The sequence below is a fragment of the Artibeus jamaicensis genome, unplaced genomic scaffold (assembly GCF_021234435.1).
Source record: "Artibeus jamaicensis isolate MK-2021 breed Jamaican fruit bat unplaced genomic scaffold, CSHL_Jam_final contig_585, whole genome shotgun sequence".
Taxonomy (NCBI): domain Eukaryota; kingdom Metazoa; phylum Chordata; class Mammalia; order Chiroptera; family Phyllostomidae; genus Artibeus; species Artibeus jamaicensis.
This window is the reverse complement of record NW_026521894.1, coordinates 20,636,940-20,781,118: the sequence shown is the minus strand read 5'-3', so window position 1 is coordinate 20,781,118 and position 144,179 is coordinate 20,636,940. Positions and strand designations below refer to the sequence as shown.

Here is a 144,179-nt window from a genome sequence, read left to right as displayed (position 1 = left end):
CTTGGTTGATAACTCAACGGTTTTTTGGCAAAGCCATGATGGGGACCCAACTGCAAGGTTTCCTGCTAGAGACAGAGAGGAGCCCCCGAGAGGAAGCTACTTAGGTGGGGTGGTGTCCATGGGGGTGACATCTGTGTGGGAGGCAGGATTGGGAGCCGAGCCCGAGGACTTGCTGGTTGATGGGACTGCACCAACTGCCCAAGTGATTGGTAGGCTGGTGGTCCTACCAGCTCTGGAGGTGCCCACAGCAGTGGCAGGGTAGCTGGGGGTGGAGGCTGGGAGGGACCCCCCACTGGATGCCACGTTGCTGGTGGTGCCCAGCCCTCCACTGGAAGGGTGGGCGCTGTGCTTGGGTGCACCTCCTGGGAGGGGAGTTAACATGGGGGCAGTGGTGCTCCCAAGCACAGGGTGGTTCTGAGGGTTGGGGCCTGTGGGCACTACAAGGGTGCCTTGGCTAGAGCGCTTCTGGGAGGTCCGGCCCACGCTTCCCCCAATGCTCTGAGTGGCTGTGCCAGTGGGACCAAGGGCAGCAGTAGCTGTCCCGGTGCTGGCCTGTGTGCCTGCCTGTGTGCCGGCCTGTGTGCCTGCCTGTGTGCCTGTCTGTGTGCCGGCCTGTGTGCTGGACTGTGTGCCTGCCTGTGTGCCTGCCTGTGTGCCTGTCTGTGTGCCGGACTGTGTGCTGGCCTGTGTGCTGGTCTGTGTGCCTGTCTGTGTGCTGGACTGTGTGCTGGTCTGTGTGCTGGCCTGTGTGCCTGCCTGTGTGCCGGACTGTGTGCTAGCCTGTGTGCTGGCCTGTGTGCCTGCCTGTGTGCCTGCCTGTGTGCCTGCCTGTGTGCCGGACTGTGTGCTAGCCTGTGTGCTGGTCTGTGTGCCTGTCTGTGTGCCTGTGTGCTGGCCTGTGTGCCTGCCTGTGTGCCCGCCTGTGTGCCTGCCTGTGTGCTGGACTGTGTGCTGGCCTGTGTGCCCAAGGTGGCCTGTGTGTTGCTGCCCAGGGCTGGGTGGCCTGGAGTAGAAGTTGGGGCCTGGGCTGGGGCCCCAACTGCCTGTTTTCCATGTCTGGAGACCCGAGGAGTTCCTGAATGAGCGTAGGAAGGTGGCGTCGTGTCCATAGGGGTCGGATCCATAGCGCTCGTGTCTGCTGGGGTCGTGTCCATAGGGGTTGTGTCATCTGGGGTCGTGTCAACTGGGGTGGTGTCCATCGGGGTGACGTCGGAGTCCGAAGCAGTCTTGGGGGCCATGGCTGTGGGTGTGCAGGCTGAGGGGCCCGCACTGCCTGAGGAGGTGACTGGCAGGCTGGTGGACCAAGAGGTGCTGGGAATATGAGCGGGAGCAGTCCCTGTGGCAGGCTGCAGGGAGGACCTCAGAGGCTGTGGAGCACCGCAGCCCGACATGGCCTCTGGGTCACCCCGCAGAGCGCTGCTGATGCGCTGCCAGATTGCCTTCTTCTCAGCATCCAAGTCTTCGGGCCTGACTCTGTAACCCAGCTCAGGCGCTGGTGGCAGCCTCAGGGGGTCCCCTCGCCTGCGTGGCAGCAGAGGAAACTTCCTCTTTCGGGGCCTGTCACCGGAAGGTGAGCGCCTCCTTGAGGATGGTCTCTGACCGCGGGTGTCACCTGGGCCACTGTCAGGCTGGCTCTTCCTCTGAGATGACTGGACACTGGAGGAGGGAGCCTGAGGGCCCCTGCTGGCTCACTGTCTTTGTGAGCCTCTGGGGCAGCCTGGCCTGGCGAGTGGCAGGCTGCCTCCTCCTCTCCACTGGCGGGAAGCCTCGAGTGGAGCTGTAGGAGCTGGTGATGGCGTTCCGTTTGCAGCAGGAGCTCCTCACAGAGGCCTGGGGTTTCGGGCGGCTTCCGTGTTCTGGGCCCCTTTCCTGATGGGCCTGCCTCTCTAGGACACTGGGGTCCTGCTCCTGCTCAGGCATCACTCGCCTTTGTCCAAAGGCCCTCTGATGGCAACGCCTGCAGAAGGAGGTAAGGGCCCCCAGGAAAAGGCACTGGGCCCGATGGATCCTCCGACACAGTCTCAGGAATGTTACAACAGGCCATGGCCGCCAAATCCGCAGGTACTTAGGGCAGCGTGGAGGAGAATGGACAACTGGCTGCTGCTGCTGCGGGACCAGCTGGTGGGCGAGGTGATCACCACACCGACTTCCCCCGGCCCTGGGGTCGGGGATGGGGGCAGAGTCTGCCCAGGTAAGTGCCCGTTGGGCGCTTCATGAGGTCTGTCCTCGAACAAATAGCGAACAAATAGCCGGATCTCAGCAAGCTCCTCAGTAGCCAACAACACTGTTGAAAGCCAAGAGCCAACTGTTGGGCCTGTTGCTAGGATACACTGGGAACTCCCAGTTGGGGGCTGGGGGTTGGGCTCGAGGAAGGAAGGTGCTTGGCAAGGTTCTGGGGGTGGGGCGTGCCCAGAGGACCCTCGCGGACCCTTAGGTGCTTCTGGATCTCCAGCTGAGGCAGGGGCAGGCGAAAGCCGCCAAACTTCTGCTCCCAGGGCTGTGGTCATCCTGGAGCCCCAGAGGCCTGATGGTGACCATGTTCTCTGGACTCCCACCAAAGCCGCTTCTGCTCACTGCCTGCCCCTGCAGGTGCTTGACATTCTGCAAGGCCAGGGCGTTGGACCACAGGGATTCCAGTCTGGCCTCAGGGGTACCCCTGAGTCACTTTACAGATGACACTACCTTCATAGTAACCTTTTTACTGGGTGGAGACCTTGCAGCCAGTGACACTGATGCTACCCTTCCCCCCAATCCTATCTTTCACTCCATGGTAAGTGTCCTCTTCCTCAGTGCCAGAACGCTCTATCAGTAGGTTATTGGTCTCAGTGGAGGGCACGGAGGCCATGGCCTCCTCTCCTTCTCTCCCCCCCCCCAGACATTGCCTCCTCCTACACCTGAGGAGTAGGACCTCAGGGTGAGTCCAGGCATTTTGCCAGCCCCCAGGCCCTTCTGGACCCTTGCTCTCCAGCTTTGCCCACTGCAGCAGGGCCAACGCACCCTCCAGTCGGGCAGCTTGGAGAGCTCACAGTGCTTCTAGTAGGGGCATGTGACCTTGAGTCTGAGCCCCAGCTTCTCTGCAAGCAGGGGTCTGAAACATAAATTGGTTGTTACAGTATCATCATGGTGATGTAAAATACGGCACAGGGAATATAGTCAATGACATTGTAATAACTGTGTCTGGTGTCAGATGGATACTATTCAATAGGTTTATGGAGGTGATCACTTTGTAAATTATGTAAATGTTTAACCACTATGTCATATACCTGAAACTAGTATAATAGTACTTCAACTGTAATTTAAAAATTATATTAAATATTATTCTTAAAACTTAGGTATGAGAGTACCTATTTATTCAGAAGGTACATTCAGATGAGGGGTCTGAAACTCACACCTCAGGAGCTTCATAGTCCATCCACTGTGGTTCCCAGTGTCCTGTAGACCCCACCTTGGATGCTAAATCTCCCACCATCAGAAGCCTTTGCTGCCTCAGGTAGTCTTCAGGGAACCTGGGCATGGAAAGAAGTACAGTGTGGCTGATGTGGAGGTGTCTCAATGTCACCTTGGGACTCTACCCAGGACCATAGATATTATAGGAGAGCGTCTGCCTGACTCTAGGTGCTGTTCAAAGTGTCATCTTTGAGGTGTTTTTCTATGAGCTGTTTGTTCACAATCCAGGACAATATCAATCAGACACTGAGCTGACATATAGGTGTTGCTGAAACTCAGTGTTGAGCTGCTTGTGGAGCGAGCCGGTACTGTGCACATAGGGCCCCATCTCAGTCCCTGTTGTACTTGGGAAAATGACAGAGCAGGCCCTTCACCACAGACAGTTTGAGACACACTCATCTCAACCTTGTTAGGATCGTTGTCATTTTGAAAACAGTCTATCATCAGCATTTTATTTTGTTTCATTCAAACTAGAACAATACGAAAAATAATGATAAAAATGGAAAACTAAACCAATGGTAATTTTTTTGAGGTTGGTTTAATTTCTTTTTAAACAGATAGAGTACTAATATTTAATCTTTTTTCTTACAGTATTTTTTCTCATACTCTTCTGAGATTGTGTGTTTTTCATTAATTGTTAAAGGCTCTCTAAAAATTTCCTTTCCCCCATACAGTCTTCTTTCATGATAAAATATGTATAATACAATATTCATTGTTTTATCCACTCATAAGTGTACACACTTCGATGGCATTAAGTGTTATCCCAATGTTATGTAAACTCCACCACTCATTATACTCAGAGCTTTACATCATTCCCAACAAAAACTCAGTATTCATTAAATAATAACTCTCTCTTCATCCCTCCCTGAAGGGCATAGCAACCTGTACTTTTCATTTTGGTATGTAATGTAAATGAAATCATAAAATATTTATCCTGTGGGTCTGGCTTGTTTCACTTAGCATAATGTTTTCAAGGTCCATTCATGTTATAGCATATGTCAAAACTTCAGTCTTTATGGCTCAATAATATTCTATGGTATGTGTATGTCACATTTTGTTTATTGATCAGTTTTTTGATGGACTCTTGGGTTGCTTCCACCTTTTTGCTATTATGAATGCTGCTGCTATGAACACTGGTGTATAAGTATCTGAGTCCTGCTTTCAATTCTCTTGGATTCACACCTAGGAGTGAGATTGCTGGGTCCTCTGGTTGTTCTCTGGTTCACTTTTTGAGAAATTTTGCCAAAGTGTTTTTCACAGGAGCTGTCCCAGTTCACATTGCCAAGTACATTGTATAAATGTTGCAATTTTCTCTACATCTCACCACCACTTGTTATTTTTTGTTTTTGTAAAAATTATTGTCATTCTTTGTGGGTGTGAAGTGGTTTTGATTTGCATATTCCTAAAGACTAATGATGTAATATCTTCGACAAGTGAAATCTTTTCATATATCTTGACAATTTCTATATTTTCTTTTAAGACATTTCTGTTGAAGCCCTTTGCTTATTCTTTCAATACTTTAAAAAAATTGTATTATGAATTTTCTTTTATTTGTTAGTCCTTTTATACTTGCCTCACCCCAGCTATCAGCACACTGTTGTTCATGTCCATTAGTCCTTATGGCTTTTTGCTGAATCCTTCCACCCCCTAACCTTCCCTACCTTAGCTGTCATTCTGCTCTTTATCTCGTAGTCTGTTCTCATTTTCTATTTTAGTTCAGTATCTTCATTAGATTGCACACGAGTGAAATCATATGGTATTTGTTTTTCCCTGTCTTATTTCACTTAGCATAATGTTCTCCATGTTAATCCATACTGTCCCAAAGGGTAAAATTTTCTTTCTTTAATTTCCATTTAGTTTTCATTTTGCATATTTCTAATGATTAATGATGTAATATCTTTGACAAGTGAAATCTGTTCCTATATTTCTTGACCATTTGTATATGTTCTTTAAAGACATGTCAATTCAAGCCCTTTGCCTATTCTTTCAATATTTTTTTATTTTTTAATTAATTTATTTATTTATCTTTAGAGGGGAAGGGAAGGAGAGAGGGAGAGAAACATCAATGTATGGTTGCCTTTTGTGCGTCCCCTGCTGGGAACTGGCCTGCAGGGAACTGGTCTGCAACCCAGGCATGTGCCCTGACTGGGAATCGAACCTCGATTGTCTGGTTCGCAGGCCCGCGCTCAATCCACTGAGCTACACCAGCCAGGTTCAATATTTTTTTTAAAATGTATTATAAATTTTTCCTTATGCTTTGGTCATTCTGCTCTGCATCATGTAGTCTGTTCTCATTTTCTATTTAAGTTCAGTTTCTTCATTAGATTGCACACATGAGTGAAATCATATGGTATTTGTTTTTCCCTGTCTTATTTCACTTAGCATAATGTTCTGCATGTTAATCCATACTGTTCCAAAGGGTAAAATTTTCTTTCTTTTTATGGCCAGGTAGTATTTCATTGTGTAAATATCCCATCATTGTTTAATTTATTTATCTATTGATGGACACTTTGCTCACTTCCACATCTTGGCCATTCTAAGTAATGCTGCAATGAACATGAGGTAGCATGAGGTAACATGAGGTATCAAAACCCTAATTCTTTGGAATTAGGGTTTTGGGCTTTTGTCATAATTGAGTTTTAGCAGTTCTTTATGTATTCTGGATATTAGTTCCTTATTATATATGATTTGAAGATATTTTCCTCTATTAAAAATGATGGACTTTCTCTTTCTACAAAAGTCTTGAATTTGATGAAGTCAAATTTTTATTTATTATTGCATGCCTTTTAGTGTCATTTCCACAAAAGTTTTTGCCAAATCCGATGTCATAAAGATTTTTCCCAGTGTTTTCTTCTGAGAGTTTTAAAACTTTAGCACTTAAGATTAAGTCATTGATCAATTTTGAGTTAATTTTTAAGTATAGTGTATGGTGAGAATCAAAACTTATTTTTGCGTATTAAATATCCAGTTTTTCCAGTACCATTTGTTGAAGAAGCTGTCTTTCCCCAATGAATTGTCTTGACCCCCTTATCAAAAATTGATTGGCCTTATAGATGAGGATCTATGCCTCGGTCCAGCCGCAGCGGGTCTAAGGGTCCCCTCGAGGTAAAGGTAGGAGTCGACGCGGAAATCAGGCAACTACGCAGCTCAAGGCAGGTGATGCTCTGAAGACCTTTATTGAAAGTAAGGCTGAAGCTTTTATACTATTCTAGCTGGCAAGTGATTTCAGCTGGCAAGCGATTTCGGATTCGTTGGCTTTTGCAGTTACTGTTACTACGCTTCTTGGTCTGAACAGGAACTTGGCTGTCTGCCTTGGTTAGGCTGTCGCAGGGGGCCTATTCTTATTCTGCGTTTTAGATATGTCTAAAATTGACTCGGGGGTAAACATGCCCTCCATGCCACGTCCACCAGGTTGGAAAATGCTTCTTTGAAGTCTTGGACCTCCCCTCCTGACTTTGTCAAGGAAGGGATCCAACTGTGGACGTGGCAGATCTAGTTTGAATTCTCTATTCTATTCCATGGCTGTACATGTCTGTCCTACACTCATGCCATATTGTTTTAACTACTGTAGCTCTAAACTTCCACATCAGAAGATGTGTGTTCTACAATTTTGCTCTTTTCCCCCAGTATTGTTGTATTTATGCAGGGTGCCCTGCAATTACACAATAATTAGAGGATGGACTTTTCTATATTTTGGGGGGAAAATTGGAGTTTTTGTAAAAATTGTATTAAAACTGGGGATTATTTTGTATACTATTGAGGTCTTAAGAATATTCAGCTTCCTGTGCAAGAACAGAGGAAGTCTTTCCACTTATTTAGGTTTTCTTTCATTGCTTTTAGCAATGTGTTGTAGTTTTCAGCATACAAGTCTTTTACTTTCTTAGTTAGATTTATTCCTAAGTATTTAAGTATTTTTTATGTTTTTGTAAATAGATTTCCCCTTCCATTTACTTTTGAGAGTTTGCTGCTAATATATAAAAATAAAATTCATATTGATTATTAATCTTGTACTCTGCAAGTTCCCTGAATTTATTCACTAATTTTAGAAGCTACTCTGTGGATTCTTGGGAGTTACTAAATAATAAGATAATGTTACCCATGACTGGAGACAGTTTTTTTGTTTTTCTTTCCAATTTGAATGCGTTTTTTATCTTGTCTAACAGTTTTGACTAGAGCATCCAGTACAATGTCAAAGCAGTAATAGTGGGCATCCTAGTATTTTTGCTGATATTAGGGGTAACATTTTCAGTCTTCCACCAGCAGGGAGTGGAGTGGAAATGGTTTTTTGTTACCTTTTCTAGGTAATGAAAAGCAAGGACCTACAACCAAGGCTACTTTATCCAGATAGGGTACCATTTAAAACTGAAGGAGAAATTAGAAGCTTCACAGAGACGAAACAACTAAAGGAGTTTGTGAACACCAAACCAGTACTCCAACTAATGTTAAAGGACTTGCTTCAAGAAGAAGTGGAAAGAGATGGTGAAGGAGAAAGAGAAGAAGGAGGAGCCACAGGAGTAGGAAAAGGAGGAGAAGAAGAGGAAAAGTGAAAGTAAAAAAACAGAGGAAAATAGGCTGTCAATGAAATGGCATTAAATATTTCTCTATCAACAGTCAAGTTAAATAAAATGGCTTAAATGCTCCAACCAAATGAATATTTTATTTATTCATTTTTAGAGAGAGGGGAAGAAAAGGAGAAAGAGAGAAACATCAGTGTGTTGTTACCTTTTGTGCACCCCCTACTGAGGACTTGGCATGCAACCCAGGTATGTGCCTTGACTGGAAAGTGAACCAGTGAACCTTTCATTCTCAGGCCTGTGCTCAACCCACTGAGCTACAATACAACAGCCAGGGCTAAGCCGTTGGGAGCTGCTTTGCCTGGTTTCAGGAGCTGTAAAGCCCTTATGGCTAAGGTTGAGTGAGAGACCTTGTGACCATAAATCACTAAGGCAAAGCTTACTTCCCTGGCAGAAGCACTGCTTCTGCTTCTTCATTCATAACTGGCCTCCAATGCTTGATCAGTTAGCCAATGACAGGTAAGATTCCCCAAGGGAGGAATCACCTAAGACAGGCATGATCAGGTGGAGGTCCCAGGGAAGGACTTGGGGGGCTATAGAGAAAGGGAGTGATAGACCCTTGTCCCCTGGCTTTGACAAAGCCTGACTCTCCTGATGAGAACTCTCTGAAAATTCCTTGGCCATCTGCCTCCTCTGCCTGATTTAAGCCCGAAACAATGACAGAGGGCGGTGCAGCCCTGTGCTGGAAAGAGTGGGTCCCCAGGTGATCAGGCCTGAGAAAGGATATGTAAAATCCTGTGAAGCCTGCTTTGCTAAAAATGTTCTTAGTTAAATGGTAAGGGTCCAAGCAGGAAATGAGTTTGTTTCCCAAAGGTTTGTAGCCTTTTAGCTGATAGACCCTGACTCAGAAGAAGCCCCTAATAGTTTTTTGTATGCTATCTACTGTTTGATCCTTACTGCCTGACAATGATTAATGAGCTGTACCTGTATTCCTGCGCAAATTAAACACAATAAAAGCCTGTCCAGGCAAGAGTCATCAATCTCTCCCCTTGAGAGTGGCCAAGCTGCCCTGAGGCGCTCCTCCCTTGAGGGAGTAGCTGTGCATCACCCCTTTTCCTCCACAGGACTCAGTAGTCCATGTGAATTTGTCTCATGTCTCATCCGTGACACTGAGGGAACTGCAGGCCAGTGCACGCATCACTAATCTTACTTTCTAAATCAAATGTGGTAGACACTGCATTCTAGGACTAAGAAAATTTACTGCTGTGTACAGTGACCATGAGCCATGTGTAATTATTTAAACTTAAATTACTTAAAATTAAATAAAATTAAGTGATCCGTAGCCATATATAGTGTGAGGGTTACTTTTATGTGTCAACTTTACTGAGCCACGGGGTGTGCAGGGACTCTGCATGCAGAGCACCCCTGGCCACTGCAATTGAGAACAATTCTACCAAGACATGATCTGCTTTGGGAGGAAAAGTGCCAAGTCTCTCAGAGGAGAAGGGCTTTGAGCCTGTCTCTCAGTGGGCTTTTATTGGGTTCAATTTGCACAGGAGTACAGGTAAAGCTCATCAATCATTGTCAGAGAGTAATGATCAAACAATAGATAACATTCAAAGAACTATGAGGGCTTATTCTGAATCAGGGTTAGATAGCTGATAGGCCATAAAACTTTGGGAAACACACTCATTTTATGCTTGGACCATTATCAGAAAATTGAGGGCATTCTTAGAAGAGCAGGTTTCACAGGATTCTATACATTCTTTCTTAGGCCCTTTCCTGCCCCGGCCTGTACCACCCCCTGTCATTGTTTCAGGCTTAACTCAGGCAGTGGGAGAAGTAAGGCAGCCAAGAAATTAGGAGACTTCTTACAGACAGAATGAGGACTTGGGCTATGTCAAAGCCAAGGAGTGAGGGTCCATCATCCCCTTTTTCTGTAGTTCCCCAAGTCCTTCCCTGATGGCTCCCTTGTGACCGTGCCTGTCTTAGGTCATCCCTTCCTTGAGGAATCTTACTCATCATTGGCTAACCAGTCATCTGCCCAGGGCCAAGCAGGGTGAAGTAAAGGGGGCAGAGGCAATGCCCCAGCTGAGAAGATAAGCTTTGTCTCCTTAGTGGTTTATGGTCACAAGGTCTCTTAGTCAGCCTTAGCCATGGGGGCTTATAGCTTCTGAAACCAGGCAGAGCAGTTTCCAACAACAGGGTACCCTTATGCAGGGTGGGGCAAAAGTAGATTTACAATTGTTTGTATTGAAAATAATATAATAAATAATAATACAAGAATAACCTGTGTTTTGTGTACTCAAAACTGTAACCTACTTTTGCCCCACCCTGTATTTGGCTGAACATTATTTGTGGATATGTCTATGAGGGTGTTTCTGGATGAGATTAACATTTGAACCAGTAGACTGAGTAAAGCAGACTGCAATCCCTAATGTGAGTGGGACTCATCTAATCCACTGAAGGCCTGAAGAAAACAAAAGGCTGAGTAAGAAAGAACTATTTCTTTCTGCCTGACTGACTTTGAGTGGGACATCAGGTTCCTCCTACCCTGAACTAAGACTTGAACTACAACTTTACTATCAGCTATCCTGGGCTTTCCAGCTTGCTGACTGCAGATTTTGGGACTTCTCAGTCTCCATAAACACATAAGCAAACTCCTTATAGTAAATCAGTCTATCAGTCCATCCATCCAGCTATCCCTCCACTTGGTTTGTTTCTCTGGAGAATCCTCAACTAAAGCATGTGGCTAATGCCTTCTGCATTTTAGAGAATGGATATGGCAAGTTCCACTGGATAGCTGATGTACAATAATAAGAACGGTATGCTTGTATAGGAGTGTCTCTGTGTGTGCATACATGTATAGCAGGATGTAATTGGCAGGATTATTGGAAAAATGTTACCTGTGGCAACTTTGTGAGCATTGTTCTGAGTAGCTGTAAGTGAGGAGACATACCGAGAGTGGGTGTCACTCAAATGATAGTGAGTGGGTGTCAAATGATAGTGAGAGGCTTGAGGTAGTTCTAAATTGGGTGTTACTACTGGTCTATTTCTCATACCTAGCAATGGAACAATCTATTACAGCAAAGTAGGCCTTTCTTTCCATGGCCCACTTCAGAATGTAACCATAATTTAAAATTTCAATTAAGCTACATTTTCTCAAGACTGTAGCCAATCTTCTATTTCCTTAGATTATATAAATAAAACCCTGTATGTTTACCCCTTATCTAGCCTTTTTTTAAAACAGCTTAGAGAAGTCTTCTCCCAGGAGAAATGACTGCTTGGTGCCAGTATGAAAATCCACAGGTGTCTGTATCAATTCCTATTTGAAGAGAGAGTGCTCTGAAATGAGGGGAGGAAGCCCCTTCCCTTTCCCATGCTCCTCCTCCTCAGGAGAAGCAGCAGAGTCCTCGCCTCTTGATCTCTTTGTTCTGCTTTACCTCTATATCTTTACAAAAACCTGCACCTGCACTGAAATTTTAAGATTTCCCCCCCCTCTAAGGACATGAGCCCACCATCTTCTTGGATTGCTGGCAATTTGAATAAAACTCTTTCAACAGCATCTGCCTCATAAGTGTGGTTTCTGTTGCTGCTGGCAGCTGAACCTGGGGTTGATTACAAGAGAACCATAGAATTGGTTGGGAGACTTGGTTTCCACATCCACTCAAGTCAGCAAAAGAATTCCACCTTGCCAGGGTGTAATGAGATGCCTCAACTCTCCTCCAATTCTCCTGCTGGAATAATGTCAGAGAAGGCTGAATGGAGAGCCAGGCCATTAATCTCTGTAGAGTGATAACAGTGTCCATCAATCACTTTCCCCTCACCATAAGTCGAGACCATGTTGCACGTGGGGAGCCTGGACTTCTCCTCCCAGCTGGGACTAATATGGATTCCTCCCTCTCCTTGCTGGGGTCAAGTCAAAGGCCTAGTGTAGAGTCAAGAATTTCACTATCACTCAGCAGCAACAAACCACCCTCACATAATGTAAGTGGTGACCACATGAGGAGTAGTAAGAGTGGTATGAGAAGATATAAAGAGCAGAGCCTCAACTCCAAGCTCTATCCAGCAGTAACAAGGAGCTCCTCCTATCACAGGTGTCAACATAGGTGAGGTAGAATATCTGGACTTCCACTCCAACCTGGAATTAATGAGGTGGTGACCTTAATTTAATAGAACAGTGTCAGAAAAGACCTGCTAAAATGCAAAATTTAATTAAGCTCTAGAGTCTTACAACATAATCTATATATCCAAGAACCAGTAACATATCAAAGTTAATGAGAAAAAACAATCAACAAATATGAATACTGAGATGGCACAGATAGTAGAATTATCTGCCAAATAATTTTAAAATGTTCATTATAAAAATGCTTCAATGAGCAATTATAAACATAAGTCAAATGAAAAAACAGAAAATCTCAATAAAGAAAAAGAATACATACAGAAGAACCAAATTAAAATTTTAGAACAAATATAATAACCAAATACAGTGAAGGGGGGAGGAATCACTGAACTTGAAGAAAAACCAGAAACTACACAATCCGAACATTGTGTAACAAAATGAAAAAACAGATGGAAATAGAAAATCAGATTGAAATACAAATGAACAACTTGAAGAATGTGGGAGACTATTAGAAAAAAACCCTAATACCCATGCCATCAAAGTGCTACAGGAGGGGAAAAAGAGGGTAGGACTAAAAAAGTACTTGAAAAAAAATAATGCTTGAAAGTGTCCAAAATTTGGCAAAAGACATAAACCAACAGATTCAGGAATCTGAGTGAAGCTCAAACAAGATTAACTCCAGAGAAAGCTATGCCAAGGAACATGACAGTCAAACTCTTAAAAACTAACAACACCCAAAAACATCGTGCCAGTAGTGTGAAAAAACTCCTAATTCATAAGGGAAAATCCATTCAAATGACTGTGAATTTATGATTTAAAAATATGGAGGCTACAAGGAAGTGACATAATATTTTTCAAGTGCCGAAAAATAAGAATTGCCAATCCAGAATTCTATAATCATCACAAGTATCCTTTGGGAATGTGAGAGAAATAAAGATATTATGGTATGAGGGGAAAATAAGAGAATTTCTAATGAGCACACCAATTCTAAAAAGGTGGATAAGAAGGTTCTCTAACCATCAGTTTAATGATAAAAATAATCTTGCAATAACAAAGGAAAAATTGAGTAAGATCAATACCATGATTAAATACAATTGAATTTGTATCTCTTCTTGCTTTTCCTAAATTTTGTTTGATGATTGAAGCAAAAACTACAGTACTGCCTAGTGTCCACATCAATGCATATAAATAAATCACTTAAAACAACTATATAATGTATACATGAGGGAGAATAAAGGGAAGTAAAGAGCATAAAGGTTCTACACTTTACTCAAACTGGTAAAATCTTTACACTAGTATTGTCATAATGTGTTACACATACATGCATATTGTATATTTATATGAATGATTTAATACCTAGAACAACTACTAAAATGTCTATACAAAAAGATACATTCATAATCACTATAGTTGGATCAAAATGGAATTCTAAAAATGGTTCATGTAACCCACAGGAAAGCAGAAAAAGGAAAAACAGAAATTAAAAACAGAGAGACTAAACAGAAAACAACCAAAAAGCAGGCTTAAGTACTAACAAATCAATAATTGCAATACATGTAAATCAATAAGTGCAAATGGTCTACATACACTAACTGAAGAGCATTAGCGGAGTGGATTTAAAAAATAAAGACACAACTTTAGTCCCCTCAAGCAACTCACTTCAAATGGAATGATATAAATACATTAAAAGTATAAGGATGGAAAAAGATAGACCAAAAATACTAATTAAAAGAAAACAGGTGTGGCTATATCAATATCACACTGAGTAGACTTCAGTAAGGAAAATTATCAGAGACAGAGTAATGTTACATCACATCAGTCTACCAAGAAGCAAACCTAAATGTGTATGTACTAAATAAAAGAGCTGCAAAATATGTGGAGCAGAAACTGATAGAATTGAAAAGTAGACAAATATACTATTACAGATGAAAACATTATTTCTCTAAAAATTTTTAAATATATTTTATTGATTATGCTATTGCAGATGTCCCAATTTTTCCCCTTTTGCCCCCTCCACCTGGTACCCACATTCCCTCCAGCAATCCTCCCACCTTAGTTCATGTCTATGGGTCATGCATATAGGTTCCTATCTATGGGTCATACATATAGGTTCCAATTCCTATACTTTTCATAACATCACCCTGTTTATTTTGTACCTACCAATTTATACTTTTTAATCCTTGTACCTTTTCCCCCACTCTCCTCCTTTCTCCACCCAGCTGATAACCCTCCAAATGATCTCATATTTATGATTCTGTTCCTGTTCTGCTTGTTTGCTTGATTTGTTTTTTTATATTCAGTTGCTGATAATTGTGCATTTGTTGCCACTTTAATGCCCATAATTTTGATCTTTGTTCTCTTTTGTAGTTCCCTTTAACATTTCATATAATAATGGCTTGGTGATGATGAACTCCTTTAATTTTACCTTGTTGGGGAAGCACTTTATCTGCTCTTCTATTCTAAATGATAGCTTTGCTGGATAGAGTAATCTTGTAGGTCCTTGCTTTTCATCACTTTGAAGACTTCTTGCCAGTCCCTTCTAGCCTGTAAGGTATCTTTTGAGAAATCAACTGACAGCCTTATGGGAATTTCTTTGTAGGTAAATCTCTGTTTTTCTCTTCTGACTTTTAAGATTCTCTATCTTTAATCTTTGGCATTTTAATTATGATGGGTCTTGGTGTGGCCCATTTTGTGTCCAACTTCTTTGGGATTCTCTGTGCTTCCTAGACTTGCATGTCTATTTCATTCACCAAATTAGGGAAGTTTCCTTTCATTATTTTTTCAAATAAGTTTTTAATTTCTTGCTCTTCCTTTTCTCCCTCTGGCACCCCATGTGATTCAAATGTTGGTATGTTTGAAGATGTCCCAGAGGTTCCTTATTATATTATTTTTTAAATTCTCTTTTCTTCTTGCTGTTCTGTTTCAATTATTTTTTCTTCCTCGTATTCCAAATCATTGATTTGAATCTCAGCTTTATCCCCTCTACTGTTGGTTCCCTTTGAATTTTTCTTTATCTCACTTAATGGAACCTTGATTTCTGCCTGGGTCTTTTTTATGTTGTTGAAGTATCCAATAATTTCTTTGAGCATCCTGATAACCATTGTTTTGAACTCTGTATCTGATAGGTTGGTTATCTCCATTTCATTTAGTTTTTGGTTTTGTTTTTTTTTTTTTCAGTTTTTCTCTGTTCTTTCATTTGGGCCATATTTCTTTGTCTCCTCAACTTGGCAGCCTCCCTGTGTTTATTTCTGTGTATTAGGTAGAGCTGCTTTGACTCCCTGTCTTAGTAACATGACCTATTGTAGAAACGGCATCTGTAAATTGTGTGGGGCAGAGCCTTAGGTAGTCACCAGGGTGAAGCAACCTGTTTCACTGCTCTGTGGCTCTGTGTGGGGGAGGGCTCAGAGAGGGAGAAGTGCTGTTGCCTGGCCTTTAGAGATTTCCCGAGAGGAAGCTGTTTCCCCAGCACTGCCCCCTTGCCAGTAACTTCCCTGTCTCCCCTTCTCTCCATATGGTACTTGTGCCCTCCCAGCTATTGCCCTGGTATGCTGAATCCCAGAGGGAGTGGGTCTATGTGAGTCCTAAGTCTGTAAGTGAAGTCTCTTGAGAATCCCGCAGTTTTATGCCTCTCAACACCAACTAGTTTTTGCTGCCAGAACTTATGGGGACTTATCTTCCTGTCACTGGAACCTTGGGCTGGATGGTCTGGTCTGGGGCTGGGATTGCTCTCTCCCGAAATATCCCTCCCAATATTTTTCTACCTCATGTGAATGTGAGACTGCCCATTTTGCTGCCTCTCTGCACCTTTTTATGCCTCCGTGTCTCCACCTTTCCTACCCATCTGGATGAATGTGGCTTCTTAAATCCTTGGTTGTCAGACAGCCATTCAGCTCAGCTCAATTTTCTGATGAATCTGGGTGAAATTTGTTTTGGAGTTTGGTTGTAATTTTTGCTGGAGGTGAAGTGTGGTTACCTATGCCTCTCTCATGGCCTGAACTTCTCTCTCTGTAAAATTAATATAACAAGAAGACAGTAAGTTAGTAGTGACATAGAACTCAGCAACACCATTGTAAAGGAAATGAAGTTCAGACTCCCTCACCCAAATGTCTAGGCAAACATAACATATCAGTGTTCACATAACCTTGAGTAGGGGCCAACATGTGTAGAATAAAGCTCTGTTATATAACTAGAAGGTCAGTATTGCCACTTTGACAGCTTTGTGTGCATTTATTATATAAGGGGGTCGGGACTTTTCACAGTGCGACTTGTGGCTTGTGGAGCATGTGAATTGCTCCACCCCTAAATAAAGGCATGTCAGGCATTCTGTTGGCTCTGTGTATATTCTTCTGTCTGCTTGAATCCTGTGTGAATCTGCATGACCTTGAACGCTTGGAGAACACCATCAACCAACATAATCTAATCAAGATTTATAGAAAACTACCTAATAACAAAATATGCATTATTTTCAAGTGATCATAAAATATACACCCAGTGACCATATTTTTTCATCCTCACCTGGGGATATGTTTACTAGTCTCGAGAGAGAGGAAGAAAGGGAAGGAGGGAGGTAGAGAGGGAAAGAAAGAAAGTGAGAGAGGCATAAAGAGAGAGAAACAAACATTGATGTGAGAGAGAAATATCAATCTCTTGCCTCCGGTGTGCAACCCAATTGGGGATGAAATCTGCAACCTAAGTATGTGCCCTGACTAGAAATCATATCTGCAACCTTTTGGTGTATGGGATGACATTCCAACCACCTGATCAACATGTCCAGGCTAAGAGTGACTATATCTTGACCCAGAAAACAAAGCTCAAATAATTTAAAAGAACTGAAATCACACAGACTATGTTCTCTGACCACAATAGAATCAAACTAGAAATCAATAAAAAGAAGATGAGATAAAAATGTCCAAATTAGAAACCAAATAGCACATTTCTAAATAATCCATGAGTCAGAGAAAGTCTCAAGGGCAATTAAAAATACATTAAACTGAATACAAATGAAAATACAACATATCAAAATGTGTGTGATGTAGCTAAAGCAACACAGAAAAACTCATAGCACTAAGCACTTACATTAGAAAAGAATAAAGGTATCAGCCCTGGCTGGTCTGGCTCAGTGGATTCAGTGCTGACCTACCAACCAAAGAGTTGCTGGTTCAAATTCTGACCAGGGTACATGCCTGGGTTGTGGGCCAGGTCCCCAGTAGGGGGCGTGCAAGAGGCAACCACATATTGATGTTCCTCTTCCATTCTTTCTCCCTCCCTTCTCTTCTGTCTAAACATAAATATACAAAAAATCTTTAAAAAATATAAATAAATAACTTTTAAAAATTTAAAAAGAAAAGAATAAAGGTAACTGATCAGTAATCTAAGCTCCTACCTCAAGAAACTAGAAGAAAAAACAGTAAATTAAACTCAATATAGGCAGATGGAAATAACGAGCAGAAACCTATGAAACTGAAAAGAGAAAACTGCACAGAAAATCAATGAAACAAAGATGTTATACTTTGGACTGTTCAATAAAATAGATAAATCTTGAGCTAGATTGATGAAGACTAAAAAAGACAAAAATTGCCAATTTCAGGAATGAGACATCAAAAGGATAAGGGAATATTATATACAACTCTACACATAATAATTTGATAGTACAGATGAAATACACTAACTCCTCAAAAAACACACATTACCACAACTCACTCAAGATAAAATATAAATTTGAACAGCCCTGTTAACTATTAAGGAATTACATTAATAAAAAGTTTAAAGTAGAATTAATACCAAATCTATATAGTAATTTCTCCCAGAATACAGAATAGATGGAAATACTTCCCAACTAATTTCATGAAGTCAGCATTATTTTGGTACCCTGAAGACAGAGAGTACAATAAAATCCCCCAAACTCCAGAAATATTAGCAAAAATAATTCAGGAGTATATAAAGGAATTATATATTATGACCAAGAAGGTTTATCCAGGGATGTAAAGGTGGTTTAATATTTGAATATCAATCAATGTTATCCACCACTGAAGCAAGCTATAAAAGAAAAATTACATAGTCATATCAACTGACACAGTATAGTCTGTAGTATTTAACAACAATACATTCAGAGAAACAAGTTACTCAGTGATTTTGTCATTGCGCAAACATCACAGCATGTACTTAAATAAACCTAAAAGGTATAGCTTACTACACACATAGGCATGTATAGCTATTGCTCACCGAAATGTCATTATGTGGTATATGACTGTCAAAGCATTTAAAACTACAATACGATGACTGGCCTGGAGAATTCATTGGAAAACTCAAACATCTGACTCAGTCAAGCAAAAGAAAGAAACAGTGACTAAAAAGGGAAGCTCAAAGGAAGAACGAAAAAGCATGAATGAAGCTGATGAGACTCATAGGACACCATCAAAAGAACAATATATGCATTATCAGAATGCCAGAAGCAAGAGAAAGGAAAAGGGACAGGAAGTATTTTTAAAGCAATAATGGCTGAAGACTTCACAAACCTGGGGACAGAAATGGACATCCAGAGTCACAAGGCCCAAAGGACTCCAAACAGATTTAACCTAAAAAGGGCTACACAGAGACACATTATAATGAAATTGTCAAAAGCCAAAGACAGAACAAAGTAGAAGAGCAAAACACCAGACCCACCCAAATGCAATAAGACTTTGGGCAGAAATTTTACAGGCCAGTAGAGAACAAGTTGATACATTTAAAATATTGAAGGAAAATAAATGATCAGCTAAGAATACTATACCTGGCTAAGCTGTCTTTCAGAAAAAATGACAGATGAAGACTCCCCCCCTCAAAAAAAAGCAGAGGGAGTTCATTACCATTACACCTGCCTAAAAAGAAATATTGAAGTAAGTTCTTCAAGCAGAAATAGGATTCTAATTAACATCATAAAAACATATGAATATAAGTATATTAATAACTGGCATTAGTAAATATAGAGTCAAAATCAGATTCTCTAGTATTTTGATGGTGGTACATAATTTAATGACAATTCTAGTTTAAAAGTTAAGAAGCGAATATATTAAAAAGAACCATAAATATGATCATTGTTATTGAATAGAATATAAAATTTATGTAAGTTGAAACATCAATAACCTAAAATAAGGGGGTGGGGGCAAAATGTCCAGTTTATATATGTTATCAAAATGAAGTTAGTAGCTTAAAGGATGTTATATTTTATGTAAGCTTCAAGGTAACCAATAAGAAAAAAATCTGTAGTAATTACACAAAATATTGTTATACATGAGTCTAACAACAACATTGTTACAAAAAGTCATCAAATCACAAAGACAGAAAGATAAAAATCAAGGAACAAAGCATCTATAAAACTGTCAGAAGACCTGGCTGGTGTAGCTCAGTGGATTGAGCACTGCAAACCAAAGGATTGCGGTTCGATTCCCAGTCAGGGCACATGCCTGGGTTGCAGGCCAGTCCCCAGCAGGAAACTTATGAGAGGCAACCATACATTGATGTTTCTCTCCTTCTCTCCTTCCCCTCTAAAGATAAATAAATAAAATATTTTAAAAAAACTGTCAGAAGACAACATGGCAATAGCAAGACTTTACCTATCCCAAATTACTTTGAATGTAAATAGGTTAAAGTCCCCAATCAAAGATGGAATCAATGTCAAAGACGGAATCAATGAATTGATAAAATAATTCAACAATAAGCTGCAAACATGAGACTCACTTTGGCTATAAAGATGCACACAGACTGAGAGTAAGAATGTGGGGAAAGATATTCTAAGCAAATAGTAACCATCAGAAAGCATGGGTAGCTGTACTTACAACAGACAAAAGTAGAGCTTACACTACAAAATGGCCAAAAGAGACCAAGAAGGTCATTACATAGTGATAATGGTATCAACCCATCAAGAAGATATTTAAATTGTCAATATTCACGCATACAACATCAGAGCATCAAAACATATAAAGCAAATACTAACAGAACTAACAGGAGCTATAAACAGTAATAGAGTAATAATTGTGGACTTTAATATCCAACATTGAACAATGGATAGATCATCCAGACAGAAAATCAATAAGTAAACAGATTATTTGTTATTTGAACAATGTTATAGACCACAGAGAACTAAGAGGTATGCGTAGAATATTCTATCCAAGAAGAGCAAAGTAGTCATTCTTCTCAAGCATAAACAGAACATTTTCTAGGATAGAAAATATGTTAGGCCACAAAGCAAGTCTCAGCAAATTTAAGAAGACTAAAACCACACCAACTCTGTGTTAGAGCCACAATCATATGAAACTAGAAATCAAAAGTATCTTGAGCTGTGACCAGGTGTCTCAGTTGGTTGGAGCAGCAGCATGTACACCAGAGGACTGCAGGTTTTATTCCTGGTCAGGGCACATACCTAGGTTTCAGGTTCAGTCCCTGTTGGGGGGTGTACAGGAGGCAGCCGATTGCTGTTTCTCTCTCATACCGATGTTTCTCCCCCGCCCCACCTTTCTCTGTCTCTGCCTCTCTCTTACTCAAAATCAATAAACATATCCTCAGGTGAGGATACAAAAGGAAATAAAGAATAATCCAGTTTTTGAACAAGGAAGGATACAATATGACATGTTAACTGTCATCACCCTAGACCATAAAATTGTGGGTAGTTTTTTCAATTATATTGATTTTTCTACACTTTTCACAATAAATATGATTTTGTAACAAAAAGGCTGCTTTTAAGAAAATGAGTCAGCCAGACTGGCTTTAATACAGAAATTCTATCATATCTCTAACACAGCACCTACAATATTTGGCTGCACATTTGTCTCTTTTTTCCTTTGCTAGAATATAGGGTGTGTCTTGTTCACATCTATATCGCTGGTGCCAAGCGCCGTGCTTGACACAGTGGTACAGCCACAGCTCGCACCTAAGCAGTCGGACCTCAGAGCTCCCACCCTAAACCTTCGATTCTCAAGGACAGGGTCTGTGTCCTACTCACGTTTGCATCCCTGGTGGCTAGCAAGGCAGTTAGCACATAAATACAAAAAATATCAAACAAAACTGCATTTTGAATTCTGGTAAAAAAAAAATTAGGAATTTCAAAAATGACTAAGATCTGATCCAAAGAAGTTCATGACCTAGTGGGGTTGGGGAAATTAAGGAATACTCCAGTAATGAACTAAAGGGAAACTGACCAAGAGTTAAGTAGCTTATACCAAAACATCAGTATTAGAATATTGAGAACCATTTTAAAATCTTATCTCTGCAGCATAGACTAGAATCTTCCTGGAATTCACACTTATATGAAAAACCAAATCAAATTAAATGAATGTTGACCAATATATTATTGGAACTCAACCTGGAAGATGTCTAATGGCAAGCTTTAAAATCTGTCCCAGGCTTTGCATTATTTACCGGTTTACAAATCTAATCATGAAGCTAATATGAGGCACACACTTGTACTAGGAGAGGAGATACAAGAAATAACGACTGCAGTAAAGATGCAGAAGGTGTGCTGGTGGAATCTGTGGATGGCTCACAGAACTAAAGATTAGTTCATATGATAGATGGCAGAGTGAAAAATCAAAATGATTCTATTATCTGGAACAATGAGCAAAACCAACAAAATGACATTTTAACTATCAGAATTTCCATTTATATTTTTTAAAAGTCAATTGCCTAAGAAAATTATAACAATGATTGTTATTTTGAAAGCCTCAGGGGTTTCAGTTAGCCTGAATCAAAGGAGGGACTGGTCAACATAAGCAGTAATTGGCACTGCTTATACTAGGTCTGGGCTACTGCATTCAGTTCGGGGACCAAATATTTTACTGACAAACCAAAGACCAGAGATTCACAAAAGGAAAGGGCAGAGAACTAGAAACGTAGTCAGTTTGAGAGTGAATTTGGGAATATTGTACCTGGAAATCTGAAGAAAGAATATGACAGTAGGTGTATGTCTATTATTTGTAATGTCTTGCACCAGGGAAAATAACTAAAACTATGGTCAGGAGTCAAAAAGGAAGCACTTGTGAAATGAGTATGAAGAATCAGTTTCTATTGATATGAACTGCCTCACATATACTACCTGTGAGACGTGTAATGAAGCATGGAGCAGTAAAACAAGGTTTGATGCCATCTGTCAAATGTCTACAGATTACTGTACCAGATGGGAAGATGAACTCATATCATACTAAGCTCCTTTTAAAATTTAAGATCCTAAGAAATTCTGTCATCTGGGAGAAGATTAAAATATTTTAAAATTATTTTTAAATTTTAGAGAGGATCACACTTTCTTCATTTAAAGAAGATCCATCACAGCTAAAACTAAACATAAAAAAATTAAAACCAGAGTGTGGTTACCATTCTTTATAAGAACTAAAGAAAGTTTCCTTTAAATCACCTCAATGCTCTAGTTTATTCCCATAATAGTATCTTAAACACAGTGGCACTCATGTGATCATTAACTTGATAGATTAGTATATGCATTTAGTAATATGAAGAAGCACTTGTAACTGACATGAGTCAGTGATTTGGATTTTCTCATGCACTTTCAGCCCTTTGTAATATAAAAAGGCCAAGTATTCATTCTAGCTTTGTAATCTTTTTTTCTAAGCAAAGTCACCTAATAAAGAGTCACCAGTATTTAGTCTGAAGTAAATCTAAATCCAGGTCTAAGCCTCCTTGTGTATTTACTTTCCTTTAGTCCTGAAATGATAAAAATGTAAAAGTGTACAAATTGTTCATGATCAAGGAAACATATGGTGCATACCTTGTTTTTTAAGTTCATGGGTGTTCTGCTTCAGCAAAGTATGTAGAGCACATGAGCCATGATGTTTGCTTTCCTCATGTTTCAAATGGGTCTTTCATTACTTCTTCTCATTCCATGTTTTTGTTCTAAGTTCATTTTATTCTAACTATGCTATAAAATTAATTCTTATTTCAGTCTCTTATAATCTTCTTAATTATTTCTACGTGTATACCCTTTTGCCTTTTGAAGTGTTATCTTAATATTTTTTTAATCAACTCAGTGGCAAACAGTGTTATACTCATAGCCTTGGCTGGGACTGTTGCATTTTAAAAGTCAGGCAATAGGAAATCTGGTGACTGCAGCACTCTACATCAGTGATACTAAATAAAACCAGAGAGAAAAAAGACGAGACTGTATGACTCTCTTTTTTTCTCATTCTCCTCTGATTTTTTTATTCTTTTTCCAGAGGTAGGGTAGTGAGGATAGTGGTGGTGGTGGTGGTGTATGTGTTTATGTCTGGGGAGGAAGAGGAAAAACAGGGAGAAAGAGCGAAGCAGGAGTTGGATAATACTAAAACTGTTAAAATGTATTCAGCTAATATTTAATTAAAGCAAAAGCACATAAGAGACATACCAGGGTTGAAATTAAAAAGGGAGAAGTAGATCTTTTGGATTGATTCGTGGATTCCAAGGTTGCAATACTCTTAACAGTCCACATTTCCAACCTACTGCAATGCTCAGCGTCATGCCCACTCGCTGCATTTCCAGGTAGGCGAGGTTCATTTATGGCCCAGTCCCTACTACCTCTCCCCAGTCTCTGGCCTTTCTTTCTTAACCTCTAGACACTCAGCACCCTCATGATGAACTCTAGTTTGCCAAAACATTTTGGTCTTCCCTGTGATCTCTTCATTCTGGCCCCAAATCAAATCTCACTCCCAGATTGTGCAAGTAGGTAGTTGGCCTGGTTATCTGATAACAATAGATAGATATGAGTCTTAACTTCTGTCCAAAAGACATACTTCAAAGAAGGGGTTTGGTAAGTCTAGTGGGACTCTATGTGCATTTTCTGGTTCTTAAGTAAGCAGCTTTCCTCAGCGTTCAAAGGAACCCCCAGAGCAACTGAAACACATTAATCTAACAGGCAAAATATATATGTGAACACTTTTTTTGAAAACTGGGGTATATAGGTGAGTTCTTCCTGGTCTACTTAGATGAGTAGACCAGGAAGCATATGCCCTAATATACTGTCATTAATCTAGAAATATCATCAGTCTTAAAGCCTCCCCCCACTTCCCTTCTCACTTTTGCAAATAATATAACTCACAGTAGAATACGGTATTGTCTGGGGGAGTGAAGGGCATGGAGGGCTCAAGAGCCAGTAGATATTACACAAAAAATAAAACAAAACAAAATAATAAAAATAAAAATGCATACTGCATACATATATTATCTCATTTAAAAAGTTAAAACTATTGAAAAGTTGCAAGACTAATACAATGAACTATCATATACCTTTTACCTAGATTTATCAATTTAACATTTTGTCACATTTGCCTCATCTGTCTTTACTAAACCATTTGAGAGTAAGTTTCATATATTGAAACATTTTATCCCTAAATACTTGTGTATCTCTTAATAACCACAGCACAAATATGAAATTCAAGAAGCTGAACATTTAAATAATACTATTATTTAGTATAAAAGCAGGATGTAAATATCAACAATTCTCCTGAAAATATTCATTTATAACATGTTTTTCCCAATCCAGGTTCATATATTGCCATTAGTGATATGTCTCCTTAATCCCTTAAATCTAGAACTGTTCCTCAGCCTCTCTTTGTCTTTCATGACACTGACATTGTTTTAAGAAGACAGGCCAGTGGTTGGGTAGAATGTTTCTCAGTTTGCATTTTTCTGATCATTCCTTCGTGATTAAATTCACAGTATGCGTTTTTAATGGGGATATTACAGAAGAGATACTGTGTCCTCAGTATTTCACATCAGAAAGTGCATTATGTCATTTTATGCCATAACTGGTGACATTAACTTTGACCATTTTGTTGAGGTGATGTCTGTTAGACTTCTCCATCATAAGGGTACTATGTTTATCCTTTTGAAATGAATAAAAAAATCTGAGAATACTTCGCGATTGCATAAATATCCAGTTCCCCAGCAAATGTTCACCCAATGATTTTAACATCTATTGATAATTCTGAGTCAATTATTACTATAATGTTTGCAAAATGGTGACTTTCCTAATTTAATTGCTTCTATGTGTGTTAGTTCACATTCCAGTAAAAAACTGTCATTCTCCCTTTATATTTAAAATTTTAAGAATAACTATGCACAGATTTTTAAAGAACTGTTATACTTCATTCCTATCATTATACATTCATGATGCTCAAATTGTCCAACATTTAGTAAGTGGAATTAAATGCAAGCTCATTCCTATTTACTTTTATTCCCAGAAATAATTAGTTTATTATTAGTTTTAGTATTTTACCCCTAGGGTTATATGTTTGTGTTTGTAAATTTTTTTAATTAACTTACATTTGATATTATTTTGTATTAGTTTTAGGTGGACAACATAGTAATTAGACAATTATATACTTTACATAGTATTTCCAGTACCCAACTGGCACCATACACAATTACAATATTATTGGCCATGTTTCCTATGCTGTACTTTATATTCCCGTCTTATTTCCTTTCGACATATCCCCATCCTTTAAAAATCTTGCTTTATTGCATAAGATATTCAAGGGCATTTAATATTTTCCCGCTCTCTTCCCTGGAATCAGCCATTTCTCCTAGGAATTTGATTCTGTTTGGTGGAGAATGGCATTTAGAAACCAAGATCTGGAGGCAAGTTAATATATTCAAAATATTAGAATAACACTGTAACCATTTTCTCCGGAGACTGTTGTGATGTGCAGTCCTAACTCTAGCATTACCTGAGTGACTTCAGCAATTCCCTTCATTCCCTGGGGTTTGGTTTTGGTTCCTCATGGGAAAAGATAATGGAATAGATAAGTACGTATTTCTTAACCTTTTCGGGATCACCGATACGTTTGGGAATCTTGTCCCAAATCCCCAGAGACAAGCTCAAGTAAGTAAAAGTCTGCATACGTTTTAGGGTGGTTGAGGCTTCCAGGCCCAGCTGAGGTTACACACCTCTGCGTTAAGCGATCTCTAAGGTCTCCTCAATGCTAACCTTCTGTTAATCTATAAGTGACCGTGCTGCTGTCAGAATGATTACTCAGACATCGAACTGTGGAGGGATTTATACAGAAACAAAATGGAAAAAGGATATAAAGAAAGGAGCTTGTAAGGCATGGATTGCTCAGCCACAGCTCTCTGACCTTGCCAAAATTTAGGACACCCTGTGGTCACAGGTGAGCAGTTCTGGCTGGAAGGTCCGGGGGTTGGCGGGAAACGCCGGCGTTAAGGATCGGGACCGCCGGCCGAGTCCGGGTCAATGCAACGCCCTCAGCTCGGCCCGAAATGGCTTGCTCTTTGCATTAGGCTGGGAAGATAAGGAACTGGTCTGGCCTTGGGGTACCCGCGCCGCTGGCAGCGGCTAGTCGGTAGGCAGAGCTAAGAGAGCCAGAGCCCGGAAGGAATGAGGCGTTCAGCTCCCTCCAGTCTCGGCTTCCAGCCCGTCTCCCGCAGCTGATCTCCGCGCTGCTCTCGTCGCCCTGGTGACCAATCCGGGCCCCGGTCCCGCCCCCAACCCACTCAGCGGCCCAGTGACGTCAGAGTACGTCAGCTGCTGCGCGCACTAGGTTGGGCCCTGCTGGGTTGGACAGACGGAGCAGAAGAGCTAGAGCTAGCCAGCGGCAGTCGCCGGACCTCCTGTCCGCCGAGTTTAGCAGCGGGTTCCAGCAGGGTCATGGCGGATGGCCCGAGGCACTTGCAGAGCTGGCGGGTTCCGGTGAGCTTCTACGACTGGAGGGCACACTGGGCAAGGGCAACTTCGAAGCGGTGAAGCTGGGGCGGTGCCGCATCACCAAGGCGGAGGTGTGGCCCAGGGCTCGTCTGGAGTGTTGTAGGCAAGGGTTCGGGAGAGGAAGTGTTTACCGAATGGGGCGCCTACAGCGGGAGCTTGGGGAGACCCGAGAGGCCGGGTGACTAGCTGAGTCGAGAGGGCCTGGGACCTGAGGCACTCAGGCGGTGCAGGGGATCGGTGAGCGCCGATGGGATCGGCGCTGGTCAGTTGGACCCCAGAGTCGTGCGACGGGAAGCCCGACCAGCCGGGACTTTGCGTTCCCTACGGTGGCCACGCGGAATTTCGTCCAGAGCCTTCTACCCTTAATGATACCTGGTCTCTGGCCTCCCCCGGGGAGCCCAAGTTTCGCGACCTTCCGACTAGGAGTAGGGTGGGAGGGGAAGTCTCGGTGCTCCTGGGCTGCCCGGTGAGAGACCTCGCCAGCCCTTTGATGTGGACAGCCCGCGCTCGGACTCCGGAGACCCGGCGTCGCGTGTTCCTTGTGACCTCGGCGCCCCCACGGCTCCGCGGGATCCCCGTTGCGGATAATGGCGAGACAGCCACTGCCCATCTTCTCACCTTCCTTTTGCCCTACGGTGTCTCTGATTTGTTGTCAGGCTAGTTTGATCTGGTGCGTAAGGTATTTTCATCTAACACTCCAGACAATGGAACTGGTTAAATTGGCCGTCTCTGCATTTGCACGGTTTATAGGGTGGTCTTTATTATCCTTGGTTGTCCCCTAACCAGGTGTGTCTTCTGGCTGCGAATAACGCGTTCCTTAACCTGCGGCAGATTACACTTTACTGTACTCATAAAACCCGCAACTGCTTCCAGACGGTGAATTCAGTGTCCCCTACTCCATTGCACATTGTAATGCACTGCACATATTTTCTCACAAGTGTGTTCTTTCCTATTCGTTCCCCCCCCCCCCTTTTCTCCCACTGCCTCAAGCTGCTCTCCTCAGGGTCTCTACTTTTAGACGTGCAGATTAAACACTTTCGAAGGACGTAGAAACAAAACCATTCTTTAGAATAAAATCAAGTGTTTTTGACATACTGTGCTCTGCCTGCCTTATTGTAGTTCTGGAATTGCATCCTTTTTCAGTTTGCTTGTTTCCAGTTTTCATCCTTTTCATTTTCCCCCATACTAGTGTGGATGTCCCTGAATGTGGAATAACTTAGGACCTTTTATTTTCAGAATGGTAGTGTAAGATGAAGGGCATTTGACAACCTGAGTGATTTTCGTAGCTCTTTTTTTTTTTTTAGAAGTTTTGCTTAACTTCGTTTTTGCTTGCTTTCATCAAGGAATCCAGTTCCAAAAAGAAAGGGGCCATGTCATTGAGTCATCCTTTCTACTGATCCTGAAGTACTCACATAGACATAGTTTTTTAGCATCAGGACCAAAGTCACAGGTTTTCCTCTCAATAAATTTCTGTGTTAGCAATTTAGATTGTTTGTAATGATAAATAATGTGATTATAATGAAATTACTTAATCTAATCCTAGCATTTTTAAAGATTTTAGAAAGAGAGGGAGAGAAACATGGATGTGAGAGAGAAACATTGATCTACTGCCTGTGGAAACTCAGGCACTGCTCTGACCAGGGATCTGACAGACCACCTGTTGCCTTGCAGAACAATACCCCAAAATCAAACAAATTGCATTTTACGGAGAGCTCCTACAGAACTGTTGAAGTGTATATTGTTATGTGATTGAATTCCAAGCCCATCAATTCATAACATTTTTTTCTCATCAGCTCTTATCAATATTAGTAGCAAGATTTAATTAAGTTAGCTATTATTTATTAGGTGAATTTAGTCAATACAGTATCTAAGCACTGTTTAAGTGGGGTTCATACTGACACTTTGTTTTCTCATGTTAGACCTTTGTGTAAATTTTGCGCACAAAAGGGAAGGCAGGTGATCATGAAATCCAGCTTCTTAATATAATACTTCATAAAAGCTTTGTAGTATTGGTTTGTGGTTTGTGAATTAGAGTAGCTTATTTTATAAAATTAGCATAATGGGAAAAGAATAGTAGTATTTAGGCTGTCAAACTATTTCAGGCAGTAGTGGTTGCTAGTTTGCTAGCTATATTTGTCCAGTATTATTTTACTATATTTAATTTGTTTTTAAAATTTTCACCCAAGGACATTTATTGACTTTCAGAAAGAGGGGAAGGAGGGGAAAAAGAGAGGGAGAGAAATCAGAGTTAGTTCTTCCTTGAATGTTTGGTAAGATTCACCTGTGAAGCCATCTGGTCCAGGGCTTTTGTGTGCTGGGAGTTTTTTCATTACTGCCTCAATTTAACTTGTTATGGCCTTTTCAGGCATTCTGCTTCTTCTTGATTCAGTTTGGGAAGATTGTGTGTTTCTAGAAATTTGTCCACTTCACTCAGGTTGTACAATTTCTTGGCATATAGTTGTTCATAGTAATTTCTTACCATCCTTTATATTTCATTGGTATCAGTTGTTACTTCTTTCACTTCTGATTTTATTTATTTGGGTCCTCTTTTTTTCTTGATGAGTCTGGTTAAAGGTTTGCCAGTTTTGTTTATCTTTTCTAAGAACCAGCTCTTGGACTTATTGATCCTCTGGATTGTTCTTTTAGTCTGTGTCATTGAATTCTACCCTGATCTTGATTGTTTCCTTCCTTCTACTTGCTCTGGGCTTTGTTGGTTGTTGTTCCTCTAGTTCTTGTAGATGCAGAGTTAGGTTGTTTATGTGAGATATTTCTGTCTTTGGGTAGGCCTGTATTGATGTGAACTGCCCTCTCAGTACTGCCTTTGCTGTGTCCCATAGGTTTTGGGTTGTTGGGGGTTGATTTTCATTTGTTTCCAGATACTTTTTTGTTTCTTTCTTGATCTCATTGTTGACCCATTCCTTATTTAATAACATGTTAGTTACTCTCCATGTATTTGAATGTTTTTGAGTTTTTTCCTTCGGATTTCTTTCTAGTTTCAATCCATTGTGATCGAGCACCTACTTGATATGATTTCAATTTTCTTGAATTTGTTGAGGCTTGTTTTGTGTCCTACCATGTGGTCTATCTTTGAAATGCCCCATGTGCATTTGAAAAGAGTGTATATTTTGCTTCTTTGGGCTGGAAGGTTTTGTGTATATCAGTGAAGTCAATTTGATGAACTGTTGTTCAATGGATAGATGTACCAAAGAATCAACAAGGACATTGAATCAATGGGACCCTTGGTCCCAGTGTTGACAGTAGGGTGTTAAATTCTCCTATGATGACTGTGTTGTTGTCTTTATCTTTCTTGAAGTCCTCCAAGATTTAAAAAATATATTTAGGTGCTCCTATGTTGGGTACATATATGTTTACAAGGGTTATATCCTCCTGTTGGACTCTTTCCTTAAGTATTATGTAGTGAGGCTTCCGGGCAAGATGGAGGTGTAGGTGGAAACACTGTGCCTCTTTGCACAACCAAGTTTAAAGACAACAAAGTTTTAGTAACAAAAATGCAACCGAAACACGGAAAACTGAACTGTACGGAAGTCCAACAACAACAAACTGTTCAGCCAGACCAGTAAGAGCGGCCAAGCCAGCGGCTGGCAGAATGGGTTGTGCAGAAAAAAATTGGCCAGACAGACCCAGGAATGCAGGCGGTGGTTGGCAGATCCCAGGTGCGGGATGGCAATGTGCGGACCCAGAGGGGGCACAAGGCGGCTGGCCGACTGCAGTCACACATTGCATGCTCAGATAAACCAGGTGAAGGAGCTAGCAGTGAGACAGACCCCACAGACTACGGCCCCAGGGATGGGAATTAAAGCCTAAAAGTTTTAGGCTTTAATTCCTAATTGGAATTAGGAATTAGGAATTAGGAATTTCCAATTCCAATTGGAAAAACTTTCAGGGTCCAGGTGCTGGGAGAGGCTCCCAGGCTCACAGAGTTTGTTGGAGAGACCTACAGGGTCCTCGAGGGTGCACAGGCCCACACACCTGGGAGCCAGCACCAGGGGGGCCAGGTTTGCTTGCAGGAAACAGCAGAGGGGACCGAAATCCAAGAGAGAGTGGAACAAATGCCATTGCCCCTCTCTGGCCCGACCCCCCTATACAGTCTCGCAACCCAGCAACTGGGTTGCCCCCCCTGGTTAACACCTAGGGCTCTGCCCCTCATATGTAACAGGCCCAAACAGACCAAAACATTATGGCACAAGAACAGCTCAAAGCCCCAGAGCCAATAATTCTAAGTGACCAAGAGATAGCCAGCCTATCAGATGCACAGTTCAAAACACTGGTGATCAGGATGCTCACAGAACTGGTTGATTTTAGTCACAGATTAGAGGAACATATGAAGGCTAAACTAATGGAAATGAAGGGAAATGCACAGGAAACCAATAGTGATAGAAAGGAAACTGGGACTCAAATCAAGGGAGTGGACGAGAAGGAAGAAAAAAATGACCAAAAAGAAAAGAATGAAGAAACAAGAATTCAAAAAAATGAGGAGAGGCTTAGGAACCACATTCCAACATCTGAATTACAGGGGTACCAGAAGGGAAAGAGGAAAAGCGACAAGTGGAAAACTTATTTGAACAAATAATAAAGGAGAATTTCTCCAATCTGGCAAAGGCAATAGACTTCCAGGAAATCCAGGAAACTCAGAGAGTCCCAAAGAAGTTGGACCCAGAAGGAACATACCAAGGCATATCATAATTACATTAGCCAAGATTAAAATGAAGGAGAGAATCCTGGAAGTCACAAGAAATGAAGGTCACCTACAAAGGAGTTACCATCAGACTGTCAGCTGATTTCTCAAAAGAGACCTTACAGGCAAGAAGGGGCTGGAAAGAGGTATTCCAAGTCATGAAAGGCAAGGACTTACATCCAAGATTGCTCTCTCCAGCAAAGCTTTCATTTAGAATGGAAGGGCAGATAAAGTGCTTCTCAGAGAAGGTCAAGTTGAAGGAGTTCATCATCACCAAGCCCTTATTATATGAAATGTTAAAGGGACTTATCTAAGAAAAAGAAGATAAAAAAGATGAACAGTGAAAGGACAGCAAACTCACAGTTATTAACAACCACACCTAAAACAAAAGCAAACTAAGAGGACAGCTAGATCAGGAGCAGAACCATAGAAATGAAGATCACATGGAGGGTTAGCAACAGGGGAGTGGGAGGAGGATAAAGGGGAAAAGGTACAGAGAATAAGTAGCATAGACAGTAGGTAGAAAATAGACAGTGGGCAGGGTGAGAATAGTATGGGAAATATAGAATCTAAAGAACTTGTGACACGTAGACATAAACTAAAGAGGGGGAATGGTGGTGGTGGGGGTGTGCAGGGTGGAGGGGAATGAAGGGAGGGAAATAGGACAACTGTAATGGCATAATCAATAAAATATATTTTAAAAAAAGTATTATGTAGTGACCTTCCTTGTCCCTTTTTATGGCTTTTGTTTTGAAGTCTGTTTTGTATGATATAAACATTGCTACCCCAGCTTTCTTTTCACGTCTGTTTGCTTGGATTATTTTTTTCCATCCCTTCACTTTCAACCTTTGTAGATCTTTTGTTCTGATGTTGGTCTCTCGTAGACAGCATATATGCAGGTCATGTTTTCTTATCCATTCAGCTACCCTATGACTTTTGATTGAGGCATTTAATCATTAGGTACTTACTCATTGCCATTATTTTCTATACCTGTTTTACTCTCTTTTCTCCCTTTTTTTCATTTTTTGTTTATTTTTAATTTAATCTTTATTGTATTTTTTCCCATTATCATTTAGTCCCTTTATACATGCCTCTCCCCAGCAATCACCACACTGTTGTCCATGTCCATGAGTCCTTTTTCCCTTTTTGCTCAATCCCTCTGCCCCCTAACTTCTCCCACACCCCCTACAAACTGCCATCTGGTCTCCATTTATGAGTCTGTCTCTGTTTTGTGTGTTAGTTCAGTTTGTTCATTACGTTCCACCCATGAGTGAAATTGTATGGTATTTGTCTTTCTGTGGCTTATTTCACTTAGCATGATGTTCCCCAGATCCATTCATACTGTTGCAAAGGGTAAAATTTTCTTCTTTACGGCCGAGTAGAATTCCAATGTATAAATATCCCATAGTTGTTTTATCCACTCATCTATGGATGGACCCTTGGGCTTCTTCTGTATCTTGGCTATTGTAAATAAAGCTGCAATGAACATAGGGGTGTTTGTGTTCTTTCAAATTAATGTTTTGGGTGCCTTCAGATATATTCCAAGTGGCATCACTGGGTCAAAGCAGATTGATTTTTAATTTTTTGAGGTGTCTCCATACTGCTTTCCACACTGGCTGCACTAACCAACAGTGCAAAAGGATTTCCCATTTCTCCACATCCTCACCAGCCCTTGTTGAGTTATTGATGATAGCCTTTCTCATAGATGTGACATGGTATCTCATTGTGGTTTTGATTTGCATTTCTCTGGTGATTAGTGACTTTGAGCTCCTTTTCATATGTCTATTTGCAATTTGTATGTCCTCTTTGGAGAAGTGTCTGTTCAGGTCCTTTGCCTATTTTTTAATTGGGTTGTTTGTTTTTTGTTGTTGAGTTTTGTAAGTACTTTATAAATTTTGGATGTCTAACCTTGATTGGATGTATCAGTGAGTCTGCTCTCCCATTCTGTGGGTTGTCTTTTTATTTTGTTGATGATTACCTTTCCTGTACAAAAACTTTTTAGTTTGATGTAATCCTGCTTGTTTGTTTTTTCTTCTGTTTCCTGTGCCTGGGGAGATATATTTGATAAGACATCGCCATGAGCAATGTCCAGTATTTGGCTGCCTGTGTTGTTTTCTAGGATTTTTATGGTTTCTGATCTAATATTTAAATCTTTGATCTATTTTGAATTTATTCTTGTGTATGGTGAAAGAAGGTGGTCTAGTTTCATTTTTCTACATGTTATCTGTCCAATTTTCCCCACACCGTCTATTGAATAAGCTATCTTTAGCCCATTGTATGTGCTTGCTTCTTCTGTTGAATATTAATTTACTATAAAGGTGTGGGTTTATTTCTTGGCTTTCTATTCTGCTTCATTGGTCTATGTGTCTGTTCTTATGCCAGTACTAGGCAATTTTGATTACTATGGCCTTATAATATAGTTCAGTGTTAGGTAGCATGATTTTTCCAAGTTTGTTCTTCTTTCTCAGGATATCTGTTGCTATTTGGGACCTTTCGCGGTCCCATATAAGTTTTTTAAATATTTGTTCTAGTTCTGCGAACTGCATCATTAGAATCTTGATAGGAATTGAGTTGAATTTATACATTGTTTTGGGTAGTGTGGACATCTTAGATGTTAATTGTTCCTGTCCGTAAACACGGTATGTGCTTCCACTTATTGTGTCTTCTTCAGTTTCTTTCATTGTCTTAGAATTTGCCAAGTATGTGTCTCTTTACATCCATGATTAGGTTCATTCCTAGGTATTTTGTTCATTTTGAAGCAATTGTGAATGGGATTGTTTTCTTAATTTTCCTTTCTGTTATTTTGTGATTGAAATATAAAAATACATCTGATTTCTGGATATTAATTTTTTATTCTACTTTGCTGAATTCATTTATGAGTTCTAGTAGTATCTTGGTGGAATCTTTGGCGTTCTCTATGTACAGTATTATGTCATCTGCAAATAAAGACAGTTTTACTTCCTCCTTTCCAATTTAGATGCCTTTTATTTCTTGTTGTCTGATTGCTGTGGTTAGGACTTCCAGTACTATATTGAATAAGAGACATGAAAGTGGACATCCCTTTCTTGTTTCCAGTCTTAAGGGGAGTGCTGATGTGGACTCTGTCCAGTGGAGTCTGTATGTTGTGGATGCAACGAACAAATTGACACAGACTACAGAAGTCCTGTGGAGAAAAAAGGATGGCATGGCCACTCTCAGAGAGAGAGTGTACCTCAGCCCTTGCCTGGACAGGCTTTTATTGCTTTCTAATAGCATACATCAAAGAAGGCTTTCATTCATTATGCTCAGGTTTGCTTTAGGTGATTACTTTTTACAGATTACAAAGGAAAGTATGTTACTGATTACTTCTTACAGATTAACAAGAAAAGATTGTTGCAAGTGCAAGGGAACGATAAGAGTGATTGGTCTGGTTATACTCCATCCTTGGGAGAATTAGCACAGACTTCAGGATGTTACTTTAAAGATATTCAGTAAGCATTTTCTGCTTCAACTCAGGATGAGGGAGTTTTAGCAAGAGCAAGCCTCAAAGCAGCCTAGGTATAGCGTAGGCCTGGTTTCTCACCGCAAAGCTGACCCATGGGTTTGGCTTCCTGTGTGCTGATTTGTGCCTGTCATTTTTCCAATAGGTCTGGGCTACATTTGCCATTGCCAGACAGAGCCATTCCCTGTAGAGTGCTTGTAGTTTTTGCCCGTAAGTATGATGTAGACAGTGGGTTTGTCATACATGGCCTTTATTATGTTTAGGTATGTTTCCTCTATTCCCACTTTGCATAGAGTTTTTATCTTAAATTGGTGCTGGATTTTATTAAAAGCTTTTTCTGCATCTATTGCTGCTATCATGTGGTTTTTATGCTTCATTTTGTTTATGGTGGATCACATTGATTTGCAAATGTTGTACCAACCTTGCATTCCTAGAATAAATTCCATTTGGTTATGGTGTATGATCTTGTTGATGTGTTGCTGTATTTGGGTTGGTAACACTTTCTTGAGGATTTAAGCATCTACGTTCATCAGGGATATTGGCCTATACTTTTCTTTCTTTGTAGTGTCTTTGTCTGGTTTTGGATTTAGGATAATGCTGGCTTCATAAAATGAGTTTGGGGGTCTTACCTCCTCTTGATTTTATGAAATAGTTTGAGAAGGAGAGGTGTTACTTCTCAGAATGTTTGGTAAAGTTCCTTTGTGAAGCCATCTGGTCCAGGGCTTTTTTTGTTCAGAGTTTTTGATTAGTGTTTCAGTTTCATAAGGTGTAATCTGTCTTTTCAGATTCTCTGTTTCTTCCTGATTTATTTCTGGAGGGTTGTATGTTTCAAGGGATTTATCCATTTCATCCAGGTCATCCAGTTTGTTGGCATATAATTGTTCATTATATTTTCTTTGTATTTTTTTTGGTATCTGCTGTTATTTCTCTTTGTTTCTGGTTTTATTCATTTGGGTCCTCTGTTTTTTTCTTGATTAGTTTGGTTAAAGGTTTGTAAATCTTGTTTACCTTTTCAAAGAACTAGCTCTTGGATTCACTGATGTTTTGTATCATTTTTTTATATTCTATTTTGTTTATTTCTGCCCTGATCTTTATTATTTCCTTCATCCTACTCACTTGTGGCTTTATCTGTTGTTACTTTTCAGGTTCCTTTAAATGTAGAGTTAGTTTATTTGAACTTTTTTATTTGTTTGTTTGTTTGTTTGTTTGGATAGGCCTGTACTGCTATAAATTTCCCTCTCAGGATTGCTGTCCCAGTGACCCACAGATTTTGCAATTGTGTCCTCATTTTCATTTCTTTCAAGATATCTTTTGATTTCTTCCTTGATCTCATTGTTGACACATTCACTGTTTAATGACATATTGTTTAGCTTCCATGTCTTTGTGTGTTTTTCAGTGTTCTTATGATTGCTTTGTATTTTTATAGCATTGTGGTCACAGAAGATGCGTGATATGATTTCAGTCTTCTTAAATTTATGGAGACTTGCTTTGTCTCCTAACATATGGTCTACCCTAGAAAATGTTCCATGTGCACTTGAAAAGTCTGGTGCTTTTGGGTTTAGTGCTCTGAAAATATCAATTAAATCCATTTGAGCTAGTGTGTCATTTAAGGCTGCTGCCTCCTTGTTGATTTTCTGCCTGGAAGATCTATCCAGTGAAGTCAATGGGTGTTAAAATCCCCAACTATAATTGTATTTCTGTCAGTTTCTCCCTTTATGTCCATCAACATTTGCTTTACATATTTAGGTCCCCCTACGTTGGTTGCATAAGGTTTACTAGGGTTATATATCCTCTTGGATTTTTCCCTTTGTCATTATGTAGTGCAGTGGTGTTGAACTTTTTGGCATCTCTGGAACTTTTTGGCCACACTGGAAGAAGAGTTGTATTGGATCACATGTTAAATATACAAACACTAATGAAAACTGATGAATAAAAAAAAGTTTTAAGTAAATTTATGATCTTGTGTTGGACCACACTCCTAGCCATCCTGGGCTGTATGCAGCCCGTGGGCTGTGGGTTGGATACCCTGATAGTGCCCTTGTTTGTCTCTTACTGTAGCCTTGGTTGTCAAGTCTACTTTGTTGGATAAAAGTAGTGCTACCCCAGCTTTTTTCTCTTTTCCAATTGGGTGAAATATCTTTTCCCATTGCTCTGCTTTTAGTCTGTGTGTATCTTTCAATCTGACATGGCTCCCTTGGTGGCAGCATATATGTGGGTCTTGTATCCTTATGTATTCAGCTACCCTCTGTCTTTGTTCGGTGCAGTTAAGCCATTTACATTTAAGGTGATTATTGGTAGATATGTATGTACTGCCATTTTAATGTTAGACTGTTTTTCCTCTGCTTTTTTTTCACTTCTTAAAATAAGCCCTTTAACATTTATTGTACTGGTTTGGTGTTAGCAAACTCCTTTAGGTTTTCTTGTCAGGAAGCTCCTTATTTCTTTTTCAGTTTTAAATGATAGCCTTGCTGTGTAATGTAGCTTTGGTTGTAGGTCCTTTCTTTTCATCACCTTGAGGATTTCACACCACTCCCTGAAATTTTTGTTGAGTAGTCAGATGCCAATCTAATTGGTGCTCCCTTGTCCAGAGCTCCCTGCTTTTCTCTTGTGGCTTTTAGGATTCTCTCTTTGTCTTTAAACTTTGTCATTTTAATTATGAGATGTCTCATCGTAATTCTCTTTGGGTTCAACTTGTTTGGAACTCTCTAAACTCTAAGACTTGTGTGGCTTTTTCCTTCAGTAAAACCTATTTCTTCAAATAGGTTCCCCAACCCTTGCTTACTCTCTTCTCCTTCTGGTATTCCTATGATGTGGATATTGTTCTGCTTCAAGTTGTTCAAAACGTTTCTTAGGCTCTCCTCATTTTTTTAAATTATTTTTTCCTTTTGCTGCTCTGCCTGGGTGGTTTTATCTACCTTGTTTTCCAAAATACTCATCCTATCCTCACCTTCATCTAAACTACTGTTTATTCCCTCCAGTGAATTATTTGTTTCAGGTATTGCCTTTTTTATTTCTCACTGGTCCTTTTTAATGGTTTCTATGTCTCTTTTCATGCTGTCGAGTATCCTTAATTATTACTCTAAATTCTCTTATCTGTTAAAGTGCTTGCCTCTATTTCATCTAGTTCCTCTGGAAAAAGCACTTTTTCATTCATTGGGGGTTTGCTTCTTTGTCTTTCCATTTTGGCTGTTTTGTATTTTCCATCTTAGTTAAACTAACCAGTTATTAAACTGACAGTGTCCTGAACTCCATTCTGCACAGCCTCCGCCCTGCCAGTTGCGCTGGGTGGGGGGGGGGGCGGCTAGAAACCCCCTTGCTATTCGCCTTTCTGATCTCTCTGCCCAGCTGCACTCAGTGGGAGCAAGCCACATCCTAAGTCCTTTACTTTTGCTGGCAAGGCCGATGCTCCCTGCCCAGCAAGCCTCAGCTCCCCTTTTAAAAAGTGTCTCCAGACACTCCCACTGTGGCACTGAGTCACTGTCCGGCTTTCCATACACATCACCTCTCTGAAAAGCCCAGAGTTTCTCACAGTCACCGCTGGCATGGTCTGCCTCCTTTGCCCGACCTAGGTGAAGATAGAATCCCTGTCTCTCTGGAACCCTCCTGGTTGTCATTTGCTGCTGCATCTATGGGTGTACTGCTTGCTGTGCATGTGTGTAGCCTGGATCCCCCAACTTTGTGTATCTAAGTCACACCTGCTCAGATGGAGTCTGGAGGTCCTTTGAGAGGGGAGGGAGCTGCAAAGCTGTGATTTCTGAGCAGGCTCTCTGCAGCTGCAGACACCATGCCTGGAGTATTTCCTTTTTAACCTATAAAATCTCCTTACTGCCCATTGTGAAGCATCCTTAGTTTTCAAACTTCTTGTCAGCTAAAATTCTGTTGAGTGCTCCGTTTATTTTTTGGAAGGTGAGCCAAGTATCCAAGTTGGCAGCAAGAGCAAGTGGACTCAGTTTCCAGCTACTTGGCCACCATCTTTCTGAATGTAGTCATCTTTTTTAATGCATTTTTCCATAGATGTGATCACATGGTAGGTCCACTTATGTAAATTCCATCTCTTTTTTCACATATAGCCTGAGCATTTTGCTTATTATATGTAACTTTATAAAACATTCTTAATAGTTGCAGTGTTCTACCTTACAGATGAACCTTATTTTACCTAATAATTTCCTTATTATTGAACATTATATAGTTGATAATGTTGACTTAGAGTGAATAATTTGCAGTGAATAACTTTTTTAATCCTCACCCAAGACTGTATGTATTGATTCTAGAAAGAGACAGAGAGAGAGAGAGACAGAGACAGAGATAGAGACAGAGAAACATAAACATTGATGTGAGACAAACATTGATTGGTTGCCTCCCACTCCTACCAGGGTTCAAACCTGAAACCTAGGTATGTGCCCTGACTGGGAATCAAATCTGTGGCCTTTGTGGTTTACAGGGTGCTGCTCCATCCAACTGAGCCACACGGGCCAGTGCTGCAGTGAATAATTATTGCATATGTTACTCTTTGCATTTTTAATTTTTTTAGGAAGGAAGAATTGAGTTAAATTCCTAAAAGGGAAGTTACCACGTGAGAAGGTTATTTTTATATTAAAAAGTCATATGTCTTATTTTTATTTTTACTTTTTAAAAAATTATTTTATTGTTCAATTATAGTTGCCTGCAGTGGTGGAGGACATCATATATTTTTAATCAAATTTATCATGTTTATTGAGAAATTTGAAAGTAATATAAATGAAATAAATTACATATAGTATGACTACCCAGTGATAACTATCGTTAGTTATTTTCAGACCTTTTCTATGACAGATAATTGAGTTTTCCTCAATATGGTTCCTCTCTATTACTTAGCTAAAGAACACGTAAACATGTGGTCCATGGGAATCCTAAAGATATTTCACAGAGGTTCTGAAAATTACCTCATTAAAATGGCACCTAGGTGCTGGTTATTTGCTTATCTTTAAGAAAACATGGAATGCAATAGTGATACCAAGGATATTCTGAACACTGATTTTTTTCACTGAAAAGTAAAATGTGTGAAAAAGTGAAAAGGATAGAAACAAGAAATAGAGTATATTATACCCTAATTGCATTATTTATTGAAAAAGAGAACTTATTTGTAATACAATTGGATTTTATATTTTGCTTTAAAATTTTAAGATTCTTCTTAGTAGTCTTGGTATTAATCTTGTGCCGTGAAGTAGGCTAGATTTCAAAAGCAGCTGTACTATGTGTAACAGAAGGACTTGCTACCAAATAACTTATTTGCCAATGTGTGTATCTGGTCCTGTTTATGGTCTTTGAGTGTTGAAATAAAAATAAGAGGGTTAGTGTAGAAGTAGTGTGTTAGTAGTAACACTGAAGCAGGTATTACCTGAGACAGCAAACACGCGGTAATCCCTTCTGATTGGTTACTAGAAGAATAGCTCTTATTATGTGACTTCCTCATAAAGTTCCTCAAAGTCACTTTTGTATGTGTAGTTTCTTTAAGTGTATGAGATTATTATTTTTCTGAGAAGCGAAGTAATTTTTTTCTAAAATTATCAAAAGGTAACATTACCATTAAATTCATATATTGAAAAATGAAAATATTCCTTTTATCCATTAGCTACCACTATTTGATTTCTGCTCTTACATTTAATTCCTGATCTTATGTGCAAATTTGTATTTTACATAGCTGTTACTTTTATATGTATCATTTTTTTACTTAACATTATTGAAAACATTTTTATGTATATAGGCTTAACTAATATTTAAATCTTACACCCATTTTTATAGAGAATTTAGAAAATAAAATGAAAATGACTAATATTTCACAGATGAAGAAGTTAGCATATTGATAAATATAATTCCATTTTTATTTTTCTTCTTTCTTCTTAGAAAAGTATTCATGCTCATTGAAGTAAAATTGAACAGAAAATTAATAATGCAAAAAAGTTTATGATGTTTTTGCACCTACTGATAACATTTCATTATATTTCTATCTAGTTATTTCTAGTATTTTTCCTTGTGTTGGGACTGCACTGGTATCAATTTTTAATTTAGTATTTTAGTCTAAGAACTTCTCTATATTATTAAAAGGAACCATTTTAGTAGCTGTATTGCTACAGTACAATAGTCATAATGTAAAATGACCATAATTCATGTACTCATTTCCCTAACATTGTTTCTATTTTTAATGTTTTGAATAATACTTTATTGTATGTATTTACACATAAATATTTGTCATTTCAGATTATTTCTTTGAAATAATTTCTCAGAAGTAGAATTTTTGGGATAAATGGGATGAATGATTTTTAAGGTTCTTAGTGATGTCAAATTACCTCCTAGAAGAGTTATAACATGTTTATGTTCCTAGGAGCAGCATATAAAAGTGGTCATCTCAGTGCACCTTAGCTCACAGGATGTTTATTTTTTAATCTTCATAAATATAGTAAATGAAAATGGCATCTTCTGAGATATAATTGACATATTAGATACTGTGTTGTTTTTAATTCACATTTTCCTATTTCTGTGGTTAGAATATTCAGTATTGCTACTTTGCATAGGACTTAGTTTGATAGTAATTTTTCTAGCCTATTCAATATGCCCTCCAAAGTTGTATAAGAAACTTTCCTTTTGAACTCTCACCAAGGAATATTAATTTTTCTATTTCCAATAAACTCACTGAAGGTTATTTTAAATGCATTCATAACTGGGAATTAGAGAGTTGAATAATTTAGATAAACAACAACGAAGGGATCCTTCAGTTTATAGACTCCCTTGCTTGACTGTTACTGCCATACAGGTTTCGTCTTAGGTACTGTGTTCAGAACTAAGTAGAGAGGAGATGCAGAGGGTAAGTTCCCAGAAATTTAAGTTCATAGTTAACTTCAAAATGGACTATTGTAATACAGTTCTTTTCTAAGTTGGGACTTTGGTACACCATTGGGGAAATCCACAGATGCAGATCTTTGGTTGATAAAAACTGCTTTCTATAATGTGCTCTGTTTGTTCTCACAAAACTATAAAGTTCTTTGAGGGTAGGAATCAGATCTCATTTTTGTATCCTGGGCATAATTCCAGGCACGCAACAGGTGCTCAGTAAATGTGTGAATAATAGACTGTTTGAAATAATGAAAAAATTGAACTTTAGTTAGAAGACCTGCAGTTATTTCCCAATTAATTCACTTGGGCTTTAGAACCTTTCGTTAATTATATAGCATCTCTGAAACTCAGTTTCATCAACTCATGGGTCTACTGCTTATTCCATTTACTATACAAAGTTGAGAAGTAAATGACAAAACTTCTTATTAAAATATGTTAAAGTACTTTGTTAAATAGTGCTGTGCAGTTGTGAAGGTCATCATCATCATTATATTTCTGAGAAGTACTTGGTAAAGAATCCCATTGTTAAGAAATTACCTGGAAGAGTATGGCAGAGAGCTGATCACCCAAAATCCACTGTTTTCTTTTCTTCATGGACCTACAATTGGACTCTTTCTTGGCCCCTCTGGCATTAGGTATGGTCACATGACTGAGTTCTAACTAATAGAGTAAACAGAAATAATTGTGCCATAAAAATCTCATATGAGGGATCCTCTGAGATTTTACCTTCTGTCTGTCTAGAATGGAGACACATTCCGGGGGACCAGGGAAGCTGCCCGTTAAAGGCAGTAGGTCCCCTCATAGCTTGTATGCCTTCATATAAGAGGGGTCACCTTCTAACTTTTCACCCATTCAGTTTTTCTGCAGAGCAAGAAGTAAACTGTCATGTTTGAATAATTTACTTTTGGGGTCTTCTCATTACTTCTACTATTATAAGCAAGAAGCATGCTAACACATGCTCCATGTTTTCTTTAGTCTTTTACCTTTTCCCAATGTTATAGCAGCCATAAACAAGGAGTAAAGGTATGAATACACAGACTTGTGGTACATACATCTGTGAACCAAGATAAAATTGAGGAGGGAATTAGATAATTTATATATTTTTCACTTTTTAAATTATTTGAGGCCATGATTGTAAAAGCATATAAAAGAGGTGATACCTCTTGGTAATACCTTGCTTTAATTGGTATTTAGTATCCAGATTTTTCTTTATCATTAAATATTGATACTCAATATACAAGGGAGGATACAAAAAACCCTGAACTTATTTATAAAAAACTCTGTATTCTTACATGTTTAAACTTCAGTCACCTTCAAAGTACTCTCTATTTGATACAATACACAGTTTTTGAAGTCATCGATTTTGATGTCTTTTAATGCTTCTGCGGTTTTTTGTTTCATCTCTTCCACATGGCAAAATGTTTCCTTTTGAGGATTTTTTTTGTCTGGGGTGAGGGTGGGGCACAGGGGTCATGCCATTTTTGGTGAGAAACTGCTGAACACCCAGTGTGGTGTGGGCAGGTGTGTTCCATGAAATAGGCAGATGCATTGAAAGAATCTTCAAAAAAAAATAAACTGCAGCTGAACACAGCCTCTCACAATAGCACCAGTTGGTACGCTGATACAGATGGGTTCCTAGAACATTCACTTAGTGGGGGAAGCCTGTATTACAGGGGTTCTGGATTTTTGGGTCTAGAAGGTAATTCTGGGTTTTTTGGGACCCCCCTCATATAATAAAAATTTTCTTAGTCATGTTGCAATTTTAAAAACCACAATTCTTTCAACTCCAATTTTTTTCTGTTTGTACCACATTTTGCCTGGTATAATGTGTACTTTTTTTGCCCAAATTTTTGAGGGAATAAAGATCTGCATTATATGTGGGTATAATAATGGGCATAACAATCCCATGTATAATGTGCACAAAAACGTAGTTGCGCATTACACACGGGAGTGCAGCGTATGTGACAAAATATAGTAGGTGGGTCGACCCATTTTGTTTTTAAAGTGTTTTGTTCGGCAGGGGTTAGTGGTACGCAGTCCAGAAATTGTAGGGCAACGTGTTTTCTTCAAAATATGTTTACATTACCTTCTTAAGGAATATTGAGGAGATTCAAGTATACACTTATTTTTTTATCTGTCAACTTTTAGTTAAAGAAAAAGATAATACTGTGTTGTATTCTCTTTTCTGGCAAAGTTTAACACTTCTTACTTTCCAGAATATTTTTATTTTAGAAGCAAAACACTAGCAAACATAATCAAAATAGCTGTCATAAAACCTGTGCACTTTACTGCCTAGCTAAGAAGGTATCATCACTTTTCTTTTCAGGCAAAAAATTAATTTTACATATTGTGTTTGGTAACCTGATCTTCTTTGGTAACTTGAGTTCTTCTGTGAGTTACAGTTAATTCAAATGAAGAAACAAGCTGTGACAGCGAATTTGTAATAGGGGTAAAGAAATAAACCTTACAGTAGAGATAACAGCAAAGGATGGAGTAGCGGTAAGGAAGGAAGAAAAAACTAACTGTACAAACACGAGTCCGAGGGAATTGACAAGCTGAGTCCTGTTTGGTTGGATACCTCATAAGAGTCTTGAACTATTATAACACGTAGAATAATTAATATTAAAAATTACCCTGGGGACTTCCGCCAAGATGGAGGCATAGGTGGATGGGCCGTGCCTTCTCCCACAACCAAGATTAGAGAAAACTAAATATTAGCAACAGAAAACACAGCCAGAACATGGAAAATTGAACTTTTCGGAAGTCCGTTAACAACAAATTCTTCAGCCTGACCGGTAAGGGGCGAAACCAGCGGCTGGCGGAGCAGGGTTGCACAGGAGGACTCGGCCAGACACACTCGGGCCCTCGGAATCCAGGCGCAGGGTCAGACCTAGTGAGCGACCCAGCGAGCGACCAGGCGAGCGACCGCGGGGGAGACAGCCAGGCCCGGGGCTGCGTGTTGACTGAGGTCGCGCATTTGTGCGAGGGTGGACAGGCGAGGGAGTGGGCGGTTGGACCGGGCCGGCAGGTCCCCACGGCAGCCAAGCGGCAGTGGAGGGCGCCGCCATTTCCCTGCTCTGACCCCACCTCCACATACAGCGTCATAACCCAGCGACTCTGAGTGGCCCGGCCCAGGTGAACCACCTAAGGCACTGCTCCTCCACACCCAGCTGTGAGAAGCGGCAGAGGGGGTCGCCATTTCCCCGCTCTGGCCACGCCCCCACATACAGCGTCACAACCCAGCGACCTGGGAATCCCAGCCGCCGCTTCTCACACTTAAAGGGCCCAAACAGACCAAGAATGGCGCAGGAGGATCTCAGAGCCCCAGAAATAAATCTAAGCGATGAAGAAATAGCAAAACTCACAGACGCACAGTTTAAAAAATTGGTGATCAGGATCCTCACAGAACTGGTTGATTATACAGACAAATTAGACAAATATATGAAGGCGAAACTAATTGAAATGAATGGAATTGCACAGGACACCAATAGCAATGAAAAGAAAACTGGGACTCAAATCAATGGAGTGGACCAGAAGAAAGCAAATAATGGCCAAACAGAAAAGAGTCAAGAAGCAAGAATTCAAAGAAATGAGGAGAGTCTTAGGAACCTCCAGGACATCTTTAAACGCTCCAACATCCGAATTATAGGGGTACCAGAAGGGGGGAAAGGCACAGCCACCAGTGGAAAACTTATTTGAACAAATAATAAAGGAGAATTTCCCCAATCTGGCAAAGGAAATAGACTTCCAGGAAATCCAGGAAGCTCAGAGAGTCCCAAAGAAGTTGGACCCAAGAAGGAACACACCAAGGCACATCGTAATTACATTAGCCAAGATTAAAATGAAGGAGAGAATCCTAGAAGCAGCAAGAGATAAGGGGACAGTCACCTACAAAGGAGTCCCCATCAGACTGTCAGCGGATTTCTCAAAAGAGACCTTACAGGCAAGAAGGGGCTGGAAAGAGGTATTCCAAGTCATGAAATCTAAAGACCTACAACCAAGATTGCTCTATCCAGCAAAACTTTCATTTAAAATGGAAGGACAGATAAGGTGCTTCTCAGATAAGATCAAATTCAAGGAGTTCATCATCACCAAGCCCTTATTATATGAAATGTTAAAGGGACTTATCTAAGAAAAAGAAGTTAAAGAAACATGAACAGGGAAAGGACAACAAACTCACAGTTATTAACAACCACACCTAAAACGAAAGCAAACTAAAAGGACAGCTAGATCAGGAGTGGAAACATAGAAATGAAGATCTCAAGGAGGGTTAGCAACAGGGGAGTGGGGAGGAGGAGAAGGGGGGAGAAGGTACAGAAAATAAGTAGCATAGACAGTAGATAGAAAATAGATGGGGGGGCAAGAATAGCATGGGAAATGTGGAATCTAAAGGACTTGAGACACATGGTCATAAACTAAAGGGGGGGTGATGGTGGGGATGGGGGGTAGGGTGGAGGGGAATAGAGGGGGAATAGAACAACTGTAACAGCATAATCAATAAAAAAATTAATTAAAAAAAATTACCCTGAAACAACATAGAACTGAATTGTGTCCAGAATATGTACATAGAATATGAAATACATTTTCGAGTTTCTTCAGAACTTACTATAATTAAATTTGGGTGCTGGCTAATCATCTGAAAAATTTATTTAAATCAGAATGGCATATTTTCCAAACAAACATCTACTATTTTCTTCAAATTAGGGGTTTTTGGTTGCATGAAAAAAAGTATATGATTGTTGATTTCTGATTACTTATTCACCTTGAAATGCAGTTCCTTCAAATTACTAATTTTGGAATGGTGTGAGTTCCCATCTAGTTATCACAGGAACAGGCCATATTTTTAAAAATCATAGTTCTTTAAGAAAGCCAAAATTTAGTGTAATTACTAACATTTTAGCTTTTGCACTTTGATTTTGAAAACATTTAACCCAATTGGGTCTTTTTGTATAGAAGGATTTTAATACTTTATATTTAGCTTCTTATCAGAAGGGTAGGTCTGTAATCTTTGGAACATATCATTTGCTTTTCAAAATCTACTGCAGTGTCTTAAACAAACGTTCCAGAAATATCTGTAGAATGAATGAGTGTTGAATTTAAACTAGCTATCATGGTTGTCCTAGGAACCTTGAGGGAAAGATTCAGATGTCACTTATTAAAAAGATTGGAACTGGAAAATGTTAACCATTATATACTGACTGGATTTGTTTATGGGATCCAGTTGGTGGTGAAAATTGTAGCTACAGCTCAGCTGGATGCAGTGAACCTTGAGCAAATCTCGTGAGAAGTACAACACTGAAAATGTTGGGCCATCCTCACTTAGTCAGGCTTTGTCAGGTACGAGACTTAGCCTTACAACTCTCTGTGCTTCTCACATTCAGTTTTCTATTTTGCATCATCATTTTTCTCTTTCATGTTAATTTTTTCAGCGTATAAAAAAAGGATAATGTCATACTTTTCTTAAGTTGCATACGTCCATCTTTCCATATTTAAATTAAAAAATTAGGAAAGTAAAATCTATAGTAGCTTAATTTCAAGTCGTCTCTCAGATTGTAAGTTATTTATTTAAAAAGCTGACAGTTGTATATTTGTGAAACTATGCTCAAACCTGCTGGGTTAGGATGGTGGTACCATTAATGAGGACATGGGAGTTTTGCTTATTCAAAAAATATACTGTTATTGTTTTATGAAATACAAAGGCCCAAAATAGTATATTACTTAGTGATATACTTTGTAATACCCTGAGCTAAATCATATATTTTGTTTGGGTTGTTTTATCAGGTAAAGTAATTGAGTCATTTTTTTTAAAAGCAACTTTATTAAGATATAACTTTTATAAAATGAAACTGCACCCATTTTAAGTGTAAGTTGTATTTTTGTAAAGATTTTCTCAAATTTTTAGAGAGTAATTCATGTTTAGGAATGATAATGTAATACTAAATACTTGTAATGTTTTTATTTATTAATATGTAGAATTTTTTATACTAAAAAACTAGTTTTTGAATTTCCTAATGTTGGCTTCCTGTCAAGATGGTGGTGTAGGCAGACATGGCTTGCCTCTTTGCACAACCACATCAAAATTACAACTAAAATATAGAATAACCATCACCCAGAAACATCAGAAATTGAGTTGAATGGAAGTCTGACAGCCATGGAATTAAAGAAACCACATCCATCCAGACTGGTAGGAGGGATGCAGATGTTGAGTGGGCTTGTCCCACACCCACATATGGTGGATAAAAATTTGGGAGGGATATTTCAGGAATGAGGAGCCCTGTACCAGGACCTGGGGGTTTCAATGCCTGGAAGGTAAGTCCCCACAATTTCTTGCTGCAAAAACCAGTGGGGATTGAGTTGGTCGAAGAAACTTTTGAAGTCCCAAGCAGTTCCTCTTAAAAATCCCACACACGGACTCACCTACCCAAACTCACTCCCTCTGAGCTCTACTGCAGGGGTGGCAGCTTGAAGGGCACCAGTGGCATACTGGGAGAGGCTGACGTGTCTGGCATCAGGGCAAGCAGAGGCCATTGTCATTGTTCCTAGCCCTCCCCCATACAGCCACTGAGCCCACAGGCTGGTACTATATTGGAGATTCCATCAACCTGGCTAATGCAGAGATCCCACAAACTGCTTTTCCATATGAATAACTGGTCTTGGCTCATGCTTCACAGTTTTCTAAATTCTATCAAAGAAGCAACAGCTGGCCTCAGTGAGCCCCAAGCCAGGCAATAGTAGGAGCCAGATTAGTTTCACAGCTTGGCTTTGCCTGGGAATCTCCTAGCTCAGCATAAGTAGCAGCCTTCTCAGATTGCTTTATAGTTTAGGAAGGGCGGCCCTGGGCAAAACACAGGTGCAGACTGACCTTGGCTGTACCACTGGAAACCCTTACGGCCAGCACACCCAGTGGACAGCTACAAACCACTTTGGAGCCCCACCACCCTGCCCCCTGAACACAGCTGACTCTCCACGGAGGGCGGAGGTTGGTGGTCTATGGTCACAGCCAGTTCTTGCAGCTGACTGGTCTGGGTAAATCCCTCCCATTAACCTGCCAACAGCAACCAAGGCTTAACTTGGTGCTGAGCAGATTGTTAAATTTTCAGAAAATTTGCAAGTTGATTAAATCATGTTAGTACCTCAAAATTGGTGGTGGTAGTATATATGCTTCTGTAGTATATATACCACAGAAGTTGGTATACAATTGAGGGCCTTTTTCTCCCCCTCAGAGACCTAGTACTAGTACCGCTGTGGGCACAGTGCCATTGGGGTTTAAGAAAATATTAGAACTGCTGATGATATTTATTTTTTAGATTTATCTCTTTGTATGCATTTTTAATGTTTATAACATTTATACCATGGCAGAAGTGTGTAATTTGTCTTTTTATGTATATATTCATAAATACATGTACCTATTTTTATGTACATATACATGTACATGTATAAGTACATACATATCTGTATTTGGCTAAACAACATTTTATTGACAGAAATTTGCAGTTAAAGGTGTGGGGATCATTAGCATTACCATTAGCTAAAAATGATAGACTGTGGGGTGTCACTCAAAACAATTCCTGAAGTTCTAAAATTATAGAGGATCTCTTTGGTCAATTTTATACCAGAATATTTCTCCCATTAAGCTTTTTTTTTTAAGTTCCTAAAGAAGATAGTCAAAAGAAAATAATCACATTCTTAGAAGTCTCTGATGAACCATAAGCTAAACTCAGATTACAATGACCAAGTTTCACATGATAATTCTATGTTTATTTGGACTAAATAATCAGTTAAGTGATTTACTATTTGACTTGTTTAGACCCAACATGGAGGTAGCTCTTAGTTCCGTGGTCTGATAGGGAATAGTTCTACACCTGCATGCAGTGGCAGATTTACGTTAGCCTCTCAGTACACAGTAACTCCATTTGATGCTAGTAGCATGTGCCACATATAAAATGGTAAGAGTGTTACAGAGAAGTAACCTAAAATTCACTCCTTTTGAATCTTATAAATTCATTTCCTTTCGGTTCAGTATAGTTTGAAAAATCAAGTTTATGAAAATGACAGGCTTCCATTCTGAACCTGGAAAAACTAATTTAAATAAAAGTATGTAGCAGTGGAGTTATGAAGAAGCTTTTGAACAATGTTTTAAAATAATAATTCTGTGTTACAATTATAATAGGAAAAAATAACATTGTGCCAATTTAGCTAGGCTACAGGCCAAATAAACTGAGCTGTGTTTTATTATCCTTTTCTTAATCAGAGTCTACCATGTAAACAAGGCTAAAAAAGTTAGTGAGGAGGTGGTAAAAAGTTGATCTTCAAAACTCCTGTTACCTATATTAATATTTTTGAAACTCGAATGTGCATAATAATCACCTGGGGGTTTTGTTACATGTCAGTTCTGTGTCACTGGGTCTGGGGTGGAGGCTGAGACCCTGCATTTCTGACGGGCCCCCTGGGCAGTGCCGCTGCTGCCGGTCCATGGACACCCTTGAAAGAGCAAGGCTCTGGGTTTTTCACCATTGCGTTAGCATCAGGATATTGTGTCTTGTAAACTTGGCCAGCTTCTGAATTGTTCATAGCTTTGACCCTTTTATTAGTAGTTTAAAAATAAGTAACTCAATAGAATGTTGTAGTAAATTGAAATTCTCTCCTGTCAGACTAATATGGAATTTTTATCAATAGGTAATGGAGACCAAAAACATGTTGAACCTTGTGAGGATGTCAGAAATGGAGAAATTTTTGGTAAGCACTTTTCTTTAATTTTTTAAAATTTGAAAACATCACTAATCTTCATGATGAGTTTTTTTCTGTTCTTCTGCCTGTTTAAGAGTTGGTTGCTTGAATTAAATATTTTTAAGCATTAGAATGTAATAAAATATCTAGTGAGCTAAAAATGTGGAATACAATTTATTCTCTTACATTTATGATATTAAAGGAACTGCTTAATATTCTCACGTGTGTAAAGAGTTTAATGAATTGAAGATAGGGAGAAACTTTCGGTCTTATTTCAAGGGAGATTTTATCTTTTTAAAATATTTATTTAATTGTTGTTCAAGTACAGTTTTCTGTCTTTTACTCCCATTCCAGCCCACGTCCCCTACCCCAGTGCTCCCCACCTCCCTCCCATTTCCACCTCCCCAGTGTTTGTCCATGTGTCCTTTATACTTGTTCCTGCAAACCCTTCCCCTTTTCCCCTGAAATTCCCTCCCCTCTCCCTTCTGGTCGCTGTCAGTCTGTTCTCTATTTCAGTGTCTTTAGTTATATTTTGCTTGCTCGTTTGTTTTGTTGTTTATTCTTTTATCTTTTTACCCACCCTTTTAACAAATATTTATTGAGCTCTTATTATGTCCCAGGCATTGCACTATGTATAAAGGACACAATGGTAACTGGAATAACACAATCCCTGCCATTGTGGATCTTAAACAGTGTAGTAAGCCCTTAACCAGCTGTAAGACCTTGGCCAAGTCACTGTACTTTTCTGGGGCTGTTAACTCTTTTATCTCAAATAAAAAAGTATTTGAGTAGTTGGTTTCTCTGATCCATCGCAACCCTTAAATATTACAAATATTTTATTAGTTCTAGCTTTCATCTATTTAATTTTTACTCTGGAGCAAGAGCACTGTAGGTAGTCTAAATTTATTATTATTTTTTTACCTAAATTGAAGTCCAAAATTGTTTTTTAAACAGCTTTATTGAGGAATAGTTTACATGCAAAAAATTGCACATATTTTAGTGTGTAAAATTCAGTAAATTTTACATATGTAAAAGAAACCATCACCACAATCAAGATATCCGTCACTCTCAAAAGTTCCTTTGGCCCTTTGTAATCCGTCTTGTCCCTTCTCACCACCAGGCAATCATTGATCTGTTTTCTTTCTCTGTAGATTAGTTCATGTCTTCTAGAGTTTTATGAAAATGTAATCATACACTATTTGCTCTTTTTCTGGTTTCTTTCTCTCAGTATAATTATTTTAAGATTCATCCACTTTTTTGTATATATTAACATGTCATTTTTTGTTATTAGTAAATCCCGTGATATGAATGTACCCCACTTTGTTTATCCATTCATGTATTGATAGATATTTGGCTTGGTTTCAGTTTTTGGTTATCGCACATGAGTTGCAGCAGATATTCATATACAGGTCTTTAATTTATAGTCTACCTTCAATTAATATTTAGCACTTCATATATAGTATGAGTCTTAGAATAATATACTTCTGTTTTACCTTTCTGTTCTTTATGTTCTTGTCAAACATTTTTCATATACCTATTTCATAAAGCACAAAGTACAGCATTGTTATTTTTGTCTAAAAAGTCAATTGTGTTTTTAAAGAGATTTCAATATTTTTTTAAAACCTTGTATGTTTAGCAGAAGTTTACTAATCTTTTCTTCTACAATATCTAATTTGCCATTAATCTCATCCAGTTTATTTTGCATCTCAGACATTGTTATTTTCAGGTGTATAAACTTGACTAGGGCCTTTTTACAAAAACATCTTCTATGTCTTTAGTTAGCACTTTGAACATACAAAGTACAATTTTAATTACTTTTAATTTCCATGTCTGCTATCTGGCATCTCTGTTACTTCTGGATCAGTTTTAAATGGTTGATATTTCTTCTCAGTTTTGGTTATATTTTCCTGTTTTTTTCCCCATGCCCGCTAGTCTTTTGTTGGATGGTAGACATTGTCAATTTTCCCTTCTTGGTTGCCATAAATTTTTGTATTTTATAGATCATCTTGACCTTTGTTGTGGGGTATAGTTATTTGGAAAGTTTGATCCGTTTGGGTCTTCTTTGGTGATTGGAACAGTGCTTAGTCTAGGTCTGACTGTTTTGCACTTTGGAGCACTTTCCCCAGTGCCTAATGAACTCTGTCTAGGTTTTGTTTTCGCCTAGCCTGGCCAGTAGGAACAGGCCTGTGCCTGGTACCTGGCACTGTTCTATCTAATCTGCTCAGATGGTTTTTTGTTTGGCCTTAGGTAGTTTTCCCACACACATGTACAAATCAGTACACTTCTGAATGCTGAAGGGGAATGGTCTACAGATCTCCAGTGTTCTCTCTGTGTGTAGATCTGTCTTCTCTGATACTCTGTTTTGTAGCCTCTATTCGCCTTGTTATTTCTAGACTCTCAGCTCTGTCTCTGGGCTCAGCCTGGGTTCCCCCTCATTATGTTTTGGCCTCCATACTTTCTTAATGCATTCACTGCTCGCACCTCATTTATTTCCCGTCTCTCAGGGCTCACTCTCCTGTTTTGCCTGATGTTCAGTGTTTCATAAACCAATGTCTTACATATTTTTGTTTGTTGAAGGAGGAGTGTTGTTTCAGGCAAGAGGGTAAATTTAGTTCCTGTTACTCCATCTTGATTGAAAGCAGAAGTCTCCAGTCCTTTTAAATTTATCTTTAATTTTAGTTACTTTTAAAAGAAGGAATTATATATACATCTGTGATTTTGAAAAAAGTTATTTATAGTTGAATTCTAAGTAAATAGTTTTTATTCAGTTATTTTATAATTGTTCAGGAAAGATAGTTGTCTTGCCTCTTTAATTATTTCTTTTTCTTTATGTTATTGTTTATTGAGCTTATTTAAATTCTTAAGATTTTTTTTCAACTGAAGGCTTCTTAACTGATGTTATAACAGAATGGTATGGGCTTTGATGCCAAGCAGATCTCACTATACCATATTTTTTTAATAAATATTTTATTGTTCTATTACAATTGTCCCAATTTTTCCCCTGTTGCTATTCTCCTCCCTGCCCACCCACCTGCTCCCACAGTCAATCCCTGCCCTGTTGTCCATGTCCATGGGTCATTCATACATGTTCCTTGACTAGTCCCTTCCCCTTCTTTTCACTCTTCCCCCCCTCCCCCCTTATCCCTCCCCTTTGGTCACTGTCAGTCTATTCCTTGTTTCAGTGCCTCTGGTTCTATTTTGGTCATTTGTTTGTTTTGATCATTAGAGTCCTCTTACAGGCGAGATCATATGGTATTTGGGTATTTGTTTTCACTGGTATTGGCTTATTTCACTTAGTATAATATTCTCTAGTTCCATCCATGCTGTCAAGAAGAGTAGAACCTCCTTTCTTTCTGCTGCATAGTATTCCATTGTGTAAAATACACCAGTTTTTTGAACTACCCTTTTACTGATGAGCACTTAGGTTGTTTCCAGCACTTGGCTGTTATAAATTGTGCTGCTACGAATATAGGGGTGCAAGGGTTCTTTTGAATTAGTGTTTCAGGATTCTTAGGGTATAATCCCAGCAGTGGAATTGCTGGGTCAAAAAGCAGTTCCAGTTTTAGTTTTTTGAGGAAATTCCACATTATTTTTCACAGTGGCTGCACCAGTCTGCATTCCCACCAACAGTGCACTAGGGTTCCCTTTTTTCCACATCCTTGCCTGCATTTGTTTGTTGCTTTATTTATGATGGCCTTTCTGGCCATTGTGAGGTAGTATCTCATTATGGTTTTAATTTGCATCTCTCTGATGGCTGGTGATGCTAACATCCTTTCATATGTCTCTGGGCCCTCTGTATGTCCTCCTTGGGGAAGTGACTGTTCAGGTCCATTGCCCATTTTTTAATTGGATTGCTTATGTTCCTGGTGTGGAGTTGTGTGCGTTCTTTATATATTTTGAAGATCAAACCCTTGTCTGAGGTATCATTAGCAAATATGTTTTTCCATATGGTTGGATCCCTTTTCATTTTAATGATGTTGTCTTTAGCTGAGCAGAAGTTTTTTAATTTGATGTTGTCCCATTTGTTTTTCCTTTTTTCTTATGCCCTAGACCACTAGTGGCAAACACAAGGCCCAGGGGCTGAATCCGGCCCTCCACCTTGTTTTCTCCTGCCCAGTGCCTTGTTTCTACTCAGTGGCAGCACTGAGCTCCTTGCCTCTAGTTAAGGAGCAGTTACATTTATGCGGTCCTAGAAATACATTTGGCCCTTTGAAGGCAACCAACCGCGAGGCAGATATGGCCCCCCTCCCTGTGAAAATGAGTTTGACACCCCTGCTCTAAAGGATGTATCAGTAAAAATATTGCTGCATGGGATATCTGAAATTTTACTGTGTTTTCCTCTATGACTTTTAGGGTGTTATGACTTATAATTAAGTCTTTTATCCATCTTTAGTTATTTTGGTGTATGGTCTAAGTTGCTGGTCTAGTTTCATTTTTTTACATGTAGCTGTCCAGATCTCCCAACACCATTTACTGAAGAGCCCCTTTTGTCAAATATTAATTGACCATAGAGACATGAGTTTATTTCTGGGCTCTCTCTTCTGTTCCATGGATCTGTGTGTCTGTTTTTATGCTGGCACTAGACTGTTTTGATTATAGTGTCCTTGTAAGTATAGTTTGATATCAGGTGTTGTGATCCCTCCTACTTTGTTCTTCTTTCTCAAGATTGCTGAGGCTGTTTGGAGTCATATTTGGTTCCATATAAATATTTGAAATATTGCCTATACCATATTAATTGTCGCAGGGCTTTGGGCAAGTTTCTTTGTGTTCCTTTTCTTTTTAAAATTTATTTGTTGATTTTTAGAGAGAGAGGAAGTGAGGGGGAGAGGGAGGGGGAGACATCAGTTTGTAGTTCCCCTTATTTATGCATTCATTGGTTGCTTCTTATATGTACCCTAACCAGAGATCGAACCTGCCACCTTGGCATATTGGGGCAACTGAGTAACCCAGCCAGGATCTGCTTTCTTCTTTCTTTTTGTTCTTTCTCATTTTTTCCTTTTCTTTCTTACATTCATTCATTAATTCAGTCAGTCAGTCTTTCTGGAAATCTTTATTGAAAATCAACTGTGTATCACACACTGTTCTATGTGGTAAGAATACCACAATGAAGAAAACAGACAAAAATCCCTGGTCTCATAAACTTTACATACTAGTGTGGAGAGAGAGACAGACAATAACTAAAATATGAAAATTATACAGTGTATTAGATGGCAATAAGTGCTGTGGAAATAATAAAGCAAGGAAAGGGGGATGAGGAGTGGGGAAGTTGATTACAATATTAAATAGAGTGATCAGGGAAGGCCTCACTGTTATTTGAGCAAAGATCAGAAAGCTCAGTCATGTAGATATGGGATAAAGAGGGTGACCCAGAGAGAGAAAAGGGTAAATGAAAGGTCCTGAGGCAGCAATGTGTTTGGTGTGTTCAAAGAATAGCAGGGAGGTCAGTATGGCTAGAGAGAAGCAAGCAAGAGGGAAGAGCAAGAGTGAGCAACAAGGAAGAATAATAGGAGATAAAGTCAGAAAGGTAAATGGGAGAGAGGGGCGGGGCATATTTGGGGGCTTTGTAGGCCATTGAGAGTACTTTGGCTCTTACCTTGAATAAAATTAGGGAACCATTAGCAGTGTTAGAGCAAAGAAGTGATTGCCTGTAATTTAACGTTTTAAAAGCATCCTTCTGGCTTCTGTGCTGAGAATAGATTGCAGTAAGCGAGGGTGGAAACAGGGAAACTGGGTAGGAGGCAGTTGTCCAATAGAGATGATAATGGCTTAGACTGGGTTAGTAGTAGTGCACCTAATGATAAGTGGTCAGACTTACTATGTTTTGAAAGTAGAATCAGTTGGATTTTTTGACAGATGACATCACCCAAATAGTGAGTATGTTTAGGGAAGATATCAATGTCTGATCTCTGAGGCACTCAAATACTAAAAGATTGGGGAAAGAGGAAGGACCAGCAAAGGAGTCAGAGAAGAAGACCTAGAGAATGCAGTATTCTGAAAACCAAGTAGCACATTGCTAAGGAGGCACTTTGGAGTGAAACAGAAGGAAGATGCATTTGTTCATATAGAATAGATTTGATCCATTCTGTAATGTAGCAGATGAGACATCAAGAAAGAGCAGTACATTGGACACTGTAGTGTTGGGGGAAAGGTTTAGAGCAGCTGCTGGTGCTCATATGTTAGTCGAGGGATGAATAAAAGCATTGACATCAGTGAGGAGGTCCATGATAGAGTCAGAGTCAGGAGTGCTTTCCAGCTGGCTAGGAGAAAAAAGTAGACAATCCAAATGACTCAGGTTGGAGATTGGAATGGTAGGAGGACAAATGCACCTAGGAGTCGCTGTGGCCCAATAGATGAGAATTGAAATGGCTGATGATAGGGTCCAAGTTCAGGAGGGAGACAAGTGAAGCAACAAAGGGATTGGTTTCATGAGCTGAAAAAATAGTACAGTGAAGTGACGAAGGTTATGAAGAAGGTGAGGTACTTTCAGGATAAAACATCTACGTACAAAAAACCCTCTAACCTGATCCTGTATGTAACTTCCCAGCAGCTTGACGCTTTCGGGTTCTCTTCTGAGGCTCCACTCTCCTCAGCTGCTCTTTCTTTGCATAGAGAGAAGTTTCCTGTGCCTTCTGGTGTTCTTGCTGCATCTGACTAGGTTTGCTCCAAAAGAGTGATTTTGGAGCAGGACTCATGTGGGACTCATGCAGTACGAAGCTGTGCTGTTTATGGCCTTCATTTTTGGTAGTTAGATTGCATTTTAGTCCATAAATGGTTGGTGCACCTTTAAAGGAGAATAATATAAAAACAATATTTCTAAGACGTAAATAAGAATAAAGAAGTGATTCAGAAAATATATAGAACAGTAGAAAACAATCACTAGAGGTGGGGGAAGGGAACATATATGTCAGACAATAAGGCCCCAAGAGCTTCGGATTTGGCTCTAAGCTGTCCTGGATGTCACAGTGAAAGAATATGTAGTTATATACAGAATCTTACTTAAGAGAAAGACAGGGACATATCTCTCAAAGAAAGCAGAACTTTTCATGGTAGTAAATTTTTTCTTTGGGATTTCTTATACGAAGTAAATATTAAAAAAAGCCAAAAATCTGATTAAAACTGTATCAGGGACTTCCATTGTTTTTGGAATGAAGTCCAGGATTCTTAACAAGGCCAACAAGGATAATTGCACTCTTTGCCCCTCAGCCTTAAATACAGTAAGTAAAGGTCATCCAATATGATAACCAATAAGTAAAGGTTATCATTTCTTAAACACTTACCATGTGTTGGGCATGATGCTAAAACTGTACATATACTATGTTATTTTGTCCTCTCAAAACCCTTATAAGATAGGGACTATTAATATCTCTGTTTTACAATAGAGGAAACTGAGGCATAGAGAGGTTAAACAATTTGCCCAAGTCACAGAGCAAGTAAGGCAGTAAGTGGCAAAACCAAGACTTAAACCTTAGACTGGCTTCAAAGGCTGAGATTTTAATGACTCTACTGTATTAACTGATTATACGCCTATTAAAGTTCTTTGAATTTTACAAGCTTCTTCTATCTTAGTGACTTTGCACATTTACCGTTTCTTCTTACGGAAGGATTCTCTGTCGTCCTTGCATCCCCTTAAGCATGTCAGTTAATTGAATTGAATCTTGAGAGATATCATTAATTTAATGTTATCATAAAAACTAGAAATTGGCAAAACATGTAATGGTTTTGTCTGCTATGGTGGGTAATAGATGCGGGAAGCCCTTGAACCCCTGTCTTTAGTACTTTGGAAACTGACCAGTGGACTTATTACCAGATCTAATGACTAAATCTGATCTAATGTCCACAAAACCCATAACTAGGCTGAGCTCCATATTGGTTTTCAAAATGGAACTTGTAAATTTCTGATTCCAAATCTGTGTGCCTCTTTGTCTGGAGACCTAGAAAGCTCTTTGCTCTCCACATATTCAAATCTTTTTTATTTTAGAGGCTTCCCTGAAGTTCCATCTCTTCAGTAATGTCTTTCTGAATTCTATCTACAGTGATTTTTCTTTGGAGAGCATTATAGTTCTCTTTCCTGCACAACTCATTTTAGAATTTATCTACATACTGCCTTTCATTGTTATGTAAAGTCTTCATGTGCACCTTTTTATCTCAACTAGAGTGTAAGCTTCTTCTGAGAACTTACCATAATACACAGCTTTTTATAATGAAGCCAACAAGGTAACATTGCCAGGTTAAGTAATCTGAGGTATTTCTTTGTTCAGTTTTTGAAAGAATTTTTCTGTTGGTGCAAATCCCAGAGATAAACATGAATGAGGAAATGCTAACTGAATCAAGGAAGAATATTGGCCTACCTCTAGTACACGGAGCAGTTTTTGAGTACTTACTGGTAGTTACCACCCTATACTTAACATTATTTCTTCCAGCTTCACAGCTCCCTTATATAATGGTAAATATGGCATATGCATTTAATCTGAGTAATTTTTGTTTTCTAGTTCTTACATAGCAGTTGGTGCTTATGTCTGAAGGATATTAATTTTCTGATCTGACAGCAGGAACATGTAATGACAAATGAATTTCCTAAAATAAGCCTTAGGTTATTTGTAATTACTGTATTTGATGTCTGCCACAGTGTTAAATAGAGAAAATCCTATTTCTAAAAGGAACGGAGTAAAAGGGAAATTTTTTCTAACATATTAGCCACATGGCATATATTTTCTTTTCTAAGTGAGTCCTCTCAGCATTTCTGTTGCTGAGAACAATACTGTTGTCACTGATTTTGGAAAATTCAAATTTACTTAGAATGAGAAAAGCTCTGCTGCTATACATTCACCTGTTAGTTTATTTCCAAACATATTCTAAATGTACAATATGTCTCGCTGCAAAATATGAAGGACTCTGAAAAAGAGGAAAGCTAAAAGACTCAGAAACTGTCATAAAAAGGTTTCGCTTCCACCTGGTATGAGGAATTTGATTTACAAATCTAGTACTGCTTCCTTAAGCCCCTTAAGAAGTCTTCTTTCTGGGCCTCTATTATTTTTATTTTTATTTTTATTTTTAATTAGAATTATCATGTGTGCCAAACAGTAGAAATTCAAAAATTTCATGTTAATTTTTGTTCCTATCCATCCTTCATTTACATGTTTGTTCTTGGTTTTAAAATTGAAGTATAATTTATGTACAGTAGAGTATACAAATCTTAAATTTATAGCTTGATGAATTTTCTACATCTGTACCCCCTTAGGTAACCGTCCCCCGGGACAGAATACGGAACGTTTCTGTCGCCCTGGGAAGCTCCCTCGTGCTCCCTCCCAGTCTGTATCCCCACAGGAGTAACCACTGGACTTGTCTTGGTCTCCCCACGCTAGTTCTGCCTGTTTCTAAATTTCAGATAAATGGCATAACACTCTTTTACTCAACCTTTTTTTCTGTGAGATTCATCCATGTCACTCTGTATATCAGTAGTTCATTCTCTGTCATTACAAGTATATAGTTTAAAGTTTAACTTTTTTCACAAAATGAAATTTATTGAAGAAATTTTGGAAAATATATAAAAGGTGAAAGTGGGGAGAAGGGAGAATAAAACTCTTTAGTTCCTCTAAGACAGATATTTCTGAGTTTTGGATTGTTTTCTTCTACTTTTGTTCTTTGTATATATACAGTTTTCCAAACTGTTATTATATACTCATTTTTTATTGCATAACCTAATATGTATTTTTGGAGTCACCAAGCAGGGCCATTTGTCTTTCTGCTTAGCCCTGGCTGAAATTACTAGTGAGCTGGAATTTTCATTTATTCATTTGGTAATTCAACAAATATTTGGTTGGCCCCTGTCGTGTGTCAAGCACTGTTTCCATCACTGCCCTAGGTGTGAGGGATAAAATAGTGGCCAAGATCGGCAAAGTGTCTGCTCATCTGGAGGTTACAATCTACCCCGGGGAAAGATGGACATTAAACAAGTAAACAAATGTTCAGGTAGCAGCAGTAAGTGCTATGAAGATAATACATGGATATGGAACTACAGGAACTCTCATATACTGTTGGTAGTGTGTAGATTATTAAGTGAGGTAAAAAAACAATTGTATGTTGCCCTAACTGGTGTGGCTCAGTTGGATGGGCGTCGTCTATAAAGTGAAAGGTCCCTGGTTCGATTCCTAGTCAGGGCACAAGCCTGGGTTGTGGTTCGAAACCCAGTCGGAACACGTATGAGAGGTAGTGGATCTGTGTTTCCCTTTCACACTGATGTTTCTCTCCCTCTCATTCTTCCTCGCTTTCCCTCTTCCCCAAAATAACTAATAAAATAAATACATAAATAAATATATCCTGTGATCCAGAAATTTCACTCTATTTAATTTACTTATAAACTAAGATGCACCTAAAAGAATGTTCATAACAGTATTGTTTTTAAAAGCCCCAAGTTAGAAACACCAAAATGTCCATCAAAGGTAGAATAGGCAAATACTTTGTAAAATATTTGTATGGTGGAATACTATACAGTAACAGAAACCAATGTACTACACTGAATGATTTTTAAAAGTATGTGTTGGTGGAAGAAAACAGACATAGAACACATTCTATTTATGTAAAATTTAAAAATATGCAAAAACTAAGCTATATTGTTTGGGGATACATACTTAAAAAATACAAAGTATTTTTAAAAGATGAAGTGATTACCATAAAGTCATATAGATGCCTGTGGGAGGAGGGAGGAAGTTGTGATTAGGAAGGGGAATGAGCTTCTGTGGTGCCAGAAACGTTCTAGTCCTTGACCTTAGTCTACTAATGGTGAGGATTGCAAGGGGTATGACAGAGACAGCACTCTACACCTGCTCTATCTTAAAATAAAGAGAATACCAGTCTTGGAAGAATGTTTTTAAATACAGTTTTGTGATGTTTTATACTTCTTGTAAAATTGAAAGTTCTTGTAGTTACTTGATATAAGAGTTCTGTTGAGTAGTCATAATTTTTTAATTGACAATATCTCTTATTGGTATTGAGGGAAAAGAAACCATGTGGCAAAGGACTTGACTGGCTCTTAGTTTTTGCACATCATTTCTGTTCACATTTTGCTGGCCAGGCAAGTCATATGGTCAGTTTAACTGCAAGTGGGCAGGTAAAATACCTTGTGCACAAAAGGAAAGAGAGCTCTAGAATGTCTGAACACAGTCTTAATGACTAGCATATCTTCTAATATCTTTCAAATTAAGAAAAAAATTCTGCTTGGACTAAGCAAAGTAGACTGTACTTTTTCTCTGCCATAGTAGCCAGTAATGTTCTACATGGCGGCTGCACTAGTGACAGAACAGAGGGCCCAGCTGATCCTTAACCACATGTAGCGTGAACAAATTAAACAAATTTTGTCCTCAACAACTGAACTATTGGCTTTTGTGTTGCTCTGGCTTAACCTAACCCATCTAGACTGCTACAGGTAGCACTTGTACTCACCCACTGCATTGTCCTGGATCCAGGCTATTTCACTGATTTATATAACCTACCAGCCCCTGTAGGCATGTGAGTTTGTAAAGATGTGTTACAGAATGCTGTCTTAATGCATTGCACCTTCACCAAATTATGTGCTAATCATTTGTCTGATGCAGTGCTTTTGATTGTGCCTTTCAGTGTAATGAAGTATGCTAGGTTATTAGCATAAAGTTTTTTCAAAACATTTTAGTAAGTAATTTTTCCCTTTATCATGATAGGGATTATTCTTTTAGATGCTTTGATGCTGCTTTCTTTACTCTGTTTATGTTCTGGCTTATCCTTTATTTGCAGGGGTTTTGTAACTGAATGCCTTTTAATAGTATTTTTTAAAAACACATAACCACTGATTTCAAGTGCTTAAAGGAAGGTTTTTTAATACCTTAGCAACTATTAATAAAAATGTTCACACAAAAATTTGAACTTTTGAGTTCTATTTTGAGAAATAGACTTTTGAGTCTATTTCTATTTTTATTTACATAAAATGATTGTTGAATAACATCAGAGCTTTCTGCTTTACAGCCTAGGATCTTTTTTTGGGACAAATTATATAATAAAATAATCTTATGATATCACAGCCTGTTGCTATGAGAATAGAACATCAAAAAATTGGCAGCATCACTATATTCAACACAGTAGCTCAGGATAAATTTAAAGGAAAAGAGGCCAAGTTACAATTCCCATTTTTCGTGCATTGCCTTCCCTCTTTGACCCCTGAGGATATCTAACAAATATGATATTTGAAAATTTACACTACTAAGAAACATATTCACTGAAACCCGTGAAAGTTATTCTTATCACGTGTCTAGTGCACTTGTCAGGAATGGGGTATGAAGCCAGTGAATCATCTCCATGTGATGCACAGACCTTTCCATCAGGTTCAAATGTGGGTCCCCAAGGTATAACCTATAAACCAAAGATAAGTTACCTGGGCTTTCTGCTCGGAAACTCTGGGAGCTTGATGATTGCTCAAAGGCTTTTTTAGACTAGGCCCATGGTTCCATTGACAATATAATTCCCTTCAAAACTTAGTAGGCTTTTGGATATATTTGCTTTTAGTTTCAAATTCTAAACTTCACATTCTAGTTTTTCCCATATATAATTCCTAATGATTTATTTATTTGCTTCCTCATACAAACGCCCCTCTCCGCTTAGTTCTGGCTCACTTGAGGCTATCTGAAACAGTAGGTTTGGATGACAAAGTTAAAATTCTTAATCTGATCTTTGCAAAAAGATTGTGTTACTTCATACCATTACCCTCCGTCTACTCAAATAGGGTTAGAGTTTAATCAGGCTTATGTTATGGTCTGCCTTGTACTTCTCAAAGGAGACAGGTTTACTGAGGTTTAATCAGCCTCCTAATGTGTTTTTTGTTTTTGTTTTTTGGGGGTTTTGCCACCCAACTACTTACTTTATAGAACATTTTAAGTTTCGGTATGACAGCATTCTGCTTTCGGAAAACCATCTGTATTCGTGTGGTACTCATTACTGTCATTTACAAAATATGTCTGAATTTCCTATTTATTGGCACATGGGATTGTGCTTTTTTGCTCTTCTTAAAGATAGGCATGACTATTTTACTTAAGATCTTTGAAATGTAAGTAGGAATGATGTATCACGTATGCACGGCCACCTTAAAAGTCAATATGTAATGTTGCATTCCACTGCTGTGATGATTATGGAAGCTGAAGTATAAGTCATGATGAAGTCTAGGTCCCCGAGGAGCTATGGGTATAGTCTTCTGGGTGGCTACCATAAATAAGCAGCACACTTTTGTTGTAAGATATTGAGATTTTGGTGTCATTTGTTATTTTAACAGCCTAGTCCTGACATACAGTCACGGGATGGCAAATGTTAGCAATGAACCACCTCAAAATTTCAGTGGTTTCACATGATAGAATTTTGTTTTCCTTTCCTTCATTTCCTTCAGTTCATTGTAGTATTTGGCAGGCAGTCTTCCATGTGATGATGCAGGGATCTAGACCTCTTCTATTCTGTGGCTCCACTGTACCCTAGATTGACAGGATTCTCTCCTGAGTTATTCTGAATCTGGCTGATTGATTACATTGGACCTTTTTATGGCAATTCCTGGTTGAAAGATAGGGTGAGAATCTGTCTCTGAAATATGAAGTAATGACTTTTAGAAGATAAGCACTCTCTGACACAGAAGTCTGGAGCTCCATTGAGCGGAATTGCAGGTTGCCCAGGCCTTGACTTGCTTTTAAGTTGTGTGCGGGGCTGGCTTCATGACCATGCAGTCTGGAGGGCTTCATGCTTAGAAGAGCCCTGCACTGGGTTTAGTGGTCTTTTGCTCTCATAGGTCATTAAATCATTTTTGAACAAAGGACTCAGAATTTTCATTTTTCTCAGAGCCCCACAAATTATGTAGCTTGTCCTAGGTATAAGTTTACCAGAAGGAGGTGCAGATGGAAGCTTTAGCTGCATACAGAATGTGGAAGAATTCAGTGAAGATTGAGAATTGTCTTCTTGCTTAGCTGATAGAAAATATCTTGAAAAAATTTGTGTGGTTTTCTTTTCTGCACTTCTTACTCATGACCTTAATAGCCAGTGTCATTTTCATTGCCTCAAGTATTGACTATAAAATTAGAAATGAAAAACAGTTGATGTTTAGTTTTGTTTACTCTAAAAATATGCTTTGAAATCCCATGATATTAAAAAAAAGGAATTGAAAGCCAAAAATTTTGATTCTCATGAGCCATATTTACTTTAGAGACAAGAAGATTCTTGCACATTAAAAGTACAGGCCATGAAAGAAGCAGAGCATACAGTTAATGCCATAACAATTGAAGATCATCTTGGCTAGGAAGGGGTTCAAGAATTGGATAGGGCTCAAACTTGGCAGAGATCCCTGCGAAGCTGTAGATGGGGGGAGTAGATCTGCAAGGAACACGCGGAGAAGAGCAGACTCAACATTAAGAAACATGAAAACTTCCATTGCCAGTGACCACAGCAGTTTAGGTGCCAAGTAAATGAGACTATTTGCAGATCATTTACTGATTTCTAGAAATCATTGTCTATGCTATAGTCATGTGAACTGATCTGCTCTGTGCTGAATACTGAGGGACTTCAGTAACTGCCCATATGTCACCTATGGATTTTTCTAAAGAAGTGTTGCTTAACTATGGCCTAAGAATTTGCTGAGTCCCATTCAGACTGCCCTGTGTAGACCATTCTATTTTAATGGTCGAGAACTTGGTTAAGATCCCTACAAATACAGAGGCATTGACATTCAGTAAAGGTGGTGATGATATGAAGGGAAAGACCCATGAGCAGAATTTGGGTGGAAATGAACCACTTACATGTCCCCTTCTTTGCTGTCCCATCCTTTGATTCTGTGAATAACCTTGAATAAATCACCTTTTTAGATGAAAAGAACTTTATTTTTATAGGGTATAACTCAGGGACTCCAGCTGATAAGTAATTATGTACACCTTAGCAGTTTTGATAACTCGGTCATATTTGTTCTTATTTTTCAACAATGCCATGCTGCCATGTCTAGATAAGGCATGTATTTTAGTATACAGATGGTAAAACAGAGTCACAGGATAAATGTTTTATTCAAGGTTGCAAAACTTAAAAAGGTCAATCCATCAGTCCAATGATGGTTCTCATTTTAAGAAACTAATTCCACTATGCCATCTTTCCCATATTGTTCTGGAAAGTGGGACCACCACGCTTAAAACTATGAAAATGCTTATAAGAACATACCTAAACACAACCTGCCTGTTCTCATTTTTGGTCTTCTCTACCACTAATCCAAAAAGAGAGTTCTTCTCTGCAGCAAGTCATCAACACAATGTACTCTCTTCCAGTAGTGATTCGATTTGGTGAACTATTTTTCTTCATTTGGGGTACATATTCACATTCTGGACAGAAAATCAGGTGTCCAGCACTAATTCCTTCTTGAAAATTAATTCTTAGTGCTTCTGGTAAAGTTTCAAGTTGAAAGTGTTTTGCTTTTGGCCACTTGATAGACAAGACAGTGCTTTCTACCAGTGATCCCACATCCAGAATTTTATGAATACTAAAGGTAGCTTACCTGAATTATTAGCCTCTTTCTTCCTGCACTGTACTATCTTTAAATTTATATTTCCGTTCACTTTGACTTGCTAAAAATAAACTGTATTTTAGAAGAGTTTTAGTTTTATAGAAAAGTTGCAGTGATAATACAGAAAGTTCCCATTATTTCATGTCTAGCTTCCCCTATTATTAACATCTTATATTAGCATGGTACATTCTTCACAATTAATGAACCAATATTGATGATAAAGGATGATTATGAAGATGATGATGATTATTTACACCATTTACTAAGTAGGAGTGATAAGGTTCTAGAAGAACAAGTGGGTTGAGAGAGATCATTGCGTCCATCTGTGGAAAAACAATGTGTCAATATGAGGTAGAAGCAGGTACCCATCTTCTGGTTTCCCTACTCCCCCATCAAAACTACTCTGTGAATTCACTCTTTCCTGGATCTTGAATTAAATTTCATTCCAATCCCATATCTTTTTAGTGCCTTTCTCTCTGCAGGAGAATTATACATTCCTATCATGAGGAACTCAGGTGTATGACTTAAACAAAAGTGATGTTTTGTCATTTCAGGACAGAACCTTTAAGAGCCAGCATAGGGCTCACCATGTTTTCCTTTTTCTTCATCATGGTAACAAGTAATGTTACAGAGAGTGGCCACTCCCTCAGTCTGGGTACCAGAGTGAACCACAGCCACAGTCAGGCTGCAATAGATGCGCTCTAGCATACTGCTTAGCATACTACTGTGTGCTAAGGGGTACATGTCATGGGTACATGGCATGTGTTACATGGTCCTGAACTCTTGGGCCTCTCTAAAACGCTAGGAGTTCCAATGAGCTTTGCTGATGATCAGAAACAGGTGGTCCTATTTTAACATCCCTTTTCTACTGTTCTCTTAAGAGTTGTCTTTCTCAGGGTTTACATATATGGAAATATTTTACAAAATTTTGACCTACAGGGTTGTTTTGAAAATCAGTGTTAATGTATGGACAGGGACATAATCTGTATAAATTTAGGACCACAATAACGTGGCATATCATAAACCACTGAATTTCTGTTTTCTTGTTTTTCTGGCAGGTGGAAATGCCCTATTCCAAAGAGGTGTTAAAATATGGACTATCTCAGTCAACACATTTTAGGGCACTATATTGGCTGCTGTGATACAAGATACTGCTATTTTAAAGGATCTTTTTCATAGCTTCATGCTGTAGCCCCCAATGCTAAGGGATGCATGTATAACCAACATGTCGAATAGATGACAACACTGTGGCTCAGTCTCAGTCCTTCTGCCTTCTGCCCTATTTGGCATAAATATATGCCTGCTGCCATTATAGATAGATATTATTTAATCACTTTTTCTACATCCTTCTCTGTAGCAGTAGGGTAAGATGAAGGATAAAGGAAGTTATGTGTCTTACCTAAAGTCAGTGAGTGGTCTGAAACCAGAACATGAGTTTCCGCTCAAGGTAAATGCTTCATCCCTCTCTTTCCTTCTCATTACTTTTCTTTTTTTCCCATTTCAACAAGGGACTGCAGTACTGTCATAGTTTGTTTCTCCACTGTAGCTGTTCTCTTGATGGAAGATAATGTACTTTCAGTGTGTCCATGAGCAGCAGATAAGATTAACACCACATAACTAGGCCCTTCCATACTGCTCACAGGAGGAAATGCTTTTGTGAGAGTAACTGGAATAATGGAATGCTCCATTTTTAGGGACTGGTGGTGGCAATAGGTATTCACCAGAGAAAGCAGTAAGAAAATGATCTACATGAATCTGGAAATCACCATCCCTTTATTATCGTTAACAAGCACAAGTGATTGACCCTATTCTTTGTTTACTAATGCAAGTGGGCTATATATACTTCCCCCTCCAGACTGTGAACTTCATGAATGCAGGTTTCATACCTGCCTTTCGTATCCCTAAACAAAAACAGTTCTGGTTTATTTTAAGTGATTATTAATATTAGTTGAATAACAGAATAAATGAATACCGTACATAGACCCAGCCTTTTACCTCTTCTCCAGAGAATTTTATACATGTAAGTAGGCTCTTATCCTACTTGCAGTCACTGCATTCAGTCGAATTTCCCAAATTTTCACATGTGGTAGGGTCTTCTTCTTTATCTCTGGAAGTGGTTCCTTATGGTCTGGTGGCCTATGAACTAAGAAAGAATTAATTATCTGATCTCCACTCTCATATAATTGTTAGTAGAGAAGGGACATGATAACCACAATAAATATTCCTATTTAGAAAAGAAGATACACAGTAGTCAATTGGGCCATAGCAATGCTGGTATCCTGCTACACAGAGGCATTATAGAGGACCCTTAACCCTTGATTGAGCCTTAATTCTGCTCTCTGGAAGGCTGTCCCTTGAACAGTTTCCTCTGAGGTCTTTGTCTTCATTTAGATTTCATTCCATTTCTTTTGTTCTACTTGTGAAAAGGGATACTTAGCATTTATAGCTCACTTCTTGAAGAACTAATAAGCCTTGTTATTTCAAATGCAGTCTATTTTTTGTTTTATTTTGGTTTGCAATTTTTGTATCAGTTTTACTGAGGAATAATGTATAAGGGCATGTATCGTAGTTGTTCAGTTCAGTGAGCTTTGAGAAGTATATACACCACCTCAGTCAAGACATAGAATATCATTTATCCAAAGTAGTTCCCTGTGTCTCTTTGCAGTCTTCACTCTCAGTTACCACCCCATCCCCGTTCCCAAGCATTGCTGATGTGCTGTCCTAAAAATAACTTTGTTCTAGAATTTCATTAACTCTTCAGCTAGTGTTCAAATTTCCAGTTGTCCTTATCAATATCATAAATGTTGTTCAGATTGTTTGGCTCAAGATTCAAATAAGAATCATATATGGAAAATGATTGATATAAAATTTCTATCTCTTTCTAACATATTTTGCTGTTATAATGCGCAGTTTTTTGCCCAAATTTTTGAGGGAAACAAGAGCATGCATTATACATGGATAGTACTAATTCCATATCTATATAAATGTTTTTAATTCTTTTACTTTATGCTTATGCATGAAAAGTGTAACTCCTTTGAAATTCATTTAAAATACAAAAAATTACAAAATTCTTGTATAAAACAAAAAACAAGTATTTAAATATAAATAAATAAGAAATTGAATTAAAAAATTAAAACTAAAGACTTCCTGAAAGTTTGGGCCAAAACTGTGGGTACGTATTATACACAGGGGCACATTATATATGGAAAATACAGTCATTTGTTGCATAATCTGGGTCATTTTTTCTTGAAGATTTTTTGACAGTCTAGATGTTGCTGATTGCCTTGAGTGTTAACATGTTCCTCTGTCCGTATTTACAGATATTATTTTTTAGAGACTTGATCTTATTCAAATTTGATATTTTGTCCTCATGTATTTTTGAATTTGTATTTTACAGTATTCAGGAACAACATTCACTTGGTGATAACAATACTGCATAAGCAAAGTAGTGAGTTTAGTGGCTTATTGCAATGATATTTTCAGGGGATATCATGGTTTCAGGCCCTATATTGTAAAGTCATGTATCCTTTTTTTTCTCCCTTTCTGGTTGACTCTGGTCTTGTCTGAGTTTTGGCTTCATTCTCCAACATCTTCTCAGGTTCAAGTCCATAGGAAATAAGTTGCTTCCTGGTGGTTCAGTTTCATGTCACTGGCACTGACTGGTCCACCTGGTTTAGGTCATATGTCAGTGTGAACTAATTAATGGCACTAAGGAAATGGGAATTCTGATTGGACAAATGAGAGCGTCAAGGTGGAAGTCGTCTGACTAGAACTACATGAACTGTTACTTATTTTAAAGAAACTTTTTATCCTCTGCAATCACACTTTGGTTTACAGATACAAACTTAAATACTGACTAAAGTGACTTTCTACTATATAATCTTAAATGCAGCAACCTTTATTTATTAAAAAATACTTTCACTGTAGTGAAGGAGTGATTACAAACGTTTTGGGTAATAAAGCTTGGAGGAAGACCCTTTAGAAACGTTCCCAAAGTTTTTTTTACTAGGTCAGTGACCACCTACTGTCTCTTGTCTGAGAGGTCAGAAATGGTAAAGCTAAGTTTTAATGAGGGAAACAGGTCAGGGACAACGAAAAATGGGTGTGAGAGTGGAGGGCTGATCGTGGCACATAAAGAAAATTTGCATTTTTAAGGGGGGAGTGCATAAAGAAAATGTGCATTTTTAAGGGGGGGGTAACAATGTGAGGCTTCCTCACGTTAGCCTCTGGAAAAGCTCAGAAGTTTAACTTGGTTTACTGTACCAGGTTATTGTTAAGGCCAACTTTAGACTATTAGTGGTTACCAACAAAGGGTGTCAATTGGCCAACAAAATCTGATTTCTCCACTCCTGGCAGGTACACAGCATCCTCCTTTCTGGGAGACGGCTAGCTAGTTGCAACCGGAGCCACGCCCCTCCCAGCGACCAACTCTGCGTTGTGTCACTTCCGGCTCTTGGCAGGGCGCATCCGGGTCGGACTGAACCTGTAGCTGTACGAGTGCGGTGGAGATGTCGTGCTGTAGGCTTTCTCCCTTCCCTGTGTGACCAAGGCGCAGTGTCCACCGGCGAGAAGTGACCCGCCCTGCCTAGGAGAGAGAGAGAGACGAAGAGACCTAGGAGCGGCAGGACGCCGGGCTGGGCCGCTGTGGTACTGGCTGGAGACTTTGCTCCTACGCTTGCTGCTGTCTCTGTGAACCGGGTGCCAGCACTGAGGAATCTTCAGCGGACAGTAACCCCCTGCCCCGGCTCCCCTGCCCGCCCTGCCGGGGAGGGCGGAAGATGCCAGTGAAGAAGAAGAGAAAATCCTCTGGGGTGGCAGCAGCAGTAGCGGAAGACGGAGGCCTCAAAAAGTGTAAAATCTCCAGGTACCTCCTTCCCCCACCCTTCAATCTTCCCTCTGTTGCTGGATGGCTAGAGGAGAATGAGGTGGGCCGGGTCTCAGAGGCTTGAGCTGGGGAGAGGTGACTACCCCGCACCCCCGATAAAGCTACGTGGTAGACGCAGACACTCGCGGTGTTCTGCGTCGGACTCCACCTCGTGTTCAGTGCGTGTGCTCTCTGGCGCCTGTGGAGGGACGAGCCCAGTGGCCTCGCGTTAGAGTCTACGTGCTCTGGATGGTGGGGAAACTGGAAAGCATATGTAAATTGCGCTTTCCCCTACCCTGCTCCCTTAATCCCTCCTCTGCCTTCTCTCCAAACAGAGCCTCGGAAGGGGGTCACTTTAAGAATTTCTTTGTAAGAGTGTGGAGAGAGGAGCAGGACATGAGCTACCTTGACCTGACAGCAGCCATGGGAATGATAGAAAGAAAAGCTCCGCATATTGTAATTGGCCCCCAGATTTAGTAGTCTAACTTGGAGGATCCAGGCAGTTGTTGTTTTAAATCGCAGGAGCCCATTTTTTTGAAGTATAGTGCCTCCACCTGCGCCATGTGTCTATATACGGAATTGAGAAGACCCTCCATGCGTTTTACTTTCTAGTGTTCAGGATACTATTAGCGCTCAACATAAATATTAATAATTGAGAGCTGTTGTACTCTGTCCTCTTGGAGAAAAAGAAAACAAAGCAGAGCTGTAGATAGAGCTCTGCTCTTGAACCCATTGTAGCATGTTATTGAGGTCTTATAGTAACATTGAATGCTGCAAAAAATTACTGCAATTTAGGTGTGAGAAGTGAATTTTTGAAATCTCCTTATGGAGTGTCTTTGTATCTGTGGTTGGCACTTGGTATGACAACTTCAGATGCTATCATTGAAAGAAGACTGTAGCCAGCCTTATAATGGGGAGCTAATGCAACTCTCCTTAAAGATCTGCTTAAAATGTGAGGTAGGTAACTTCTTTAGTCTGCATCTTCTTTTTTGTAATTGATTCAGGGTTGTTTTTTTTTTTCCCCGTTCATTATACTGTTTGGGAAAACAGGCTAATTATATTTCTAGAACTTGATAAGGTTACTTCACTAGCTCAAAATATTATGAAACATGCAGATTAGTTTTTTAATTATTTTAGATACTTTAAGCATATAATGTATCGAAATTATTTGAATTAAACACTTCAAAATAGTCAAGCAGTAGGTAGAACTCAGGTGATACTTTGCTATCAACTTAAACTTTCAAATGTGGTGCCCTTATTTTACATTGCATTACTCCATTGCAGGAGTTATAGCATTTCTATGTTGTTGTGGCATAGTAACTATTTCAGATCCTGGAGAAAAGATTCTCTGAAGTTCATTATATTCTAAAGGCAATTTATGAACTTTTCAGCTTTAAATGGCTTTATGGAAAAGATAAATAGAATTGGATTAAAGACCTTGGCCCAATTATTTGTACTAATGTTATCTTTTAGGGTGTTTTTGTTGTTGTTTTTTAATTGGTGGAATTTAAATATACCCTTAGGTTTTAAATCATCTTTTACCATTAAATAGCAATTTAATCTTGGTAGATGATAAACAACTCTAAATATGTAGTTTTATTTTGAAATATTGACAGTATTAAAATATACTTTGCAAGATTTTGTTTTCAAGTGTATGTCTATTATACACAAGTATAAATTACATGGAATTCAAAAGAATCATTGTAAAGATTTATACTTTCCCAACTACCAGTACTGCACTAAGACCATTAGGTTCGACTTCTGTGTGGTCTTTGGAAATGTGGGGAAATAATTTTGTTGCTATATTTGGAATTTGATAGTGAACAAAGTAGAATTTGGGTTTTGTTAGCTGCAAGTTTTTACGTATAGACTACTGTATTAATTTGCAAATATTACTCCACTATTTTTAACTCCACTATTTTTCCCATAACACAAACTGTTAAAAAAAAAAAACTTGGTGTAGTTTGAATTGACATAGTTCATGTTGAACTTAGCTTTTCACTAAAAATTGAGATGATAAATTCTTAGGCATTTGTGTGTTTTCTAAGCTATTGCAGATCCCAACCCCCTGCTAGACTAATAAGTGGAGAGGAACATTTTTCAAGCAAGAAGTGCCTGGCTTGGTTTTATGAGTATGCAGGTAATGAAAATAATATAAGAAGATATCAGTCATATGCTTTAAAACTCTTTTTTGGTTCATTTATTTAACATTATTTATTTCAGCCTGCTATGTGTTAGTGCTGTGCACTGGGATCAGGGTCAAGACTGAGGATTGTGGGTAGGCTAAGAATTTGGTGCCAATTTCAGGCTTGGTCTTTAAATATATAATTTAGTGATTATTTAGTGAAAGGGGTGAAACTCATTTACTATTAATACAATTTGTAAACAAACAGATTCACTTCTTGGTTTATTATATTCATTGGTTAAAGTAGAGTTGGTATTCTGTAAAACATAAAGTACGTGATAAAACATTTTAAAATATACATAGTCCTTATTTTTCTTTTCAATATTCATTTGAAATTTTTTGAACCAGAAACTGACTTTCTGAAAATTTTGGGAGGCATTGTAAAAGATTTAAAACTCAGGCATATCATCACGTAACACATCTTTAATAATTGCTATTTAGGCACTATGAGAGATACAGTAAATTAAAAATAAATGGAATTATACTAATACAGTGTGATAAATAATGTATTAGGACAATGCACTATGAAATTTCGTTGGAGAACTATGTAACCCAACCTTGAAAGTATCAGGGAAACTATCAAGGCTTCTTGAAGAAGCTAACCAATTAAATCCTGTAAGTGGTGCATATGTAAGTAAAGCTTTTGGCCTAGGGTGGGGTCAAAATCAAAGTCAGGGATGAAGCCAAAGTGTTAAGCAAATAATATGAAGAAGAACGTTTGTTTCCCATTTATTATTAATGTCTTCATAAGCATATATGAAAAGTTTTTCCCCATTGCAATGCTTTTGGTCTCACTGATTTTAAAGCTCTTTTTTCTCACCTTGTTTCTTTTCTCTTACCTCTTTTTTTCCCCTCTTGTATCATCATTATAAGTGTTTGTTTAAAATAAAACAGTGTATATGCAGTCATTGTGTTATATGTAGTGTAATCAAGTTAAGGCTTAAAGTGTACTCTGAACTTGAAATGTAAGTTTGGGCTAACCGTAAGGCCCTTAGGGTGGGAGATGGGGCAATAACTGCACTGTTGGGATCCCAAAAGTATTATTTAAAAAATGTTTAGTAACAGAACAGATTCTTTCTAGACCAGAAAAACTGCTATTACTGGCATCCCAAGACAACCACTAACCCAAATTAAATAAAGGGAATTCATTTTATTACTGACCTCCATTTAAAATGTTGACCCATTATTCAAAATGCCCGTTTTATTGTTATGCATGATATAGAATCAAAAGGTTGCTTATGTTATTTTACTTATAAAAGTTACTAGATGTCATAAATTTAGTCTTTTTTTTTTCCTCTGTATGCTTACTTGCTTTACCTCTCCTAGGGGACTTTTCTGGCTAGTGTAAGATTATAATTAAACAATTGTTTCCTGTAGTAGGATTTTTGTAGTAGCCAGCATAATAATTGCTATCTTTATTTTTAAATTATATAACTTTTTCCTAATGACCATTCTGTTAAGTAGACAGTGTTATCCCTGTTCTGCAGATGAGAAAAGTGATGCTTAGATTAAGTAATTTGCTTAAGATAACACATGCAAATCATGTATCACAGTACCTAGTATATAATCAGAACTCAGTAACAGCTATTATTAAAAGAGTAATAGTATCACATCATCAGATTTACTAATTGTATATGTTTGCAATACTATTTCAGAATTACCAGTGTAGCTCCTATGTAACTCATGTTGAAGATGCTGTGTCATTCATGTAGTTTAGTTTTTTTCCTGATCATCTGTGGCTGTCATGGTTTTAGGTTCTATGGTCATAGCTGAGAAAATTTCTTTATGGTTACTAAAAATCAGTTTTCTGATTTTTTTGTTTTAAAATATTTTACCATTAACCTTGTGAATATAATATTAATAGGTTATATGTGATAAGCCTAAAGGTTTTGTCCTTTTGAAAGATCTCCTATCTTGACTGATACTTAAATTAGCAAAGATTCAGTAATAGGCTGGGCCTATTACTGAACAAAAACATGGAAAATGAAAAGGCACTTTGAAAGTTTTATAAAGAATCAAAAATAGTGATAGAATTGCAGTACTAATAAAGTATCCAGCGGTAGAGTAGACTAAAACATTTCCATAGCTTCTTAAATTGATTGGAAACCTGTTTTTTTTGTTCTTGTTGTTGTTTGAAAGTTAGTTAAATTCTTCTCCCTGGGAGTAGCTTATTGGAAGAGTATGTTTTAAGAAGAACTAGGAACATGCAATCTGGGAAAAGAACATTAGTATAAACCTTAATTTAGGTCTGTTAGTATTTGCATTACTTTGGGAAAGTCTCTTAACATTTCCAGAGAGGTCTTATATGTATATTATATATTTTAGTATATATATATGTTACATGTTTTAGCATATTGTATATTTTAGTGTATATTTTAAATTGGTTCTAATCTAATTTGAATCACTAATCTCACAGTAGCTGGGGAGGCTATATTTTATAACAGTAACTGATATTTCTGGACATACTTTTCAGCTTTTTCTTCTAATTGCCGATGATGGCAGCTTCAAGAGCAAGTCAACTTGTTGCTTAGAAAAATTCAGAATATATTCCTATAGTGCCTTAAAAAACTTTGTTTTATTAAATTTATATTTATTAACTTTATTAATATATCAGATATATTTTAAACAGCATTATTGTATATTTGTGCTTTTTAAATTGCTTAACACATTCTCATTAAAAAAGAAAAAATCCTCCAGGTATATATTGGGAAGTGAAAGCTTTCTATAATTGTCACCCCTTCCCCTTTTAATGCCTCTTTGTGTAAATAAGTGCAGTACTTAAACCAACAAATTTAAAAAAGGGTTTTGGTTCAGACCACATTGCCTTAGCATTCTGGATGTCATCTGAAACTGCAGATTACATTGGCCTCATACTGGCTGGCTACATTCTTCTGTTAAGAAAAACCTTGAGGACATTAGCTTCATGTCATGCTTGTGAACTAATGATGGTGATGTAAAATGCCACCTGAGCAGCCTTGGTTTAGTCTATAATTTATAAAGCTGGAGTAGTTTTAGTCCTTAAAAAAGGAAAACAAGTTTGTCTTGGCTAATTTAACAATAATATTTCAAAACTATATTTTCAAAGCCAAGTGTGGTAAACATATTTCTATTACATTTCATGCTGATTTAGTCTTTTTAAATTGAGATATAACATTAGTTTCAATTATACAGCATAATGATTCAATATATTGATATATTGCAGGCTGATCACCAAAGTAATTCTAGTTAACATCTGTCACCTCACATAGTTACAAAAACTTTTTTTTAATGATGAGATCTTCTAAGATCTACATTTTTAATGACTTTCAAGTGCAGTACAGTATTATTAGCTGTAATCACTATGCTATACATTACATCCCAGGACTTATATAACTGGAAGCTTGGACCTTTGACTACCTTCACCCATTTTGTTTACCCTGCACTCCCACCTCTGGCAACCACCAATCTGTTCTCTGTATTTATGAGTTTGGTTCTGGGGGTTGTGGGGTTTTTTTGTTGTTTTTTTTTTAGTGTATAGTTCACATATAAGTTCATCACTCATACGGTATTTGTCTTTTGCTCTCTGACTTACTTCACTTAGCATAATGCCCTCATGGTCCATCCACGTTGCCACAAATTTGTTTTAATCTTACCTGGTCACAAAAAGAACCTAACAGTAATGTAATTGCTGTATTTTTGGAATCTGATAACAAAATATATGACAATTGTTGCATTGACTTATATTTAGTATTACTGAGAAAAATAAGAGACAAGTATTGTTGATTTTTGGACAAATGATAGTCACGTTAACTGAAGGATTAAACATTTGTTTCTACATTGAAGTGACATAACCAATGCTTTACTGTCTACTTGAGAGCCAAGATGATAAGAAAAATATGTCATTCTAGAATTGGAATGTCATTTCTTTAAGGTGTCATTTTTATAATATGTGTATCTTTTTTTAAATATTTTATTTATTTATTTTCAGATAGAGGGGAAGGAAAGGAGAAAGAGAGGGAGAGAAACATCAGTGTGTGGTTGCCTCTCATGTGTCCCCCACTGGGAACTGGCCTGCAACCCAGGCTTGTGCCCTGACTGGGAATCGAACCGCGATCGCATGGTTCGCAGGCCTGCGCTCAATCCACTGAGCTACACCAGCCAGGGCTATAATATGTGTATCTTTTTATCAAAGTTTTTATTTGGGTATATTCAGAAGGGTAATGGATGGCCTTCTGTTTTAATAATTAAACATATTCTCTGATTATTTTCTTAAATTGTGTATTGGTACTGGCACATTCTAGTGGAGTAAGAGTTCAAAACTTCTTAGGTTTCTTTATGCATTGCCAAAAATTTTCATTAGAGAAGTCTCTCAGTAAATATTTTATAGTGGATATTAATGCTGCTTCATTTTTTATTTTCTTAATTTTATTTTATGTATTTAAAGAACATTTAAAAAAATTTAAATTTAGTTATGTGTGGAAATGTTATGGTATATTCATAGATGCCTTTAGCACAATGGCTTGTGTTTTATGTTGATATTAAATTATAGCAATAAAATATATAAATTATTTTTGTCTTTGAAGGTCCTGATGAAGTTGTAGGGCCAGAAGGAATGGAAAAATTTTGTGAAGACATTGGTGTTGAACCTGAAAATGTATGTTTCATTTCTGAGTAGAATGGGATGCAAGTGGGGTATAGCACATTCATAAATTTCTAAAAATTGAGACACTTTAATTTTATATGAAGATTTTTGTGTCTTCATGTCTTTCATTGTAGATTTTTATTTAGGATATTTTTAATCAATTTAAATTGGTCATGAGTTCTCTTTCTTGATAGAAATGTCATTTGTGATAGAGTTGAGGGTGATTTATCTCCAGAAACTGTTAGAACTTTTTACTTTTAAGAAATTTGTTCATCTGAATTTCTTTATAGTTAATAATTCCAAAGGCTGTATTCTTTAATATTTGAAAGATGTAAATAGTTGTATAAAAGTGCTCTCCATAATAAATATAGACATGATTATCTCTATGCTGACTTTTCCCCTATCCTTTATGTTCTGTTCTTTCCAGATTATTATGTTAGTTTTAGCGTGGAAATTGGAGGCTGAAAGCATGGGATTTTTTACCAAGGAAGAATGGTTAAAGGGAATGACTTCATTACAGTAAGATATTTTTTTAAAAAACAAATATGATGGGCTATTTCAAGATCTTAATTAATATTTTGTGCTTTGTAATTTTCAGGAGTAAGGTTTCATTTTATATAATCAAATTAACAGAATTTATATTTTGGTTTGGCAAAATGAACAGTTACCCATTTTTCATATTGTCTGAGAAAGAACCTCAGCACAGTCCTATTAAAATTTATTGACTCTTTTGGTGGTTGAATTAGAGATCTGTGATGAATGGGTTTTTTTTTTTTTGCTCACAGGTTGTTTGGGCAGTAAAGGATTTTCTTTTTTGAATATAGAATTCTAATATGTAAGGAGTTTTTGGGGGGCAGTGCTAAGCTTTGGGGTTTTCTCTGTCTCCTCTTATATTTTATACTTGATCTAAAAATGAAATTTGGAGATAGAGTTGTATGGCACTTTCATTAATTCTTTTTGGCCAAATCTCATAAAGAACAAAAGTAATGCTGTATGTATGCCTCCTCTGCAACTTTAGCCATTTTACAGTAGTATTAGCATGCTTATATACTTTCATAAGCAATAGAATTGCTTCTTTATAAAAATAATTTGATTTTGGCTTTCCAGAGTAAAGTAGGCTTAGTTTCAGAATCAGTTAGTAATACATGTAATTTTTATCATGCTTATCCTGTATGAACATCAGGTTACTAATTATCAACATCCTAAAATAGAGGAATCATTAATTTATAATATTTTTTATCCCCAAACTGGGCATTTATTAGCCATATAGTTTTGTTTTCTGATTATGCTTTTATCAACACATTTAACTATTCTTTACTCCTTGTTGCTTGTCTTTAAATTTCAAAGTACCTGATTATTTTCAAGTGTATTTGTTCATATAAAACTTAAATTTTCCCATTTGAATTTTTAGTGTCTAATGTTTTGTAATTCTCATATTTTAACTAGCATTAATATACAGATTAGGTGGAAACTTTGTTCATGTAACCAAATAATAATTTTTAGAATAGGACATAAAATCAGCCCTCTCACTTCCAGTATGTGTAGGTGAGATAATGAGTCTGAGATTCAGAGAGGTAAAGAAAATATTTGCTGAAGGAAATACCAATGTATGATTGCTCCTTGTGTGTCCCCTGCTGGTAACTGGCTCCTGCAGGAGACTGGCCTGCAACCCAGGCATGTGCCCTGACTGGGAATCGAACTGTGATCTTTTGGTTCGCAGGCCCGTGATCAATCCACTGAGCTATACCAGCCAGGCTAATTTGTTTATTTTTTTGTGTTGGTGTTAGCATTCTAGATAAAACAGAAAGCCATTATTAACTTTTTAAATAATAGTATTTATAGCCAAGACTGAATTTTGTTATTTATCAAAGTATCATAAAATGCTGTATTAAAATAATGTTGATTCTGAATTTTTTTGGCCTATTTCCCACCTTTAATTTACTTTATAGAGAAAGTTAAAATGCATATGCAAAAAAGAGTATGCAAAGAATATAAATTAGTTTTCACATAGCTTAGCCTGTTTTATTAAAATGTGTATCAATTTTAATATGGCTTATTTAGTATTATAACTGCTTTTTGTAGTACTGTTAACTGCTTTTATTGTAAATTTTTTAATATTCCAACTAACAAGTTTTTGTATATTTTTCAAACAAAAAGTTTATAATTTATGTTTTTCCATAACTTGATATATCAGCTTTGTATAACAGAAATGTGTGGACGCAAATTATTTCTAATATTTATCCTGAGTAATTTATGACCTTTGGTCCAAGGATAAAAATTGACTAACCCATGAACATATTTTTATTAGCACATCTTTCCTATAGGCAGTTCACAAGCTAACAAAATAAGAACAGTTATGTGGCATTTAAAATTGAGTTAGAGGTTTCTGTTTCATTCGTGTATTATTTCCTCTCCATCTGACTAGAACAGTTTGTCGTATAACCTTAAAGTTACTCAAGTGAGGCAGGCATACTTGACTGCAGAAATAATTGTTTTTTCCCCATAATCTAGATTTCTATGTGAAGTATAGTTGATCCTTGGAACAATGCAAGGGTTAGGTAGTCAAAAATATGTGAATAACTTTCAACTCCCCAAAACCTTTATTAGTAATCTACTTTTGACTGAAGCCTCTTTGATAAACAGTTGATCAATTTATGTTTTGTCAGTTTGATTTATTATATACTGTATTCTTACAATAAAGTAAGCTACATACAATGTTATAAAAATTATAAGGAAGAGAAAATACATTTACTATACATTACTCTATACCATATGCTGTGTTACTGATTTAGAAAGTGAATTGTCTGTCAATACCTACATCAATATTGTCTTATATGATACAAAACACTGTGGGTGTTATATGTATTACTTATACTAGATATAAAAAATGAAAAGATAATGGGAAAAAATCCATACTTATTTGCCGGTATAATAATCTGTGGATTGATAATGCAGAAGCAGCATTATGATTGCTTTATGGTAGCTAGTATAATCTGTGTAATTACTTCATGGTAGTATGTAAATCTCCAAAAAGGTTTCCAACTTATTTATTGAAAAAAAATACGCATCTGAGTGGACCTACACAGTTGAAGTCCATATTGTTCATGGGTCAGTTGGCTAAATCTTACTATGCTCTAAATCTTGTTTTAAAAAAAGTTTGCTAAGAATAAAATAGTTTAAAATTTGAAAGTAAGAGAGACAAAGGAATCTATGTAAGTTTAAAGTTTTAAATTTATAAATGTCTAGTATGTTTGGTTTTATATAATAATTATAAAATGTAAAACTTCACAGACTCAATTCCATTTATAGATTTTTTCATAATTTTAGGATTTAATTTAACCTAGGCCATAGATATTTGATGGTTCCTAAATTATCTGACTTTAGTTGTCAGTTGTTTCAAATTAATTAATTTTAACCCTTAGATAACTTTACTAGAGCTCTGCTAAAGAACAGAAACAGTGTGGTAGTTGAAGCATATGCCATGATCAAGGATAGTGGACTTGATGAAACATGATTGATTAAAATCTAATTTTATAATGCTTAACTTTTAGAATAACTTTTTTACATTCATTTATTTTAAGCCTGTTTATTCATGCAGACTTTTCAAAACTAAGTAGTCTTTCTCTTTTGTGTGAAAGGATTTATGTTTAATTGGTATATAATTAGACTAGAAGGACCTAGGGGATGTAATTGCCATGTTCTTTCTAAGCATTTTGCTCTTCATAATTTTCATCATTGTTTAATAATATTCAAAGTTCTTTTCAGATTTGGTTTAATTTAGTAGGTGTTTATATTAAACCACCTATATTATATAAGGTACTGCACTGCTTACTGGTGATTTTATTGAGGCTTAATATGGTTCATGCTCTCTAGTTACATTCTAATAGAGCAAGGGAGGCATTACAATACCAAAACCGTAAATCCAGGTAGAATGCAACAACTTCTAGGTTAAAAACAAAATACTGTGGAAGCACATCTGCTTATAAAGTTAATTTTAGCTGAATAGACAGCAAGATCTTTTCAAAGGTGGTGTTTAAACTGGACCTTGAAGATGATTAGGATTTTGATGGTTGAGATTATAGGAAAATAATGTTTCTGAAGAGGAAATTGTGATCAGAACTTTGAGAAAGGAAAGCATGTTTAAAGGAAGTCTGGTTGTTAAAATCAAATGGTAAATGAAGAAAATTGATAAAATAGGTTAAATCCAGGTAGTTGGGATAATGGCTACATTATGGAGGGTTTTGGCTAACATGTTGAAAGTAAAAAGCATATGTTACAGATATTGGGAAACCATCAGAAATTTTTGAGCATGGGAACCATCAAAATTTTGGGGATAGTTTTCAATAGAGCAGTTGTTTTAATATTTTAAGGTCATAAGTTCTTCTAAGAACTTTATGAAAACTGTGGGCCTTATTTCCATTAATTGCACATGTGCTGTTTACAAAATGTTGCATATGGATCTTCCTCTCCTTGCATTTGTAGATTCAGTATTTCATGGGTACTTGCAAGTTTAGAGTGGAGAACTTTCCTCATATCTGCTAGCTTTGGTGTGGTGGAGCAAGGGTGAAATACCATGGTGGAGAAAACTATGAGCATGGAACGTTGAAAAGACTGTGCTTCATATTATAATAATTAAAAAAAGGCAAGAAGATAACATCTGACAAGAATGGTAGTAACTAACATCTGACAAGAATGGTAGTAACTAAGCTGCCTGTCAGGTTTCAAACTGTATACTATCTCCATATTAAACCCTGGAAATTTAAGATTAAGGGTCATGATCTAGCTTGACTTTCTTGAGGGGAGTGAGGAATGGGAACATTTATATGATTTTTTGGTGGGTGTGGAAGAGTGGGGTATGTCACTATCATTGAGGGTTTGGGGCCTAACTACTGATTGCAATTAGTATCCTTTCTGCGCTCCCCCAGGGTCATCATAACAACTTTAAAATTCGCCTCTTCCACATTTCCAAATACCCCCCCAGAGGTGGATTATATTGTTTTGGTCAAAAGACCTGATTCAGAGGAAGTTCTAAATCCAGGACTTTGGAATAAAATTTTTACTGTTACACATCACTCTGTCAGAGCATACTTACTGGGAGAAAGAGAACCTCACTTAGATCTAATATATAAGTGAGAATTTCTTTTGAAGGTCTCTGATGAAGCAGAAATTTGAAAGCCTCTCTAGTTAATAATACAGGTTTACTCTGCTATTCAAAAGTAGAGCATTGAGAGTCCTGTGAAACCTTTTTTGAAAGCCAAAATGGCATAAAGCAAAGAAGCAATTACTATTAATTTATATGGAAAAATTTTTGAGCATTCCTAGCCCCCCTAAAAATGTGGCAAATCATACTAAATACACTTATTTATGTACAGTTTAATGCTAAACATTAACACCCTTATGAACTCTTAGACTTTTCCGTACTTTAGGACATATCTTGCTAATGGGTGGGTGACATAATGAGAACTTCAGAAAAAGCAGGGATACCTATGCTCAGGATGTCAATTCCCAATCCTAATGTTGAAATTTAAAATCATTTTCACATATTCTAATATCAGTAGCCTTGGAGAGTGGTGACATATTGTGCCTGTGTTCCCTAAAATCTATGAGGTTACTTTTGTTACTCAAAAAACTATGTTTTGCTTTCCATGACATAATAGTTAAGTATTCATTGTTTCTTTTTAGTTCAGGGGAAATATTCTTACTAAACTTCCCAAGTTATAAGGTATTGACATTAATTCTCTTGAGTCTATTTTGGGCTATATTAAATCTAAGAATTGTTGTAGTGACTGCATATGTTCACTGGCTTTGCTAGGTCTGTTCACTCTCTCAATGATGCTGGTAACAGATGTGGACATTTGTGCTCTTACTTTTTTTTACTCTTCAAAGAGAGTTATTCAGTTAGATTCTTTCACTGCTCATGATTTACATAGACCATTGGGAATGGTATGAAATAGTTTGGAGAGAGCTACCATGTGTAAGTGACTTTTAAGTTATTTGTCTCAAAGGAAGCATACCACACTCAGAACGTGTATCTGTGCTCATTTAATCTTATGGATCATCTATTAATGTATTGTTTTTAGTGAGAAAACTGAGACTGAAAAATGTTAAGTAACTTGCCTAAAGCCACATGGCTGCAAATGGAGAAGCTAAAACTTTAAACACCGTATTTTTGACTTGAAACTTACTTTTTTACTTTATCTCTGTCTTAAGCATCTTAAAATCACATCCTTAGTAATACTGTTTCCTGGTATACCTATGGAATGTAAAATATTTGGAAAAGATTGTATTTTCTTGGATTCTTATTTCCTTAGCGACTTACGTGCTGCTATTTATGCACTTTACAATTTTGTTTATACTATAATTATTCAGTATCCTTTCCCTAGATTGGAATTTTGAAACTTCTTATAATCAGATAAATATATTATCTACTTTTATGGTTTTTGGTATTCACAAATATTTTTTGAATGCCTCTTTCTACCAGGCCCTGTTTTGTAGCAGGAGAATGATTTTTAAACTTGACTGGTAAGGAGAGGAGCTGTCCTTTATCTGTTTTGCCCTGTTTAGACTTGAATTTCAAGTCTAACAAGATTGTGCTTGATATTTTGTGTGAAAATATGAACTACATTACTAAACATATGTAAAAAGCACTGCTTCAAAAGCTACAAAGAAAATATCTCCTACTTAGGATGGATCGTGACAAGGAAGGAAGTACGTATAACTAGTTCATTAAAATGTTATTCTCAGCTAGTAACTGGAGATCTACAAGACTTTGCAAATTTTCAGTGTTATAGGAGCATATAACCTGGAAATTTATTTCTTTTGCATATCCTTTTGGTACAAGTTAACTGCATTTCAACTTTCATTAAAGCTTTATTTTTCCCTTAATGAAGGATTTTTGCTCTAGTGGAAGTTACTTATTGAAATAGTAATGAATTTTTAATAAATAATAATGATCTTTCTTGCTTCTTCATGAAACACATTGCACATTGATTAATATATAAGGGACTAGGTAGGCCCCATACAAAAGTTAACTTATCCAAATTTTTATTTCCATTTTTGGTAGTATGGCAGACTAAATGTTCAGAGACCATATCTCTTATAAGACACTTAAATGTTGGATAAAGTATTAAAACATCTTATGAAAAGCATACCTGGACTTGACTAAATCAAGGCAAATAATCAGGCCAGAAGTGAAGAGAGGCGATGATTTCATAGAGATCTATGTAACTGGCATTTTACCTGTGGATACTATCTGTTCCTAGTCAGGGTCTGGCTATGAACTTTTTGTCATGCATGTTGGGAACAGGAGACAAATTGTACATACACTGTGAGCTGGATTGGAATCACAACAAAAATTCCTGGGTTAGGTCATTAATGCAAAACCTACCTAATTAATAGAGACTTGATTGCTTTTGCTTGGTTCTGCATACATGTGGCGGTGAAAGGCTTCCACTTGAGAGAATTCTGAGTCAAAAGGTTTTGTCTCACAGATTTAAAGATGAAATTCGTTATTTGTATGATGTAAGTAAAGATGTATTTTAGAATTGTCCCTTATAAGTAATACTCTTATATGTAATGGAAGTAATTCTGTGTAAGAATGTATTTTAAACAGAAGCCTTAATGTCTGCAGAAAAAGGTTCAGTGATCATTATTTAACAATTTGTTAAATATAGGTTTATATTAGAAAAATTAAGGTTTTTATATAGGTTTCTTGCCAGAAAAAAATCACTAATCATATTGGGAAACATCTTAAACTTCAGAATCAGACTCTTACATCCCCATAAGTGATCACAGTGTCAGTTAAAATAGCTTCATTTAATGTGTTTAAAATAGGAATAGTCTCAGATGATCAGATATAAAATTAAATTTCTAAAAGTGAAAAATATAAAAGATTTAAAATTCAGCGGATGAACTACAAGGAAGGTGTAGAGAAGTAGGAATCAGTGACCTACAGTATCTGAGGAAAATAGGAAAGAGAGGCTGAGAGACAGTGAATGATTCTTTTACTGATGACTCTTGAAAGTTTTCTCTCTATGTAAGATGTAAGTTACTCATTGAATATGTGGCTTGCAAATTATTTCTCCCATTTTGTAGCTTGTGTTTTGAACCTCTTACAAGGACTTTTGCAGAGCAAAAGGTCTTAATTTCGGCAAAGTTTAATTTATCAGTTCTTTCTTTCATGGGATTGTGATTTTGGTGTCAAGTGTTAGATTTCTTTGCCTCTCCCTAGACCCAGACAATTTTCTGTCTCTTTCTCTTTTTTAAGGAGACTTACATTTTTACATTTTATATGTAAATCAGTGATGCATTTTGAGTTAATTTTTTTAAAGGTGTGAGGCAAGTTTTGGTTTATTTCTTTGCTTATGGATATGTACTTGCTCCAGTAGCATTTGTGGAAAAAGGTCTTCCAGTGAATTGCTTTTGCACCTCTACTAAATATCAGTTGGACATACTTGTTTGGGTCTATTTCCGGATCCTCTGTTCTGGTCTGTTCAGACTGTGGTGTGCCAACACCACAGTCTGCTCTGCTGTAGCTATATACAAAATCCTGTTCATTTTTAAAATGTAGTTAATGTGCAATGTTTTATTAGTTTCAGGTGTACAACTTAGTGATTAAACATATATATACTTCACAGTGTGATAACCATCTGTTACTGTACAAAGTTATTACCACATCATTGATTATGTTCCCTGTTCCATATATGTATACATATTTCCTATATGCCTTACATCCCCATGACTTATTCATTATATAATTGAAATTTTGTACTTATCCTCTTTCACTTTTTCACCCATCTCCCTACCCCTTCTCTCTGGCAACCATCAGTTCTCTGTAGCTATAAGTCTATTTCTGTTTTGTTTGTTTAGATTCCACATATAAGTGAAGTCATATAGTATTTGTCTTTCAACCTCTAACTTATCTCACTTAACATGCTACCCTCTGGGTCCATTCATGTTGCAAATGGCAAGATGTCATTCCCTTTTATGGCTGAACAATGCTGCATTATCAGTAGATGCCTAGATTGTTTTTATATGTTGGCTATTGCAAATAATGCTGCAGTGAACATGGGGGTACACATATCTTTTAAACAAATTGGTGTTTTTGTTTTCTTTGGATAAATACCCAGAAGTGGAATTGCTGGGTCATATAGTAATTCTGTTTTTAATATTTTAAAGAATTTACATAGTGTTTTCCATAGTGGGTATACTAGTTTACAATACTACCAACAATGTACAAAGGATCCCTTTTCTCAGCATCCTCACCAACATTTATTTATTAACTTAAATTTTTTTTATTGAACTTATCAGAGTAACATTAGTTAATAAGATTATATAGGTTTCAAGTGTACAATTGTATGATATATCATCTGTATCTTGCATCGTGTGTTTACCACCCAAAGTCATATCTCCTTCTGTTTGCCCCCTTTACTTTTTGCTACTCCCCATGCCCCCAACCCTGATTCCCTTTCCCTCTGGTACTCACCATGCTGTTGCCTGTCTTGTTTTGTTTGTTGTTTGTTCATTTGTTGCTTTCAGATTTATATGCCAGTTATACATGAAATCATATGGTTCTTGGCTTATTTCACTTAGCAGGTATTGTTGAGATCCATTTCATGTTCTCTCAAATGGCAATAGTTCATCTTTATTGTGGCTGATTAGTATTCCACTGTATATATATGTGACACATATTCTTTATCCATTCATCTATTGAAGTCCACTAAGGTTGTTCTTATGTCTCACCACCATGACTAATGCTGCAGTTAACATAGGGATATGTATATCTTTTAGAATAAATGTTTTCAAATTTTTGTTTATCAGAAGGGTTGTTGGATGATATGGTAACTCTATTCTTAATTTTTGGAGGAACCTCTGTACTGTTTTCCATGGTGGCTATACTCATTTATATTCATTCCCACCAGCAGTGAGTGAGGGTTCCTCTTTCTTCACTACTTCTCCAATGCTTATGAAATGTTTTGTTGATAACAGCCATTCTAACAGGTGTGAGATGTTATCTCCTTACAGTGTTGATTTACATTTTTCTCATAGCTAGTGAAGTTAAGCATTCGTTCATATATTTATCTGTTGGCCATTTGTGTCTCTTCTTGGGTGAAGTGTCTGTTCAGGTCCTCTGACCATATCGGCATTTTGAAAATAGCTATTCTGTAGGTATAAGGTGATATTTCACTATGGTTTTAATATGTACTTCCTTGAAAATTAGTCGATATTGAACATCTTCTCATACGTCTTTTGGCTATGTATATGTCTTTGGAAAAATATCTCTTCAGGTTCTCTGCCTGTTTTTTAACTTTTTTTTATGTTGAGTTGTATGAATTGAGTTATTTATATATTTCAGATATGAATGCCTTATTTGATACATCATTTGTGAATACTTCTCCCATTCAGTAGTTGTATTTTTGTTCTATTGCTGATTTTCTTTGCTGTGCAGAAACTTTTTTGTTGATGTTGTCTTATTTGTTTATTTTCGCTTTTGTTGCTCTTTCCTAGAGAGACATCCAAAAATATATTGCCAAGACTAATATCAAATAATTTACAGCTTATGTTATCTTCTAGGAGTTTTATGGTTTTTCAAGTCTTATGTTGAAATCTTTCATCCATTTTGATTTTATTTTTGTATATGGTATAAGAAAGTGGTTCACTTTTAATTTTTTGCATGTGTCTGTTCAGTTTTTATTGAGGAGATTACCTTTTCCCCACTGTATATTCTTGTGTATACTATTTATACTGATTTATCTTTTTCAAAATTGTTATAACTATATCAGATCTTTTATATCTATAAAACAACAACAAAAACAACAAACAACTTACTGAGGTTTGGTTAAACTGCATATGAATTTGGGGGGAGAATTGACCTCTTTATTATTTGAGTCTTCCAAAACATAGAAGATAACATGTTTCCATTTTTTTAGGTGTTTTCTTTCATCAGTCTTGCACAGTTTAGACCATTCAAGCTCAGTATATGTTTTCTTAGAATTATATCTAAATGTTTTGTTTGCATTGTAAGTAGTATTATATTTTTAATTTCAGCATCCACATGTTTGTGTTGTATTGTGTGACATTGCTGAACTTACTTTTTCTAAGGTTTGTATATGTGTGTCTGTATTCCGTAGATTTCCTACTTGTATAATCATGTCATATGCTTATGCCATAAAATAGGGAAATAGGGAGCAATTAATTTATTTACTTTTAGGCTGTCTGCCTTTTATTTTGTTTCCTTCATATATTGGATTGGCTAGAATTTATACCAGTATGTTGAATAGCATGCCAAGAGTAGGTATCCTTACTGGCTCCCCAGTTTAGAGGGAAAACACTCAGTCTTTCACCATCAAGTATGTTAGCTGTAGGTTGTTTATAGATGCTCTTTATCAAGTTGAGGAAGTTATTTCCTATTTCTATTTTTTTGTGAGTTTTAACATAAATGAACATTGAATATTCTAAATGCTTTTTTTGCATTAAATCATATACATATGTAGTTTTTCTTTACTCTCCTGTTAATATTGTGATTGCATTGATTTTTGAATATTGAATCATTCTTGCGTACCTGGAATAAATCCCACTTTTTCATGGTGTATAATTATTATAAAGCTGAATTCTGTTTGTTGGCATTTTGTTAAGGATTCATGAAGGATATTGGCCTGTAATTTTCTTTTTCCTATTTATTTACTTATTTAAGTATAATTGACATCTATTATACCTAAACATCTATGACATTTATGATATACCTATCATTATGGTGTATACCTGAATTATCAGGTAAAAAAATGGAAATATGTATCTTCTATGTTTTGGAAGACTCAAATAATAAAGATGTCAATTCTCCCCCCAAATTCATATGCAGTTTAACCAAACCTCACTCTGAATTATCAGGGATACACCATAATGATTCAATATTTGTATATATTGCAAAATGATCACCATAATAGGTCTAGTTAACATCTATAACCATACATAGTTACACAGTTTTTTTGTGTGATATTTTATTTCTTTTTTTTTAAATACTGTCTTTGTTTGGTTTTGGTGTTGAGGTAATACTGGATTTATAAAATGAATTGGGGAGTTTTTTCTTTTATTTTCTGGAAGAGATTTATTTCATATGGTGTATATTGTAGTAGTTTTTGTTTTATTAAGGAATTGGTCCATTTCATCTACATTGTCAAATTTATATTCTTTTGAGATCTGCAAGTCTGTAATACTATTCTTTTTTTTTTAGTAGAGAAAATGTTTATTAAGTTGAGACACAATTTTATACTTAATGAAGTTTTTCTTTTCATTACAATCCTAACTATGGTGTGTTTTTAATAACAGGACAATTTTTAGTAAATGAAGCCATGATTCAAGTATCTTATTGAAAGTTAAAACTGCACATATTTTGAGAGAATGGACTTAAACTCACAAGATAGACCTTCCACTTAGTACCTATTATTTATGATACTGTCTCCTTCACTCCTTGATGAATAAGGAACATCATGGTTGAACTGACATACCCTGAGAACTCATTTGTAGTGAATGAATAATATGTAAAAGAAGTTGTTCAAAATTTTTCTCAGTGGCACAGGAAATGAAATAGGAAACATTTGGCATAGGTTTCTCTCCATACAGGGCTTTTTTTATGATGCATTAGTCATTTTACTTGGGATTATGTAAAGAAAGTAGTGAATTAAGATTCTTTACTATGCAAACTGGACATTGGGAAAAATATGCATGACACAAGGCAAATTGTGAACCCTATTGTTGAATAAAGGGTATTGAAATGAGAAAAAAAGGAGGCAGCAATAAAAAGTTGGTGAGAATGGTGCAGATAAACTCAGTGCATTAGGTGCATCCAGTGCCAGAGGCACTACAAAGAAGTTAGTGAAGGTGTAAGATTTAAGAGCGTGGAGAACATGGTGTCATGGGGATAGTACGTGTCATAGGACTGAAAAGGAGAACACAGTGTCATGGGGGCAGTACTTGTCATAGGACTGAAAATTGGATACATTTTCTGAGTAAAGGAACATGAAGAGAATTTACCGATGAGAAACCCATGGTTTGTGATGTTATAAAATGAGGCAGTGCCAGCATCGTAGTCTAGGAAAACCCCAACATGACGGGGAGGAACAGTCAGACTGAGGGTCAGTTCCACAGGATCAGAGGAGGAAGATAACACAAAAACATTGTATTCAAACTGCTTCTCTAATAGTATAAACCACAAACATTTTTTAGGTTCACAACTAGAGGTAACAGAGTCCTACCATATACCCCCCAAAGGCCCAGGTCTGTTTCTCTGACACATCCCTCTCCCAGTAATGTTTCCCTGGTGTGATAACTGGTGCACTGAGTACAGTAGAAATGTTCTTATTTGTATCGAGACGGTTCTCATATTTCACTTGTCTCAGATCCACAGAAATGGCAACATTTTCTTTGCCCTTGGGAGGGTACAGAGTAATGTGAACCCAGTAACGATGTACATCAGTCAGTTCTTGCAGCATCCCACTCAGATCAGGAGCTTGGAACACTGTCATTTGTTTTTTGGAGATGGTTTCAACTTGAGAGTAAAGGTCTTACTTCTTTCCATGATACTATTCACATCCTTCAAGGAAGTTCTCTCTGGTTTGATGTCAGCTTCTAACTTCTCAGCTTCTTGGTGTTCAGCCCTCAGCCTGTCCAGAGCTGCCTGCAGCTTTTCTTTGTGCTCCTGGGCAACTTCTTCCATGAGGAAAGCTCGGTGCTCTTGAGACCTCTTGCAAAGCCAGCGAATGAACTTCCCTTCCTTCTTAAAGAAGAGCAGGAGTTTCTCTCTATGGCACACACAGAGATCTCTCTTTTGCTCCTCCTCTGGGATCAACTGGACCTCCCTAAGTGTCTCTACTATGTTGGCCATATGCTTGCTGATAAGGCTGTAGGTTCCCAGGCTGGTACCAGGCTGGCACACAGGGCAGCTGTTCTCTCCTTTGCTGACTGTGGATTTCTTGTTTGCAATGATGCAGGCTTGGCAGAAGCTGTGCCCCTGGTCCAGGTTCAGGGGTTCTGTCAGGAGCTCCAGGTAGATGGGGCAGGTCATCTCCTCCTTTCATTTCAACAGGATTCCTGAATCCATTGAAGTCTATCCTGATCTGAGGCTCCTCTGGCTGAGAGATTTCTGCAATGTTCCTGGGAAAAAAGCCTGTTCACTTGTTCTGGAGTTCCAGCCTGAGGGGCAGTTGTGGGCAGGATTCACTCTACAAACCAGGGGCCCATTGTCCACCTGTAATACTATTCTTCATTTTATTCCTGTTGGTAATTTTTGTCTTCTCTTTTTTTCTTTGTCATCTTGCTAAAGACTTGTCAGTTATATTGCTCTTTTCCAAAAATCAGTTCTTTGCTTCATTGATTTTTCTCTTGTTTTCCTGTTCTTAATTTCATTATTTTCTGCTCTTAATTATTTGCTTTCTCCTGCTTGCTTTAGGTTTATTTTGCTATTCTTTGTTTAGGTTCTAAAGTTGGGAGCTTTGATTGTTGATTGAGACTTTTTCTCTTTTCTAATGTTTGCATTTAGTACTGCCCCTTTCCGCACTGCTTTTAGTCTCACAGAATTTGATGTGTTATATTTTCATTTTCATTCAGCTTAACATACTTTTTGCTTTTCATTGAGACGCGCCCTCATCTGTGGATTATTTAGGACTTCACTATTTATTTTCTAAGTGTTTGGAGACTTTGCTGTCATCTTTATGCTATTTCTACTTTGGTTTAATTGTGGTCAGAGAACATATTTTGTGCTATTTCATTTTTTTTGTATCTGTTGATGTTTGTTTTATGGCTCAGGAATATGGTCTTTCTTGTCTTATGTTCCAAGGCACTGGGTAAGAATATGTGTTTTGTTGTCACTAAGTGAAGTGTCCTGTAATTGTCAATTAGAGCCTGTTGGTGGATGTTGTTACTGAATTCTTCTATGTTTGCTGATGTTATATCTAGTTGTACTATCAGTTGCTGAGAAAGGGGTTATTGAAATCTTTATAATTGTTGATTGGTTTATATTTTTCCTTTGAGTTCTAAAAGTACTTGCTTCTCATATTTTGCAGTTGTTTGGTGCATACATATTTAGGATTGTTATATCTTGATGGATTGACTTTTTTTTTCTTTTATCAACATATAATGTTCCTCTTTGTTGTGACAGCTTTTTGCTTTCAACTCTACATTAACTGACACTAACATAGTCACTCGTCATTTCTTATTGTTTCCACAATATGTTACTTTCTTTTATTTTTACTTTCAATCTGCCTTCAGGTCAGTTTCTTTTTTATAGACTGAATATAGATAGATCTTTTTTTTAAATGTCTATTTTTGTCTTCTAATGGTAATCTTTAGGCTACTGACATTTAATGCAAAGGGTTTAATTCTGTCCTGTATTTTACAATCCAAAAATTTTCATTTGGTTTTCTTTTACATGTTGTAATTTTTTTTACACTTTCTATCTTCATTTTTTATTGCGTTCACAATTGATTGTTGAAGCATTTTTATAATAAAATCTGTGTCAAATTAAATGTCACTTATGTGTTTGTATCTATTGATTGTTATTTTGCATTCTCTTTAGTATCTTGGCTCTTAGTATGACAAATGATTTTTTTTTATTATTGAAACCTGGAAATTTTGAATACTAATGAAATTCTGGATCTTATTTAAACCTACCGTTTTTGGTTTTTTTTTTAATTTATTTCTTGTCAGAGAGAGAGAGAAAGGAAGGGAGGAGGAGAGGGAGAGAAACATTGATATGATAGAGAAACATCAGTTGGTTGTTGCCTCTTGCACACTCCAACCAGGAGACCTGGCCCACAACCTAGGCATGTGCCCTGACAGGAGTTAGAACTGGCGACCTTTTGGATTGTGGAACAATGCCCAACCCACTGACCTGCACTGATGAGGGCTAAACCTACTACTTTAATTAGCTTCCTATAACATGACTTCAGTTGCAGGTAGAAACTGAGGTTTCTTCCTCTTCATCTATTGACATCTGAGGAGGGAGGTCCTCATTAGTGTTGGCAGGCATGAGAGTTGTAGATCCCCACTAGGCCTCCACTGATAGACCTTCTTGTTCCCCACAGTTTCTAGTCACATGAGCGTGAAAGCCCTGACTCCACAAGTCTTCCTTTGACACTACCGAAGGACAGAGGAGTATTGGCTACTCCTTACTGCCTGGTGGAAAGAGAAGTTCATGTTCCCCGTTTGGTTTCCATTGACAGTGTAGGAGTTGAGAGCGGGGCATCTTATACATGGTGAGGGTGGACCATTTAGGTCCCCATTCAGTCTTTGCTGGCAATGGTGGGGCTTTTTTGGTGGGTTTTTCTTTATCTTTTTTTCTGCCCCATTGACATTTCTGATTGTCCGATTCCTTTAGCTGGGAGAGATGAGGCAGAAAGCAAACCCAGGGAACTCAGCTATTGTTCTTCAAACAACTTTTTATGCTTGTTTTATATGTAATGTCTAGGGCTTTTAGTTGAATGACCCAGAGAGGGAAAACTACATTTACTTCATCTTCCTGGAAGCATAAGTTGTCTTCTTTTTTTAATAAACCTGTGCCCACCCCCTCCCGCCAGTCCCACTTTAGTTAGTTCCTCATTTCTCTGTCCCCTTTTAGGACCAAGTTCTTTGGAATCATACGTTCTGTACTTATTTTCTCCAGTTCCTCTCTCCTCCTCCTCTTAAACCTATTCTAGTAAGACTTTTATCTCTACCCCTCCTCTGAAATCACTTGGCAGGGCATCATTTACAAGTGAATAATCAAAGCAGTCATAATCAAATCTCTGGCTGAAGCTAAATTTATACTTAAAGAAGAAGAGCCTGAAACTGAATGGGCTAGTATCTAATTTAAGAAGTTTTAAAAAGAACCCAAAGAAAGAAGGCAAAAGGAGATTGAAAAGATGTTTGTTAATAAAATTAAAAGCAAAGCTAAAATTGTGAGAATTAAATTCTGACAAGATGGTCAAGAAAATCAAATAAAAGGCAAAAATATGATGCATATTAGAAGTTATAAATAATTTTAATTGATATATTTAAATAAGATTGTGTGAAGTATGCAAAGTATCTGAAAAGTGTACAAATATCACCCAATGGGATTGAAAAAGAACTAGAAAATCTGAATGGGCCTATAACCATTAAAAGGCTGATTTAGTGGTTAAAAGTCTTTTCCTCCCTCAATGAAAAGGCCCAGTTGGTTTTTCACCAGAGTTTAGACAAATGCTATTTCCAGTGGTCAGTAAAATTTTTCAAAAGAAAGAATACTAGTATTCATTTTATTTTTTCTGAGGCTTATGTTACAAGTTATCAAAACTAGCAAGGAGAATGTAACAGTGAATATATAAGCCAATCTCACACATAGCAAAAAAAAATCTAGCAATGGGTTAACTGGTAATATCATCAACTTTGGCTTATTCTAGGTATGCAAGATTAAGGAACTATAGAAATTTAATCAAAATATTTACACTGTAATAAAATAATGAGTTACTACATGTCACGTTACTGATTTAAAATAGTGAAAATCTTAGTTAAAACAGAATGCTAGGTGTATATACTACATGATGAATACTAAAATTCAGTTTTGAATGAAATAAGTGGATCACAGTAGATAGCACAACTAATTGGATCAAAGGGAGTCAGATGGTCTCACAGAGGTGGCAGGATCAGGTTTTGATGAGTGATATTTAGTGAAAATGTTGGAACAGCATTTCAAGTAGAGGAAAATAATATGTGCTAAAGCATCATTGTGGCATTTGGTTATGGTGACATGTAAATAATACAGTGAGGATATTGGGACCTGGCAGATGATGTAACAGGAGCTTTGGGCCAATTGTGAAAGGCTTTGTTTGCCTTGCTTCTTGCTAAGCAGTGGAATATATCAACTTAAGAGTCAAAGTCAGTAAAGATTTTTGAGCATTCTGTTTATTTAGCTTCTTATGTTTAATGTCTTGTCTTTAGAGGTAACATGTGTAACTTGTTTGCATTCTTTTGCATGTATATGTACCTTACTTGAAGTCAGGTGCTGCCACTGACTTTCCTCAATTTTTTTGTTCACTAGAAATGTAGGGGTCTGAATTAATGACTGAACCACCAACATATATTAATTTTCTCAGTGCAGTACTTAAACTTTTAAAACTACTTAATGGCTAATCTCTCACCAAGCTGGTGCCTAAGAACTTTCCAGCAATATATGTGACAGAGGCCTGAGTGATTTCATTTGTTCTGTCATTTGCTAACTGTGAGGTAAAAACACATTTTAATACATCTCTTTTCTAAGACACATTTTTAATTTTATTTTTTTTATTGAGTTTTTTTTTAGTAATTGTCATTGGAGTGAACTTTAATTGGTTTCGAGGGTTTTTTTCCCTTTTTTATTGCATTGGTAGATACAAGGCAACAGGTTGGTTTGTTGTACTGAATTTTGAATCAGAATTTTAGATCAAAATAACTATTTTGCTCCCACTTTTCTTTGTAATGAATTCCTTTAAACTTTCTAAAGGTGCTTTTATTTAATTTTCATGATTATATAATCTGTTTGATTTTTAAATTTAAGGTGTGACTGCACAGAAAAGTTACAGAACAAATTTGACTTTTTGCGCTCACATTTGAATGATATTTCTTCGTTTAAGAATATCTACAGATATGCCTTTGATTTTGCAAGGGTAAGTGGGATATTCATGTTCTGTAATTCTAACAGATTTTTAATGTTGAGTCCACACTTAGAAAATTTTTTTTACTTATTTTATAGGATAAAGATCAGAGAAGCCTTGATATTGACACTGCTAAATCTATGTTAGCTCTTCTGCTTGGAAGGACGTGGCCACTGTTTTCAGTATTTTACCAGTACCTGGAGGTATGAATGTTTTTCTTTGGTTTTGAAAATACTATTTTAAAATTTAATCTGATTGACAATATATCTTTGAGAAAAAGCAAATAGATTTTAATACTGTGCTTTTTAAAAAAATCTGCGTTAGTAGAAAATTTCTTTTAAAATGTATATATACCTGCTGTCATATTTAGACACAAGTTCATGTTCAGTGATATTTTCTGTACATAGTTATTTTAATTCTATGCCTAGCATGCTCCCTTGCTCTTCATTAAAAAAGAAACTTCAAGAAATAATTTTAGCACAGTCTTCACCCAAAAGTACTTTCTTGGGCTTTTGGCAGGAGAACATTAATGATACGGCACAAATCTGAAGTTTCTAAATCAGAAAGTTTCTTTCTGTTACATGGGGTGTCAGCTGAAATCCACATAACCAGTTATAGTAATAGATCTTTTTACTTAGGCTCAATCTAAAGAATTTGAATAAAGCTTTTCATATTTGATACCCACAGATACGAGGGTGGCTGTAATGGTGTATGTACTTATGTACTGCATACTAAAAATGTAGGCTGAATTTATGAAAAAGTATTCTTTTAAAAAGTTTATCTGCTATAGGCAGTGGTTTTAAGAAGATGCTGTTCCTTTTTTTCCTATTGCTTCCTTTGCTTTTCTGTTCATTTTTGTGCCTGAAAAGTTTCTGTGTTTTTTTAATAATGTATTTTATTGATTATGCCATTACAGTTGTCCCCTTCCCCCACTTCATTCCCCTCTACCCTGCATACCCCCTCCCAGCCACATTCCCACCCTTATGTCCATGCGTCATAAGTTCTTTAGATTCTATATTTCCCATACTATTCTTGCCCCCCCCGTCTATTTTCTCCCTACAGTCTATGCTACTTATTCTCTGTACCTTCTCCCCCCTTTTCCTCCTCCCACTCCCCTGTTGCTAACCCTCCATGTGATCTCCATTTCTATGGTTCTGCTCCTGATCTAGCTGTCCTCTTAGTTTCCTTTTGTTTTAGGTGTGGTTCTTAATAACTGTGAGTTTGCTGTCCTTTCACTGTTCATCTTTTTTATCTTGTTTTTCTTAGAGAAGTCTCTTTAACATTTCATATAATAAGGGCTTGGTGATGATGGACTCCTTGAGCTTTGACCTTATCTGAGAAGCACTTTCTCTGCCCTTCCATTCCAAATGAAAGCTTTGCTGGATAGAGCCATCTTGGCTGTAGGTCTTTGGATTTTTATGACTTGGAATACTTCTTTCCAGCCTCTTCTTGCCTGGAAAGTCTCTTTTGAGAAATCAGCTGACATCTGATGGGAACTCCTTTGTAGGTGACTGTCCCCTTATTTCTTGCTGTTCTAGAATTCTTTCCTTCATTTTAATTTTGGCTAATGTAATTATGATGTGCCTTGGTGTGTTCCTTCTTGGGTCCAACTTCTTTGGGACTCTCTGAGCTTCCTGGACTTCCTGGAAGTCCATTTCCTTTGACAGATTGGGAAAGTTTTCTTTTATTATATGTTCAAAGAAGTTTTCCACTTGTTGCCCTTCCTCTTCCTGGGGGTTCCTAAGCTTTCCTAATTTTTTAGAATTCTTGTTTCTTCATTCTTTTCTGTGTGGTCATTTTTTACTTCCTTCTGGTCCACTCCATTGATTTGAGTCTCTGTTTCCTTTCCATCACTATTGGTTCCCTGTGCATTTTGCTTCATTTCACTTAGTGTAACGTTCATTTTTTCATCTAATTTGCAACCAAATTGAACCAATTCTGTGAGCATCCTGATCACCAGTGTTTTGAGCTGTGCATCTGATAGGTTGGTTATCTCTTGGTCACTTAGTTGTATTTGCTGTGGAGCTTTGATCTGTTCTTCCATTTGGGCCATTTTTTTTGTCTTGCCTGTTACATAGTGAGGGTCAGAGCCTTAGGTGTTCATCAGGGTGGGGCAACCTCCCCACTGGGGGCCCCCCCATCGCTGGGTTGTGACCCTCTAAGTGGGGGTGGGGTCAGAGGGAACAATGGTGCTTGCTCCTCTCTCTCTCAGATTTCAGTCTCCTCTGCCACTTCCCACAAGCAAATTGGGCCTTTCTGGTGCTGGTTCCTGGATGGGTGGGCTTGTGTACGCTCTAGGACTCTGTGGGTCTCTCCAGCGAATTCTCCTGTGAGGCTAGGATTCTCTCCCAGCACCCTTTCAATCAGTGCTTTTAGGCTTTATTTCCCAGCACTGGAGCTCTGGGTTGCGAGGTCTGTCTCACTGCCCGTTTTTGCCTAGTTTATCTGCGTGCGATTGCGTGACCTCAGTCCGAAGGCTGCTGACTCTACCCCTCTTACCAGTCTGGTTGAATGGTGTTCAGACTTCTGTACAGTTCAATGTTCTGTGTGTTCTGGTTGTGTTTTTCTTTCTAAATCTTTGTTGTTTTTAATTTTGGTGTTTCTACCTATGCCTCCATCTTGGCCGAAGTCCATGTGTTTTCTTTTTATATAGGTTTCATCATTTTTGTATTACAGATCTGCTTTTTGCTTTGAAAATAATTTTTCATAAAGCTGATTGTTTATCATAGCAAGTTCTCCAGAGTATTTTGCTTAAAGCTCATCATAAGAGGCAGTGGTATGAAAGGTCTTGTGTGAATGCATTTAGTGCACACTTAAATCTTTCAGCCTGATAAAGTAGATGTGGATGACGGATGTTATCAATCTTCATTCTATTAGTAGTTTGGGCAAAATTAAATATAACAATATAAAAATACTCATTTTCAAAAAGAACCAAGAGGACTAAATATTTTCAAACACTTGTTATCCAGTGGAGGGTGTTTGACATACTATCTTTCAAAATCTTTAGAACACCTTTTTTTAATTTTAATTGTTGTTCAAATACAGTTTTCTGTCTTTTACTCCATCCCAGCCTACCCCTCAGCCCTCCACCCCCTCCCATTTCCACCCTCCCTAGTTTTTGTCCATTTGTCTTTTATACTTGTTCCTGTAAACCTTTCCCCCTGAAATTTTCTCCCCTCTCTCCTCTGAACACTGTCAGCCTATAGAATACCATTTTGAATTACATTTAATCCCCATTAGCAAATGAGGAGATGGGTTCTATTTTTAAGTAATTCTCCTAAAGTCACTCATTTAAGTGGCAGAGTGGGATTTGAGCCCATGTTTATAGTCTTCCCATTGCCTCTAAAGGTGCCAACTTCAAAATGTGTCTAAACAATAACTCTCATTCAAAGAAATGAATTACTGGGAAGCAACAGAAGGGAACTAATTAGATGTAGGAAATAGTGTGTATCTTGATGTAATTTTTGGTTACACAAGTATATACATAGGTAAAATGTTCATTAGACCCTGACACTCTTGTTATTCTTCAAAAATGAAAGAAAAATAAAGGAAGAAATAAATTGGTGACATTAAAATGTAAATGCCCCTGAGGATTCTCTTAGATGCACAAATAATTGGAAAGAGGAATAAATGTTTTAGGAATGACCAGATTACAAAATGTAACTAGATTGAGAGAAGTCAGGCCCTAATAATGCTTGTTCTGTAATCCAAGTATTTATATTATTTTTCTCAGCAATCAAAGTATCGTGTTATGAACAAAGATCAATGGTACAATGTATTAGAATTCAGCAGAACAGTTCATGCCGATCTTAGTAACTATGATGAAGACGGTGCTTGTAAGTATGTTTTCCTATGAAAATAAAAAATTTTAAACTATTAAATGAAAAAATACTTTTGTGTAACATTACCATAAAGGACTTAAACTGCTTAATAGTAACTTTTTATTTATAGGAAATGTAGAGGAGGCAGGTATAGAAGATAGGCAGAGAGTTTAGATTGAGCAATATTACAAAGTCTGTGGTGATAAATGAGATGTTTTTAGTTTCCAAGTAACAGCATAATAAAGCTTAATTTAAATTATAATCTCTGTATCTAAAAGGTAAAATTCTGCTTCATGTCTGCCTTTCCTGGCATTTTTTTATGGAAGAAAAGAATACTCATGGTTTAAAAAAATAGAAAAGCAAAACATCAGCTATAATAGAAAAAGCTTATGATAGTAACATGAAAACTTCTAAAATCTGACAAAACTATACCTGTAGTCTTTCATAGGAATTAGTGGCTGAAGCCAAGTAGTGGCTTATGTTGGACTTGCTTTCCAGTTTGCTGGTATTTCAAAAGTAGGTTGCTTTTCAAGTGCCACTTACTATTGTGCTTGTTTGCTATTTATTTTACAGTCTATCAAAGAGAAAAACACAGACTACCACAGGGTTCTACAGTAGTCTGTAGTAGACGAGTACAGACTACTACAACAGGGTTGTTCCTTTTAAGAAAAATAGGGCAGTCATGTTTCTTCATGGCAGTGAGTTTTAGAACAAAATAAAACCAGAGGCATGTATACATGGAACAGACTGACAGATCTCAGGGGGAGGGGTGGGGCAGAACTAGAAGAAATTAGCCAAAGAACGTACTGCATAGCCTGTGGACACAGACAACAGTCTGGTGAAGCCTGGGAGGGTGTGCTGGGTGAGGAGAGGGGAAATGGAGGGCATCTGTAGTAGTGTCACCAATAAAAATAAAACCAAACAAGTTAAAAAATAAACAGTGAGCTCATTTAAATTGCTTACCTGGGTGTCTTCTGTAGGTGAATGTGTTTGAACCCTCTTGAATTATAAAAATGTCTTTAGTTCTTAGGTCAGGTGTTTATTAGTCACTTGCTTTGTGTTGAGATTTAACTGGAACTGTATAAGTCTCTAATATAGTTACTCCTTCAACAAGCACATGCTTCTAGGTGAGGTAACATAGAAATACTAGGTTTAACACTTTTCATATTGTTTAATAATGAAATGGCAAATTGTGTGTGCAGTTGCAATAGGGGAGAGGTTAACATTGATTTAGTTATTGGAGAGTTCATGAAACACTTAACACTTGAGAAGGAAGTTGCTCCAGATAACCCATTGTGTAAAAGTCCCTTATTTAAAACAAAACAAAAGAAAAAGCTAAGACAGCATCATTAAGTTGAAGAGAGAGGCTGGAAGCAAAACACCTGAGTAAGGGGAAGGTCAGTTCCTTTATTATCCTCACAGAGCTCATGAGAAGTTTTTCTAATAAGTTAGATGAGTTCACTGAATTCTAACAAAAATCGTTTCTTTATTTCTAGGGCCTGTTCTTCTCGATGAATTTGTTGAATGGCAAAAAGTCCGTCAAACATCATAGCAAGAACTATTGTGAAGAAAACGCAAACCTTTTGATTCCTGTGTGTATACAAGTTAGATGAGAAAAGAAAAATCCAAAGGGTGCATTTTTATTCATATGAAAGACTTCTCATAGTACTTTCTTTTTTCCATTTTTTTAAAGGAAGTTTTCTTGTTACATGTGATGGGCCTTGTGCCACACCTCTTCTGAGACTGAATATTCAGTTTTTGTTTTGAGTTATGTTTATTACATTTATTTCAGAACAATAAAGATTCCGATTTGTGATAAAGGCCTTAAAGTGAAGATGTCCCTTGAGTGTCAGAGTGGTATTTATTTTTGTAAATTTTAATTCTTGAATTTTAGAGGTTCTATTCACCATGAATTTGTGGAATTTTAAAGATTTTAAATAACCTTAATATTTGGCAGTATATTCTGATGATGGTATGGCTTAATGTCTTCATCTCTGCTCAGTTAGGAAGAATATTTATTGACTTCTGGGATAATAATATTCTGATGCAACTGGTAAATTTTTGGATATTGGAAGTGCTCCAACTTTCAGCTCTGGTTTTTTGTGAAAGCTGCCATGGTTTGATGCACATACTTTATCTGAAAAGTTTAGAATTAGAAAGATGATGTGTAGTCATTTTCTTGTCCAACCATTAACTAGTACTGTCAATAAGCATAAAGCAGAATTCCAGGTATATTCTTAATGTGAATTTTAATTTTCTGTATTCTGTCTTTTTACAAGTACCTTTTATACTTGAAAGAGCAAGGCTTATATATTAATGGCCTCAGAATCAGACAATCAAACAGCCATATGAGAGAATGAAGATCAATATTGAATGAAGTTGTATCATCATCATTGTTGTTATCAGTGGCATTTGTATCCATTTAACTGTCATTTTGTGACATAGGGAGCTGTGTTGAGTGCTTTTTTTCCCCCATTAAGAGAACTTTAGCTCATCGTTGTGGAGTTATTTAAGATATATAGGAAAAGAAGGTAATAGAAAAAGGAATAATCAGAGAACTCTGGGTATAATGGTGCACATCTCCCAGTTGCCATTTACATTCTTACGATCACGGTACTGCTAATTATCACAGTTTTCTGACTGTTGGCAGTAAAGTATCTTGAGGAAAGGGCAGCCTTTTCTATTTCACATAGAAAGCATTTTTTTGCACTAGCAGCGGGGTTGTTTTACATTCCTTTTCAAATCATCCAGTATCCCAGTTATGTGAAAACTGTTCACGTTCATAGTCCAGTCATAACCTCAATAACATTGCTAGTTTCATTGTATGTGTGGAGAGAAGTAAATAGAGTATTTTTTTCATAATGCCATTTCTATTGGGATTTAAGGTGAAGGTTGGTTTTTTGATGGTGAGTTTATTTAATGAGTGATTTTCAGTATTGATCATTTATGGGAGAATAGTGTAAAGATTTTTATGGTTTTTTGCTTTTTAATTAATAAGCTGGGAGAAAATGATTACTGTTTTACTTGCCTTCTTAACGAAATTACTTTGTAGAACATTGATACAATAGTGGGAAACAACTTTTTAAGTATTAGAATCAACGAATTACTAGAACCGAGCATACTGACAATGTTATGATTTAACATTATAAAGATATTTAATATTAAGTTTAAGTATAAAGTATTTTGATTTTTAGACATTTTAGTCTTTATAATTTGACTCTTCTCTCTAAGGCACAACTGCTGAACTTGAAGAATATTGCCCATTTTTGCTTAATTCCAAAACACATAATTTAAGTGAAACCTTACAAGTTGTTCTTTTATAGTCTAAACTAATGGTAATGCCTTTATCATCTTCATTATTTGAGTTTAAAAAAACAAAACACTAAGACTTACAGATGACCTTTAAAAAAAATACATGGAACTATTTACTTTGCTTACTTACCCAAAGATACGTTTAAGACTTTCTGAATCTGAAAACTAAAATGAAACTTTTTCCCCTTAAGTCAAGAGCCTATTCCTATCCAGGCCACGCTTGCTTTACTCCCTTGCTTCTTCTTGTTCTCTGAGCCTCCTTAGAGTCATAACATTCACTTTGGAGGCAGAGTTACTCTGCCTCATTCATCAGTCAGGATGTGGGCTTGTCCCTTCTTGTCATAACTTTCTTTATATTTGAACAGCATTTAATTTATTGGGAAGCTTATGATCAAAAGAGATTAAAATGGTATAAGAGTACAGGATTAAGGAGCCTGTGGTATAAAAAAGAAGTCTCCTGAATGTTGTCCTTCTTGTTTAATTAGTTAGTTTTAAGTGCCTTTCCAGGAATTCTGTTGTAAAATTTTCAGGATTTCTTTGTATAGGATAAAATACTCAGTGGTGCCTTATAATTGGAAATGACTTGCTTCTTACAGAGTAGCATACAGATGTAGTAAAACTACTTGAAGTAAGTAGAGCCAGGTATTGATACTTACCTGTGAAAGGATAGAGAAGTTTTCCCCCCACCCCTAAGAATTAGTATTCGAACAAGGCCTGGTATTCTTAGGTTATTGGAAGGAATTCAGGTAACATAGTGTTATCTTAATCAGTCATAAAAAAATGGTGTATTGTTATGTGCTGAACTGTTTTCTACGTTACAGTGTTTGTTTTTAAATTTTGTCTAATGATTTCTTGTTTTTTAAATGCTGCCAGTAAAATTTTTGACACTACAATTTTGATAGGTAGTATTTTTATGTTTAATGTATAGGGTTTGTTGACTTGGGTCTTAATCGACTGAAGTGTACTGTGGACTTAGTGTTTATGAAATTGTCATCAAAGGCTTTCCATGGGGATATTAGATTGACTCAGGAATATTTCTTTTTAAGTACAAATGCCTTTTCACCAAGAAAACGAAAAAAACTTTCTAACAATATTTGTCATCATTTTGTGATAAAGAGAGGAAGAGAATAGAATTTTAAGATTAAACTTAGAGTTCCTAAAGCATACAAGTTATGTAACATAGCTTAGATTCAGAACATCAAGTGCATTAACAGTGAAACATTTAGTTTGAACTAAGTATTTCTTCAACAGAATATGTTCCTGCCTAATTGTTAATGGTAAAATTGTGAAAGGATTTATTGGAATTTATTTTGTGCTCATCTTGAGAAGCAAATAGAATGTTGACTTCATTTTACTGTTCTTGTAGAAGTGTACTTAAAACTGTTGTGATAATAATTCATATTTGTTTTTAATTATATTATAATAAGTTTTTTTCTATTTTTCACAGCTCCCCCTAATAATTCATATTTGGATAAAGTTTTGTTTGGGCTTTTTAGGCTTCTATTGGCTCAAGTTTTGTAGCACATCTCATGTGCTTACCAAATGTCTAAAGCATCCTATAAATTGGCAACATTATAATAGATTTTAATGATTTAAATGCATTTGTTAGACTAAGAGAAAGGCAAAATAATCTCTTAATCTTATTTCTAAAGAAGAATTCTTGTTCTTAAAGAGGAATTCTCCCTTGAGAAAGTATTACTTCTTAAGTGACACCAGAAATCATTTCAAGGGAACATTTTCAAGAATGGCTCATTTTCTCTTTAGGAGAAGGAAGAAATAACAGCAGACTCTCGTTGATTTTTTCAATAGGGAAGGCTAATCTGAATTACTAAATACTCAGGATCATATAATTTGTTTAATGAATATAGTTTTATTACTTTCATAAATATTAGGTAACAGCCAGACCAAAAAAAAAAAAAGGATTGCTTTTAAGACTTGGCCTTTGTTTAACAAGACGTAGTTACTTAACCTTTACAGGAAATTTATATAGATTATAGATTGTGGAAAGATGAATTTCTGTCCAAGCCATAGGTGAATTATCACTAATTGACTCTTGTACAGATTGTTCTAGTGAGCTTTTACTTCACTGGGGCATATCTTCAGGGCTTTTAAAGCATTATTTACCTTTTTCTGAACACCAATCTTAATAACAAACCATAAATTTGCTTTGCCCACCTCACAATCTTTTGTATCCTTTGTAAATAGTACTTACTTTGTTCCTTTCCTAGTTGAAATTGATTTGACCAGTGTTTTTGTCTTTTTAAAAAATTTCAAATACTGCCCTGACTGGTGTGGCTCAGTGGATTGAGTGCTGTCCTGGAAACCAAAGGGTCGCTGGTTCTGTTCCCAGTCAAGGCCCAGGCCTGGGTTGCAGGCCAGGCCTTCAGGAAGGGGAGCATGAGAGGCAACCACACATGGATGTGTCTTTCCCTCTCTTTTTCCCTTCCTTCCCCTCCTCTAAAGATAAATAAATAAAATCTTTAAGATTATTTTTTCAAATACCAGCAAAAGTTTATTTAGAAAGTTACAGAGGTAGAAGTGAGCCAGCTGGGCTGTGAGGACTCAGGAAACAAGTTACAGAGGCAAAAGAAGGGCCCTGGGAGCTTAGGAAAAAGAAAGACAAGCCACACCTTGGGGAAGGAAAGGGGAATAGGCATGGGCATGCTCAGAGAGAGCATATGCTCCATTTTTGTGTGTGTGTGTGCTTTGCAATGTATTAGAACCTTTTATAGTAAGCCATTTTTGCTTGGGTTCTAGTTTACCGTGTGTTGAATACTCTTTAAAATTTATCTAATAGGGTTAATATGAATATGTAATTTTGTCTTACAATTCCAGTATTATTGGAGCTTTGTTGTACTTATTTTATGGAAATATGGTTCATAAATGGACCAGTAAAATAGTTTGATTAAAAATTTATTTTTCTCCCAAATTATATCATTGAAAGATTTATCCTGGATTTTGGCTTTCACAGCTTTGAAGTATAATGAAAATTGTTCTACGTACTTCATGGGTCATTTTAAGTATTAAGATAAAATTGTGGATTTTCTGGAATATTCAAATAACCATATCTATAATTATTTTTAAAAGAGAACAAAAGTAAGCCAAATGGATATGTATAAAGCCAGATTTACCCCATCCTTCTGTGTGTGTGTCTAAATTGAATATTACTGTTACCCATGATTTTTTATGTAGATGAAAGCCTGATACATATGTGAACAACTTGAGATTTGAGTCTTAATATTATCAACTCATTAAACTTAGAAAATTAATTATTGTGAATATTGAATTAAATTAAGTTTGTTTATCTAGTACTTTACCTGTATTAACCTATCATGCAAGTGAAATGGCTTATAGCAGATTCATACACAATATTTTTATCTGCAAGTACAGAATTTTTACCTCTTTTGAATTTATATCATTCCTTGAAAGTACTTCGGATATTGAGAGAGTTTATAGAAGTAGTAGCAGAGAAACCTGAGGTAGTTTCCTGTTTGCAGTATCCTTGTTACGTGACTTCTTAGACATGTCACTTGACCTCTGCCATCTTCAGCTTCATCTGTAAAATAGTGATGATAATATCTACCACATTGTTATGAAGTTCAACCAGGGACTTTATCCACAACACTTAGTAAATGTTGAATACACCTTAATATTTGAATAAAATACAAGTAGCTAAAATTGTCCTCTCTTTACAACAAATTTTTCTGTTATTTATAAACTGAAATTTCTTGTATTTCCTGTTTTATTCTACCACTTATTTTTATAATCAGACTTATATTTCTCTTGGTCTAAGTATTTCTGTAAATCCCAAACATGTATTATATGCCAGGAAGTGTGATAGGCGCAGAATAGACAATTATTTCTGATCCTTTTGGGGTTTTCATTTTAATTGATACGTAAAGTTTGTACTTTATCATATGGTAACAAGGTTATTAAGGGAAAAGTTGAAAAGGAGTCTGGGAGGTATATGAATATGATCTTGCTATTTTAAATAGTAAGCCGAGATCTGATGAAGTGAACAGTTGAGCCATATGCATATCTGGGAGAAGAGCTTTCCAGGCAGAAGGGCTAGTACATGTTAAGGCCCCGAGTTGATAGTGTGTTTTCAAGAAATAGCGATATCACTCTGACCATAATGAGGAAGAAGAGTATTGCCAGAATTAGAAATGAGGTTAGAGAGACTGGGAATAATGATCTCGTCTGCTCGTAGGTAATCATATAGGACACTGTAGGCCTTTCTAATGCCTTAGACTTTCATTGAAGTGGGAAGCTATTAGGGTTCTGACTAAAACAAGGCTGTAAGTGGGTAGTTGAGTAGAGTAATACTGGTGGTAGTCCAGGTGAGATGGTGTGGTTTGAATGAGGCTGAGGGTAATGGAAATAGGTGGTCATATTAACATTTGGTAGAGCTAATAGTAGGTGCTGATGGATTGATGTGGTGTATGAAATAGAATGATTCCAAGATTTTTGGTTTGGACCTCTCCAAGAGGGTGGCAACATTAACTAAGATGTGGAAGACTCAATGGAGTAGGTTTGGTGTGTAGGTGGGGTTGAGAGGGCAGATCAAGAGCTTGGTTTTGAACATAGTATAGTTATTAGGCCCATTAGGTGTACCAAAGGAAATAGAGAGTAGGCAGTTGGATATTTTGCATCTGAAGTTCAGGGGAGATGTCTGAGCTGGATATGTGTGTGTGAATAAGTCATTGATGTACTTGTTTACCTATTTTAAGTCAGGAACTACAACTAAAAGATGTATTATTAGTGAAATTAAGGATATGGTTTTTCAAGAAATGCAATGTTAACATTTTCTAGTACACAAAAATTAATTGCTTTCTATAATGTTATGGAAGCATTGATTGGAGGAATGCCCCTTTTTTTGGAGATAATACAGTTTTACATTTTAAGACTATATCTGAAGAACTAGGTCTTTCTCTAGTTCTGTTTCAATTTGACAGTTTTAGCACTAGAGGGCAGACTTGCTCCTAGAAGCAAGAGTAGTAAATGGATTTATAGTCCAAAGTAATACCTATATTTAATCCCATTTAGTGAATGTACTTCTTTTTCAAGTGCCAGTTTACTGTCTACTATACTTTCCTGTTGCTAGGAAAGCATAAAATAAGGCTACTGGTTGATTTTACTATATCTAGGACTCGTGGTACATACGTATATGAAGTCCAGGGAAACTGAAGTGTAACAATAACTGTACTAAGATCTGATACAAGGTAGGCACATGAGAGAATTTGAAGCCTGTCAGAAGAAACCCTGGACATGAAAACATCTATTTAGGAAATGTGTCAGTGCAGCATCTATAGCACGTACTATCTTGTGCTGTATCTATTTAAGGGTCTTTTGTTCCTTCGGTAATAGAAATCCTAACTCATTTATCTTTGGTAACACCAAGTGCCCATCACAGTGCCTGGTACTTAGGTTAGTTTGTAATATGTAAATTAATGACAAAAAAAAAACCACACATAAGAACACAGGGAATTGAGGCCTTTGCAAACATCTTTGCAAAGAATGTCCTGTTAACAAACATGGAAACATTTTAAAAGTTTAAAATTATTTAAAAGTGGTTATGGAGATGATTTCAATTCTCCGTCTTCATTCCCACTTCTCTCTTTAATAGTCTTTATCTACCCCCATAATCAAGAGCACTTAGTAGAAGTAGCCTGTTGGCATCCGGAGAGGGTGGTGTAGCCTTTTAAGGTCACTGGAGTGGAAGAGAAAGATAAATGTGCAAGGTGGACAACTCTTCAGCTGCTGACATCAGCTTGAGAACTTGGAAGTGAAATCAAGCTTTCTGGAATGCAGCACTTCTTTCCCACTTTCACCCAGAAACTTTGCCCATACGTGGTTCTTTAGCTCCCCTGGCTCTTTTAGGGTCCCTACTTTTACATGATAGTTCCTCAATGAGAATCATGGTCCTCACCTCATAAAATTGTTTTGAGAATGAAATCATCGCATGCTGTAAATATTATTAGCTACACTGCTCTCTTAAAAAAAAATAGATAAATTGAATTTTGTAGGATGGACTTAATGATGTTCACTAAGTGTTCTTACATAGTAAAATCAAACAAACAGCAGAAAGTGGTTCACTAAATCCAATGCATTTAGAATTGCAAATCTCATAGGAAACTAGTCTCTAGTATCAGTGATGTAAACTGACTTGTTTTATTTGCTCATTAATGCGGGGTAGTATAGGGAATGGTTCTTCGAAGGGATATTAACTAAACGAGATGATCAATTTAGAGTGCACTTGCACCAAGTAATAATTGCTCACTAACATTAACTGATACAGTTGTCTTTAAAAGTGGATCAGTTTGACTTCATAGGAAGAACTCTATTGTTTTAAAAAGACAAATATTAAAAATAATGTAATGTCTTACTACATTGTTTGATTCTCTTTTTTAAAATTAAATTTTATTTAGTTACTTTTCAAGTACTTTTTTTTATCTATTTCTCCCATCCCACCCCACCCCCCTGCCCCGGTCTCCCTCCTCCTTCCTCCCTCCCATTCCCCTCCCCCCCAGTCCTCATCCCTATGTCTTTCATACTTGTTCCTCAAAATGATTCTCTTAAAGTTGTTTATTTTTAAGTACCCAAAGGTATTTTACTTAGAAGTACAGTGTTTAAAATGGAGATAACTGACATGCTCTGGTTAAAGTAGCTTTAAAGAAGCTACTTTAAAGAAGCTTTAAGTCCTTCCCTACTCACAACCCTCACTGCTGTTATTTTGAGAATCCTCAAAGAAACCCCTAGCTCTTTGACTAGCATATTTTGAAAACCACTGCTTACAAATTTGCACATTGGCCTGCCAAATATGTGAACCAAGTAATGAGAGGAAATTCTGTATCTCTTCAGAAATTTCTATTCTTTGTATAAAAGCTGAAAAAGCAGCCCTGCCTGGTGTGGCTTGGTGGACTGGATGCAGGCTGGTGAACCAAAGGGTTGCTGGTTCTATTCCCAGTCAGGGCACATGCCTGGGTTGTGGGCCAGGTCCCCAGTAGGGGGCATGAGAGAGGCAACCACACATTGATGTTTCTCTATTTCTCCCTCCCTTCCCCTCTCTCTAAAAATGAATAAAATCTTTTTAAAAAAGCAGCCAACATTTTAGGATGAAATAAGATATATTTCAAGCATCATTCTAGGTGTTATACTAGAACTGTAAAGTTTATGATAGTTCTATTTTAGGCTTATTATCTAGAATTGGTCTAAAAAGGGTGGTAAAGAACTGCCAAGAGAGATTTGGAGTAGATACGAGAATGAATGAATTTCTCCGGTCAGAGTCTTCACTGTAGTCCCTTATAACAGGATAAAAAAGAGTCTAGTTTCTTGTTCTCTGCCTTTGAGGGAATATAATCCGCAAAGAGGAAACAGCTCGATGAGTAGGGATCGTGTCAGTCATTGTTCCCTGCTCTGTCTACCACATCATAAGGTCTTAACAGGCGTTTGTTGAATGAATGAAAATATTTACAAGTCATCTCTCCTAAGCTGTGAGTTACTTTAAAGACAGCATGTTCCATTTATCTTTTCAGTGCCCAGAGGCAGCATGTGCCCAGTAAATTAAAGAGTGTGTTTGCTTAATCAACAAATGAATAAACAAATGTACACATACGTACATCAAAAGTTTATATACAGGGTGGGAAAAAAGTTTTACAGTTATGAGCACATAAAACAGTTTACTCTTGCACTATTATTTGTTTTCCATATAAAACCCTACTGTAGGTTCCAACTGAAAGCCTACTTGTCCCCCCCACCCCTGCCCTTGCATATACATTCCTATTAGAATAAGATTTTTGAAGGAAGAAACGGTGTTTTCAGTTTCTAACATAGTGCCTGACTCCTAGTAGGTTGTCAAAAATGTTTGTGGAACTTAAGTTTCAGTAGTACCAGAGTAGTCTCACATAACCCAGCGCAGCGTGTGTATTTAAAAAAAATTTTAATAACAACAACAGTGTAATAGAGGAGAAGGTAATAACAACCGACCCAAGGAGATCAGATTGACCATATTCTTGTACTTCTGTGACGATAGGTGATCATCAAATGGCAACGTTCCAAGGAGTGTTCCAAAGTAAATGTAATACTAGGTGCAGTCACAATACAGAGATATACAGGGGTGGGCAAAAGTACATTTACAATTGTATGTGGAACAGGTTATTGTATTATTCTACTTTATTTTGAAGATTCGACTTGATATATATGTATTTATTGCAATTTCATATTTTTTATCATTTTTTAAAGACTTATTTATTTTTAGGGGAAGGGAGGGAGAAAGAGAGGGAGAGAAAGAAACATCAATGTGTTGGTTTTCTCTCAAGCGCTCCATACTGAGGACTCAGCCTGCAACCCAGGCATGTGCCCTGACTGGGAATTGAATCGGCAACCCTTTGGTTCCCAGGCTGGTGCTCAGTCATCTGAGTCGTACCAGCCAGGGCCCCATTTTTTTTCTTCTAAAGGAAGACCGTTAAAGTTTCACGTAATGCTGGTTTGGTGGTGATAAACTCCTTTAGATTTTTTTTTGGGGGGGGGGGTCTGGGAAGCTCTTTGTATGTGTTTTGATTCTAAATGACAGCTTTGCTGGGTAGAGTAATCTTGGTTGTAGGTCCTTACTTTTTATCACTGTGACTATTTCTTGCCATTCCCTTCTGGCCTGAAAAGTTTCTGTTGAGAAATCAGCTGACAGTCTTATGGGACCTCTTTTTTAGGTACCTGTTTTTCTCTTGCTGCTTCTAAGAGTCTCTCTTTGCTGTTAACCTTTAGTGTTTTAATCATGATTTGTCTTGGTGTGGGCCTCTTTGAGTTCATCTTGTTTGGGACTCTGTGATTCCTGGACTTGTATGTCTGCTTCCTTCACCAAGTTAGAGAAGTTTCATGTCATTATTTTTTCAAATAGGTTTTCAGTTTCTTGATCACTTTTCTCCTAGCACACTCATGATGCGAATGTTGGTATGCTTGAAATTCTCCCAGAGTCCCCTTACACTATCCTCATTTTTTAGAATTCTTTTTCTTTTTTTTTGCTGTTTTAATTGGGTGTTTTCTGCTTCCTTATCCTCTAAATCTTTAATTTGATTCTCTCCTTCATCTCCACTGCTGATTTCCTGTAATGTATTTTTCATTTCAGTTAATGTATTCTTCATTTCTGACTGGTTCTTTTTTATGTTTCCAGTTCCATTATTTTGTTTCCTGTCTCTTTGTTGAAGTTCTCATTGAGATCAATGCACATCCTTATAACTAGTTTGAACTCTGCATCTGGTAGATTCTTGTCCCCATTTTGCTTAATTCTTTTTTGGAATTTTGTCTTGTTCTTTCACTCAGTATATGTTTCTTTGTTTTCTTGTTTTGGCAGCCTCCCTGTCCTCATTTATGTATATTATGTAGAGCTGCTAAATCTCCGGGGCTTGGTAGAATGGTTTAATATAGTAAGTGTACTGTAGGGTCCAGTGGCACAGCCTCCCCAATAACCTGACCTAGGCACTCCAGGTATGACCCTGAGTGGGCTGTTTGCACCCTTCTGTTGTATCTGAGCCTTGATTGCTGTTGGCATGTCAGTGGGAGGTTTTTTTCCTTAGGCCAGTCAGCTGTGAGGACTGTCTCTGACCCCCAACAACTGACCTCTGACCACTGTTGAGGATCAATTGTGCAGGGACTCATACCACAGAGCAGGACTTACTTTAGTGGAGCTCTGGTGCCTGCTGAATCTGCTCCTTGAGTCTGCTCCACTTGCGGAGGTGGTTGGGTGGTGCTTAGACATGGTCTGAAGCTGTCCACTGGATGTGCTGGCTTCAGGGCCTCCCATGAGGTGCAGGCCAAGGTCAGCCGCCATCTCTGTTCTCCCTGGGGCCACCAGCATGAACTACAAAGCAATTTGCAGTTTGCTACTCATGCTGGCCTAGGAGGTGCCCAGAGAAGCCAAGCTGTGAAACAAGGCTGGCTGCTGCTAGTGCCAGGCCTGGGGCCACTTAGCAAGAGGTACAGGGCACGCTGAAGCCGGATGCTGCCTGTTTGAGATTTTAAGAAAGTCTACCAGTGACTTCTAAATAGATAAGAAATTTATTTCATAATTGGAGACAGAGATCCCACTAAGCATTTTCTGAGTTGGTGCCAGTCAAATAACATGAGCAACATGATACTCTGTGGATATCAGAATATACACAGAGCTGGTCTCAGAGTTGGTAAGACTTGAGGAAGGTGGAGGGGGTGGGTACTTTGATATTTTAAGAACATGAGTTAGTAGCAAAGGAAGAGACTGGAGACAGGCTGACCAGTGAAGAAGCCCCAATGTAGAAAAAGCCTTGGGCTTGGAGTGCAGAGATTTGTATTTTAAGTCCTTGTTTTGCTGCTTACTGGCTCTGTGGCCTTAAGATGACTGTAGCTGCCTTTTCCTCTTCTGTGAAGTGGAGGTAATACTGATGTGTGTATTGACCCTGTCCTTGAGAGTAAAATCTGATGTTATGCTTTGAATGCAGTGGCTTCCAAATGTTTTCTGAAAGACAAAGAATAAATTATACTGATTAGTGGGAAAAATGGAGCCACTGGAATGTGAGCTCCTACATTTGCCAGTATACTTGTTAAGTGTTACAGGTGGGAAGAAAAGTAAATTCATGAAGCCACTGAATCTCATGATCAGAAGAAAGCCTTTGGATTAGTTGGAAACTCCTGCAAGACTCTAAAGATACATCAGAGGTGAAGAAGTCATAAACTCTTCAAACTGGCATTTCTAATGGCGCTGTCTTATTGAAAAAGGCAAACTGCAAGATGAACCATGCAGAAAAGCTTAAAAAAAAAGCTTCCTAAAGGATGGATGTTTCATTTGTTTTAACTGTTTGCATCTTTACTTACTAATGAGTTACTTTTTTCCATAACTGGTAATTGTTTTAAATGGTCCCAAGATGGTTAGGTCCTAAGATGATTACATTGATGGCCTGTGTTACACAGTGACTGAAAAAAGGTTGACAGTCTACCAGCTGAATGAGGTATCTGATTCTTTTTGAACTAGAATGTATGAACAGGTAGTAAGCTTGATCTTGAACTTTATGATGTAAGATTGTATTTAATTGAATTTTCTCCCTTATGTCTAAAAGTCACAGCACCTTTCTTTGTCTCTGAAATACCCTGTATTTCTGCCGTCTACTGTAGGCACTGAGGATTTGCCTCCTTATTTTGGATGTGATTGTTTTTAAAGAAACATTCTTTCCTCTCTGCTCATCTTTGAGCATTGCCAGTTTTGTGTATACTTTTATTAGAGTGTTGATAACACCATATTATAATGTGTAATGTGCATACTTGTGTTCCTAACTCTGATCTTGAGAGCAGAGATTACAAAATTTTGCTTTTTATTTCTGCAATGTTCAGAATTGTTTTTGCCTTTTATTTCTCCAGAGTTCGGAACTATAGGGGAAACACTCAATAAATAGATGAATAAATGAAGGTGAACAGATCTGTTAAATGATTCTGCTTGTGTAAGATGGCTATAGTTTACATATTTTTTTCCCAATGGATGGCCAACGTTCCAGTACAGCCCTGTTTTCAAATGTTGATCTATCGAAATTATAAAACAGATATTTTTAAAAACCAAGAAATGCATATTAAAATAATTAAGACCTTTTTGCCTCTCAAATTGTCACAGATTTTTAAAAATTGTTAATACCCATTGCCAATAAGAGTACAAGGAAACGGGAATTTTTATATTTGCGACGGGAATATAAATTGTCAGACACTTCTCTGGAAGGCATTTGGAAAAATATATTCAAAAGCCTTCATTATGTTTATATCCTCTTGCTCAGTAATTCAATAGCTAGTAATTATCCTAAAATATTAGAAATTTTTAAAACGTTTTTGTCAAAATGTAGTTTACAGATAGGCAAAAAAGGAAGTAACCAGAGATCGGCTCTAAACTGTAGCGTGTATATTGATACCATGAAGCACACTACCTGGAAAAAGCCATGCTGTGTTATCAAAGGGGGCGGGGGCCAGCAGACTGTGTACTCCAGTGTATGTGTGAATGTGTAGGAAAAAGACTGAAAGGATAGCTACCAAAAGGAAAAATAGTAGCTTCTTGGTGATAGAATTACCAAGAGTTTTAATTTTTACTTAATCTCTATTTCTGTAATACAATGAGTATTACTTTTGTAACTTAAAAAAGTAAATAAAGGTTTTATAAAGAAGTGTACTTTCTCCTTTGCTGATTATACACATCTTCCCAGTGAAGGAAGAGAGACCAACCTTAAATTAGGAGTTTTCATCTGGACCGGCGGCTGCAGCAGACCTTTTTCCCTGCTTGTAACACCTAAGTTGCCTGTGGTATTCATTCATACGGTACAGTGGACACTCACTATACAGAGGTAACACTGCTTCATTCAGGAAATACTTATTGAGGCCCTACTGTGGCTTAGGAAATTGGGATATAAAGGTAAGTTTCAAATTCTTGAAGGTTAAATTATATTTTCTAAACTAAGAGTTCATTAACTAATGAGTCCAAACCTCTCTTTGGAGAGAGAGAAACCGGATCCCAGGTATTTGCCTAAGATGGAATGAGAGTAAGTAACATCTCTAGATCTGAATTCAGAAGTTCGCTTTCTAGTCTAGTACTTTTTCTAGTTACTTGGGCCTCTTGTTTTGTAAGGCATTTAGAGTTGTACAGACCATTATAGATTTCAAAGTGAAAAAAAACCTCATGCTTGTATCTCCTACAATATCTTTAATTAGTAAACGACTTATTTTATTTTGTCTCAAAGAATTTGTTGGCTAACTAAAGATTTATATCTATGAATCTTTGTGTCAGTCATTGTAAGCTATTTCTCAAATTATACATTCACTTCATGTTAACCTCACAAAATTGGATAAAGCCCATTAAACTCACCCTGCTCTTGCCATCTACATCAAATGGTTGCTTCTTTTAGGGAGGGACCGTTCAGCCACTCCGTAATTTATCCACCTAACATATTCACATTATGCATGAAGATTACTATGTAGCATTTGTCAATTGCTGAAATACAGATACAGTATATAAACAGCACAGCTCTACACTACCTGCAGTTTACCAAATGTACTTTTCCTTTACATGCTATTGCACCCTTAAAGTCCTCATGTCTTCACTTATCCTTCGAAACTCCAACATCCTCTTACCTTTATAGCATTGATCATGTCACATTGTATTATTCTAAGCTCCTTGAAACCAGAGACGTCGTCTTTTATCTTCCTGATGTGCTTAGGTCAGTGCAAGACCCGTAAGATCTATTCGAATGTATCCTTGTTATTAGGATGGAGAAATGAGTGTGGCATACACCAAATACATTTCCTTATTGTTGCAAAGTAAAGCTTAGTTTGGAACGAATTGTTCTGTGTTGGTTCCTTGTGATTACCATTTCTTTATATACTATTCATTGATCTGGTATATATTTCTCCTGGGCTGAGATAAAAATCTCCAGAAGCCCCTTTCTTTATTTTTGAAAAATTAGGAAAAATGTATCCCCTTTCCAGTTCTCTAGCAACTGAGCTTGTTCTCCATCTTTACCTTAACATTACAGGTTATATTTTGGCTATTGTGCATATTCACTGCCCTGGCTGGGTGGCTCATTTGGATGGAGCACTGGCCTGTACACCAACAGGTTATGGGTTCAATTCTTGGTCAGGGCACATACCTAGGCTGCAGGTTCGATCCCCAGTTGGGATGTGTACAGGCGGCAACTGATAAGATATTTCTCACATTGATGTTCCTCTTTCTCTTCCTCCTTCCCTCTCTCACTCCCTCTCTCACCTTCACTTTTCACAGTCCTCTCTAAAATCAATAAACATATCTTTGGGTGAAGATTTAAAAAGTGTGTATTCACTGAGAGTTTTGGTTCCAGATACTTAGATTGACTTAAGAGCAACCATGTGATTTAGTGTAATGATTACCACACAGGAAGTTGAAAAGGTGACTCTAGTCCAAACATAGCCACTGATTTGCTCTTTTATCTTAGCCATTTATTATTGAAGGCTTCAGTTTCTCACTGGTAAAGTAAAAGCATTGGATTCATTATTAATTAAGATCTTGTTACTCTGCAGGATTCTCTCAAATTCTGTCATGCTCACTTAGAATACTGAGACCTAATCTTAGCTTTCAATGAATTTGAACAATTACACTTGACTTTAAAGGTTAGTGCCCAACCCAACATGGGAGTTGGCTCTGTAGCCCTCTGATTTGTACAAGCCATGCTTGAATATTGTCTGTGGTTCGATCTTACTTCCACAAAAGCCATCTCATTCTGCATGAAAACTCTCATTGTGAGTTTTTCTTGACATCAACCCTAGATACATTCGTTTCTCTGTAACTTCTATGGATTGATTCTAGTTTTGCCCTATGGAGTGGAATTCCTGTTTTTCACATGACCTTCCTCCAAATATTTGAAGACAATAGTAATAATACCCTAGTTATGAGTCTCATTCTCCAGGTTTCAAAAAAAAATCTAGTTTAAGAATTTCTCATATGACCAGATTGCTGTTTATTTCCGCTGCAGCCTGATTGTATGTCTGCACTTAGTGACTTTGCATGTGCTGTTCTTCTGTTGGCAGTCCCATCCTCCCTTTCCTCGTACCCTGATTTCCTCTTTCATCAAGGCCCACTTTAAACCCTGTCCTCTTCCTGCTCTATCCTGTCCTCTGTTCTCCGTGCTTCATAGATGCTTTACTATGTTATATATACTCTTCACTATAGCGATTTTATACTGTATTTTGTTTTGTTTTTTTAAACATATCTGAGTGGCCTGTGATTGCAGGGATCTTCACTGACTTGTTCGCAGTACCCAGAATGTGATGGACGTGCATGAGTGAGTGAGTGAATGAGTGAATCTATGTTCTAGCATATAAGTAACAGTACAAAGTAAGTTCTCAGGAAGTATTTATTGAAGGATAAATGAATTAATGGATGAATAAATGAATACACTATTGCTTTGTGTACTTTATGAGCATTTGAATCCTCCTAAAATATTAAACCTAGGCAGAATTATAAAACTCCAGATGTGATACAACCAGTATAGGGTGAGAGGATTGATTACCTTATTCTTGAAATTATCTTCTTTAATTTCACATGAACAGAGTAGAGAGAAACTCTGTTAGGCCTACCCTTAGCTCTCTTTTATTTTTCACTTTTGTTCTTCCTCTTGTCTTTTATGCTCTTCTGTGTGAAACATGCTTGCCTCTTTTGTCTTTAGTATAACTGATTGTGCCTATGGCATGGTAACTTCATCTTGAAGGTCCATCTGACACTCATGAGATATCTTTCCTTGACATGAAAAAGTTAATTACTTGTAAGACTTAAAGTGATTATTTAGAAACCCTCTGTTATATTTTAAAGTGATATGAGCTTTTTTAAAAATAAAAATTATAGTTTAAAGCAGTCCCAGTAGAGGTTTATGTGCATTTTGCTCAGAACTACTTAGAATGCTATTTCCTCCAATGATTAAAATACAAATGTCTTCCATACCTTTCACATCATATCTGTCAAAGCAAATGCATATAGATATGGGGGTTGTCAATGAATGGAGCAAGATACCAGTGAAACAACTATAGAGTGTACGTTTGTGTGTGGGAATAATGGAAAAATACAGTGTGAAATGACACCAACTATTGCTCTGAGTGCCATGAGCTATTTTGTTTCTTTGGTTAGGAAAAAGGCATGAAAAAAAGCCAGTAGGGCTAAAGGAAAACTAGCAAATTATTCAGACATTTTGTGTGGAAAAAAAGAACAAGAAAGACTAGAAATATAAACAAATACTGCATTACTTCATTGGAAAACTGTATACTCTCTGCAACCCAATTTCCAGAGAGTAATTGAGTAAAAAGAATGACGACCAGGGAGAGAATACAATGAACCAGATTCTAGCAGCAACACAGCCTTCAACTTAAAATGCAAATTGTGAAAATCACTCAATGATTTAAAATAGTCATCTCCATATGGAAATGGTCAAGAAATTCTCCTTTATACCTAAAAGTAAATTAGGTCAGTAGAAATCAGCATTTCAATCAATAACTACTTATTTTAAATATTAATCTCTATATTTGGGAGAGTGTCTATCTTTTTATGGCACATGAGACAAAAATATCAGGGGAATTTGTACATCAACATTGTGGGTTGGTCTGAATCTTCCAAAAGTCAGGCTAGAGAAGACAAGTCCATATAAACTAGAAAATTTGTCCTCTAATGACTGAGAATGTCCACTGTTCTCTTTGACTTCTCATAATCCTTATTTATTAGCTGTAGAAAAAGTTCTGGATTAAAAGCCAGATGATTTGCCTGAATTCCTGGGTTTTTCATAAAGTCCTGATAAGATATGGCATGGCAAAGTATGGTATAGAATCTAAAATGTTATTCATTACTTTCAAATAGTATTAACTGTGGGAGGAACTCCAGCCTGCCAAATTCTCCCATCTACCGCAGATGGTAAATAAGTCGTCCTGGACATAGTCTTGCTGTTCTGGCAGGAAAGGGGGTGGCGATTCCCTCTAGTGGTGAACGTCCTGAGTCCTTCTCCCGAATGGCTTTTGTTGGGAATGCTATGTGCAGGTGTATACATCATATATGCATAGCTCATCAATCAATGTCTAAAGGCTATAGTCATACAAAAACAGGTATTATCTATAGATAACAATTGAAGGAACACAGATTTGTCATAAGTCCGGGTCTGTTAGTCATGCTGATGCCAGAGGGTCTTTAAGACGTATTTCATGAGATAAAGAGTTTACTCCTTATGCCTTGAACTTTATATCACCAGGGCTATACAAAACAAAGCAGAACAAGCTTCAGAGGATACAATATGATTATCAGGCCTGATTCCCACAGGCACCCTTGGTGTTAGGGTTGAGTCATGCTTGTCACCTGTGTTTTTACCTGATTTTCCAAGGAGACTTACTAGCCCCTTTTGGGGCTTCCTCTCACAGGGCTACAGTCTTGGAAACCACACAATGTGGTCCCCAACATCTCCCCCTTTTTTGCTTGTTATGGTGGCATAGCCAGAGGCACTGGTGCTGCTATAAGCAACAGGGTTATGCTATGCAGAGCAGGCTTCAAAGGACAAAATGCCAGATTCGCCCCTGGGAGACTTTCATTCTAGTACAAGGCCACAGCTGCCTCTGGCATTGTTTTCAGACTGAGTCAGGTTTGGGGGGCAAAGTCGCCAAGAGATTAGGAGAGTTTTTACAGATAGAGTGAGGGCTCAGGCTATGACAAAGCCAAGGGGTGAGGGTCTTTCTGCCCCTTCTCTATAGACCCCCAAGTCTTTCCCCAGTGGTCCTTTGCAACTATGCCTGTTTTAGGTTGTCTCTCCCTTGAGGAATCTTACCTCATCATTGGCTAACCAGTCATCTGCCCAGCCATGCTGGGGCAAGTGAGGGAGGCAGGGGCTGCGCTTCTCCCAGGAGGATATGTTCTGTCTTCCTAGTGGCTCATGGTCCCAAGGCCTTTTCACTCAGCTCTAGTCGTGGGACTCTTTTGTCTGTTAATGAGGCTACAGTCCCTGAAACCAGTCAGGATGGCTTCCAGCAATTAACATCAATATTGCTTTGATTAGCTATGTGAAATGCATAACTGAATTTATAGAACTCCAAACTTATTGACTTAGATGTGATTGGAAACTAGCCTAATAAATATGTCTCCTTAAATTTTCTACAACTATGATTAACATATTACTGACCTTTTAATGACGGTTTTTTTTTTAGGCCAGTTGGTGGTTTGAACGTATTCAGTCAATGAAGAAACAACTTGTTTGGCATAGATGTGGGGAAACCAATCTTACAGGAAGTCATTCTTGCTAATGTTAGAGTGAAACTTGTAATTACTAAACAAGGGTGGAATTTGCATTTAAGTCCTTAATTTTTGCTTAGTAAATTTAGGAGAATTCAGAGATGTTTGGAATTGTAAGTATTATTCAACAGAGTCACAAAAAACTCAATTGCCCCCAAAAAGATTATGTTGACTTCCTGAACTGCTGGGAAGTTTAAGCAATAGAAGCTATAATTCCTAAAACCACTTGGCTTGTTACTGATATATCCAATCTGTTACCATAAATGCAAGATTACAGTAGATGCATTTTTGCATTAGGTCACTAGTTTACTCTGATTGGCCTTGCCTATTAAATTCTTGAGTGGCTTTCTTCTGATACTACTCTCTGTGCTTCCTCTATTTACTTGACTTTTCATTCTCTGGCACTGAGATTTAAGTTTATATACTTTGTTTCTCATCAATGCTAATATTTTTAAAAGGTATACATAAAGCATATCTATATAAAGTTTGTGTTGAAAACTCAGTGGAAATTTCCTAATGGTAACCCTTAAAATTTACATTTCAACTGATTGAATATACTGTTCATGAAAAAGAAGAGTTTTTTTTAAATAGCTTTTTCTTTAAAAAAACAAAAAAGACACTAAGCAATGTTTATTGTGATGTTCCAAGAGTTATTTGTGGGATCTTGGTTTAGAGTAATTTTAAGAGCTATTTTAACTGCCTACTTTTAAACAAAAAGCAGTAGTCCAATTATGTATCTATAAACTCATGAAATTTCTTCAAATATCACAACAGTAAAAACACTGGTGACTCACGTTATAATTTTAAAAACATTTTAAAACTACACAGAGTTCAATATATCATTCCTTTCATAAAATAATCAAAACAATTTGCTTATCTAGAAGAAAATTACTCAGCCACAGTTCTGCTAATGTATCTCTATATGACCTCTATAATAACCCAAACCAAAAACAACTGATGAAAGAAAAAATTTCTCAGTCACTGGACGTGTTTGAACTTTAGGATGAGAAATGGCGTATTTTTCACGTTTCCTGTGAGTTTAGAGCTTACAGGTGGCATCAGGATTCAGATCTCTGGGATAATTCTTCATGGCTTTCACCTTGATTTGCTTCATTTTCCTTTGCTCCTTTTCCAATTTCTTTTGTCCACACCTCAAGGCAGCTCCCTCCAGCCTGTGCCATTTCTCAGGATCTTCCTCATTTATGATTCACTCCTTCGCTGCCCTTTTTTTCTCCTCATGCCAAGACTGCGACGTCTTGTCTTTGTACAGACAAGAAAGCTGTATCAGCTTCAAGAAATTCTCTTCGACTTCAGCTCTGTTCTTACCTACTTTTTTGTTTTCTTTCCCTTTGAGAAACTTTTAAGCTTTGTCAATTGAATAAATGACCATGTTTGCCAGAGGCAGCAAAGCCTCCATATCCTTTGGGTAAATGTCAGTGAGCCAGGCACATTCAGTGTAACAGTAGTGCCCCCCTTCGTGGCAGGTGGCTTTAAAGACTGGCCTGCCTTTGGCATGATTTTTGGACCCAAGAGCTGGTCTAAAAATGAACAGATTCAGTCTTGTCAGCATAGTATATAAGAAAGTGAACCTTCTTTATATCCATTGTTTCTTTTATGACTTCTCTCATCTCTGACAGAAGAGCCAAGGAGTCTGGCAGTCCACACTTTGCTCCAGACTTAGGTGTGTCACTACAAAACTCACTCCTGCATCTCTTTCTGCAGTCTCACAAAGGCTTTCCAAGTACCAGCAGCAAACACATAGGTGTCCATGTCCTCATCATTCACGGTTACTTTTAGTTGCACTGGATCACTCACAGACCTCACATCTGAGCCAGGAGACTCACTGAGTTCTGTTTCTTTAGGAACCTGAGCTGGTTAAGCATCCCCTCACGGTGCACTTGACCAGAAAACCCCAGATTGTGGATATGCTTCTTCTCCTGCTCTAAATTTCCTGTGCTTGTGGCTTCTGCCAAGGTAAAGCTGCTCTCCAAAATCTATGGGTGTTAAACCAGGCAGGCCCAAGCAGGGCAACCATTTTTATTCTTCCCAATGATATAGAGAAGTGGAGCAGTCACCATCAAAATTTCTAGATAATATAACTCTCCCAACTGTTCTAGAAATGTGCAGGAACGTCAACAATTGTTACTTGGTCCTTATTTTATGTAGAAGAACTATCTATTTGTCTTCCTAACCTTAAAAATCTTTATTATTTTATGGCTCACTATCTCCTCCTGGGTACTTGTATCTTTAAAATCTCCATCTTTTCATCTTACCCTCCCGACTCCCCAGTGGTCTCGTCTTCATCGTTTTCTGTGCCACTGAGGAGCTTCAGTAACAGCATGTTCTGTGACATCCTCAAATTCTGCCAAATCATCATCATCATACTCTTCATCTTCCTTAGCTCGAAACATCCAACTTGGCTTCAGAGATTCTCTGGAACACCAAAAGGACGACAGCATGGAAGGCTTTCACTGTTCCTATATCCAGGGCCACACACCGTCCCAGAGCTCCTGCTGCCACCTCTGGGCCTGGCTGCCACCTGCACAGTCACTGGGTTTTACTTCCCCCGCACCTCTAGGATGCAGCTGCACCAGGTAGCTCAGCCAGCCCTGCCACTCTTCATGTAGCCTCCGCCACCCATTCAGGGCTATTGTCCTAAAGCAAACTTCTTCAATGCAGAAAAACAGGAACTATTGAAAATGACAATGAAATTAATCTTTGATTTACAATTCCTCATTTTAGAGGGTCATGGGCTGTTAGGAACCCTGATGATAGGTGGAAAGAGTTCCTACATCAGTGTTCTTGGAGTAGAAAATGAACTAATACATGTAGTGCTTGGAATAAGATAGTGTCCGATATGTGGTATGTGCTCAATAAATGTTTGCTACTTTCTTCTGATTATTACTTTAAATAAAGCCATGGGTATTCAGTGAGGAGATGTTTTGTCTGCCTAACAGTAGAAATTATCCTTATTTCTGGATGAAAATTTATTTGCCCCTTTATTCTTCTATATTTTATTCTCTTTATCCTATCTTCCTTTCTTTACTGGTTTTCATTGTTGTGGTTTGGTGACCCCAGAATAACAGTTCAGTTGAAGCTGACCACAGCTTAGCAGCCTGGGAGACAAAATAGTGTGCCGTGCTTTTGCTAATACTGTTTTCCTCTTATCTCTAATATTCCAAATTCTCGCTACTCTCTATGCTCCAACTCTTCCTCTTTTCCCAGATTGTTCCAGAGCACATTAAGTTTCGTTAAACTAACCCAATGCTTACTGTCGATAGCATACATTTATTGTCTCCTTTGTGTATATGTTATGTGTTTTTGTATTTTCCCTGAGGCAATGTTTTACTTTCCTCAAGGGCTTAGACCTCACTCAGGCAATCACCCCATTGGTATCTGCCATAGGCTTATACACATAATAGGTTCTCCTTAGAAAATGATCAATGAATTAAGTAATGCTCCCCTTATTTAATTCAAATGGTTGTTTTGATACCATGTAGTGATGGCCTAATTATAGCAGAAAAAAAGGTTCTCTTTTTTAATATGTAATTTATTCTACTATCCAAAATATATTCTTTTTGTCAGAAAGTTTGCCTTAGAAATGACTTTAATTCATTCCTTTTGCAGTTAATGTTCTCATCTGGATAAAATGAAAGTAGGATAGTGACCAGAGGGGAGAAGGAAGGGAAGTTAAGGGGAAAAAAGGGGGGGATTTGGAGGAACAAATAGGAAGGACACAGGGACAAGAACTAAGGGGGGTAGAAATGGGAGGGAGGTGGGGAGCAAGGGGCGGGGGAGGCTGGGATGGGAAAAATAGACAAAAAACTGTACTTGAAAAATAACTAAATAAAATTAATTAAAAAAATGAAAGTAGGAAATGTGATCATGATCATGGTTAATTATTTTGATTTTTAAAAGCAGTCGTTTCATAGAGATTTTTTAAGGAATTTATATTTTTTTGTTCAAGGAGTTTTAAGATTATGGAGTCTGTTATTGAAGAAGCATGTTCCCAGGTAAGTCCTAGACATTTGAGAGTTGAGAATTGTTGTTTTGGTTCTTACTCTGTTAGAAAGTGAATTCCTATTCTTGCATTTCTTGTTAAACTTTGCCTTATGTGATTTTTAAGCTATTTGGGTAGGATACTGCTTGGTTCAATAAGATGGCTTTTTCTGAAAGCTGGAAACTCCTGTGTTTGTGTACATAGTCACACAATTTTGTGTTGTGTCCTGTAGTCTCTAAATGTTAGTGAAACCCACCTTATATTATACTGTTAACTGCAAGTTTGTCTATATCTGACACCCCCCACCTCCACCAGACTATAAGTTTCTCAAGCAAAAATGGGTGTCCATGTTGCATATAATGCTTTAGGTACATGAAACCCATGTTGCATTACGGGTTTCATGTTGTTATAAACATGACATGTATTTGATATTGCTATTTAATATATATGAAGTATCATGTATATTAAATATATATTCTTAACATGGGAAAACATCTAAGCATTGATTCTACTTACATTTCTCTGGTATTTTTAACCTTGTGGATACATAGTAGGAGATGAAAGTAAGTAAACCAGACTGTATTCAATAAGAATTCAGTTTTATTAATGTTTTAATGTGAGAACTGATCACGTATTTAATTTATATATGAAAACAAAGCAGGAAAAAATAAAACAAGACTTTACTCATTCTTATTTCTGGAAGAACAGCTCAGCAGGGCTGAACAAGTTTTTGTTTACACGCTTGGTTTCCGTAGCTGGGTAAGCTTATGTACAAACCCAAAATCTTTCGTAACCAGCTGAGCCATTGTCTCCTGATGCATTCTTATTTCTGGCCAGAACATGAAGCTGGAAAAGTTATCAAAAACATTACATTTGAAACCACTGTAGATATAGCCAAGAAGCCCGATTTTGAAAATGGAAATGTGTAACTGATAAATCTACCAAGTGGAAAACTCCTTATTTTTTGTCAAATGATTTTTTTCTCTGATTATAAGCATGTTAGATGGATAATGTTTTGAATGCATAAATCATTATAAAGCAAGCACCTGGTGTTCATTTTATCACAAAAGCATCTAACAGAGAAATATCTGTTTTTCTCCAATTTTGTCTGAGAAGAAGAAACTAGAACAATTTGCTCAATAATGTTCAAACATCCATAAAAAAAGATCAATTTGAGATTGAGAATTCAAGTTCAGATAAAGTTTCAGAGCATGTCATACTTTAGGCTTACGAATTAAAATACTATCTTATTCTTACACAGTTAAGGCAGCATGGTCACCCTCAAACCTGCTAAATCATGTGAACACTAAGATATGTTCTGCTTGCCCTCCTCTTTCTCTATATCCAGGTCCTGTCTGATTGTCATATTCAGTTCATAAAAACCATCTCCAAAGAACTTCAGGCACCTCTCAAAGAGGAGAAAGGAACTAATATTTATTGAGCTCCTACTATATGCTTGGTACTTTAGAAATATTATCTCGTCCAATCCTTTCATTTGTCGAGGTGGATTTTATAATCTTCTGTTGACAGGGAAAACGTATATTCAAAAAGGCACACAGATGATAACTGAGTGAACTAGTACTAAATACCAAGGTTTCCATTTTTAAGTCTGGTATGCTTATCACTGTTTCAGGATCTAGTAGTGTCACATAGTGAACAGTCAGTGAACCTTTGCTAAATGAATGGATTCCATGGATGACTTGGATCTCTCAAAACCTCCCTCCCTTCCTCCCTCCCTCCATCCGTCCCTCCTTCCTTCCTTTCCCTGTGGTAAACATTTACTGGAGTGGATTTGGGGAATATCACCTCCTCTATGAGTAGAAGTCACCTCTAAAATGTCCTTGACACAAAGCCCTCTAGCCCTTGTTTGCCTTTTTCTGGGAAAGGGAGATCATTAATTTGTGATGAATTAAAAGTCTCTTTCATTCTTCTGTGGCCATTATTGTTAGAAAGGTTTTCCTTATACTGAGATGAAATGTGCTTCTAGGCGGAAGGATGGCATGGTATTATGTGAAAAGCACATGTCTGGGGTGAGAAAACTGGAATTTGGACCCCAGCATTTTCACTTTAGGCAAGCCCCAGCCTTTCTGAACCCCTTTCCTCACCTCTGTAATGGTGGTGATGGGTTGTGCCTGCATTGCCAAACTCACAGGGTCATAATATGAACCAAATGATAATGTATAAAACAGTCCTCTGTAAAGAATAAATCCCAACAGAAAAGTTAGTTATTCCCATTCTACCCTCTAGGACTTCGTAGATCAATTCTATTCATTGTTAAAGGAAAATAATTACATGTCTCATTATATCTTCTTTTCTGTAGACTATAGAGTTCCATTTCCTTACATTTTTAAAAAATGTAAAATGGATGGGTTTCATATAAAACCTTCTCCTGGTTGCCTCCTGCTGGACATTTTCTAATATGTCACACTGAAGAGTCATTTTTACTGGCACAGAATGTAGTATCATAACTCTTTTTGGCTTAGATAATGTTTGATAATATAACCTCAAATTACATGAGTATTTTCATTTATTACATTTTATAGTTGAGCTATGTTGACTTTGTGTTTCTTTTCACATTAGATGCTGTCAAGCTAGGTCTTCCAGATCCTGTATTTATGTGATTGTATTTTTTAACCTGAATGTATAATAGATCAATGAATTTGTTTATATTTAATTCATCTTGGCTTTGGCCTATAATTCCAGTCACTGCAATCTGACTTTTCTTTTTAATCCTCACCTGAGGGTATGTCTATTGATTTTAGAGAAGAAAAGGGAGGGAGGGAGAAAGGAAGGGTGAGAGAGAGAGAGAGAGAGAGACATCTATTGATTGCCACCATATGCATCCTGAATGGGGAGATTGGTCACCTCCCATTCACACCCCAAATGGGGGTCTGGGGATTGAGCCTGCAACCTTTTAGTGTATGAGATGATGCTCCAGTCAACTGAGCCACTTGGCCAGGGCTCAACTTCTTATTTTTACCTGTCAGTGAAAGCTATGCCCATTAAGTTTTATGATACCTGCTAAAGTAATAAGTCCTTTCTAGCATTAGATATGTTATTGGTAAAAATGTTGAATAAGATAAAGCTTGTAAAGAACACTGTCTTCTTATTAATTTTCCTCTTATGTTGATTACTCTCATAGTTACTAAACAGTTTATTGAAGTTATCTGTGATAGAGTTGTTTCTCCTTTCATAGATTGTAAGACTACATCTTGGTCTTCTTAGTGTCTCTAAGGCTTAATATAGTAGCTGCTCAATGAGTTTATAACTAGAGAATAAATGAATGAATTGACATTAGTCTTTTAAGTAATATGCTTTGGGTATGGTTATTCAACTATATATCCACCCACCTACCTTGGCCAATATCCAACTTACATTTTTTTTTAATTCTTAAAAGTAGTAGGAAGAGTTGGTCAGATATATCCTGAATCAATGGAAATATTCCTTTAATCTAACTACTTAATAAGCCTGTTATGAAAGGAAATTAGATCTGCTAATATGACACGAATCTAGTGAATTCATCCATATTATTTATAGTTAACACCTATTTCTTTCCTGTGTATTCACATATCTTCTGTTTAATTATATTTTTTTAGACTTTTGCTTTATCCTTTCCCAACCTAATTACCATGTGTACCTCCCTGTGGGAGGTACATTCATGCAAATATTCTCTCCTCTCATACCTTCCTTGCCCCCCATTTTTGCTCCATTCTCAATTTCATCAATCTTTTCAGGTTAAACAGTTTTCTTAATGCATTATTGAGAATAGGCACCTCTGTGCCTTCAGTTCTCTCAGTTTACCCCTCTCCTTTCCTACCTGGATTCTTCCTTTCTTTGGACCAAGTTGAATAAATGCAATGTGTTAAATAAAATTTTGTGCCTCCAAATTTTATTTTTTATGAAAAGCTGAAAGAAACACCTTTTCTCTCTACCTAAACAAAACTAGAATCTCTGAAACCAACTCAATTCCATGTTGTTTAAATTCTGTTGATATATGAGCAGGTCCAGTGGCTCTCAGATGCAGAGCCTTTTCTTTCTAGAGGACTCACTGCAATTTGGGTGATCAATAAAAATCCAAGAAAGATGCTTCTGAAAAATTATGATTTGTGATATTTTACAAGGCTAGTTCTATTTCCCTGAGAAGACTGAGAATATTGTATTAAATCATGGTGAACTCTGTCTTATTTACCATCAGTGTTTAGCTCTTGAGTCACCATTGAGGTTTTGTTGTAAGAGAAGGCAGGTTTGCCTTGGGCTGGCATTCTGGGAATAGAGTTAAAGGAGGCCATTGATCAGCATTTGTGTTTAGCTTAAGGAAATATCCCCCTGTTTACTGAAACTGGATACACAATACTCTGCTATTTCCTGTATTTTGATAAGTAGTAGTGTTTTCTGGGTTGGAAAATATGTGTCATTTCCTTAAAGGCTTAATCTGATTTTTGTCTGAAAGTAATTAGTAGCTGCATTTCTTTATGTATATTCATACATTTTACCAGTCATCTTTACTGGGAATTCCATGGGTACCATTATTAGTATATTACATTTTGATACATGCCAGTTTTTTAAAAAGGTTGTCCATGATGATAATATCTTTTATACTTGAGTTATTTTGAGTGCAGCTTTATTTTTCACTTAAGAAATATATGAATTTATACTTAGAATGTCAGCTTACTCCATCTGGTAGTTGTCATAGGACAGGATGTAATCTCTAAGTCTTCAATTAGTAGGAAAAAAATACGTGAATCAGAAAGGCCAGAAAGGAAGTCTTGAAATGCACTTTTATAAGTTCTGCCTCAATCAGGAACTAAATTAACATGTGACCTAGGGACTACATCTACCACTAGGCACACTCTGAGAGTCTCCCTAGTGCTGACCTGACCTGACCTCACATGTTAAGAGTTGTACTTCCCCGAGGCCACTACTGAAGCTTTATTAATTTCATTTATTTATGTTTTTCCTATTAGACTGTGTGGTCCCTGCATGCCGATCTGTGAAATCTATTTATAAGATAACTTAAGACTCTAGTTTAAACGATGCCACTAATGAACTGTGTGACTTTGAGAAGTTAACCTTTTGATGTTACTATAATAACATCATAAAGATAAAATGAAGTAATATAGATGAAAATGATTAAAGTAATTTGAAATATAAAGAATTTGTTTAAAAAAGAAACAAGGAATGAAAAGATTTAAATATTTGGGATAAACATAATTAATAAGTAAATAGTAAATTAGGGAAAAATATTAGTAAAATAAAGGACAGATGAAGCATTGTCTTTTACTTATAAAATATATGAGTAAATATATGAGTACAAATACTAGAGATATGGGAAACTTAATAATGGCACCAAACAGTATGAAATACCTATATAAAAATGTTTTAAAAATGTGTACTTAAAGCTACAAAACATTGATTAGAGAAAAAAAAGATCTACATAAATGGAGAGGTACATGATATTCACAGATTGGATGACAATTTTGTTAGGATGAATTTTCTCACCAGATAAAGTTCCAAATAAGATCATAACAGGCCATTTGTATAGAAATCTATAAGTCGATTCTAAATTTCATATGAAAAACCAAAAGCACTAGAAGAGTCAAATCAATTTTGAAAAATGAAAACAAGATTGAAGAATTCCTACAACATGATCTTAAGACTTACTATAATTGAGACAAATCAGAATAATATGGTATTGACATAAAGATAAACCCAGGAATAAATGGAGAAATATAGTACAGAAATAGATCTACACATGTATGGTCCATTGATTTTTTACAGAGGCACTAAGGCAAATTCAATGGAGAGAATATAATGTATTTTAAAAAATCGTTAAGAACAATTGGACATTCGGATGTCCATGACCTCCCCCCAAAAAATTACCTTGACCCATTACTTATACCGTAGGCAAAAATAACTGAAATGGGATTATACATCTAAATGATAAAACTTCTCCAAGAAAACATAGGAGAAAATCTTTGCAACTTTGGGTTAGGAGAATATTTGTTAGGTAAGACACAAAACATATGAATCATAAAAGAAACAATTGGTAAATTTGACCTAATGATAATTAAAGATTTAAGTTCTCCAAAATGATAGTTAGAAGAATGAAAACACAAGCCACAGACTGGGAAAAAATATTTGCAAAGCAAGTATCTGGTAAAGAACTGGCATGCAGAATGTGTAAAGACATTGATAACTTAACGATAAGAAAACAAACAACCTCATTTTAAACATAATCAAAAGATTTAAACACTTTACCAAAGAAGATGTAAGAAAGACAAACACATGTAAAAAAATGTTTACCATCTTTATTTCTTAGAGAAGTGTAAATTAAAACCAAAATGAGATATTACCACTCGCTTATTAGAATGGCTAAAATTTTTTAAAAAAGGAAAGGAAAAAGAAAACACACCTGACAATATTAAATACTGTCCAGGACGTGGGACACTCAACTGGAACACAGGCGGGAGTGCAAAATGGAACACAGCCACTTTGGAAAACCATCTGGCATTTCTTACAAAGTTTAATATACATCTACCATGCTCCTAGATGTTTGACCACAGGATATGAAAACATGTCTACCAAAACACTAATTTCTATGTTAATGTTTGTGGAGACTTTAAAAAAATCAGTCACTGAAAACTGGAAACAATCAAGATGTCCATCAACAAGTGTGTGGATAGGAAACTGGACATGCATGGAATGAAAACTATTCAGCAATAAAGAGTAAATAATTACTGATACATGGGTGAATTTAAATACATCATGCTAAGTGAACAAAGTCAGATTCAAAAGGCTACATACTACACAATTTCTTTTATATGACATTTTGGACAAGGCAAAACCATAGGCACAGAGGACAGATCACTGGTTACCAGGGAGAAGAGGTGGGAGAGGAGGGAGCAAGAGGGAAATTCTTGACTATAATGAAACTACTCTATTTTGCAGGATGGTTACATGAGTATATGCTTTTGTTAAAATGCATAGAAAAGGGGAAATTTCACTTTTTTCTAAGTTATATCTCAATTAACCTGAATTTAAAATATGATAAAATAATTTTAAAAACCAAATGACAAATCAGGCAAAAGGAATTACTGTATTTTCGGACCATAAGACACACCTAGGTTTTAGAGGAAAATAGGGAAAAAATTGAAGCAAAAAATGTGGTAAAATATTTAATAACATAAATAACATAACATTTCACCAATGTAAATGTAAACAGAACTCAATAGCAACATTAACAACCATTATTCCTCCCAAATTTGTTGTGGAGGGGAAGAAAGTGCATCTTATAGTCTGAAAAATACAGTATAACATGTGATATAGACAAAGGTTATTAATATATAAAAACTTTTATAATTTATAAGAAAGAGATGAACTCTCCAGTTTATAAATGTATAAAGGATTTAAGCTAACAAAAGAAGAAAAAAAATCAAGTAGCCAATCAACATACACAAGACTGAATTCAAACAACATATTTTTACCTAACAAACTGTCAAAAGTAATCCGTGATTGAGAGAGTGCAGAGAAAGATCCTCTCAGGCACTGCCGACTGCTGGTGAGAGTATAAACTGACACCTCACACCTCCTTCTCAAAGATAATTTAGCAATATGTTTTAAGACCTTGAAATTTTGCAACCATTTTGGCAAGAAATTTTACATAAACAATTTAAAAATATTAAATTATATTAAAAATATTAAATGTGTGCACCAAAATTATCCACAAGATTTTTCATGCATCCAATCATTTGTAGAAATTAAAAGTGCTCACCAGCACAGGCTGGCATAGCTCAGTGGATTGAGCATTGGCTTGTGAACCAAAGAGTCGCTGGTTCAATTCCTTGTCAGGGCACATGCCTGGGTTGCAGGCCAGGTCCCCAGTGAAGGACATGTGAGAGGCAACCACACACTGATGTTTCTCTCTTTCTCTCTCCCTTAAAACTAACTAAATAAAATCTTTAAAAAAATTTTTTAATTGCTCACCAATAGGGCACTAGATATGTAGGTTGTTTCTTAATACAGTGGAATACAGTTCAAGCATTAAAAATAATGTTTTAGATAAATAGTTTTGAGAAGATCTTCACTGTTCATTATTAAATTTAAGAAGTGAATTACAGTCCTGGCTGGGTGGCTCAGTTGGCTGGAGCATCATCTGTACAACAGAAAGGTGGTAGGTCTGATTCCTGGTCGGGGAGCAAATGGGAGGCAACCAACTGATATTTCTCACATTAATATTTCTCTTTCTCTAAAATCAATAAACATATCCTTGGATGAAGATTAAAAACAGAAAAAAGTGAACTATAATACAATAGGAACAGTACAACTTCATTTTTATAAGTTGATCTAAAAGACATATATATCTATATATACACACTATATATGTACATATATATATACTATATACACATGTATATACTATATACACATATATATACTGTGTGTATACATATATAACTAGTTGTTTCTAAGAAGTGAGATGACTGATTTTTAACATTTCCTTCTTATGATTTATATTATGAAAATATAGAGATATATCTTTTCAGTGAGCTGACAATAGTACTTTTGTTAAAATTAATTTAAACAATATGAAAAATTATAAAATGTAGCATATTAATGTTAATGTCATCTTAAAAGACTACTTTAGTAAAGTTGAACTGAAGTTATGAATCTGGAAACTCTTAATAATAATAATAATAATAATAATAATAATAATTGCTACTATTCATTTAACAGTTACTATGTTCCAGACACAGCAAAATTCTCTGTATATCCTTTCAGTAACCCTATTAAGTGGGCATCATTATATTGTAACCTCAAAAATGTGGGAATTGAGGCTCAGAAAGATTAAGTAACTTGTTCATGGTCACCCACCATTAAAGGGTGGAGATGGGTTTTGAACCTTGATTTGTGCTTGAGACTCGTGCTCTTCACTTTATATTGACTCAGTCCTCAGTTAAGCAGTTATTAATTGATTTAAAATCAGTTATTTGGTTGCCAATGGTCTGCTTTGGTGGATTACCTGGACCTTTTCCTTTGCTTCTCTCTGCAGCCTGGTATGGGATTTCTGTGGTGTGGAAGTTTTGTTCTCTGTGTGGTGTTTCTGTGAGTGATTTAATGCAGATGGGTGTCAAAATGTTATCTGTAGTCAGAGTTGGTGTTACCCATTTGTCTTTGTATGCAGATTATGCTTGTCTCCTTTTATCACCAGTCACTGAGAGCACTTGAGCGGTAAAGGCAGGAAAACAATCTTTCTCTTATATCTTGATGTAATACATTCTGATTTTTAAAACATAAACTTGATTTTCCCTTTTGATTAGAAACCTAACACATGTTCATTTGTTGTCAAGTTTTCAGCTCTCATATCAGTTTATGGGATTAAGTAAAATTGGGTGGACTGGATAGTAGGGGCATCATACCCTGCATTTGCGCATTTTGGCTGCAGTCTCTGTAAGTGGCAGCTGGGACAGGGCACTGAATCCTGGAACAGTCTTGTAGCCTGGAGCATCTGGGAGTCTATAAAAGCAATGCTAAAGCAAGCGGCTGCCTCCCATGACTCTCTGCCACTTGCTTTATTATTTTTTGTGCTACTTACCATTACCAGCAATTACATTTTCAAGTATTCATTTGTTTATTCTGTCCCCTTTCTTTGTCTTCGTGGAAGCAGAGGCTTGATTTTACTCATTACTGAATCCTCTGTATGTAGAAGACTGCCTGTGATTTAGTTGGCACTTAGTATTTGTCGAATGAATGAATGAATGAGTGAAACGGTGACATTAGTTGGAGTATATTGTAGGTGAAAAGGGGTCACATGCTAAGCCTAACAAGCTCAGGGGAGCCTCTGTGATGGCCTTGCAAGCTTGGAGACCTAGAGTAGCTACTCAGGATGGTGTAAAGTTAAGAAACTTTCTAACTAAAAGCAGGCCATGAACATAGTCATGTCCTAGGCTCATATCTTCCCTGACAAAAGTCAGCCTTTACCTTAGCTGTCTGTGCCTGTCTGTTGTCTTTGCATCTACAAGAACATACCTTTGGAATGTCAGATTTCCTTTTTCTGTGCCCTCAAAGCACAGGCACTGCACCTGGAGGAGGCCACAAATCCCCTCATTGTTATTGCTATCATGTTAGTCTTGACAGTGAACTATCCTGTACCCACCTGTGTAAAACAAGTATGTGACTACCATTTTACTTTTTTATCCAGTCCCAGAAGTTTCTTCACTTTGCTTTCTCCTACCTCCCTAATCTATCACTAATGGATTTCATGTAACCCACTTATGCCTTCTCTTTTGATTGCAATGCATAAAATAGGTGCAAGACTGCCATTTTCTGGAGCTTTTTTTTTTTCAATCTGTTGAGATTTTGCCTCCTGAAAATTTTCGGTTTGACTCAAACCCATAACAATTCTTTCAGGTTTGGGTGTTTGGGTTTTTTTTTTAATATTGACAATTCAGAGAAGAAATAAAGGTTGTGAGGCGAAAAAATATGGGTAGGAAGGTTGTGGAAAATGGGTTAGAATGAAAAAGTTTTCCCCCAAAAAACTGCTCTGCCACAAACTAGACTTGTGATATTTTCCATATTTAAATGCAGCGAAGGCTCCATCAGCAAAAATGTACTTGTGGGGGTTAAAATGCACACTATCAGCATTGGTTTTTATGTAAGTATTGTATTTTCAAGGTTGGAAAAAATCGTCAGAGTCCTTAGGTGACCATAGCAATCATATCACCAAATTTCAATTAGTACAAGTATTCCAGTCCTTGTTGATTGGAATTCCCTTTTTTCTTTCCTTTGGGGAAGGTCTAAAAAGTGTGCTTAGTAATCAAGGTTCAAGGGGGAGAGGCAAAGAAAGAGGGTGCAGCAAGAGCAAATTGAAAGGAATTTGAAATCTATATGCCAGTCACTAGCCAGTATTTTACTTAGCTGTGTTAGTGCCCTCAACCCCTTTTATTTTCACATTGTCTGCATTTACCCATAAATTGCAAGCCTAGTTTTAGTTTCTTTTTAGGTACCAACTTAACTCAGCTTTCTATAAATCAGCTTACAAAGGTGTGAGGTCAGCTGACATTTCTGAACTCCTACTTGTGCCAGACGCAACACTGAGAACTCCCTATGGGCCATCCCATGTAATCCTCACAATAACTGTAGGAGGGAAATGGTATTGAATCCATTTAAGAGATGAGAAAAGATAATGATCAGAAAAGTTAACTTTTAGGCAAAAGTTATCTTGCCTAAAATAACACAGATAAAAGTGTCAGAGGCAAGATTCAAACCAGCTCTAGCCATTTTGGGGGGGTTAAGGTTCTGTGTTGTCTCTCTATTGCACATGTCTTCCTTTGTTAAATATTTTTTTCTGGATAAACAGTTAAATTTAACAGATTATTCCTGTAGGTGTATCACTTTTTACTCTTTTTGCTAATAGTTTTTCTCTTGGCCAAAGAAAGCCTCTTCTACTTTTTTTCATGGACATATGAGGTCTGTCCTGAAAAAGTCCAACCAGTGTTAATATAACAAAAACAGTTTGTGGACATCGATGTAACCTGGCAGCCAAGGAGAGTGGACTAGAACGTGCACGTGTGAACAATGACGACTTCACTGTACTAGTCTGTGGGACTGGTAAATGTTGTTAAGTGAACATGTGTACTATGTGGCTGTTGCATTCAAAATGAGCAAGTAGAGCAACAAATTTACATAAAATTTTGTGTTGAACATTCCACCATGGAAACTATTTGCAAGACTCAGAAGGCTGCAGCTATGGCTAACTGGTGATCGACAGCTTCATCATGACAGCATGCCTGCTCATGCATCAAATCTTGTGCAGAGTTTTTTGGTGAAACATCAAATCACTCAGATGACTCAGCCCATACTTGGCACCCTGCAACTTCTGGCTTTTCCCAAAACTAAGTTCACCTTTGAAAGGGAAGATATTTCAGAGTGTTGGTGGGATTCAGGAAAATAGTATGGGGCAGCTGATGGTGATTGGGAGAACTGTGTGGTCCCAAGGTGCCTAATTTGAAGGGGACTGAGGCATCATTGTCCTATGTACAATGTTTCTTGTATCTTCTTCAATAAATCTCTCTATTTTTATATTACATGGCTGGGTACCTTCTGGACAGAACTTGTGTATGTGTGTCTGTGTGATATTCATAGTAAATTATTTGATATCACCATAGGCAGTACCCTTTTTATTTAATAACACGTTCCTAGTAATGATATATTTTAGAACTATAGACTATTTCTTCTACTTTGTTTTTCTTCTGCCTTCTATGCCACTTTTGGTGCATAAATTTGCTGAATTTATTAATGAGGAAAGTTGGTCTGACTGCCATTACTGTTTTGAAAGAGAGGTGCCACATAGCATAGGAAAGGTGGACTCACTTAGATTCAAATCCTGACCTGTTGTGTGACCTTGAAACAGTTTATTCTCTCTGTGCCTCATTTCTGGAACCATGAAAAGGGTGGTTAATGAAGTTTATCTCATAGGGAGGTTGCAATAATTAACTGAAATACACATGAAATAGTGTAGGGAATACAGTATGCACCCGGTAAATTTTCGCTCTAATACCACTTCCAAAGAATGATGGGAGGACATTCAGATTTTATAAGAACACCAGGCAGAATAAGAAATATTTAGTAAGTTTCTTTGAATATATCAAAACATTTCATGGATTGTGCCATTTGAATAGTGAATTATCTTTGAACCCATTTTCTCAATATGTTATACTTTAAATTAAGTGTTCACGAGAATGATGACATCAAGTTTAAAACATTGTCATTAATTTTCAGGCTTATTAAAAGAAAACTTACCTGCATTCTACTTACCCCCTTTAGCCCTTGTCCCTCACTTGGCTTTCTCATTATGTACGTATGCTTTAGCCATTTACCTTAGTGAGGTCTTTATTCCTTTGTTTAAATCTATATTCATCACCTTTTTAAACAACTTGTTCAAGAAATTTTTTTCTGATTTCACCTAAGTGTGAAGGCTCAAAGGGTAGAAACCCTATGAGAATTACACCAATTAGAATTTGTTCATCATAACATGCATAAATGTTTTACGTATATCTTATGTATTCTTTCTCTCCAACCAGATATCCAGTTCTCCAGGGGCTGGGTCATTTTTTCCCCAGGAATTTCCTCATCACTTAATGAGATTCTAGTTAAGAATAGAAGATGCTGCAATAAATAACAATATTAAAAAAACAAATAAACTAGGAATGGGAGAGTAGTGTCACACAACTATGACTGGATGGAGGCTAATTTTCTCACCAAGCACAGTGGGCTTACGTGTGACACTGAAGTAGAGATTATGAACTGAACTGAAGATGGGAAATGGAAACCACTGAACGCTTGGGAGCCAGTTGTCTAGTGTATCCATAATTTACTTGTTTATTCAAAATAAATATCTTAAGAGCATGTTATACTGGGTTCTATGGAAATTCAAAATGAATAAGTCATTGTCTTCACCTTGAAGAAACTTGCAATTGAGTGATGACAGGTAAGGAGAAGATCAGCTAAGAAAGGATCCACTAGGTTGAATGAAATGAACACTGTAAGAAAGGTGTGACTTGACAATACCTTTAAGGTAGCTAAGATGGTAAACCTGTTCCCAACCCCAACTACTACCTGCATCCCTGTCCATATTCATTGACTTACATCCTGTCACTCAAAATGAATTATCCACATTTCTATCTCAGCCAAGCCCCTGCAGGTATGTAGTAGATCTCATCTTCTCTTGCATACCCAAGGCCAGGACTTGTGCAAGATGGTGAAGGCTGCCGTCATATGGCCAGAACCGGTGGAGGTTGAACAGGAGATAGATAACCATAAGCTTGAGTTGAATGCAACTGTAACTATTGCAGAAGGCATATGTATCAGTTAGAAAGCCTGGCAATGGAACAGTCTGCCTGCAGCATCTCCCTAAGTTTGCAAAACGTCCTTGAGCTCTATCTAACCAAACCCTATAAAATAAACATGGAGACCATGTTCAGGGCCCATTGTCTCTCCATCAGAGGACAATGTCCCACCTGGTCCCCGCTTTTCCTTAAACTACCTGTATTGTGTCTTTTCTTTATCTCCCGCCAACCCCACTCCAGAATCCCCACCCCACACTGGTCACAGCATGGACGCTAGCAAATTTTCCCCTCTTTCTTCTACATAATTAATTTTAAAACAGCTTTAATGAGATATAATCCACATACCACACAATTCACCCATTTAAAGTGTATGAATCAATTGTTTTGGGCATATTACATTATTATTTTTTAACTGTGGTCAATATATATATAACTACATTTGCCATGTTAGCCATTCCACTCTGTGGCATTAGTTATATCCACAGTGTTGTACAACAATCACCATTTTCTTTTTCCATAACTTTTTATTAACCCAAACAGAAACTCTGTAACCCTGAAGCAAGTAACTCTCTGTTCTCAATCCTTAACCTCTGGTAACCTCTAACCTACTTTCTGTCTCTATGAATTTGACATTTATTCTGGGTGTTTCATATAAAAGGAGTCATGCAATATTTGGCCTTAAATGTCTCACTTTATTTTACTTAGCATATTTTCAACATTCATCCACATTGTATTATGCATCAGACCTTCATTTCTTTTTATGGTTTGATAATATTATGTGTATGTAGATGCCATATTTTGTTTATCCATTCATTTGTTGATGAACACTGGTCGTTTCCACACTTGGGCTGTTGTGAATAATGCTCCAATAAACACTTTTGTACAAGTATCTATTTGGGTTTCTACTTTCTGTTCAATTGGGCACCTTCCTTGGAGTGACATTGCTGTGGAATATGGTACTGTATTTTTTGTGTATGATGCACACCCATGTTTTGAGCCCAAATTTTCAGAAAAAATATTTTGTATTAATTTTTAATTAATTAATTAATTAATTAATATTTAGATACTTGTTTTTGTATTATAAAAATTTTTTAGCATTTATTTTTGAACATGTAGATATTGTTATTGCTTTCTAGAGTTACACTTTTAATGCCTAAGCACAAATAAAAGAATCAAAAGCATTTATATAGGTATGGAATTAGTACTACCCATGTATAATATGCATCTGTATTTTTTCCCTCAAAACTTTTGGCAAAAACTGTTCATTGTACATGGCAAAGTACAGTAGTTCTCTGTATAGCTTTTGGGGGGACCAGCAAAATGTTTTCCATAGTGGCTATATCATTTTACATTCCCAACAGCAATGTAGCCATATCCTTAGTAACACTTGTTATTTTTTGTTTTATTGATTATAACCATTTTAGTAGGTATGAAGTGGTACCTTGTGGCTTTGGTTGCATTTCTGCCATAACTAATGATGTTCAGCATCTCTTTATGTTCTTATTTCTCATTTGTATGTCATCCTCAGAGAAGGTCTATGGAAGTCTGATGATCATTTTTAAATTGAGTTGTCTCTTTTTGTTCATGAATTATATAAAAGTTATTTACAAGCCCTGGCTGGTATAGCTCAGTGGATTGAGCACGGGCCTGTGAACCAGGTGATGGGCACATGCCGGGGGCGGCTGCAGGCATTCCCTGAGGGGATTGAGGCAACATACATTGATGTTTCTCTCCCTCTCTCCTTACCCTCTAAAGATAAATAAATAAAATTTTTAAAAAAAGTTATTTACATATTGGAGATAATAAACTCAGATACATGATTTGTAAACATTGTGGAAACATGATTTGTAAATATTTCTTTCATTGTGGAAGGTTTTTTTTTTTTACTTTCTTATTAATGTCTTTGGTTTTCTTTTAATATATATTTTTGACTATGCTATTACAGTTGTCCCATTTTTTCCTGCCCTTTGTTTCCCTCTGCCCTGTAACTCCCCTCCCACCATCATTCCCCCACCTTAGTTCATGTCCATGGCTTGTTCTTTGGCTTCTCCATTTCCCATATTATTCGTAACCTCACCTTGTCTATTTTGTACCTACCATTTATGCTTCTTATTCCCTGTACCTTTTCCCCCATTCTCCCCCTTCCTTTTCCCCACTGATAACCCTCCATGTGATCTCTATTTCTGTGAATCTGTTCCTGTTCTAGTTGTTTGCTTACTTTGTTTTTCTTTTTGGTTTTGTTTTTTTAGGTTTGGTTGTTGATAGTTGTGAGTTTGTTGTCATTTTACTGTTCATATGCTTGATCTTCTTTTTCTTAGATAATTCCCTTTGACATTTCATATAATAAGGGCTTGGTGGTGATGATGAACTCCTATAATTTGACCTTATCTGGGAAGCACTTTATCTGCCCTTCCATTCTACAGGGCATGATAGATTTGCTGAATAGTGTAATCTTTGATGTATGTCCTTGCTTTTCATGACTTTGAATACTTCTGTTGATCCCCTTCTTACCTGCAAGGTTTCTTTTGAGAACGCAGCTGACAGTCTTATGGAAACTCCTTTATAGGTAACTGTCTCATTTTTCTTGCAGCTTTTAAGATTCTCTCCTAATCTGTAATCATGGGTGATATAATTGTGAGGTGCCTTGGTGTGTGCTTCCTTGAGTCCAAGTTCTTTGGGACTCTCCGCACTTCCTGGTCTATTTAATTTGCCAGATTGGGGAAGTTCTCCTTCACTGTGTTTTCAAATAAGTTTTCAATTTCTTGCTCTCCCTCTTCTCCTTCTTGCACCCTGTGATTTGGTCATTGGAACATGTAAAGTTGTCCCTGAGGTTCCTAAGCCTCTTCTCATTTTTTTGAATTCTGTTCTGGTTGAATGTTTATTTCTTCCTTCTGGTCCAACCATCTATTTGAGTCCTGGTTTCCTTCCCTTCACTGTTGGGTCCCTGTACATTTTCCTTTATTTCACTTTTCATGAGTTTCACTTTTTTGTCTATTTTGTGCCCATACTCAGCCATTTCTGTGAGCCTCCTGATTACCAGTGTTTTGAACTTGCATCTGGTAGGTTGGCTATCTCTTCATTACTTAGTTGTATTTTTCCTGGAGCCTTGATCTGTTCTGTCATTTGTGCCATATTTTTTTCTATTGGCATGACTGTTACGTACGAAAGGGTGGAGCCTTAGGTATTCACCACAGCAGGGCAACCCACTTAGCTGTGTTGTGGCACTGTATGTATGAGAGGGGTCCAAGAGGGAACAATGGCTCTTTCTCAGCTCTCAGCTAGCTTTCAGTTACTTCCTCTGCTACCCGCAAGCAAATCAGGCCCTTCTCATGCTGATTCCCAGGTATGTGAGTTTGTGTATGTTCCAGGACCCTGTGGGTCTCTACAATGAACTCTCCTGTGAGGCTGGGAGTTTCTCCCACTGCCTCAACCCTCACAGGTGTTTTCAGTCAGAGGTTTTGAGGCTTTATTTTCCTGTAGTGGAACCCTGGGTTGCATGGTCTGTCTTGCTCCCCAGTTGTTGCTCCTGGTTTATGTGCACACAAATGTGGGTCCACCCACTCCACTAGCCACCACCTCACCAGGTCCACCAGTTGCTGCCTCACACACCCAGGTCCTCTAGCTCCCTCCTTGCCATTGAGTCCTGTCCACCCTTGCTGCCTATCTCCACCCCTCCTGCTGGTCTGAAGGAATGTTTCTTCTTTAACTCTTTGATTGCCAGAATTTCATACAGTTTAATTTTCTCGCAGTTCTGGTTATTTTTTGTTTTTTAAGTTTGTTTTGTCCTTCGGTTGATTGTGCAAGGAAGCAAAATATATCTACATATGCCTCCATCTTGGGCAGAAGTCATTATTAATGCCTTTGATGTGCCAAAGTTTTTAATTTTGATAGAGTTCAATTCATCTGTTTTTCTTTTGAAGTTCCTGATATTGGTGTCATATCTAACAATCCACTGCCAAATCCTAGGTCATGAAGATTGATCCCTATGTTTTTTGCTTCTTAGAGTTTTATGATTCTTAGATTTTTATCAATTTTGAGTTAATTTCTATATGTAATGTGAGGTAGGGGTCCAACTTTATTAGTTTGCCTATGGGAATCCAGTTGTCCTAGAACCATCTGTTAAAGAGAATGTTCTTCCCCACTGAATAGATTTAGTACCTTAGTCAAAAGTCAGCTCTGATCTTGTAGCTCAGTTGGTTAGAGTGTCATACTGATGTTCCAAGGTTGTGGGCTCCATCTCTGGTCAGGGCACGTGTAAGAGTCAAACAATGAATGCATATGTAAGTGGAACAGCAAATTGATGTGTCTCCCTCTCTCTTTCTCTCTCTTTTCCTCAAATCTATAAATAAAAAATTTAAATTAGAAAACATCAATTGACCACAGACATATGGGTTTATTTCTGGATTCTCAACTCTATTCTACTAGTCTATATGTCTATCCTTATGGCAGAACCATACTATTTTATTACTGTATCTGTGTAACAAGTTATGAAATTGGAAAGTTTGAATACTCTAACTATGTTGCTTTTTTTTAGATTGTTTTGCCATTTCAGGTTTTTTGCAATTCCACATGAATTTTAAGGTTGACTTTTACATTTCTGCAAAATAGGCTTTTGTAATTTTAAAAGGAATTGCACTGAATCTATAGACTACTTTGGGCAGTATTGATACTTTAACAATGTTAAGATTTATATCCATGAACTTTTCATCAGGATGTCTTTTCATTTACCTAGATCTTTAATTTCTTTTAGCAGTGTTTTGTAGTTTTCAGTTTATTACTCTTTTTTCTCCTTGGTCAAATTTATTCCCGGGTATTTTTTCTTTTATATATGATTGTAAATGGAATTGCTTTCTTAATTCCTTTCCTGGTTCTTCATTGCTGACATATCGAAACAACTGATTTTTGTGTGTTGATCTTCTACCCTGAAATTTTGCTGATTCCATTTATTAGCTCTAGTAGTTTTCTTGTGGCTTTGGGATTTTCTATATATATAAGATCATGTTTTCTGTAAATAGAGATAATTTTCATCCTTTGTTTCT

At 37.2% G+C, this 144,179-nt stretch overlaps 1 protein-coding gene and 2 pseudogenes across 3 annotated transcripts; 1 reads left to right on the top strand and 2 right to left on the bottom strand.

Moving 5' to 3' along the window:
- Positions 1–26,608: 26,608 nt before the first annotated feature.
- DCUN1D5 (defective in cullin neddylation 1 domain containing 5) lies at positions 26,609–103,368 on the top strand. Of its 3 annotated transcripts, XM_037142202.2 has the most exons (10): positions 26,609–26,746; positions 50,485–50,544; positions 70,433–70,940; positions 72,989–73,080; positions 77,688–77,758; positions 78,174–78,265; positions 96,288–96,396; positions 96,483–96,587; positions 100,118–100,220; positions 101,702–103,346. In XM_037142202.2, exons 3-10 carry the CDS (start codon positions 70,855–70,857, stop codon positions 101,755–101,757), a joined length of 714 nt encoding a protein of 237 aa, XP_036998097.1. In that variant the 5' UTR covers positions 26,609–26,746; positions 50,485–50,544; positions 70,433–70,854; the 3' UTR covers positions 101,758–103,346. The 3 variants fall into 3 exon arrangements, with proteins under 3 accessions (XP_036998097.1, XP_036998098.1, XP_053526409.1); XM_037142203.2 differs by lacking the exons at positions 26,609–26,746; positions 50,485–50,544; positions 72,989–73,080 and having other exon boundaries at positions 70,855–70,940; positions 101,702–103,350; XM_053670434.1 differs by lacking the exons at positions 26,609–26,746; positions 50,485–50,544; positions 70,433–70,940; positions 72,989–73,080; positions 78,174–78,265 and having other exon boundaries at positions 101,702–103,368.
- On the bottom strand, positions 90,603–91,841 carry LOC119046922 (tripartite motif-containing protein 5-like; annotated as a pseudogene).
- Positions 103,369–122,335: 18,967 nt separating the features above from the next.
- LOC119046924 (PAT complex subunit CCDC47-like) lies at positions 122,336–126,102 on the bottom strand (annotated as a pseudogene).
- Positions 126,103–144,179: the final 18,077 nt, after the last annotated feature.

What these genes read in the sequence shown, in the direction of transcription:
- DCUN1D5 (XM_037142202.2), top strand. Translation starts at nt 70,855, where the DNA reads ATGCCAGTGAAGAAGAAGAGAAAATCCTCTGGGGTGGCAGCAGCAGTA. An exon ending in TTGGTGTTGAACCTGAAAAT is followed by an intron (nt 77,759 to 78,173) that starts GTATGTTTCATT and finishes TGTTCTTTCCAG; the next exon opens with ATTATTATGTTAGTTTTAGC. An exon ending in TATTTTACCAGTACCTGGAG is followed by an intron (nt 96,588 to 100,117) that starts GTATGAATGTTT and finishes TATTTTTCTCAG; the next exon opens with CAATCAAAGTATCGTGTTAT.